This window comes from Oncorhynchus gorbuscha, linkage group LG06, assembly GCF_021184085.1.
Source record: "Oncorhynchus gorbuscha isolate QuinsamMale2020 ecotype Even-year linkage group LG06, OgorEven_v1.0, whole genome shotgun sequence".
NCBI lineage: Eukaryota > Metazoa > Chordata > Actinopteri > Salmoniformes > Salmonidae > Oncorhynchus > Oncorhynchus gorbuscha.
Window position 1 is genome coordinate 30,189,471 of NC_060178.1, and position 144,179 is coordinate 30,333,649.

At 44.5% G+C, this 144,179-nt stretch overlaps 5 protein-coding genes across 10 annotated transcripts in view; 4 read left to right on the forward strand and 1 right to left on the reverse strand.

Annotated features, from left to right (window-relative positions):
- Nucleotides 1–45,016: 45,016 nt before the first annotated feature.
- On the reverse strand, nt 45,017–50,309 carry LOC124037085 (peroxiredoxin-6-like). The gene is made up of 5 exons (XM_046351725.1): nt 50,069–50,309; nt 47,244–47,400; nt 45,815–45,961; nt 45,563–45,709; nt 45,017–45,390 (listed from the first exon to the last, which is right to left on the reverse strand). Exons 1-5 carry the CDS (start codon nt 50,158–50,160, stop codon nt 45,265–45,267), a joined length of 669 nt encoding a protein of 222 aa, XP_046207681.1. The 5' UTR covers nt 50,161–50,309; the 3' UTR covers nt 45,017–45,264.
- Nucleotides 50,310–59,212: 8,903 nt separating this feature from the next.
- plpp6 (phospholipid phosphatase 6) lies at nt 59,213–64,862 on the forward strand. The gene is made up of 2 exons (XM_046352899.1): nt 59,213–59,917; nt 63,556–64,862. Exons 1-2 carry the CDS (start codon nt 59,425–59,427, stop codon nt 63,924–63,926), a joined length of 864 nt encoding a protein of 287 aa, XP_046208855.1. The 5' UTR covers nt 59,213–59,424; the 3' UTR covers nt 63,927–64,862.
- A 5,761-nt stretch (nt 64,863–70,623) lies between these two features.
- Nucleotides 70,624–108,787, forward strand: si:dkey-239i20.4. Of its 3 annotated transcripts, XM_046352905.1 has the most exons (12): nt 70,624–70,762; nt 71,022–71,188; nt 71,356–71,544; nt 71,667–71,832; nt 79,728–79,870; nt 80,040–80,239; nt 86,224–86,457; nt 91,651–91,772; nt 91,971–92,043; nt 92,273–92,521; nt 92,616–92,786; nt 108,655–108,787. In XM_046352905.1, exons 2-11 carry the CDS (start codon nt 71,057–71,059, stop codon nt 92,770–92,772), a joined length of 1,665 nt encoding a protein of 554 aa, XP_046208861.1. In that variant the 5' UTR covers nt 70,624–70,762; nt 71,022–71,056; the 3' UTR covers nt 92,773–92,786; nt 108,655–108,787. The 3 variants fall into 3 exon arrangements, with proteins under 3 accessions (XP_046208861.1, XP_046208860.1, XP_046208862.1); XM_046352904.1 differs by lacking the exon at nt 108,655–108,787 and having other exon boundaries at nt 70,625–70,762; nt 92,616–93,283; XM_046352906.1 differs by lacking the exons at nt 91,651–91,772; nt 91,971–92,043; nt 92,273–92,521; nt 92,616–92,786; nt 108,655–108,787 and adding an exon at nt 87,218–87,396 and having other exon boundaries at nt 70,625–70,762.
- Nucleotides 92,648–115,960, forward strand: LOC124037813 (flavin-containing monooxygenase 5-like). Of its 4 annotated transcripts, none has more exons than XM_046352902.1 (10): nt 92,648–92,786; nt 108,655–108,793; nt 109,055–109,243; nt 109,357–109,522; nt 110,755–110,897; nt 113,067–113,263; nt 113,338–113,473; nt 113,644–113,863; nt 114,496–114,568; nt 114,692–115,960. In XM_046352902.1, exons 2-10 carry the CDS (start codon nt 108,662–108,664, stop codon nt 115,113–115,115), a joined length of 1,680 nt encoding a protein of 559 aa, XP_046208858.1. In that variant the 5' UTR covers nt 92,648–92,786; nt 108,655–108,661; the 3' UTR covers nt 115,116–115,960. The 4 variants fall into 4 exon arrangements, with proteins under 4 accessions (XP_046208858.1, XP_046208857.1, XP_046208859.1 ...); XM_046352901.1 differs by lacking the exon at nt 92,648–92,786 and adding an exon at nt 100,894–100,958; XM_046352903.1 differs by lacking the exon at nt 92,648–92,786 and adding an exon at nt 100,991–101,064.
- Nucleotides 115,961–134,914: 18,954 nt separating this feature from the next.
- Nucleotides 134,915–144,179, forward strand: part of prrc2c (proline-rich coiled-coil 2C) — a 50,414-nt gene continuing 41,149 nt past the window's right edge. The window contains 1 exon segment of the mRNA XM_046352907.1: nt 134,915–135,509. The gene's annotated coding sequence lies outside the window, so the exon portion shown is untranslated.

Sequence of the window (144,179 nt, forward strand, 5' to 3'; positions counted from 1 at the left end):
ACCTGTTTTAAGGTCTTACTCACATCAGCTGCAGAGAATCACATCAGCTGCGTGAATACACAGTCTTCCAGAAAGCTGGTGCTCTCATGCATGTTTCAGTATTATTTGTCTCGAAGCGAGCATAGGAGTAGTTTAGCTCGTCTGGTAGGCTTGTGTCACTGGGCAGCTCTCGGCTTGTAGTCTGCAATGGTTTGCAAAACATCTGACGTGCGTCAGAGCCGGTGTAGTACGATTCGATCTTAGTTCTGTATTGACACTTTGCCTGTTTGATGGTTCGTCGGAGGGCATTATGGGATTTCTTATAAGCTTCCGGGTTAGAGTCCCGCTCCTTGAAAGTAGCAGCTCTAGCCTTTAGCTCAGTGCGGATGATGCCTGTAATCCATGGCTTCTGGTTGGGGTATGTACGTATGGTCACTGTGGGGATGACATCATCGATGCACTTATTGATGAAGCCAAAGACTGATGTGATGTACTCCTCAATGCCATCGGAGGAATCCCGGAACATATTCCAGTCTGTACTAGTAAAACAGTCCTGTAGCTTAGCATCTGCTTCATCTGACCACTTTTTTATTGATCTAGTCACGGGTGCTTCCTGCTTAAATGTTTGCTTGTAAGAAGGAATCAGGAGGATAGAATTATGGTCAGATTTGCCAAAAGGAGGGCGAGGGGGAGCTTTGTATGCATCTCTGTTTGTGGAGTATAGGTGGTCCAGAGTTATTTTTCATCTGGTTGCACATTTAACAGGCTGATAGAAATTTGGTAAAACAGATTTAAGTTTGCCTGCATTAAAGTCCCCGGCTACTAGGAGCGTTGCCTCTGGGTGAGCGTTGTCTTGTTTGCTTATGGTGGAATACAGTTCATTCAATGCTGTCTTGGTGCCAGCCTCTGACTGTGATGGTATGTAAACAGCTACAAAGAATACAGATGAAAACTCTCTCGGTAGGTAGTGTGGTCTACAGCTTATCATGAGATACTCTTCCTCAGGTGAGCAATAGCTCGAGACTTACTTAGATATCGTGTATCTGTTGTTTACAAAATTACATAGTCCGCCGCCTCTTGTCTTACCAGACGCCGCTGTTCTATCTTGTCGGTACATCGTATATCCAGCCAGCTGTGTGTTGATGTTGTTGTCGTTCAGCCACAACTCCGTGAAGCATAAGATGTTACCATTTTTAATGTCACGTTGGTAGTTTAATCTACCGCATAACTCCACAATTTATTTTCCAAGGATTGCACTTTTGCTAGCAGAATGGAGGGAAGTGAAGGTTTATTCGATCGCCTACAAATTCTCAGAAGGCAGCCGGACCTTTGGCCCGTCTTTCTCCGCCTCCTCTTCACACAGATCACAGGGATCGGGTCCTATTCCCGAGGAAGCAGCATATCCTTTGCGTCGGGCTCATCAGAGTCGTGAAAGGAAAAAGAGGATTCTGCTAGTCCGTGGTGAGTAATCGCAGACCTGATATCTAGAAGTTACTTTTGGTCATAAGAGACGGTAGCGGCAGTATTATGTACAAAATCAAGTTACAAATAAGCGAACAAGAAACACAAGCCGCTGGGTAAAACGTCTGCCATCTTCTCCGGCGACATGTTAGTGAGTATAGCGTATTTCCTTCTTAATGAGTTTGAGCCAATCAATTGTTTTGTGACAAGGTAGTGGTGGTTTACAGAAGATAGCCCTATTTGGTAAAAGACCAAATCCATATTATGGCAAGAACAGCGAGAACAGGGGCGGCAGCGTAGCCTAGTGGTAAAAAATAAAAATAAAAAAAATAAGCAAAGAGAAACAACAGTCCATCATTACTTTAAGACATGAAGGTCAGTCAATACGGAACATTTCAAGAACTTTTCAAGTTTCTTCAAGTGTAGTCGCAAGAAAACATCACGCGCTATGATGAAACTGGCTCTCATGAGGACCGCCAAAGGAAAGGAAGACCCAGAGTTACCTCTGGTAAAGAGGATAAGTTCATTAGAGTTAACTGCGCCTCAGATTGCAGCCCAAATAAATGCTTCACAGAGTTGAAGTAACAAACACATCAACTGGTCAGAGGAGACTGCGCGAATCAGGCCGTCATGTTCAAAATGCTGCAAAGAAACCAATACTAAAGGACAACAATAATAAGAAGAGACTCGCTTGGGCCAAGAAACACAAGTAATGGACTTTAGACTGGTGAAAATCTGTCCTTTGGCCTGATGAGTCCAAATTTGAGATTTTTGGTTCCAACCACTGTGTCTTTGTGAGACGCAGAGTAGGTGAACAGAGGACCTCCGCATGTGTGGTTCCCACCGTAAAGCACGGATGATGAGGTGTGATGGTGTGGGGGTACTTTGTTGTTGACACTGTCAGTGATTTATTTAGAATTCACACTTAACCAACATGGCTACCACAGCATTCTGCAGTGATACGCCATCCCATCTGGTTTGCACGCATTTGTTTTTCAACAGGACAATGACCCAAAACACAACTTCAGGCTGTGTAAGGGCTATTTGCCCAAGGAGATTGATGAAGTGCTGCATCAGATGACCTGGCCTCCACATTTACCCGACCTCAACCCAATTGAGATGGTTTGGAACGAGTTGGACCACAGAGTGAGGGAAAAGCAGCCAACAAGTGCTCAGCATATGTGGGACCCCCTTCAAGACTGTTGGAAAAGCATTCCTCATGAAGCTGGTTGAGAGAATGCCAAGAGTGTGCTAAGCTGTCATCAAGGCAAAGGGTGACTACTTTCAAGAATCTCAAATTAAAATATGTTTTGATTTGTTTAACACTTTTTTGGTTCCTACATGATTCCATATGTGTTATTTCATAGTTTTGATTTCTTCAGTATTATTCTACAATGTAGAAAATAGTAAAACAGAAAGAAAAGCCTTTTGAATGTGTAGGTGTGTCCAAACGTTTGACTGGTACTGTTTATGACAATCAACACACCTTTTTATGTTGTTTTTTTCTAGGGTCTCCCCAATAGTGTGTCCCCTCTGCTCCCCCGGAGAAGCTTTTGGCTCTTGTATGGCCCGCAGATCAGGCCCATTTCTGGACCTTGTAATGGCATGCTCCAGTTTAGGGCACACTGTCACAACACACTGTCATGCTTACAATATCAAGAGTTGACTGGATAGAAAAGCATCTAGTTCTGATGTTGATAAAAATCTCTACAATGTCGATGACTTGTTGTGGTGTGGTGAGAAGGTTAGAGTTAGGGTGTGCTTTAAGTGGGTCAGTGTAATCCCCCTGGAGAGAGAAAGGACCCTGTTAAAACCCCACAGAAGAACACGAGCCTGATGAAAAGAAAACACTCGCAATACAAGTTCCACATGTCCAGGGAAGGGTGAAAATGTGTTTCGGATTTACCTCCTTTCCTCTCTTCCTATCCTCCCTTGTTGATTCTGAGCTAGAAGGAAATAACCTCTCTGGAGTTCTTATAACTCCCTCTCTCCCTCACACAAACCAACCTTTGGATTTGTTCCGTGTGTGTGTGTGTGTGTGTGTGTGTGTGTGTGTGTGTGTGTGTGTGTGTGTGTGTGTGTGTGTGTGTGTGTGTGTGTGTGTGTGTGTGTGTGTGTGTGTGTGTGTGTGTGTGTGTGTGTGTGTGTGTGTGTGTGTGTGTGTGTGTGTGTGTGTGTGTGTGTGTGTGTGTGTGTGATCCCACATATCTGTTCCTTCCTTCCTTTGGGTCCGAGCTAATCCTTCTCTCGGTGGGTTTCCTTCCCAGAACAAGCCGGTCTAACCCCAACAGAACTCTAACCCTCTAAAGAAAACAGAACACCACCAACCCTCACCCTGTAATGAAAACACAGCTCTCCAGCACCTTGGAAATTCCTCCATCTTTCTCAATCAAGAGCAGGATGAAACAGAGGTTGATTTTCATGATTCAATTTGGCCTCATGTAACCAGAGCTGAATAAGGCTATAACGTTCCAAATATATAAGGTAAAGAACTAAGGAGAGGGGGACGAGAAAGGGAGCAAGGGAATGGGATAGAGAGGCAGAGGGTCTGAGGGAGGAGAGAGAATGAAATGATTCCACAATATCTTTATTAAACCTATTGAATTCTATCTGAATGCCCACCGGCTACACAAATGCTGATTGGTTTGTTAGCCATATCTGTGTTTGGTCTTGTCATGGTTAACTTGCTGCAACAATTGATCCTCTGGAAGTTAGGTGTGGTGTTAGGTAGGTAAATGGTAGAACTGGGGTGATCTGTTGTTTGAAAAGGACAGACAGCTCAACAGGCCTAACTGATCCCAGATTGTCTTTGACCTGTATTACATGTGTATGTGCACATGCATGACTGTGTGTGTGTGTGTGTGTGTGTGTGTGTGTGTGTGTGTGTGTGTGTGTGTGTGTGTGTGTGTGTGTGTGTGTGTGTGTGTGTGTGTGTGTGTGTGTGTGTGTGTGTGTGTGTGTGTGTGTGTGTGTGTGTGTGTGTGTGTGTGTGTGTGTGTGTGTGTGTGTGTGTGGATAATGACACAGCAGCCTAGGTATTAACAGATTTAGATGGACATGCTTTGTGCTCAGATAATTCAGACAATAACATGGGGTGGAAGGACCGGTTGGATCAGATTCTGACCCTTATAATCACCTCTGCTCTCAGGGCAGGGGGTAGGAGGCCATCCTATCCTCCAGCCACAGCTTATGGCCAATACCTCAAGCCCCAGTCCTCTTCATCCTCACTCTGTTTGACGAGGATGATTGTCTCACACTGATCAGATTATATCAAAAGGATTTTCAACAATTCTCCTCAATGGCAACTGACCGTTGCTGTTGACAGTATCTCACCAAAGAGTTATAAACCTACCAGTAACTGCTGGCCAGGTGCTCCTGTGAAGTTCCAGACTGATAACTAACAGACTGGAAGAGAGTGTGTGTGAATGCCCGTTCTTGTGCAGGTGGGAGTGGAGGAGTGTGTTAACCAGGCATATCTAGGTGAATACCAGCTCTGGTGAAGGTGGGAGTTCCCTCTAGAGAGTCCCCTACATTTGAAGTTTTGATTTACTATTTATTTAAATCAGGAAGTCGCATTGAACTGAATCTAAGTGGACTAGGAGAAACAATATTTGATAATGTGTCTGTGTGCAGAGAGAACACAAAACAAATTGTCTGTGTCTCTGAGTGATGTGTATACTCTTAGAAAAAAAGTGCTATCTAGGACATAAAAGGGTTCTTCGGCTGTCCCCATAGGAGAACACTTTGAAGAACCCTTTTGGTTCCAAGTGGAACCCTTTTGAGTTCCAAGTAGAATCCTTTTGAGTTCCAAGTAGAATCCTTTACACAGAGGGTTCTACATGGAAGCCAAAAGAGTTTTAGCTGGATCCAAAAAGAGTTATCCTATGGGGACAGCTGAAGAACCCTTTTTCTAAGAGTGTACAGACTGGCTTGGCCTGGATTGAAGCTGGTGCTCTGTGTATGAGGTTTGTGTAAAGCTCTATAACTCTTGGGGTAGGAATGTGTAGAGTGGTGTTGGAGGAATGTTTGTGGGGTGGTGTTGGATAAGTGTTTATGGGCAGGTGTTGGAGAAGTGTTTGTGGGCTGGTGTTAGAGGAGTGTTTGTGGGATGGTGTTGGAGGAGTGTTTGTGGGGTGGTGTTGGAGGAGTGTTTGTGGGGTGGTGTTGGAGAAGTGTTTGTGGGGTGGTGTTTGAGAAGTGTTTGTGGGGTGGTGTTGGAGGAGTGTTTGTGAGGTGGTGTTGGAGGAGTGATTGTGGGGTGGTGTTGGAGGAGTTTTTGTGGGGTGGTGTTGGAGGAGTGTTTGTGGGCTTTTTTGGGGTCCGAGCTATTCCTTCTCTCGGTGGGTTTCCTACCCAGAACAAGCCATTCTAACCCCAACAGAACTCTAACCCTCTAAAGAGAACAGAACACCACCAACCCTCACCCTGGAAAGAAAACACAGCTCTCCAGCACCTTGGAAATTCATCCATCTTTCTCAATCAAGAGCAGGATGAAACAGAGGTTGATTTTCAGGATTCAATTTAGCCTCATGTAACCAGAGCTGAATAAGGCTATAATGTTCCAAATATATAAGGTAAAGAACTAAGGAGAGGGGGACGAGAAAGGGAGCAAGGGAATGGGATAGAGAGGCAGAGGGTCTGAGGGAGGAGAGAGAATGAAATGAGTCCACAATATCTTTATTAAACCTATTGAATTCTATCTGAATGCCCACCGGCTACACAAATGCTGATGGGTTTGTTAGCCATATCTGCGTTTGGTCTTGTCATGGTTAACTTGCTGCAACAATTGATCCTCTGGAAGTTAGGTGTGGTGTTAGGTAGGTAAATGGTAGAACTGGGGTGATCTGTTGTTTGAAAAGGACAGACAGTACAAGTATTTGTACATTTTTTTTAATACATTTTTTAAATTTAAGTCATATAACTGAGACTATATTGTTTCTGCATTAAAATATCATGTATTTTAATGCAGAAACAATACCGAGAGAATGTCTGTGTCTCTGAGTGATGTTTACACTCTTAGAAAAAGTGCTATCTAGGACATAAAAGAGTTCTTCGGCTGTCCCCATAGGAGAACCCTTTGAAGAACCCTCTTTGTTCCAAGTACAACCTTTTTGAGTTCCATGTGCAAGCCTTTACACAGAGGGTTCTACCCTGAACCAAAATGGGTTCTACCTGGAACCAAAAATAGTTATCCTATGGGGACAGCCGAAGAACCATTTTCAAATCAAATCAAACTTTATTGGTCACATACACGTGATTAGCAGATGTTATTGCGGGTGTAGCGAAATGCTTGTGCTTCTAGCGCCGACAGTGCAGTAATATCTAACAAGTAATATCTAACAAAATACACAACATATACCCAATACACACAAATCTAAGTAGGAATGAATTAAGACTATATACATATATGGACGAGTGATGTCAGAGTGGAACAGACTAAGATACCGTAGAATAGTATAGAATGCAATATATACATATGAGATGTGTAATGTCAGATATGTAAACATCATTAAGTGAATGAGATCTCATAGAATAGTATAGAAAACAGTATATACATATGAGATGTGTAATGTCAGATATGTAAACATCATTAAGTGAATGAGATCTCGTAGAATAGTATAGAATACAGTATATACATATGAGATGTGTAATGTCAGATATGTAAACATCATTAAGTGAATGAGATCTCATAGAATAGTATAGAAAACAGTATATACATATGAGATGTGTAATGTCAGATATGTAAACATTATTAAAGTGACTAGTGTTCCATTCCTTAAAGTGGCCAGTAATTTCTAGTCTATGTCTATAGGCAGTTGTTGTGTGAGTGTGGGGTGGTGATGGTGGAGTGTTTGTGGATTGGTGTTGGAGGAGTGTTTGTAGATTGGTGTTGGTGAAGTGTTTGTGGATTGGTGTTGGAGGAGTGTTTGTAGGGTGGTGTTGGTGAAGTGTTTGTGGATTGGTGTTGGAGGAGTGTTTGTAGGGTGGTGTTGTTGAAGTGTTTGTGGATTGGTGTTGGAGGAGTGTTTGTAGGGTGGTGTCGGAGGCATATGTGTTTAGGGTGGTGTTGGAGGAGTGTTTGCTAGCTCCAACATGGCCATGGGAGGGTGTGGTGTGCACTGTTGGTGTGTGTGTGTGTGTGTGTGTGTGTGTGTGTGTGTGTGTGTGTGTGTGTGTGTGTGTGTGTGTGTGTGTGTGTGTGTGTGTGTGTGTGTGTGTGTGTGTGTGTGTGTGTGTGTGTGCGTGTGCGTGTGCGTGTGTGCGTGCGTGCGTGCGTGTAGCCTTCACTCTCCTACCAACTTTACTAGCAGTAGGAGGAGGCAGTTGAGTTGTACAGCTGTATAGGTTACCTGATTGAGCTAGATTTTTATAGAATTAAAGAGAATTAAATAAGCAGGAGAAAGTGAGAGAGAAACAGAGACAATGAGAGAGAGAGGAAGCGAGAGAGAAAGAGAGAGAGGGAGAGAAAGAGAGAGGGTCACACACTTGCATCCCAAATGCCACTTGTCAATTTTCCAAAATTCTAAACCCATTCGCGAGTATCTTGTGTCACGCCGCAGAACACTGCCAGACAGATGCACACTCTGGTAATAGATAGTGAGAAAATTGTTTAAAAAAGAGAGAGAGAGAGAAAGAGAGAGACACAGGCCAAGGCTCTCCCTCCCTCTCTGTTTTCATAGCTCAAACCCGAGAAGTGCTCTCATCTCTCTCTCCCAGCTGTGTTTTTGTAGTTTTTCCCTACTTTTCTCTCTTTTCATTTCAGAATAAGTGTTGACATAACCTTTCCAAACGTCACGTGTGGTTTTCTTTCATGGTTTCTTTGACCATTGTTCACTTTGAGCTGAGCTGTCAAAACGTATGTCTCCAAACAATACAATGTACTGTATATATCACAGTATGGTGTATTTTGAGCTTCTATACATACATACACAATAGGTTGTTTTCCTAATGTTCTATGGGTCATGATGAACTACACAATGAACCCTGCTATCACACAATGCCAATCCATTAATCCCCCCCCCTCCATGTGGTTCATTTAACCAGTGGACGAGTTGACCTGTGGCTTGGCTCTATTCCCCCAATCTTCCTACTTGCCTTCTTCCTGCCCACTGACAACCCACTCTAGAGCCAGTCTAGAGCCCAGTGTGGTCTGGCCTGGCACCAGTAGGCCTCACCAGGAGGTCACAGTAAGGGGCAGGCCCAAGCAGTGATTCCTTCCCTGGGGTAAGAGGACACTCATTGCCTTGGTATGGTGGAAGAGGAGAATCACATGTTTTATGATCACCAGGGGAATCAAACAGTGATTAATCATCCATCATCCTCTGTGGCCATTATATTAGGAAGGGGCGGGGGGAGCGAGAGAATGAAGGAGAAAGAGAGAGTGAGAAGAGAGAGACAGAGAGAGATAGGAACCACTTACAGCCTGTTACCCCTGACCTCTGACCCCTGTGGAGGGTTAAGTATGGGAACAAGAAGGTTACAGGGTTAATCACAAAGCCTCTTCGAAGTGATAATCACTCCCACCCATGCTTTGTCTACCCCACTCCACCCCTCTCCAAAAGCTGCCTCCCACACCCCTTCTCTCATACACAACCAGATCATCACCCACCTCCCCCTTTCACCACCCCCAACACCAGTCCAACAGGTTAGTCTTTATCCTCCAGATAAATAGATGCTCTCCACTGGTTCCCCATTGAATACTTAGCATGCCGCTGCAAGCTACACTGTCAGCCACCTACCCCTAACTAACCACCTCTATTATTACGACCTTCAATTGCAAGGGAAGGCGGGATGGTGGGAGGGAGAGAGAGGTTATACAGGTTGGGGTGTGTTGGTGCTGGGTGGGGTGGAGCGGTACGGAGCCTTGTGTGGCATGTGTCTCAGCTGTCTCTGGCACCATTAGTGTCTAATAGGGCCGTAACTCCAGGCTTTTAGCTCCACTCGTTAGCATGGCAGACAGCCAACCCCCCTTTCACTGTCTCTCACACACACACACACACACACACACACACACACACACACACACACACACACACACACACACACACACACACACACACACACACACACACACACACACACACACACACACACACACACACACACACACACACACACACACACTAATACAGCACTAACTTCCCTCCCCAGGCCCACCCCAGATACAGCCACACTGCCACAGACATCTACAACAACCCCAACACAACTACCACTGACATACTTAGAGGAGAGTGGGGTATATTGAGATTTTGCTTTTACATTCAGCATTACTCAATCAAGGGAAAACTACTATTAGTTCTAAACAAATATATTTACATATATTTCAGGATGTTATGTATCCCTGGACATAATCAGAATTAATGTAAACATTACAGTTTTGAAAACATAGCTTGTCCAAAAAAAGTGGTATCTTGGTAAATGGAACAAACTCCCTCACGACGCCAGGACAGCGGAGTCAATCACCACCTTCCGGAGACACCTGAAACCCCACCTCTTTAAGGAATACCTAGGATAGGTTAAGTAATCCCTCTCACCCCACCCCCCCTAAGTTTTAGATGCACTATTGTTAAGTGACTGTCCCACTGGATGTCATAAGGTGAATGCACCAATTTGTAAGTCGCTCTGGATAAGAGTGTCTGCTAAATGACTTAAATGTAATGTAAATGTAAATTGAGCCACGGGACAGGGTAAGTTAAGCAGCCTACACATTGTTGTACTGAATGAAATATTACCTCTACCTTTTTAAAACTATATCTATCTTTATATCCCAAACACAGTTCAACATAATCACGTTCGCGGTTTATCTTTTAATAATTTGAAAAAGTATATTTTAAAACAGGCTTAATTAACACCTAACACTTCACACTTTTAACATAGGCCAGGCCCTGTTGTTACCTCATATCCCAGCGATAATGCCTTGCATTACGTTTGGGAAGAAACTTCCATTTGCTCAACTTGCCATTGGCTCAACCATTGGCTGAACTTACCCCATGACCATTGTCTCCACTTACCCCATGGCCATTGTCTCAACTTACCCCATGGCCATTGGCTCAACCATTGTCTCAACTTACCCCATGACCATTGTCTCAACTTACCCCATGGCCATTGTCTCAATTTACCCCATGGCCATTGGCTCAACTTACCCCATGGCCATTGGCTCAGCTTACCCCATGACCATTGGCTCAACTTACCCCATGGCCATTGTCTCAACTTACCCCATGGCCATTGGCTCAACTTACCCCATGGCCATTGGCTCAGCTTACCCCATGGCCATTGTCTCAACTTACCCCATGGCCATTGGCTCAACTTACCCCATGGCCATTGGCTCAACTTACCCCATTGGCTCAGATTACCCCATGACCATTGTCTCAACTCACCCCATGGCCAGTTGAGACAATGGTCATGGGGTAATCTGAGACAATGACCATTGTCTCAACTTACCCCAATGGAAAACATCTTGACTATATTAGCCCACACAGCTACAAGGATGCACTTTCATGCTAGGTTTAGAACCTCATATTAAAGCTTATAAAGACCCCAACTGACGTATAGAACAATCTTAAAACGATCTACTTTGGTTTAGATACAAGCTTCATGAAACCGCAGCAGTAGCCACCTACCGCAGATGTTACCTTGAGCAAGAACTGAACCCCCTAAACTGCTCATTGGGCGCTGCACTGCGGCTGCCCTCTGCTCCAGCCTCTCCAACCTAATGTGTGTTTGTATGTGTGTGTGCATATCGGGGAGTTGGATAAAAGCAGAAGACAAATTTCCATCGCGAGTGGACTAATAAAGTATATCTTATCTTATCATATTATATATTTCTTTGACTTCGTGAAAATCCATCTTTAGGACCTAACTTTCTTATCACATCTTCCATGAGGTTTCATCCTTCACAGACTCCATGAAATGATCACCTCTTCCTAAATAGTCGGTCAAATTATACATTTTGTATATGGTTTCCTAGAAGCAAGGATGGTTCAACTAACCTCACTCTTACATTTATGCTCACACACACACACACACACACACACACACACACACACACACACACACACACACACACACACACACACACACACACACACACACACACACACACACACACACACACACACACACACACACACACACACACACACACCCCAGCATTCTGCCACAGGCATCTACATTACCAACCCCCTCCCTCCCCAAGGTCCTGAGGAGAGACCACCATGGCAGATGGCCCTCTACAAGGTCCTGAGGAGAGACCGCCTTGGCAGGTGGCCCTCTACAAGGTCCTGAGGAGAGACCGCCTTGGCAGGTGGCCCTCTACAAGGTCCTGAGGAGAGACCGCCTTGGCAGATGGCCCTCTACAAGGGGACGGGACTCAGGATCTGGGTGTAGAGTTACACACTCGTTGGGACTCAGATGTACAATGGCAGTCCTCACAATTTTAGGAGCTGGACTTTGTTGGAATGACTTATTGTCTGTCTATTGTGGTGTTTACTCAGCTTCTTTGATAACAGAGAATGATATATTGACAGAAACCAACAATAGTAATGGAGCAAAACAGTCTGAAAATATAGTGCTATGAATACAATGGTTAAACAGCAACAGGTGTGTACCACCTAGGGTCTATGACAGGGCTGGGGCCAACAGTAGACCTGATGGAGGCCCAGGAGAGAGAGCCATTAGCAGAGATAGGTACTGAGGGACACGTTAGGGCCCCTCTTACTGATCCATCTCAAAAGACACGTGGGGGCAGAGAGACAGAGGGAGAAGGTTTGACAGAATGTGAGAAAGGAGGTAGAAAGAGAGTGAGAGAGAGAGTGAGAATGAGAGAGAGAGAGAGAGAGAGAGAGAGAGAGAGAGAGAGAGAGAGAGAGAGAGAGAGAGAGAGAGAGAGAGAGAGAGAGAGAGAGAGAGAGAGAGAGAGAGAGAGAGAGAGAGAGAGAGAGAGAGAGAGAGAGAGAGAGAGAGAGAGAGAGAGAGAGAGAGAGAGAGAGAGAGAGAGAGAGAGAGAGAGACTGTTAGAAGGGTTACAGAAAGCCAGAGAGAGGGGGGTGGGGAGACCAAAGAAGCGAGAGAAAACAGGTAGTGAAAGAAAGAGATGTGCTTCATATTTCTTGTGGTTCGTATCTGGGTTTTGACACTGCATGAGAAATGGCACACACCCATAGACCCTCCCTCGCCCTGGTACACACATGTAGTCTATATATTTGAAGACACTGGCAGCAAAACCACCACCGTATGTAACTAATATCCAGATATTTTATGTTTTTCTTAATTCCATTCTTTTACTTTCAGGTTTGTATTTATTGCTGTGTATTGTTAGATATTACTTCGCTATTGAAGCTAGGAACACAAGCATTTCGCTGCACCAGCAATAACATCTGCTAATTGTGTTTATGCGACCAATTTGATTTGATTTGATACACTAATAACAAAAGCTTCTAAAACAGAGAGAGAAAGAAAGGGGGGAGAGCGAACGAAAAAGAAAGAGATAGGAGGAGAGAGAGAGAGAGAGAGAAGCATGGGGGGGAGGAGAGAAACGGATAAATCATTATTGGCACACTTTCACATTGACATTTTAAAAAATGCCACATCCATGCGAAAAAGGGAAAGAGAGAGACAGAGGAAGCAAGAGAGAGAGACAGAGAGGAAGCAAGAGAGAGAGAGACAGAACAAAAGAGAGGGGTGTAGCTGTGGGGTGCATTGTACTGTGTCCCTGTTAAGCCCATCTGGGCAGCATGTGAGCAGCTAGCTAGTGGGTTCGGGAGGTTCTGGGAGTTTTATGGCAGCCTGGCTCTGGGGTTTACAGCTTGGCTCAGCCTCACCCACACTGTTCAGATGAGAGGCAGCCTGCCTGGCCCTGACTGACCTGGCATGCACACAGCCATTCATCTGATAGAAGGAGAAAAAAACTCATGGATACTAGTATGCACTTTATTTTACATCAGGAATATAACATTTCACCACAATCTTGACAAGAGATTAGTTGGGCACTTTGGTTTGTTGTCTGCCCCCCCCCCCTTCTTCATTTCCAGCCCTCCTGCTCATGCTGGTTGGTTGTGGTCTCTGTGGTCTACTAAACCCATAACCCCTAATGATGTTACGTAGCCGTTGGTAACCGGGCCCCATACTGCCCTGGTGTTTCCCCACCTTAACGGCCTTTAGGTGAAACTGATCTCAAAAAAACGAATTCTCTGGTTGAAAACGGCCAGTGTGGCAGTTAGTCCGAGACATGTATTCCTGTGTTAAAATGGACTTCAATGTTTAAAACTGCAATATGTGTTACATATCTGTCATTCTCATTGAAAGCAAGTCTAAGAAGAGGTAGATATGTTCTATGTGCACTATTTCTTAGGTCAGTTAGGATCACCACTTAATTTTAAGAATGTGAAATGTCAGAATAATAGTAGAGAGAATTATTTATTTCAGCTTTTATTTCTTTCATCACATTCCCAGTGGGTCAGAAGTTTAAATACACTCAATTAGTATTTGGTAGAATTGCCTTTAAATTGTTTAACTTGGGTCAAACATTTTGCGTAGCCTTCCACAAGCTTTCCACAATAAGTTGGGTGAATTGTGGCCCATTCCTCCTGACAGAGCTGGTGTAACTGAGTCAGGTTTGTAGGCCTCCTTGCTCACACACTCTTTTTCAGTTCTGCCCACAATGTTCTATAGGATTGAGGTCAGGGCTTTGTGATGGCCACTCCAATACCTTGACTTTGTTGCCCTTAAGCCATTTTGCCACAACTTTGAAAGTATGCTTGGGGTCATTGTCCATTTGGAAGACACATTTGTGACCAAGCTTTAACTTCCTGACTGATGTCTTGAGATGTTGCTTCAATATATAATTTTCCAACCTCATGATGCCATCAATTTTGTGAAGTGCACCAGTCCCTCCTGCAGCCAAGCACCCCCACAACATGATGCTGCCACCCCCGTGCTTCACGGTCGGGATGATGTTCTTTGGCTTGCAAGCCCCACCTTTTTCCTCCAAACATAACAATGGTCATTATAGCCAAATTGTTCTATTTTTGTTTCATCATACCAGAGGATATTTCTCCAAAAAGTATGATCTTTGTCCCCATGTGCAGTTGCAAACCGTAGTCTGTTTTATTTATGGTGGTTTTGGAGCAGTGGCTTCTTCCTTGCTGAGCGGCCTTTCAGGTTATGTCGATATAGGACTCATTTTACTGTGGATTTAGATACTTTTGTACCTGTTTCCTCCAGCATCTTCACAAGGTCATTTGCTGTTGTTCTGGGATTGATTTGCACTTTTCGCACCGAAGTACGTTCATCTCTAGGAGATAGAACTTGAGCGGTATGACGGCTGCGTGGTCCCATGGTGTTTATACTGGCGTACTATTGTTTGTACAGATGAACATGGTACCTTCAGGCATTTGGAAATTGCTCCCAAGGATGAACCAGACTTGTGGAGGTCTAAAAAAAATTCTGATTTCTTTAGATTTTCCCGTGATGTCCAGCTTGAGAGTTTGAAAGTAGGCCTTGAAATACATCCACAGGTACACATCCAATTGACTCACATGATGTCAATTAGCCTATCAGAAGCTTCTAAAGCCATGACAAAATGTTCAGGGATGTTCCAAGCTGTTTAAAGGCACAGTCAACTTAGTGTATGTAAACCTCTGACCCACTGGAATTGTGATACAGTGATTTATAAGTGAAATAATCTGTCTGTAAACAATTGTTGGAAACATTACTTGTGTCATGCACAAAGAAGATGTCCTAACCGACTTGTCAAAACTATAGTTTGTTAACAAGAAATGTGTGGAGTGGTTGAAAAATGAGCTTTAATGACTCCAACCTAAGTGTATGTAAACTTCCGACTTCAACTGTATAGGAGAGTGGATGTTTGCAAATTACTATGGCTTTAGTAGAGCACTTCTCAGTGTCTTTGTTCATGGGAACGAATGGGCTGCTATATTCATCCTGGCAGTTGAGTTTTATACTCACCCTCGTTGGCCTTCCTTTGCTCTCCATGTGTAAACGCACTATTACAAAGCTATTATAATCACCTATTTGTAACTGCAATGACTGTTACTGGCTCACTATGTGTGATGATAAGTCAGGATTGCTGTGTGCATAAACACACACATACTGATTGCTGTGTGTAACTGCTTCAGGGATCCCTTGCAGAGTAAAGCCTCCAGCCATCAATAGGTCAGGCTCAGCTTTGGGAACCCACACCAGGGTACATTCATACACACAGCACATGCCAGGCTGCTCATTTCTTTTCATCATTTCCCACAAAGTTCATTTCATTTTCCTCTTAATGTTGTTTGAGGTGTCAGGCCTGGGTTAGATTGCATTTCTGAGGCAGATTTCTCTTTGTGTTTGAACTGTACATATGAAGGGGATCGGGTTTCCTCCAGTGGGGGGTGGGGGAGGGGTGGGGGTAACGGGGGTCTCCGAGAGGAGAGGGGCAGAGGGTGTGTTGCTCGGTGGAACCACCTTCATCTCCTGACAGGCACATTTGTCTCGAGGGGAAACGAGGAGGATTTATAGAGTCCTGGGGATGGAGTTGGGAGCATAGAAAGGACAAGTTATTTTTCAAATAAAGAGATATTTGTGAAAACTGCAGGTGATCAGACACTCACACAGACATACATAGAAAAAGATGGATTATGCTGCGTATTCTGCCATTGAAGCAGGTGTCATGTAGCTGTATATTGTTTCATGTCACCAGATGCTTGTGAATGTTCGGCTAAGGGTTCGATTGATTTAGTAATAACTGTCACTGAGGTACTCTGAGACTGCTGATCTACTGTACAACAGGGAGGGGAGAGGACACACACACACACACACACACACGCACACACAGGGAAGCAGTTAGAGGAGAGGTCAAAGGTTATATAGAACACTCTGTATACACCACGCCCCTCCCTGTGCTCTCACTCACCAGTTACTCTAAAACAGATGAGGGGAACTGAAGTTATGAAAAGAGGTCAGAATAGCTGTTTGCTCAGATTAGTTAGCATATTTAAAGGGGATAACCTTTCAAATCAAATGTTATTTGTCACATACACAGATTACAGCAGGTATAAAAGGTGCAGTGAAAGGCTATGTGCTAGCTTCCACAACAATGCAGTGCATCAGTCAATAACTATAATAACAATAGAAACAGTCAAGTCAAAAATAACAAGTAATAGAAGTATTAAGAGGTAGTATGCATAGTAATAATGGACTGTATTACACTATTAACAAATATAGAGTAGGTAGTGGAATACATATGATAGAACAGCAACGTTTACTGTGTGTGTGTGTACGTGTGTGTGTGTGTGAGTTCTGAGTGCGCGTGGTTGCCTGTGTGTGTTGTGTGTTTATCAGTGTTTGTGTGTAAGGGTTGAATGTGTGGGTAGTCAGTGCAAATAATCTCTAAGGTGCAGATAGTCTCTGAGGTGCCTATAGTCTCTAAGGTGCATGTCTGTGCAGGTCTTCAACGGTCTGATGGCCTGGTGGTAGTAGCTGTCTCGGAGTCTGTGAGTCCGGGATCCGATGCTCTGATACCGCTTGGCAGATGGTAACAGCGTGAACAGTCCGTGGTTCGTGTGACTGGAATCCTTGATGATCTTTCGTGCCTTCCTCAGACACTGCCTGGAGTAGATGTTCTGGGCCGTCCGCACAACTCCCTGTACCACTCTCTGTAGATCCTTCCTGTTGATGTCAGTGCAATTGCCATACCAGACGGTGATGCAGCTGGTCAAGATGCGCTTGATTATGCAGCTGTAGAACTTCTTGAGGACCCAAGGGCCCAGGCCAGCGTTTTTCAGGTGCCTGAAGTTGAAGAGGCATTGTTGGTGGTGTGATTGGACCATGTCAAGTCATCTGTGATGTGCACACTGAGGAACAAGCTTTTGACCCTCTCCACAGCAGCCCCGTCGATGACAATAGGGGCATGCTTCCCCCCTGTTTCCTGTAGTCCTCGATCGTCTCCTTGGTTTTGCTGACGTTGAGGGAGAGGCTGTTTTCCTGGCACCACTCTGCCAGGGCTCTCACCTCCTCCCTGTAGGCTGTCTTGTCACCGTTGGCGATCAGACCAACCACCGTCATGTCGTCAGCAAACTTAATGCTGGTGTTGGAGTCGTGCGTGGCCACGCAGTTGTGGGTGTACATGGAGTACAGGACATGGCTGAGCATGCACCCCTGGGGGGCCTTCATGCAGAGGGTCAACGTTGCGGAGGTGTTGTTGCCTACCCTCACCACCTGGGGTGTGCCTGTCAGGAAGTCCTGGATTCAGCTGCAGAGGGAGATGTTCATGCACAGGGCCTTGAGCTTGAGCTTGTCGTGCTGTAGTTGATGGACAGCATTCTCACATAGGTGTTCCTCTTGTCCAGGTGGTATAAGGCAGTGTGTAGAGCAATGGCAATTGCATCATCCGTGGATCTGTTGGGGCAGTATACAAATTGAAGTGAGTCCAGGGGGTCCAGGGTGTCGGGTAAGGTGGAGCTAATGTGGTCATTGATGACAGAAGTGAGTGCTACAGGGCGATAGTCATTTAGGCAGGTTACTTTGGTTTGCTTGCGTACAGGAACATTGGTGGACACGTTGAAGCATGAGGGCATCAGACTGGGACAGGGATAGTTTGAATATGTCCGTGAACAGCCAGCTGGTCTGCACAAGCTCTGAGGACACGACCAGGGATTTCGTGTGGGCCGGCTGCTTTGAGAGTATTGTGTGTAGCTCATCTGGGAAAGATCCATTGGTGTTTACCGCGCAGCTAGTTTTCCCTTTGTAGTCTGTGATGATTTGTCGTCCTTGCCACGTGTCTCACCACATGCACCCTCAGTTTTTTTTGCTGATATTGCTATTTACCCACGGTTTCTGGTTGGGATATGTTGGCAAAGTTGGCTCAGAGCTAGCAACAGAGCAAACATTGTTTGTCCCATCTTGTACTATCCCCCTCGCTCTCTCTCATCCCTCTCTTCTCCTCCCTCCCCCCCTCTCCAACTGTTGCCAAAACCACAACACACACTCTAATGGAACAACATGAAAAGGGAGGGGAGGGATGAAGGCTGTTTAAACTGGCTGGGGGCCACTGGGCAGGTACTACACAATAATCAGAGAGAGAGAGAGAGTTCCGGGCAGGCTGCAGCTGGGTCAGTCATTTTTCCCAGAGTCCTCTCCTTCCCTCCCTCCCGTCTTGTCTTCTGCCTGTCTGACAGGGAGTCTAGTATAAATGGTGTGTTTGTTCTGCTGATTGTTATCTCCTGTTGTCTACTCTCTGTTCACACAGGTAATCACACACACACACACACACACACACACACACACACACACACACACACACACACCCTGCCGCTCCGTTCTGTCCTCTATGGTAACCTGTAGATAATGGTGTCTCTAGGAGCATACCTCTCATTTCTGATGTGATGATTACTGAACAGCTTAGTTTTATACCTCTGAAACCTGACCACACAGGAACATAAGGGCACCTGTGGAGGAGAGGAGGAATGGAGAGTAGGGGAGGAGAGGAGAGGAGTGGGAGAGGAGGAGGAAAAGAGAGTTTAAATGGAAAATGGCAGCATGCCATGTGGCAAAGTGCTCTTCCAGCTGCCTGCTACCTGTTTGTTAAAAAGCCTTTCCATCAAAAACATCTTGTCTCTTAAAACAGGCCTGGTGTTGTGGGCGTGCTTGTGCATTCATGTGTCTGTGTATGTTAACATGCCTGCATTGACTTGTCTTATGCTCAGAAATGGTCATAAACTGTCAAAGGAAAACCTTTCATCCTGGTAATGTTGTGCAACCGAAGAGTTGAAGAGCAGAATTGTTCTGTAACAGAGAGAGAGAATGAAAGAAAGCGAGAGAGACATGTCATTTAGAGTTTCCTGCTCAGATGTCATTAAGATAAAGGATCTCCCTATCTGTCACTAACACTTCAAAACTTCCTTGGGCGTGTGTGTTTCTGTTTCTGCATGCGTGTGTCTGAGCTCAAAGACACGTATTGTCTCCTTATCTCTGTCTCCAGAGGAAAAGGGGAGAGCGTAAGGGGTTTGATCAAGTTGTACTAAAACACAACAACTGTGTTTTAACATTAAATTATGTGTGCAATTACAATGCCTAGATTTGCCCACAGTAGCTAAAGAATCACATTCCTTGAGAATCACGTAGACCCTTGATTGCTGTTAACTGTCAGTCGTCCACATTCAGTGTTTACAAAAACAGTAGCTTTTAAATTCCTCCGACAAGTTGGCCTTCACTTCCTAGATAGTCACTGCTCTGAGTAGTCTGTATAGGAAGTTGGCCCGTGTAATGATAATATTACGGACAAACACCTCATTAAAACCCTGCATGTAAGATTCTCCTACATGTCCAGAGGAAAACTACAAACAATGAATGCAGGGTAGAATTATGCCAATATCCACTAACAATAAAAACTCAAGAGTTTTTTTTACAGCAGAATAACTTTAAGGCTATTAAATCCTTACAGTCTGGAAAACCCCAGGGCTTGATGACATACCAGTAGAGGTATATCAATACTTTCTTGATATACTCAAAGCTCCATTATTAGCTTGTTTTAACTACTCCTATAGAAATGGCAGTCTGTCAAGATACTCAGCAAGAAGGTCTGATTTCACTATTAATTAAACGAAACCCAGATGGCAAATATAAAGATCCAGTCCATCTAAAAAATACTAGCAAAATGCATAGCACTCTGAATTAAGAAGGGTTAACCAGGCAGTGTTCATTCTGATCAGACAGGTTTTTAAATGGACGATACACTGGGGAAAATATGTGACCCGTTTCAGGAAACTAGGCGGATGTCGCGGGTTACTACTTCACAGGAGAGCCGTTTGAATGTAAACTTTTCTTTTTTTTTAGCAAAATGAGCCTTCTCAAACATGTGAACTTTCATGTGCCTTAATTACGGCAGTGGTCCCGTGGTGGGAACATATATCAGCGGAAATTTCAAGTACGCCACATATAGTTTTTGATAAAACTCAAACTTTCATTAAAATGCACATACAATATACTGAATTAAAGCTACACTCGTTGTGAATCTAGTTACCGAGTCAGATTTGTAAAATGCTTTTCGGCGAAAGCATGAGAAGCTATTATCTGATAGCATGTATCCCCCAAATACTGCACCGTCACCTAACGACAGATTTTGCGATAGCCGGGGCTACTCAGAACGCAGAAATAAAATATAAAACATTCATTACCTTTGACGAGCTTCTTTCTTGGCACTCCTAGATGTCCCATAAACATCATTTTGGGTCTTTTTTCGATTAAATCGGTTCATATATAGCCTAGATATCGATCTATGAACACTGTGTGAACAACGGAAAAAAATAGCGTTTTAGAACGTAACGTCATTTTTTTTAATTCAAAAAGTCGACGATAAACTTTCACAAAACACTTCGAAATACTTTTGTAATGCAACGTTAGGTATTAGTACACGTTAATAAGTGATACAATTGATCACGAGGCAATGTCAATTCTATAGGTGTCCTTATTGAAATACTGTCCTGAGAAATCTCAACCAAAACATCTGGTCAGAGACCGGAGGGAATCGGTTCCCTTGATTCGGTTTGACCAAGAAACAAAGCCTAGGCAAATGACAAGACTCTAGACATCGTGTGGAAGCTGTAGGTACTGGAACCTCAGCCCCATTTAATCCGGTTCACCTATAACAATTCCTGGAAGTCGCGCATGGATATTGTTTTCCATTTTCAGTGCACTTTTCGATGAAATGCACGTTCTGTTATAGTCACAGCCGTGATTTAACCAGTTTTTGAAACGTCTGAGTGTTTTCTATCCACACATACTAATCATATGCATATACTATATTCCTGGCATGAATAGCAGGGCGCTGAAATGTTGCGCGATTTTTAACAAAAAGCTACGAAAAGCTGCTTAAATTCTCGACATCCCTAACAGGTTTTAATAACAAACTTGTATGCAATCTGTAAATACAAATAAAATTGTTAAATTACGAGCCTAGTTGGTTTAGACAGCAACCTTCCCGCAAGCCATGATTGGCTGAGACAATGAGTGGGCTGAACACGCCGAGAGATGAGTTTGGATTGATCTGCCATATAGCACACTTCTGTCTATTTGAGCCAGTCAGTATGTGTAGGTAATCATGTCTAATGAGGCTTTTTATTAAATGTATCGCGTAGTAGAACTGCGTAAGTGTTGCTCTCCACTTTCTGGAGGACCACGTTTTGAAATCAGTGGAATTCGAGTATGATAGCTAAGGAGATGGAGAAAACACCTGTCTCCATGACTGGGAGACATGTCCATCCATGCATACGGGTAAGATAGTCTAGCTAGCTACATTTTCAGATATGATATTTTTCTCATATTGACATATTGACAGAAAGTGGTTTCTATTCAAGTTAAAGTGTACTGTTAGCCAGCTAATGTTAGCTCACTAGCTAACGTTATATGTATGATCTTATTGTTCATATCTCAGAGCCATTTGCATTGCTAGTTATAGCCTAATGTTAGCTAACTAACATTGAACCTGGTTGGTTAAATACCTGCAAACTCCTGCAGGGTAGTAACATCATGATTTGGGATTATGGTTCATTGTTTAGCTACATGTCTTAATAAAAGACTCCACTATGCAAGTAACCATTTCAGGTGCGTTCGTAAATTCAGCCTGGCCATCTACTCTGATTTCAGAGCACTCTCGTCTGAGTGTGCCAGAGTGCAGAATAACTGAGGAATTTACGTACGCTCAACACCCGTTGAATATGGCCGGTGTCAGTAAACATCAGCAAATAAGCATAATTCAATTGTTGCCAGCAGCACAGTCACAGTCACCTACACTCTGGATAACAGGAAAACAGCCTAACCAGCTTTGATTTTTTTAGATCTGGGTCTCTGTTTTTATCCAATGTAAAAAACACTATTTCAAATTTTGCTACATAAGACCAAATCAAGGCAGTCGGTCACAAATACGACAACTACTAGAAGTAATAGAACAACATTAAATATCTAAGAAGCAAGGCTTGGTATTTATAGCAGATTTTGAAAGGGCCCTTGATAAAGTAAGACTGTGTTTTATTTATAAATGTCTGGATTCAAAAAATGTTGGTGAGTCTCTTATAAAATGAGTAAAAGTACTGAATAGCAACCCCAGGTGTAAAATAGTGGATAGCGGCTACTTCTCAGAGAGTTTTGAATTGTCAAGAGGAGTTAAACAAGGGTGTCAGCTGTCACCCTATCTATTGGTTATGGCCATTGAAATGCTAGCTATTAAAATCAGATAAATGAACAACATTAGAGGGCTCAAGGTTTATATTAAGCCCACAAGCTATATCCCGGCAATGTCTCAATGAAGATCTAGATAACTTTTCTGGACTCTCTGGACTAAAACTTAATTATGATAAGTGTATTGGATCTTTTAAAAAATACAACTTTTACATTACACAACAGTTTTCCTATACAATGGGCTGACTGTATCAAAAATGTATAAATGAGCTCCACACAATGAATTTCACTAGAAAACTAGTAAAAATAGAAAAGATCCTGCAACCACGGAGTGATAAATACCTGTCTATTAGTCATATCTCAGTTTCCTCACTTATGGCGCTGTCTACTCCTGATGATTCTTTTTTCAAATAATATGAGCAAAAAATATTTAGCCAGACTTAACCAGACAAGATAAAGCGTGTGTCAAGACTTCCACCGAAGGTGGCTCCTCTCCCTGTTAAGGCAGTGCTCGGCGATCGTCGTCGCCAGCCTACTAGCTGCCACCAATCCATTTTTCCTTTTAGCTTGTGTCTGTCTGTTGTTGTTATCACCTGTGTCTGATTAGTTAATTTCGGTGGGTTTATTAACCACCGCCGCCTGTAGCTTCAAATTGTATGTTAAACATCAGCATAGTTGAAAGATATATGGCGCGTAGAAATCCGAAGAGGGTGGCCAGAAGAGATAGGTGGGATGGGTTGAGGGAAGCTGAGGTTTGGGAAGTGGAATTGGAGACAAGTGGGAGTGGAGCTACTGGGTGGGGGATAGAATGACTGTTAAAGATTAGTAAAAAAAGTTTGTTCGAATGACTCTGTGGGGCAACGTTGTTACATCTAATGCTTGTTTGCCTGATGCTGATGCCACGCAGGTGTTTCTAGCGTACACATGTAAATAGTGCCATAAATGTATTCAAACATATTCAGTTGTCCTTGATGTCTTTTGTTTTTTCATTGTTGTTTTCTGTTTTCATGGTTTCTCTTTTGTTCATTTTGTTGGTGCATTGGGGGACGGGGTCTTGGGGGACGGGGTCTCGGGGGACGGAGTCTCGGGGGACGGGGTCTCGGGGGACGGGGTCTCGGGGGACGGGGTCTTGGGGGTAGGGAACGGCATTATTATTTCTCGGGGAGGGGGGGTCTCGGATAGTTGTTATTCATTGTTCTGTTCCTGTACCCAAGAAGGCATAGAGAACTGAACTTAATGACTATCGCCCCATAGCACTCACATCTGTCATCATGAAGTGTTTTGAGAGACTAGTCAAGAATCATATCACCTCTACATTACCTGCCACACTAGACCCTCTTCAATTTGCTTACCGCTCCAATAGGTCCACAGACGACGCAATCACACTGCACACTGTCCTAACCCATCTGGGCAACAGGAATACCTATGAAAGAATGCTGTTCATCGATTACAGCTCAGTATTTAACACCATAGTACCCCCCAAGCTCATAATTAAGCTCAAGGCCCTGGGTCTGAACCCCACCCTGTGCAACTGGGTAACATCACCTCCACTCCGCTGATCCTCAACACTGGGGCCACACAAGGGTGCGTGCTCAGCCCCCTCTTGTACAACCATGACTGCTTGGACATGCACGCCTCCAACTCAATCATGAAGTTTACAGACAACACAACAGTAAGAGGCTTGATTACCAACAATGATGAGACAGGCTACAGGGAGGAGGTGAGGGCTCTGGGAGTGTGGTGTCTAGAAAACAACCTATCACTCAACGTCAACAAAACAAAGGAGATGATCGTGGACTTCAGGAACCAGCAGAGGGAGCACCCCCTATCTACATTGACGGGACTGCAGAGGAGAAAGTGGAAAGCTTCAAGTTCCTTGGCGTACACATCACTGGCAAACTGAAATGGACCACCCACACAGACAGTGTGGTGAAGAAGGCACAACAGATGCCATAGGAAGGCCAAAAGGATAATCAAGGACATCAACCACCCGAGCCACTGCCTGTTCACCCTGCTATCATCCAGAAGGTGAGGTCAGTACAGTATTGCTCATCTCGTATGTATATGTTTTCTATACTATTCTACTGTATTTTGTCCGTTACGCTCTGACATTGCTCATACATATGTATATAGTCTTAATTCATTCCTACTTAGATTTGTGTGTATTGGGTATATGTTGTGTAATTTGTTAGATATTACTTGTTAGATATTACTGCACTGTCGGAGCTAGAAACACATGCATTTCGCTACACCCGCAATAACATCTGCTAATCATGTGTATGTGACCAATAAAATTGGATTTGAATCAGTCACAGGGTAGCATGGCCCTCATTAATCTCAGGGATAAACAACCTGTGTGTGTGTGTGTGTGTGTGTGTGCGTGTGTGCGTGTGTGCGTGTGTGCGTGTGTGCGTGTGTGCGTGTGTGCGTGTGTGTGTGTGTGTGTGTGTGTGTGTGTGTGTGTGTGTGTGTGTGTGTGTGTGTGTGTGTGTGTGTGTGTGTGTGTGTGTGTGTGTGTGTGTGTGTGTGTGTGTGTGTGTGTGTGTGTGTGTGTGTGTGTGTGTGTGTGTGTGTGTGTGTGTGAACACAAGACTGACACAAATTTGCTGACTGTGTGTATGTTTACACGGATTTGAAAATAAACATGAACCAAATTATATCTGTAATCAGTTCAAGTTTTTTGAAATGTGAAATCTCCTCAGGTATTTGTGGCAATCTCTGTCTTCTTGCAATTATATTGCTTCCAGAGGTAGAACAGTCTGCCAGAGAATGTGAACTTACAGTAAGTCTGATCACCTTATACCTGATAGTGACATTACTGCACACAACCCTTACATTGTAAGGGTTGTGTGCACAAAGAAAATGTTACAAAAAACTCAAGGAACACACAACCCACAAACCCATCACACTCAGTACCCCTTGCTTCTGACCTCTGAACCCTGGATGTAGCCCCAGTGGATGCAAGGTGTAAGGGGTCAAGGAGCTGGAGTCGTGTGTCCCTGTGTGTGTCAGCTGTGTGTCCCTGTGTGTGAGAGCTCCATCCTGGCCTCTGCGATGTGAAAGCACTGACTTACTGTAGACCTGGCAGACATCACAGAGAGGTAAGAGTGCCTGGAACCTGAGCGTTGTGTGTTTCTGACAGGGCTCACAGGGTCGATGGAGGGAACATGACATGATGTCATTAACTAATGTAGCCAGCACAGTGACACCAATACACTCTCTCCTCACCCACTCCTCGCCCCACTGGTCCACACCACCTTCTTCTCCATCAACTCACTAACTACTCCTACCTAAACAGCAGCTTACTCACCCCTTTCCCTCCTCAACCCCCCCCCCCCCAACAAGTCCTACCTAAATAAACATGTGTAGAGGCAGCCACCTCACCTTACCACCCACCCCCTTCCCTGTCTCTAACTACAAACCAACCTAAATAAACATGTGAATGGAAGCGGGGGGTTAATGGGGCCAAGTTTGGGGAGAGAGGGAGGGAGGGATGAATGTAAGGAGGGGAAGGGAAAGGTGGGGGACCCTGGGGAACTCATTATAACCACACAAAAGGGACATTAAGGACATTAACAAGCTGAGTTATTACACACACACACCTTTAGCAGTGAGGGCCTTGGTATGATTTGAGTTCTCAGAACAGAGACTTGTGTCCTAGCCATAGAGAGCTGATGCCCTCATAGGTACACTGTGTCAGTTACACTATGATATCCTGCCCTACCACAGGCCTCTCAGGATCCTGTATTCAATAAAGAACTCTTTCCTTTTATAGCATTCCTCTCTTTCCCTTTCTCTCTTTCTCTCTCAACTTTGTGATGTTTGTTTACCAGTGCGTGTTTTTTGATCATGGTTTTAATTGATTGTTCCCTGTCAACCTCCTCCAACAATGCTGCATGAACATAAACAACTACTAAAGCAAAACATGTGCTTCTTTCTCCTCCAGCTGTGTGTGTGTGTGTGTGTGTGTGTGTGTGTGTGTGTGTGTGTGTGTGTGTGTGTGTGTGTGTGTGTGTGTGTGTGTGTGTGTGTGTGTGTGTGTGTGTGTGTGTGTGTGTGTGTGTGTGTGTGTGTGTGTGTGTGTGTGTGTGTGTGTGTGTGTGTGTGTGTGTGTGGCCTATGCACGTGACCCTTAGGGTATTTTCACACTATAGTTCAAATCCGGTGTTAGAATATTTGTTACATTGTATTATTTTTAGTTTGTCAAGCAAACAAAAATTCCTAAACAAAACCATGTGCCCATGCAAGCCATTTGTTCATTGGACAAAAATGGTCATGTTAAATCCATCTATGATTATCATTCATGAAGCATCACTTGTGTCACAGTCTTCACATTTGGTGTTCGACCAACACGCGGGAGGAAACAGCACAATAGCTTCTCTTACTGCTCGTGAATAGGCTATATTCAGAGCTTATCACCGGTATAACACTAATCTGCCTACACTCAGAAAATATTGAGATATGAAGTTATGATGCAAGCATCTGTGCAACTCTGGTTATTTTCCTGTGTTTGGACAGGACTTCGTTCTCACCTGCAGCGAACTGCACCATGGTACGAATTCAATCGTACCGAAACCACCCTTTTTGAGCAAACAATGCATGGTACCTTGTTTATCCAGATAGCAAGAATGTTCTCCTGGGTGCTATTTTCCACTTTCCCTAAGCCCAAGGCTATAAATTCCTATCGCCAGCCGGCAAGTGGAGTTTGCGGACATGATTTGCATCTCTGGCGGGTAGCCCCCACGAAAAGGACAGCTATAAGCCCTTAGCAGGCCGCTTTTGCATCTCTGGCGTTTAGCCTCCACTCAGAGGACAGCTATAAGCCCAAGGCAAGCCATCTAGCCATGAGTTCATTTTAAGGACAATAGCAAGCAATTTCTCTAATCTGAAATTCAACATGTCTTCTTCCAGCTAACCACAGCTGTTTTTGATGTTTCTATAAATACCTTATATTTATTATGACTTTAATTTGATTAGATTTATTTGCTCATTTAAAAACACAATACAACCACACGTGGACATAATGCATTTACAACAATTGAGAATGACACAAAGTGATACACCTAATCATTTACAGTTTAAGTAGATTAATGATAGCCTACATTTATTCCATTGATTTAATATACTATGTTTTGAGGCAATACAAATAGTCCCTGTCTAGCAATAAATGCCAATCCCTAAACCGCCACACCCACTTGAAGAAACGTGTTGATTATGGCATGAACGAGTGTTACACAGTGTCCCCACTGCAACACATGACAATACTACTGTTACATCCTTCATTTGATTTGTTACAAGTGTGAAATCATACCATAATAGCGTAATTACACAAATGTATAGTGTGTCACAAAACTGTCAGAATTACTCAATTAATACTGAAAAATAATATATCCACTTCCAACGACATAAAACAAAACAGCTGTCACTTTTCTATTCTCTTTGTTTGTATTATTGACAGTGACTTTTCTGTCTGGTTTTTTTTTTTTCCAAGTCTTTCCGTTTTTTGTGTATCACCTGCATGTTGTGTGTCATCAGTAGCACTATCTGGAGTCGAAACAGTCTCCGTTTGTCCCTACAGTCCCAGGTTGACTTTGCTCTGTGTGTGGGTTATGATCCCCACTGAGATGGTGACGATTCCTCCTCAGAATACCTCCAGTGTCAAATTCAACTTGGTATGATCTCTCATCCACAGATTTCAGCCCTGTTGCTTTTCTCCAGAATGTGTTTGGTTCTACAGGTTGGATTCGGACACTTTCACCTTCTCTTAATGTTCCCATGTCCTTAGCATCTGTCATAGAAAAATAAAGTAACCTACTATCTGACCTTGGCTTGTTTGTTTTATCCCTGGTTGTAGAAGACTATATTGGTATAATAGTTTGAGTTCTCTTACTCAGCAGTCTTTGAGCTGGGCTCACGTTCTTTCCTTGTGAAGGTGTATTGCGATGGTCCAGTATAGCCAAGTAAGGGTCTTTGTCTCTGTTTGGGCTTTCCGCATCAGATGTTTTGGATTCTGCTTTCCCATTACTTTGAGGGTAACCAGGTGACGAGGTCTTCTGTTTGAATTCCCATAGTATTCATCGCAAAAGATTCAACGAACTAAGGTCCATTATCAGAGAAACAGACGTCTGGTATCCCTTGCCTTGCAAAGTGTGATTTAAGCTCGCGGATCAAGGTGGTGGACTTTATGTCAGTTAGGTAGTAAAGTTCCCAGAAGTTAGAAAAGTAATCCACTGTAATCAGATCATCTCTGTTGTCAAAAGGTAACAGGTCTCTGCCTACCTTTTCTCATGGTTGGCTAGGCAGCTCATGTGGTCTCCTTTTGTTGTTTTGTGTCCCTAGTCCTGCAGATGTCGCATTTTTCTAAGAATGCCTTAACCTGTTCGTTCATGCCTTGCCAGTATACACATTCTCTTGCCCTCCTGAGATATCCTTCAAAGCCAATGTGAGTCGAGTGAATCAGCTTCGTTATTTCACCTCCAAATGTGTCTGGAATAACTGCTCTTTCTCCTCTGAATATGATACCATCTTGAATACTTAGTTCATCTTGAAACGAGTAGTAGTGTATGACATTGTTTAGTGTATCTATCTTCTTTGGCCATCCCAACTGAATGGTCTGTATCAGTGTCTGCATTTTCTTGTCTTTTGCTGTTTCAGACCAAATAGCTTTGAGCCTCTGCTCTGAGATGTGTAGTTATTAGACCATATTAATGCTCTCGATTTCATCTTCAACTGATCCTTCAGTGGTCCTTTCTGGTAAGTATGTTCTGCTCAGAGTATTGGCAAGCAATGTAATCTCAATGTCATATTTATGTAGTCTGAGAAACATTCCTTGAGGTCTCTTTGGTGTGCTGAGCAAAGGCTCTCTCTCATGTACACTCACTCTCCGGTCATAAGAATACTGATGGAATTTCTCCATGCCGAAAACAATTGCCAAAAATTATATTTCTATTCGGTCGTAGCCCCCCTCTGTGTCAGTGCTCGACTCCCAAATGCTATAGGTTTCCCACCTTGCATCAGGGTAGCATCTAGTTCTGTCTCTGAGGCGTGGAACTGTAGTGTCAGTTCATCTTCAGGGTCATAGTACTACAGTACTGGTGCTTTGCCCATGGTGTCTTTGATCTTGAGGAACACCTGTTTGTGCATTGTCAGATCGGTCACCATTCCGAGTAGTCGTTGTACTCCTTTCACATCCGTCGGTCTTGGCATCTCTCATATTACTCAAACTTTCTCCAGGCCGATTTTCAGTCTGATGTCAGTTAGGTGCCCAATGTATGGAACTTATTTTCTTCTGAGGCAGAACTTGTCTGCGTTTAGCTTGCATCTGTTCAGGAATGACCTCGGTTTCTCGCTATGGTTTCTGCTCACTATCTCTAGCATATCACCCTCTCCCGTAATAAAAATATCATATGCGATGATGTGTATTCCATGTAAGCTCTTGAGCACTTGGCTCAATTTCCTTTGGAAAATGTCAGGTGTTGGGCTAAACCCCATCAGCATCTTCGACCATCTGTGTCTGTCACACTGTGTAGAGAATGTGGTCAGATAGCTTAACTCTTCTTCAAGCTGGACGTGCCAGAAATCATTCTTGACATCACACACTATAAATACAGTTCTGGTAAGATGCCATTTATTGTTGGTGGAGAAACGTGACTTCTCTTTAGTGCTTTGTTCAGTGGTCTGGAGTCTACACATATTCTCACCTTAACATTTAGTTTCTTTACGATCACAAGGCTGCTTATCCAGTCGGTGCTTTTCTCCACAGGTGTAGTAATACTCCTGACCTGAAGGCTTCTCTGTTTCACTGGCTCCAGGCATCTCTTTTTGTTCTCCATAATCCATTGATCCTCTGTGTCCATACCCACTGTTACAATGCTATCCATGCACAGCAAGAATGTTCACAAACTACACTTTCACGAGGTTCATGGCCTGAACTCCATACTGCCTAGTACTGGCACTGTAGAGCCCTCATCAACCACCATAAACTCCAGATGGTACAGTTTCTTGTTTCGTGGATTTGTCAGTTTAATCTTGCATTTGCCAAGTGGCTGTAGTGTGTTCTTGTTGTAAATCACTAGGACTTGGTTTGTATTCGCAACTTGTGTGACCGGGTTCAGTAGATTCATTGGGATAATATTACAGCTTACACAATCTAACTGAAATATCATTAGTTCTTTGCCAATGAGCATTGCTGTCTGTACTGCCTTTAACTGTATTTACAGTCTCATTAGTAACACACAGAATTTCCTCGTATTTCTCATCTGTCTCAGTCACGTTATGCACTGGTTATCCTCTCCTTTGCTTTGCACTTTGCAGCAAAATGATTGTACTTCCCACACTTGGTCCATTGCCTTCCAAAAACTGGGCATGTAGTTGTATTCCTTTCATGTGGTTTCCCACAGAATTTGCATGAGATTGCATCTTTGTCCTTTTCTTTCTTTGCTGTATGTTTCACTGCATGTACTTCCTCAACTTTGTTTCCTTGAATTGTTTTACTGTTCTCACGTGACAACTCAGCAGCTCTCCATATCTGCATACAGTTGTCTAATAGCAGTCTCTTTCTAAGATGAGAGTTGCATGTGCCATAAATAATTCTATCACAGATCAATGAGTCTTTAATATCACTGAAATGGCATGTACTGGCTAGGACTAAGATCTGTCCCACATTCATCAATACCTTCATCAGTTTCTTGATTTCTTACAAAGAAACGATACCTCTCAACAATCTCATTCAACCTTGGGTTGCTATGCGTGTCAAATGCCCAACAGGATGCTCTCGATTGTGCATCTGTAGACAAATTGGTGACAAGCCAAATTTCTTCATTCTCCTGAGGTTGAAGAGGCGCTGCTGCGCCTTCTTCACGATGCTGTCTGTGTGGGTGGACCAATTCAGTTTGTCTGTGATGTGTACGCCGAGGAACTTAAAACTTACTACTCTCTCCACTACTGCTCCATCAATGTGGATAGGGGGGTGTTCCCTCCCTGCTGTTTCCTGAAGTCCACAATCATCTCCTTAGTGTTGTTGACGTTGAGTGTGAGGTTATTTTCCTGCCACCACACTCCGAGGGCCCTCTCCTCCTCCCTGTAGGCCGTCTCGTCGTTGTTGGTAATCAAGCCTACCACTGTTGTGTCGTCCGCAAACTTGATGATTGAGTTGGAGGCGTGCGTGCCCACAAAGTCGTGGGTGAACAGGGAGTACAGGAGAGGGCTCAGAACGCACCCTTGTGGTGCCCCAGTGTTGAGGATCAGCGGGGTGGAAATGTTGTTGCCTACCCTCACCACCTGGGGGCGGCCTGTCAGGAAGTCCAGACCCAGGGTCTCGAGCTTGGAGGGCACTATGGTGTTAAATGCCAAGCTGTAGTTGATGAACAGCATTCTCACATAGGTATTCTTCTTGTCCAGATGGGTTAGGGCAGTGTGCAGTGTGGTTGAGATTGCATCGTCTGTGGACCTATTTGGGCGGTAAGCAAATTGGAGTGGGTCTAGGGTGTCAAGTAGGGTGGAGGTGATATGATCCTTGACTAGTCTCTCAAAGCACTTCATGATGATTGAAGTGAGTGCTACGGGGCGGTAGTCGTTTAGCTCAGTTACCTTAGCTTTCTTGGGAACAGGAACAATGGTGTCCCTCTTGAAGCATGTGGAAACAACAGACTGGGATAGGGATTGATTGAATATGTCCGTAAACACACCAGCCAGCTGGTCTGCGCATGCTCTGAGGGCGCGGCTGGGGATGCCGTCTGGGCCTGCAGCCTTGCGAGGGTTGACACGTTTAAATGTTTTCCTCAGTGAAGGAGAGTCTGCATGTTTTAGTTGCGGGTCGTGTCAGTGGCACTGTATTGTCCTCAAAGCGGGAAAAAAGGTTATTTAGTCTGCCTGGGAACAAGACATCCTGGTCCGTGATGGGGCTGGTTTTCTTTTTGTAATCCGTGATTGACTGTAGACCCTGCCTGTAACGACGTTAGTCTGTTGTATAAAGAGAGTCAGACCGAAATGCAGCGTGTAGGTTACTCATGACTTTAATGAAGATAAATGCGGTACATGAAATAACTGTATAAGAAAACAACAAACGGAACGTGAACTAAATACAGCCTATCTGGTGACTAACACAAAGACAGGTACAATCACCCACAAAATACAATGCGCACTCAGGCTACCTAAATACGGTTCCCAATCCAAGACAACGAGAATCACCTGACTCCAATTGGGAATCGCCTCAGGCAGCCAAGCCTAACTAGACACACCCCTAATCATACACAATCCCAATTAATACAAACCCCAATACGAAATACAACATATAAACCCATGTCACACCCTGGCCTACCCAAACATATAACAAAAACACAAGATACAATGACCAAGGCGTGACAGAACCCCCCTCCCCTAAGGTGCGGACTCTGGGACGCACCTCAAGAGCATAGGGAGGGTCCGGGTGGGCGTCTGTCCATGGTGGCGGTTCTGGCTCGGGACGTGGACCCCACTCCATAAATGTCCTAGTTCCTCCCCTTCGCGTCCTGGGATAATCCACCTTCTCCGCCGACCATGGCCTAATAGTCCTCACCCTGATCCCCACATAACTGAGGGGCAGCTCGGGACCGAGGGGCAGCTCGGGACCGAGGGGCAGGTCGGGACCGAGGGGCAGCTCAGGACAGAGGGGCAGCTCAGGACAGAGGGGCAACTCAGGACAGAGGGGCAGCTCGGGACAGAGGGGCAGCTCGGGACAGAGGGGCATCTCAGGACAGAGGGGCATCTCAGGACAGAGGGGCATCTCAGGACAGAGGGGCATCTCAGGACAGAGGGGCATCTCAGGACAGAGGGGCATCTCGGGACAGAGGGGCAGCCCGGGACAGAGGGGCAGCCCGGGACCGAAGCAGCCCGGTACTGAGGGGAAGCCCGGTACTGAGAGACAGCCCAGTACAGAGAGGAAGCCTAGTACTGAGAGGAAGCTCAGTACTGAGAGGAAGCTCAGGCAGGTAGTAGGCTCCGGTAAATCCTGGCTGGCTGGTGGAACTGGATGATTCAGGTTGTCTGGCCGATCTAGAAGATCTTGGCAGACTGGCACTTCTGGCGGATCCTGGCAGACTGGTGACGCTGGGCAGACTGGGAGCACTGGGCAGACTGGGAGCACTGGGCAGACTGGGAGCACTGGCAGCGCTGGACAGACACGAGACTCCGGCAGCGCAGGAGAGGAGAAAGGCTCTGGCTGCGCTAAACAGGCGGGAGACTCCAACAGTGCAGTAGAGGAGAAAAGCTCTGGCTGCGCTAAACAGGCGAGGCATACTGGACGAGCTGGGCCGACTGGGAGCACTGGTGGCGCTGGACAGACAGGAGACTCCGGCAGCGCAGGAGAGGAGAAAGGCTCTGGCTGCGCTAAACAGGCGGGAGACTCCGATAGCGCAGGAGAGGAGAACAGCTCTGGCTGCGCTAAACAGGCGAGGCGCACTGGAGGCCTGGTGCGTGGTGCTGGAACTGGTGGTACTGGCGCGAGGACACGCACAGGAAGCCTGGTGCGGGGAGCTGCTACCGGAGGACTGGTGTGTAGAGGTAGCTCTGGATAGACCGGACCGTGCAGGCGCACTGGAGCTCTTGAGCACCGAGCCTGCCCAAGCTTACCTGGCTCGATGCCCACTCTAGCCCGGCCAATAGGAAGGGCTGGTATGTTTCGCAGCTGGCTCTGCACCTGCACTGGAAACACCGTGCCCTCCATAGCATAACACGGTGCCTGCCCGGTCTCTCTAGCCCAATGGTGAGCACAGGGAGTATGCGCAGGTCTCCTACCTGGCATAACTATTCTCCCTTTTAGCCCCCCCCCCCCCAATAAATTGACTTTCCGGTTTCCAACCGCGTCGCCGTGCTGCTTCCTCATACCTGCGCCTCTCCGCTTTAGCTGCTTCTATTTCCTCCTTGGGACGGCGATATTCTCCCGGCTGCGCCCAGGGTCCTTTACCGTCTAATATCATCTCCCAAGACCAGAAGTCCTCATATTGCTGCTCCTCACAATGAACAGGGAGAGTAGGCTCAGGTCTGACTCCTGACTCAGCCACTCTCTCTCTGCGCTTTCCCCCGTTACTTTCCGTTTTCGCTCTGTATAGCCGTGCTTTCCTTCTCGAATCCATACGTCTATAGCCCTCCTCGCATTGCTGTAGGGAATCCCAGGCGGGCTCCTGCACTCGCTCTGGGTCGGCCGCCCACCTGTCGATTTCTTCCCACGTAGTATACTCCATGCTTCTGCTGTCCATAACGTTTTCCTTCAGATCCTGCCAGTTCACACGCTGCTCGGTCTGTGAATGGTGGGTGATTCTGTAACGACGTTCGTCTGTTGTATAAAGAGAGTCAGACCGAAATGCAGCGTGTAGGTTACTCATGACTTTAATGAAGATAAATGCAGTACAAACGGAACGTGAACTAAATACAGCCTATCTGGTGACTAACACAAAGACAGGTACAATCACCCACAAAATACAACGCGCACTCAGGCTACCTAAATACGGTTCCCAATGCGAGACAACGAGAATCACCTGACTCCAATTGGGAATCGCCTCAGGCAGCCAAGCCTAACTAGACACACCCCTAATCATACTCAATCCCAATTAATACAAACCCCAATACGAAATACAACATATAAACCCATGTCACACCCTGGCCTACCCAAACATATAACAAAAACACAAGATACAATGACCAAGGCGTGACACTGCCACATACCTCTTGTGTCTGAGCCGTTGAATTGAGATACTACTTTGTCTCTATACTGACGCTTAGCTTGTTTGATTGCCTTGCGGAGGGAATAGTTACACTGTTTGTATTCAGTCATGTTTCCGGTCACCTTGCCCTGATTAAAAGCAGTGGTTCGGGCTTTCAGTTTCACGCTAATGCTGCCATCAATCCACGGTTTCTCATTTGGCAATGTTTTAATCGTTGCTATGGGAACGACATCTTCAACGCACGTTCTAATGAACTCGCTCACCGAATCAGTGTATTCGTCAATGTTGTTGTCTGACGCAATACGAAACATATCCCAGTCCACGTGATGGAAGCAGTCTTGGAGTGTGGAATCAGATTAGTCGGACCAGCGTTGAACAGACCTCAACGCGGGAGCTTCTTGTTTTAGTTTCTGTCTGTAGGCAGGGATCAACAAAATGGAGTCGTGGTCAGCTTTTCAGAAAGGAGGGCGGGGCAGGGCCTTATATGCATCGCGGAAGTTAGAATAGCAATGATCCATGGTTTTTCCAGCCCTGGTTGCGCAATCGATATGCTGATAAAATTTAGGGAGTCTTGTTTTCAGATTAGCCTTGTTAAAATCCCCAGCTACAATGAATGCAGCCTCCGGATAAATGGATTCCAGTTTGCAAAGAGTCAAATCAAGTTCGTTCAGAGCCATCGATGTGTCTGCTTGGGGGGGAATATATACAGCTGTGATTATAATCGAAGAGAATTCCCTTGGTAGATAATGCGGTCGACATTTGATTGTGAGGAATTCTAAATCAGGTGAACAGAAGGACTTCAGTACCTGTATGTTGTTATGATCACACCACGTCTCGTTAACCATGAAGCATACGCCCCCGCCCTCTTCTTACCAGAAAGATGTTTGTTTCTGTCTGCGCGATGCCTGAAGAAACCAGTTGGCTGCACCGACTCCGATAGCGTCTCTCCAGTGAGCCATGTTTCCGTGAAGCAAAGAACGTTACAGTCTCTGATGTCCCTCTGGAATGCTACTCTTGCTCGGATTTCATCAACCTTGTTGTCAAGAGACTGGACATTGGCGAGAAGAATGCTAGGGAGTGGTGCGCGATATGCCCGTCTCCGGAGTCTGACCAGAAGACCGCTCCGTTTCCCTCTTTTTCGACATCTTTGTTTTGGGTTGCAGGCTGGGATCCATTCCGTTGTCCTGGGTGAAAGGCAGAACACAGGATCCGCTTCGCGAAAGTCATATTCTTGGTCGTACTGATGGTGAGTTGACGCTGCTCTTATGTTCAGTAGTTCTTCTCGACTGTATGTAATGAAACCTAAGATGACCTGGGGTACCAATGTAAGAAATAACACGTAAAAAAAACAAAAAACTGCATAGTTTCCTAGGAACGCGAAGCGAGGCGGCCATCTCTGTCGGCTGTTGCTAGCTGCTACAGTGTCTTCAGAAAGTATTCACACCCTTTGACTTTTTCCATATTTTGTTGTGTTACAGCCTGAATTTGAAATATATTTAATTGAGTTATTTTGGCACTGGCCTATACACAACCATAATTGGCACTGGCCTATATACCCCATAATGTCAAGGTGGAATGCTGTTTTTAGAAATGTTTAAAAATGTATTACAAATGACAGCTGAAATGTCTTCAGTCAATAAGTATTCCACTCTTTTGCTATGGCAAGCCTAAATTAGTTCAGGAGTAAAAATGTACTAAACAAGTCACATAATCAGTTGCATGGACTCACTCTGTGTGCAATAATAGTGCGTATTATGATTTTGAATGAGTACCACATCTCTGTACCCCACGTTTACAAATATCTGTAAGGTCCCTTCGGCAAGGGGTGTGAACCTCAAACACAGATTCAACCTCAAAGAGCAGTTAGGTTTACCCATCTATTGGTAGATGGGTAAAAAATAAAAAAGCAGAGATTGAATATCCCTTTGAGCATGGTGAAGTTATTAATTACACTTTGAATAGTGTATCAAAACACCCAGTCACTACAAAGATGCAGGTGTCCTTCCTAACGCAGTTGCCGGAGAGGAAAGAAATCTCTCAGGGATTCCACCATGAGGCCAATAGTGACTTTAAACCAGTTACATAGTTTAATGGCTGTGATAGGAGAGCACTGAGGATGGATCAACAACATTGTAGTTACTCCACAATACTAACCTTATTGACAGAGTGAAAAGAAGGAAGCCTGTACAGAATAAAAATATTCCAAAACATGCATCCTGTTTGCAACAAGGCACTAAGGCACAAGATACTGCAAAAAAAACATGACAAAGCAATTCACTTTTTGTCCTGAATACAAAGTGTTGTGTGGTATTGGACTTGTCCCTAACATATTACGGAGTACCACTCTCCATATTTTCAAGCGTAGTGGTGATTGCATCATGTTATCATGTTTCCCTCAATCCTGACTATTCTCCCAATCCCTACTGCTGAAAAACATCCCCACAGCATGATGCTGCCACCACCATGATTCACCATAGGGAGGGTGACAGGTTTCCTCAAGATGTGATGCGTGGCATTCAGGCTAAAGAGTTCAGTCTTGGTTTCATCAGACCAAAGAATCTTGTTTCTCATGGTATGAGAGTCCTTTAGGTGCCTTTTGGCAAACTCCAAGCCGGCTGCCATGTGCCTTTTACTGAGGAGTGGCTTCCGTCTGGCCACTCTAACATAAAGGTCTGATTGGTGGAGTGTTGCAGAGATGGTTGTCCTTCTGGAAGATTCTCCCATCTCCACAGAGGAACTCTGGAGCTCTGTCAGAGTGACCATCGGGTTCCCCCGATTGCTCAGTCTGGCCGGGCGGCCAGCTCTAGGAAGTGTCTTGGTGGTTCCAAACTTCTTTGTCCACTGTGGTTCTTGGGGACCTTCAATGCTGCAGAAATGTTTTGGTACCCTTCCCCTGATCTGTGCCTCGACATAACCCTGTCTCGGAGCTCTACGGATAATTCCTTCGACCTCATGGCTTGGTTTTTTACTCTGACGTGCACTGTCAACTGTGCGACCTTATATAGACAGGTGTGTGCCTTTCCAAATCATGGCCAATCAATTGAGTTTACCACAGGTGGACTCCAATCAAGTTGTAGAAACATCTCAAAGATGATCAATGGAAACAGGATGCATCTGACCTTAATTTCGAGTCTCATAGCAAAAGGTTTGAAAGCTTATGTAAATAAGGTATTTCTGTTTTTTTACATTTGCATAATATTCTAACAACCTGTTTTCGCTTTGTCATTATTGGGTATTGTGTAGATTGATGAGTAAAACAAATAGTGTATTCAATTTTAGAATAAGGCTGTAACGTAACAAAATGTGGAAAAGGGGAAGGGGTCTGAATACTTTACGAATGCACTGTGTATACTTTCATAGCATTCTATGCTGCAACTGCACTGTACTTATTCCACTCACTATGCACACGGGTAAACAATGCCCATAGCCATACTATATATTCTAATTTATTATTTACATTTCTATCTTATTTTACTGTATCTGCATGCCTCTTGTACTTGATTTAGTTTGTTATATATTTACAAATTCACTTATTTGATCTCTTTCCTATGTTACTTATTTGATTACTATGTCATTTTTGTCGCCGTTTCATTGTGTGAGAAGCCTGCAAGTACTTGACAATAAGATTTGACTTGATTGGTCTTCACCAGTGGATCCAGGTAACCAGGACTGGCCCTCATTATCTGATATATTTTGCACACACATATCATCATTTACAGTACTTTTCCACAAAACTCCCAAAAATGTTTTTTTGTCGGCGTACACATCTCAGAGGAGCTGAAAGGGTAAAACCACACAGAAACCATGATGAAGAAGGCATGACAGTAACTCTTCAACTGAAGAAATTCAGCCTGTCCCAGAGGGCCCTCACAGTGTTCTACAGGAGCACCATCGAGAGCATCACAGCCTGGTACGTCAACTCCACGGCCGCTGACCAATTTTTTTAGACCTACCTACAATTGTATTTTATTTTCCATTTGGTCCAGTTGGTTTCATATTGCCAAATGTCTAATAAAATAAAATGCCTAAAGAAATCCACGTGTTTATGCAAGTCATTTATTTACTGGAGAAAAATGCTCATGTTAAATCCATCTATGACTTTCAAGAAGCATCACTTGTGTGTGACAAACGTTATATTACTTTACTTTAAATGTGTTTTTTCAACAACATGCAGGAGGAAGCCACGCAATAGCCCCCCCAAATCCAACGTGAATAGGTTTGATAAGACTATAGCCCCATCTCCTCTTATCTGCATCGGATGCGCTCATACTTTGAGTGTACAAAACATTAAGAACACCTGCTTTTTCCATGACATAGTCTAACCAGGTGAATCCAGGTGAAAGTTCTGATCCCTTATTGATGTCACTTGTTAAATCTACATCAATCAGTGTAGAAGAAGGGGAGAAGACCGGTTAAAGAATGATTTGTAAGCCTTGATACAATTGAGACATGTATTGTGTATGTGTGCCATTCAGAGGGTGAATGGGCAAGACAAAATATTTAAGTGCCTTTGAATGGGGTATGGTAGTAGGTGCACCGGTTTGCACCGGTTTGTGTCAAGAACTGCAACACGGCTGGGATTTTCACAATCTACAGTTTCCCATGTGTATCAAGAATGGTCCACCACCCAAAGGACATCCAGCCAACTAGACACAGCTGAGGCAAGCATTGGAGTCAACATGGGGCAGCATCCCTGTGGAACACTTCGACGTCTTGTAGAGTCCATGCAACTCAAGATTAGGAAGGTGTTCTTAATGTTTTGTACACTCAGTGTAAATATGCTGCTACTGACAGAATGTTTCACAGTTATCAAGTTATGGTAGGCTACTGCGTTTCACCAATAATAGGCCTGCAGCGCCTTTGGTTCTTTTTCTCTGGTTGTTCCGGACTGCTTTCACACCAGACCATGATATGAGTGGAATCGGACCACCCTTTCTGAGTGAACCAAGGTGCGCTGTTTAGTGAGCTCCATGTGCAGATAGAGTGTTCACACCAGTCCAAACAAACCAAACTAAGGTGGTAAAGGCACCAGAGTTTGGAAAATACTATTTTGGTTCGGTGAAAGCCACCTTAGTGTAAGAGCCAAGAAAGCCATGCTGGTTTCAGTACCGACTAAAATGTCTTTATGGTTTGGAACTGGAGCCAAAACACCAAACAGTTACCATAGCAACCCAGCAACTACACCCAAAAAGTTACCATAGCAACACATATACACTCTATCCTCTCTGTCTGTCTCTCTATCTATCTGTCCATACAATATGTATATTAATGCATGTGTAGGCTGTCTGTATGCCAGACATGGTGGTCTCCCTCTCTCCTTCCAGAAAGTGCTCCACTAGGGCACTCTGCTCTGTGGCCTGTCTGAGCCTTACTACCTTGTGTTTTATGTCTCCTTTTAATGACAAATTCCTCGTTATTATGATCAGACAGCAGGGCACACACACACACACACACACACACACACACACACACACACACACACACACACACACACACACACACACACACACACACACACACACACACACACACACACACACACACACACACACACACACACACACACACACACACACACACACACAGTGACAACTATTTGCGTTGTGGCTGTGATATAGTCCTGGACATTAGTGCTGGCTGGTGTTTTAAAGTCCAGACACCCTTAGACATTACTCAGGTGATACGCCTCTACTGATTATGTACGTGTCCCGGTTATGTGTGTGTGTGTGGGGGGGGAGTGAGGGAGAGAGAGTGAATAATAGCACTTACATTGACATTTATCACAGGGTTCATACAGCTAACTAAATGACCATCAGCCATTGCATTTTCTAGGAGTACTACAGTGTGTCTACAATGGCCTTCTGTCTGCAAGCTGCTTGGATGAAGTTGATTTTAAGAAGAAAGAAGAATTAAGGAGTGTCAGGCAGAGAAAAAAACTGATTCAACGTGTATGTTTCTGTAGTACGAGAGAGCAGAGTGGAGGTAGAGGGAGGTGGAGGCAGATCACAGTGGTAAGAGTGAGATGGGGGAGGGAGAAAGGGGTGAGAGTGCCAGGCAATCGGGAAGGGAGAGAGAGAGAGTCTGGAAAGCATCAGAGCAGTGTGTGTGTTTTCCCTCCATGGTCTATGGCTTGCTAACCTGTGGGTCACTGGCAGCTTCAGGTGATGGAGCAACAAGCTCTCAAAGTCTCACTGCAGAATTAGATGTTCATCCACATTCTCCAAACGCCACATTTTGAAGTTGCTTCAAACGTCAACTTTTGAAGCGTTTTTGTTGCTCCTGCTGCTCTGTATCGTTCCATTTGTCCAAACGTTAAACTTTGAAGTTAAGGGTTAAGTTTAGGCACTCATTCCAAATGGTTACGGTAAAGGTACGATTTAGGATGGGGTTAAACTACTGAAGTCAATTTCTGGCACAACATGGGAATAACATTCTCCTACACACACATACATGCACAAACCCGCAAGCACGCACACGCACGCACACACACACAGACGCACACTGCTCCCCCAGCCAGAATTTCTGCAATTTGTCCTCTGTTCCCACGTTTGAGCTGCAGCTGAGATTGTAGTAAACTCACTCACTCACTCACACTCACTCACACACTCACACACTCACTCACACACTCACACCACGCTTAATGATTGAGCAACAATAACACGGAGAATACACTGGAAATATACTTTATGTTGTGACAATCAGCATTGGATATGGATCAGGTGTGTGAGTGTGTTACTAGCAGCTGCTGGTGGTGTATTAGTTGTCCAGTGTGACATGCCCAGGAGAAGGGCTATATTACACACATCTGCTGCTGTTGATTGGGGTGGTGTTGTTGAGGCTGGGAATGTGGGTCTTGCAGCTCCACTGCTGTGTGTGAGTGTACCTGCTCAGTGACATAAATTAACTGCTATGATCTAAACTTCATTCATCTCATTAAAGGGAAGATTGTTCCAAGCTTGTCGGACGACCTTTCACTTGAACCTTGGGATGCACCATTGACTGTTGCCTCAGTCAATCAGCTGTAGCAGCATTGCCATCTAGAGGATACACCATGTAAGGACTCGTTTACTGTCCATACCGCAGCACAGATCAATTTGACTTTGGTCATACAAATACAGTCAACTCCATGCATCTACTGGTACTTGGGACTATTGTAACGGTGTGCACTAAACCAGAGCATACAGTTATCAAGAGTACCAGAGGAATGTATTGCGTGTCAAATGTGTGGGTATAAGACAAGAGGTTAGTGGGGTAGAACTGTGGAAGAATGCCGTGCTCTCTGATTCGCAGTGTCCTGGAAACAGAATGGGTCAGGGGCGTAGTCTAAATCTTCAAAGAAACATCCCAGACACATTCTTAACTCACACAGTCCATCTTTCTTCACACAAAGGGAATCCCCTCTTTGTCCTTGGTAGCAGGCGTCCTCTGTGTGTGCGTACGTGGGTGTGAGTGTATTCATACCTTGAGGTCCTTTACAGTGGTATATGATCCCCAGCTATGTGGGTTGAATACCTGTTAGGTAACGCACACCATGGTCTAGTTAAAACACTTGATCTGGTTCACATGTCAATTATTAACTAGATTTCCTCTCAAGCAACACTGAAAGGTAGTTTCCCCGTCCCAGACCAAGTATTTTCCCAGGAAACAAAGCAAAACCATTGAGTTCTAAACTATGTTTTTTATTACAATTACAATTTACAATCTCAAACTAAATCCAAGACAAACTCTAGTGTACTGTAGCCATCTATGGGAGATTCTCAATTGGTTTGCTCAACTCCTCCGTTCTACCCTCGCCTCCTTTAGAAAAATGTCAATGGTAACCGAGAAGGAGGGGAAAGAAAATATAGAAACAAATGCACTTGTTTGAATTGAGACTCCTTCACGCATGTGGCATCATGCAAATTATGGAGGAGAGTATGGAGGAGTCGAAGAGAGGACGGTTTCCCAAATGAGAATCTCCCCATGGCGCTGAAGTCCTCGTTTACATTACCGTGGATGTACTGCCATCTGTTGGTAAAATAGAGTAAAGCATTGGAGTGTTTCAGCACAGTGTCTGTCAACAACAGCTCTTCAGCAATGTTCCTTACCTTTTGGGGTGCTTGAACCCACCTAAACCTTCTGGGGCCACATCAAAATTGCGTAGACGGCGCAACTAAACAAAACAACTGAAATAGAGCTGCAAGTGTCAGAGATTGAGTACAGCCAAAAGGTTTTATTTGGCTCGCTCAGTTGTAGCTACAAAGAGAGGACCATTAGGACAATGAAGTTGCTTTAGCAATGGCAAATATACTTCACATGAGTAGACAACACTCATCATTAAGCCATCCATCCTCAACAGCTCCCAACATTGCTGTTCTGCAGAATGAACTAGTCATGTGTTCCACCTGACCATTGCCACCACATTCAGTAACGTATTTTGCTCATCACCTGTACATAAAGAGTGGAAGCCTTTTCTGTTCACATAATTGAAATCGTTTGGGGATGGTGATTGTATGTGGGGTCCGTCTATTGGTCCGTTCGTATTTGGGAACCAATTGATGGCATAATGGCAAATAAATCCCTCTTGAATTCAACTTGTTGTGCAATGGTGCGTTACTGTTAGTTTTACTGATGATTGCATCCAAAACATTGCCTCATCGAGGGCTGTGAGATGCCGATGGGCACTTCTCAGCAGGAGCTTGCCTATTGTCAAATACCCGAGGGTGGATAGACATTTTAGCAGACGCTCTTATCCAGAGCGATTTACAGTAGTGTGTGTACGTTTTCAATTTTGTTTGTATTGGTCCCCCGTGGGAATATAACTCACAACCCTGGCGTTGCAAGTGCCGTGCTCTACCACTTTACCAACTGAGCCGCGCGGGATAGCACTTAGATGTGCAGCGGAATGGCATACGTTTGCCTTTTGAAAGTAGGTCTTAAAATCCTCGCAAAAATCCTATAAGGTCGTTTTTGGAAATGATCTGATGCTTTCTGCAGATAAAGCCACATCGGTCTCAAAAAAAACACGCTCTCTGCAAAATGTAACGTGTGCCAAATCAGAGCAAATCGCTCAGTCTAAATTATTTCAACATTGATAAAACTTTCACACGTACCTCATTTAACAAATTACTGTACTTTATATACGGATTTTTGTTAAACGCAATGTGGTCGAATTATATATCATGGCAAGATGTATGAATTCACAACGGATATCGATAAATGATTTTGAATTATTACTCAATGCTATGCTTGACAAGTAGTTCCCTTCTACCACTTGGCACATGCACGATGGCCATGCATACATTTATGCACACTTAAGCAAACATTCATATTGGTAAATCTCCCAATTTGGGTGGAAATTATCCCATTGATGGTTTATGCAGACTTGTTTCTTACCCTTGGCTTTTGGGATTCAAGTACTAAACCAAAACACTGTCCATTATTCTCTTTGGCCTCTGCTCTTATCTGCTGCACAGAATCCTTACAGGAAGCAATTTCCTCCAGTTTGTATTCTGGTCAAACAGATGCTTCTTTCCTTCAGTGAGGTCAACACTGATCTGTAGATTAGATGTGATCGGTGCAAGTTTTTTAAAACTAAAAATAATTCAATTGAAAGCAAAGTTAACATTCAGTTACTGGAAGGAAGGATTTTCTAAGTATTGAAGCAGAACTAATATATATATATAAAATAATCATAACCACCAACAACAAAAAACACCCCCCCACAGTGGTCTTCCAAAAGTGTGTTTATTGGGGTAGTAACACTGTACAATGCTAAGTTCATGTACAATGCTAAGTTCATGAGATACTTTAATTAGTGCATCAAAACCTACAAGACTCTTGAAGGGATGATTGCTTACACTATAAGTCCTCTAACGATAGAACTACTATGTGCTGATACTTTGGCAGTGGGCCTATCTGGGCTTTGGGTTGTGTCCGGGACAACTTTGTGTGCCCCCCCCCACCCCCCCGAGGCTCAGGGCTGTGTGTAGCGGAGGTATTTCTTTCCAGAAGGCAGCTCTTTGGTGGTGACGCCATTGGGGAAAAGTTCAGCAGCCTCTGCATCGGAGAGAGAGGGAATAACCATACACTTCTCACCAGGCTGAGAGAGGGAGGGAGAGAAAGAAAAATATGAAGTAATAAAACAATATGGTACATCTAGTCTCCACTCTCTCCAAAATCTAAGTTAGTCAGACGTTTTCAAGTGGTCTAATATCAAGATGTGACTAACTTTCAATCAACAGGGGTGTGTGTGTGTGTGTGTGTGTGTGTACCTTCCAGTCGACAGGTGTGGCCACCTTCTTGAGAGCCGTGAGCTGCAGAGAGTCGATGACACGGAGCAGCTCGTCAAAGTTCCTTCCAGTGGTGGCAGGGTACAAGATTGAAAGCTTCATCTTCTTATCTGGACCAATCACAAACACCTGGGGGAGGGACCAAAGGAGAGGGGTCTTATAAACAAACACCAATTTGAGCTTCATTTTCTACAGCAAAAATGTTGCAGGATGCGTCTGTGACCTCATACTCACACAGCGTGCAGTGAGGGGAATGCCATCCTTGTCAAGCTCATCAGGGTCCAGCATGCCCAGCTGAACTGAAAGCTCCCTCTTATCATCAGCGATGATGGGGAAGGGCAGGGGAGAGTCCGCACCATCACTGTTAAACGCCATCACATCCTACAGACAGAGGGGGAGAGAGGTCAGGGGTCAGTGATGATCAGGGCAGGGGGCCTAATCATCTGAGTGGCTCAGATCAGGTCTTTCACAGACAACAGTCAGGGTGACTGGGCTAGAGCAGTTTGTGGCCAGGGTGAATATTATTGTAAAAAGGGGCCCATTAGTCTGGGTAGTTATATGTCTGTTATCAAGAAATGTTAAAATGGTAGAGATAGTTGGTCACAGCAGCAGTGTTAATCTTGTGGAAAGATTCTGTGTGTAAACAGAGATAATCTGTTGGGACTGAATGGATGCACAAAATAAGAGCAGCAGCAGTTCCGGTGTTTGGGTTTTTCGTCAGTGGTTATTTGGACAGATTTCACAGGTTTTAGCATCTTTTAAATTCCGGAAGGGGAGGGGGTACAGTCGGCCCGTAACTTGCAAAGAGCGAAGGTGGATCTCCTCGTTCCAGTTCCGCTCCTTTTTCTAGCATTTCTTGATCTCTTCTCTTAACGTGGATGGACCCAGAACTTAAAAATCGAGCAGCTGACCAATTATGTGCGACTTTAGTTCTGGGTTAACTGAGATTACAGAAGTATAGACAGCAGTGTAAAGGCTGGTGTGGTCTAATCAAAAACTGGACATCAGACAAAACTAATACGCCTCACTGTGGGAAGGAAGGCTGCCATTAGTCACACAGGTTCAGACAGAGGTGTGTGTGTGTGTGTGTGTGTGTGTATAAGCAGGTGGGATTAATTGGTTCAGTGAACTTCAGAGATTAACTTTTCATCCCAAACAACTTGTTGAGAACTTGAAGGGGGTGGTGCTTCTGTAACCTAGCAATCAAGCCATTTGTCCAATCACCAATGCTCCAGTGTAAGACTTGAGAATTTGGCAGTCCAGAGGAACTCGTTCCCCTGTTGGACCCAAGAGAGGCCTTTAAGGGAGGTAAAACATTCCGTACTTGCAGATAGAAATGTAAGAAAAAGCTAACACTATTCCCTGTTATACTTCACAGACAAACATCTATGTTCTACACAATATATTTCTGTAGAGAAATGACCATCTGTGAATGGAGTTGAGATGGAGTGTAACAGCTGTGCAGGCTAAAGCAGTCTCAGGGGGATTACACAGGGTAGGTGTATGCATGCAATATTGATTTAGACATGGCTGACAGCGTTCAGATATGGTAATAAAACCTGTGTGAGAGGCTGTCCATACAGTAGTTATGCAATGTATGGGAATGTGCTCTCTACATTTGAACCACATAGGTAATGGATGCAGAGAGAGGGGTTAGACAGACCTTACTCCAGGCGAGGTGGTCGGCCACGCTGTCGATGGACAGCGCGATCATCTTGACGTTGCGTTTCTTGAACTCATTGCTGATCTTGGCAGCACAGGCCAGCTCTGTGGTACATACTGGAGTAAAGTCCCGAGGGTGGGAGAACAGGATTCCCCACCTGGAGGAGAGGAGAGAGGGAGGAGAGTAAGTCTCTGCTGAGGAAAACATTAGGCTAGACAAGTGGGAGTTTTATTTCATCAGTTAACTTTCACTAAATGAGAGGCAGTGTCACCATCTGACTATGTGAGGGAAGGTGGAAGGAAAGACTGAAAAACATGTGACTAGTCTCTGGAATGTGTGGGTGACCAATGTATGGGAGAGAGTGTGAAGAAAAGAACAGGAAAACTAGAGGTTCTGTTAACGGATGCTTTGTAGAACCACACCTTTTTAGCGTCATAGTACATCCGAATAATAGAGACGTGGTCCTGGAATACAAACTCTCCTCCTTTCCCCCACCACTCATTGCGTCAGACTGGGACAGTATGGAGGCTAGCATTTTTTTTCTCAAAGAAGAGCAACAAGTGTTCTTCTGTAGGACAATACAGTTATTGAGAATGGTTTTTACTGAAGTACCACAATCATTTGCACATCATTCTGTATTATGGCAATAGTTTATAAGAAAATGTATTGAAACCGTTGCACCACCAGTGTTTGAGTGGGGGACTGTTAGGGTGTTGCAATAACATAATCTCTGGCTAATCTGTACAGAGTGACAAAATATCAAAATGAGAGGCTTTTAGCTACAGAGTAAAGGAAATAGCTACCCTAACAAAACACAGTAAACCAGTCTATCTTGAGACTTGTAATAGTTTCAAGTTATATTCTTCCCTCTACCACTCCATATTGGACCACAGCAATGGCATTAGAAAAACTCAAATAATTTGCTCTGTTCGGTAGAAACTTAAATCCCCTAGAGGGGGAAGTTGAACTGGTCTCTAGTTCTGCACGATCATTTAAAACTGAGACAGGAAATGCTCTAGTCCCCCCTCTGGCTGTACCACACACACACACGCACGGCTTTGCAAAGCCAAAGTTATGCAATATAATAATTTGTGTGTGTGAGAAAGAGCACCCCCTCCCCCAATCTACCATGTTGGAGGGCCTTCCCCTGTGCCAACTGTTATCCCTACCCCTTTATATTCTTCTATTATTTAACTATAGCCATGAATACTGGAATAAAAGCATGGCCCATGTTAATGATTGAGCTATAAAAACACTGGAATACATTAGGTATAATTCTGATTTGTTAGGTTAACTTTTGTTAGCACTGCTCCTCCACTTTGGAAGTCTGTTGGATCATGCTAATGTAACAGCCAAACCTTTGACCAAGCCAACTGTTTGTCTGGATGTGCGCATGAGTGAGATGTACACTACCGTTCAAAAGTTTGGGGTCACTTAGAAAGGTCCTTGTTTTTGAAAGAAAAAAGTTCTATTTTAATTTTTAAAATCAGAAATACAGTGTAGACATTGAAAATGACTATTGTACCTAGAAACAGCTGATTTTTAAAAATAGAATATCTACATAGGCCCATTATCAGCAACCACCACTCCTGTGTTCCAATGGCATGCTGTGTTAGCTAATCCAAGTTGATCATTTTAAAAGGCCAATTGATCAGTAGAAAATCCTTTTGCAATTATGTTAGCACAGCTGAAAACTGTTCCGATTAACGAAGCAATAAAACTGGCCACCTTTAGACGAGCTGAGTATCTGGAGAATCAGCATTTGTGGGTTTGCTTACAGGTTCAAAATGGCCAGAAACAAATACTTTTCTTCTGAAACTGTTTATTCTTGTTCTGAGAAATGAAGGCTATTCCATGCAAGACATTTCCAAGAAACTGAAGATCTTGTACAACGCTGTGTACTACTCCCTTCACAGAACAGCGCAAACTGCCTCTAACCAGAATAGAAAGAAGAGTGGGAGGCCCTGGTGCACAACTGAGCAAGGACAAGTACATTAGTGTCTAGTTTGAGAAACAGACGCCTCACAAGTCCTCAACTTGCAGCTTCATTAAATAGTACCCGCAAAACACCGGTCTCAACGTCAACAGTGAAGAGGCGACTCCGGGATGCTGGCCTTCAAGACAGAGTTCCTCTGTTCAGTGTGTGTTCTTTTGCCCATCTTAATCCTTTCTGTTTATTGGCCAGTCTGAGGTGTCCCTTTTTTCTTTGCAACTGCCCAGAAGACCAGCATCCCAGAGTCACCTCTTCAATGTTGACGTGATATGTCATTTGTACTTGAAATAAAATAAAAATTTAAGAAATTATTTTTTGGTAGACTTTACAATACTAAACACTGCTATCTGGAAACCTGGGCAAGGTCAAGCGTGTATATGTTAAAACAGGAAGGATTTATATACAAATCAAATGTCTGAAATAGTGTTTGAATGTAGATTTTGGACACATTTTGTAACAAGCCGTTGTTTATAAACCCATGATGCCCGCGTGGAGCCTCGCCTACGGTAGATGTTCGAATTATTAAGATCTGATGTGGGATCAGATCTTCGCTTTTCGTATGAAACTGGTCCTGGACCGGTGCTTAGCGACTATAATTACCGTCATGTTATATGACACTTGTGTCTTCAATGTATGACTAATTTCACGCCGAGCTCGTGGCAATGGACATTCAACCAAGTCTGTTATTGTCTGTACATTAAAATGTTACACAAATACACCATCAGTAAATGATTAGGCTACTGTTTGCAATCGAGTACGCTGATGCAGTGCAGATACAAAGTAACAGCAGACGATCACACCGACTTGTTTAGCCTACAAAAGTAGCACTTACGAGTTTCCTAAGAAGTCATGGAATTTGATCTTGCCGATGGTTGTCTCAGCTTCGAAGTTAGGGAACACGTCTCCTAGCAGTATCCCAGGCATGGTTCTCTTTCCAGGGCAAGGTGACGAGTATTTGTTTTCTTCTTCTTCGGTGGAGTTTCACGGAGGGTTGCAATCCAATATTTATAGTGCGTTACCGCCAACAACTGTACAGGGGTAAACTAGGAAACGTATGCAAACTAAACCAGGCTAGGCAGAAGCCAAGCAGGAACTAGCGATATCCTATTGGCCCTTTCTATCATATATCTACAGTTTCCGTTAGGGAACGCCTACTCTGTGATGTGCGCCTTTGCACTCCTTCTAAACAATGGGATTTTAAAAAACTTTGCCAAAGGTTAAAGTCTACTAAACTTAGCCCACTATGTTTAAGAACATATTGTAGTTTTAGGAATATAAAACAGTATCTAGATCAAATGTTTAATAGATGAGAAAATATGTAGAATATCGGCCAAAATCTCTTTCCGGCTTCCACCACATAAATTAAAAGCAGAAGGAGCCTTTATTAGATCTAGGAAAAAATGGATTGAGGAGGGAGAACAGAATTCATCCTATTTCTTTAGACTTGAGAAATTTCACTCTAAAAATAACACTATCCATAAGTTAAATATTGATGGTGTTATTACAGATGACCAAAAATTAGTCGCTAAATACTGCAGCAATTTTTACAGAAAATTGTACAGCTCTACGTACTGTCAGGAATCCACAGATATGTTTTTTTAACTCACTGAATAATGTTCACTCTATCAGTGATATAGAATCTAAACAGTGTGATGAACCCATCAAAGTTGAAGAGATTATAGAGTCTATCAAACATCTAAAGAACAATAAATCACCAGGTGTTGGAATTACATCAGAATTTTACAAATTATTTTCTGAACAAGTAACTCCCTTCCTATTTGAAGTCTTTTTAGAGAATATTAAAAACAATGTTCTCCCTCCTACAATGAGTCAGGGGTTAATAACACTGATACCTAAGCCTAAAAAAGAAGTGCTGCTCATCGATAACTGGCGTCCAATTTGTCTTCTTAATAATGACTATAAGATATTAGCCTCACTACTTGCAAAAATAATTAAATAAGTACTGGATGCAATCATTGATGAAACACAGTCTGGCTTCATGAGGAACAGACATATTTCTAACAATGTCAGACTAGTATTAGACGTACTTGACTACTCAGACCTAATAACTGAGGATAGCTTCATATTATTTTTAGATTTTTATAAAGCATTTGACACAGTAGAGCATCAGTTTCTCTTCCACTCCCTTGAGAGACTTGGCTTTGGGGATTTTTTCTGTAAGGCTCTTAAGACACTATGCAAATGGTAACAGCTCTATCAAATTGTAATATGGAACCTCACCTAGATTTGAGTTAAAGAGAGGAATTAGGCAAGGTTGTCCTATCTCTCCATACCTGTTTTTATTAATCACCCAACTTCTTGCAAATTCTTTAAATAATAGTCCTGTACAAGGTATTTCCATAGCTGGTAAAGAAATTATTATTAGCCAGCTGGCTGACGATACCACACTCTTTCTGAAAGACGCTAACCAAATTCCCATATCGATCAATGTGATACAATCCTTTTCCAAAGCATCTGGTCTATATCTTAACATTAAGAAATGTGAACTCATGGCTGTCAAAGATTGTGTGACACCTTCATATTATGGTATTCCAGTAAAAGAAGAACTTACATATTTAGGCATAACCATTACAAAGCATCAGAAGTCTAGAGGCTTACTAAATTTTAACCCTCTTGTTACAAAATCCCAGAAGAAACTAAATCTATGGCTACAGAGGGACTTATCTTTAAAAGGTAGAGTCCTAATAACCAAGGCTGAAGGTATCTCTAGACTAACATATGGTGCTCTATCTTTAGATCTTGACCGTAAAATAAGCAAGGAGATAGACCAGATGCTTTTCAACTTTCTGTAGAGAAACCATACCCATTACATTAGGAAAACTGTTGTAATGAACACTTATGAGAATGGTGGACTGAATTTTTGGGATTTTACTACTTTAAATAATACTTTTAAGATCAATTGGATAAAACAATTCCTAAGAAGACCCACTTCTATCTGGAATTTTATTCCTCATCATGTCTTCTCTACTTTTGGTGGCCTTAACTTCATGTTGTTTTGCAATTATAATATTGACAAAGTTCCAGTGAAACTTTCTGCTTTTCATCGGCAGGTTTTCTTGTCATGGTCCTTAATTTATAAGCATAATTTTTCTCCACACAGATATTATATATGGAATAATCGGGATATATTGTATAAAAATAGCTCTCTGTTTTTAGAATATTGGTTCCGAAATAATATCCTATTGGTGAGCCAACTGGTAAATGCAGAGGGTCTTTTACTCAGTTATAAAGAATTCTTATCACTTTACAAGGTCCCTGTAACACCTAAAGATTTTGCAATTGTCTTAGATGCCATTCCCTCAGGTGTTGCTATGTTAGGGTTAGGGTTAGCGTTAGGGTTAGGGTTACCTTCTGTTGACCCTGTTGACTCATCAGTAGGAAAGATTTGTTTCTCTTTTGGTCCATTCAACAACAGAGCGATACGATCCTTGTTTCAGCAGGATGTTGTATCTATACCTTATGTCATGCCTTATTGGAATGGATTTATTGATAATATCTGTTGGAAAAAAGTTTGGATGTTGCCACACACATACCTACTTGTTAACAAAATTAAGGAAGTTTCCTTTAAAATTATTCATAAATATTATCCTGCCAACCACTATATGAAGAAGTTTAAGGAAAACATCAACTCAAATTGCTCCTTTTGTAATGACCACCCAGAAACAGTGTTGCATCTTGTTTGGCATTGTATGCATGTAAGAAAACTGTGGCAAGACATCAGTAGGTTTATAATTGAACACATTTATGAAGATTTTACATGATTGTGGAGAGATGTACTGTTTGGAATCTTTACATACAATAGAAATAAGCGCAATCATTTTTACGTAATTAATTTCATTATTCTTTTGGCCAAATTTCATATACACAAATGTAAATTTACAAACAGAAAACCACATTTTTGTACCCTACAAAAAGAAATTGAACTGTATTTTAAGACGGTTAAATACTTGCAAGTATATGCATGTCCCTTAAGGTCCTTGTGTAATTGTAATGTGATATTGTACAACCTAGCTCGATTGTCTATTGTTTGTAATCTATGTATGCTTGTGTTCCCGCATGTGCTTTATGTATTGATTCGATATTAATAAAATAAAAAATAAAATAAAAAATAAAATAAAAAATAAAATAAAAAATAAAATATAAAATTAAATAAAAAATTAAATAAAAAACCACTGGCGGCCACTGGGTTTCCATATTTGGTAACGAGTTGAAACGGCAAGCGGATGTTTCACATTTGTACATCCGGTGAAATATCTGTCTCATCTGTGGCACAAGACTGCATTCAAAACAAATCTCCCCTAAATCCCATTTTCCCATTACATGGTGGAGACTTGCGTTTGAGCATTTTATTTTTATTTTTGTTCCAGCTTCAAAAGGGGAATTTATTTGGCTACACACCACCATGAATGAATGGACAACAGGGGAGGGGTCAACGTTTCATACCTAAAATCATCCCCACCTATCGAGGCACAGGTGACAAGTGTAAAGTTTACTATTTATTTTCCCAAATTCATTTTTATATAGTTCAATTTTTATTAAGATTAGGCTAATAGCCCTAATATACCTTCGCTCTCTCTCCCCCGCTACTCTCTCCTCTTCCATCCTATCATCTCTTCCCTCCGCTCAAACCTTCTCCCACCTATCTCCTGATTCTGCCTCCTCAACCCTCCTCTCCTCCCTCTCTGCATCCCTTGACTCTCTATGTCCCCTATCCTCCAGGCCGGCTCGGTCCTCCCCTCCCGCTCCGTGGCTCGATGACTCATTGCGAGCTCACAGAACAGGGCTCCGGGCAGCCGAGCGGAAATGGAGGAAAACTCGCCTCCCTGCGGACCTGGCATCCTTTCACTCCCTCCTCTCTACATTTTCCTCCTCTGTCTCTGCTGCTAAAGCCACTTTCTACCACGCTAAATTCCAAGCATCTGCCTCTAACCCTAGGAAGCTCTTTGCCACCTTCTCCTCCCTCCTGAATCCTCCGCCCCCTCCCCCCTCCTCCCTCTCTGCAGATGACTTCGTCAACCATTTTGAAAAGAAGGTCGACAACATCCGATCCTCGTTTGCTAAGTCAAACGACACCGCTGGTTCTGCTCACACTGCCCTACCCTGTGCTCTGACCTCTTTCTCCCCTCTCTCTCCAGATGAAATCTCGCGTCTTGTGACGGCCGGCCGCCCAACAACCTGCCCGCTTGACCCTATCCCCTCCTCTCTTCTCCAGACCATTTCCGGAGACCTTCTCCCTTACCTCACCTCGCTCATCAACTCATCCCTGACCGTTGGCTACGTCCCTTCCGTCTTCAAGAGAGCGAGAGTTGCACCCCTTCTGAAAAAACCTACACTCGATCCCTCCGATGTCAACAATTACAGACCAGTATCCCTTCATTCTTTTCTCTCCAAAACTCTTGAACGTGCCGTCCTTGGCCAGCTCTCCCGCTATCTCTCTCTGAATGACCTTCTTGATCCAAATCAGTCAGGTTTCAAGACTAGTCATTCAACTGAGACTGCTCTCCTCTGTATCACGGAGGCGCTCCGCACTGCTAAAGCTAACTCTCTCTCCTCTGCTCTCATCCTTCTAGATCTATCGGCTGCCTTCGATACTGTGAACCATCAGATCCTCCTCTCCACCCTCTCCGAGTTGGGCATCTCCGGCGCGGCCCACGCTTGGATTGCGTCCTACCTGACAGGTCGCTCCTACCAGGTGGCGTGGCGAGAATCTGTCTCCTCACCACGCGCTCTCACCACTGGTGTCCCCAGGGCTCTGTTCTTGGCCCTCTCCTATTCTCGCTATACACCAAGTCACTTGGCTCTGTCATAACCTCACATGGTCTCTCTTATCATTGCTATGCAGACGACACACAATTAATCTTCTCCTTTCCCCCTTCTGATGACCAGGTGGCGAATCGCATCTCTGCATGTCTGGCAGACATATCAGTGTGGATGACGGATCACCACCTCAAGCTGAACCTCGGCAAGACGGAGCTGCTCTTCCTCCCGGGGAAGGACTGCCCGTTCCATGATCTCGCCATCACGGTTGACAAATCCATTGTGTCCTCCTCCCAGAGCGCCAAGAACCTTGGCGTGATCCTGGACAACACCCTGTCGTTCTCAACTAACATCAAGGCGGTGGCCCGTTCCTGTAGGTTCATGCTCTACAACATCCGCAGAGTACGACCCTGCTTCACACAGGAAGCGGCGCAGGTCCTAATCCAGGCACTTGTCATCTCCCGTCTGGATTACTGCAACTCGCTGTTGGCTGGGCTCCCTGCCTGTGCCATTAAACCCCTTCAACTCATCCAGAACGCCGCAGCCCGTCTGGTGTTCAACCTTCCCAAGTTCTCTCACGTCACCCCGCTCCTCCGTTCTCTCCACTGGCTTCCAGTTGAAGCTCGCATCCGCTACAAGACCATGGTGCTTGCCTACGGAGCTGTGAGGGGAACGGCACCTCAGTACCTCCAGGCTCTGATCAGGCCCTACACCCAAACAAGGGCACTGCGTTCATCCACCTCTGGCCTGCTCGCCTCCCTACCACTGAGGAAGTACAGCTCCCGCTCAGCCCAGTCAAAACTGTTCGCTACCCTGGCCCCCCAATGGTGGAACAAACTCCCTCACGACGCCAGGACAGCGGAGTCAATCACCACCTTCCGGAGACACCTGAAACCCCACCTCTTTAAGGAATACCTAGGATAGGTTAAGTAATCCCTCTCACCCCACCCCCCTAAGTTCTAGATGCACTATTGTTAAGTGACTGTCCCACTGGATGTCATAAGGTGAATGCACCAATTTGTAAGTCGCTCTGGATAAGAGCGTCTGCTAAATGACCTAAATGTAAATGTAAATGTATATAAAAGGTATTGCAAACTTAGCCTATTATTGGCTCTGACGACATAGTATAGGAAAAACCAACATCTGGCTGTAAGTTTTGTTCATAATAAGGCCCACACACATTTACAATGCAGTAAAACTCAAATAGCTGCCTGTCTCTTTTAATAGCCGGAAACAGCACACATTCTAGCAAATAAAACTGTTTCAAATTAACACAGGGTCTAAATGAATTGTTTACGAGGTTACCATCAATGACCATGAATTGTTTACGAGGTTACCATCAATGACCATGAATTGTTTACGAGGTTACCATCAATGACCATGAATTGTTTACGAGGTTACCATCAATGACCATGAATTGTTTACGAGGTTACCATCAATGACCATGAATTGTTTACGAGGTTACCATCAATGACCATGAATTGTTTACGAGGTTACCATCAATGACCATGAATTGTTTACGAGGTTACCATCAATGACCATGAATTGTTTACGAGGTTACCATCAATGACCATGAATTGTTTACGAGGTTACCATCAATGACCATGAATTGTTTACGAGGTTACCATCAATGACCATGAATTGTTTATGACGTTTAATGTTTTCTCCCTTACATTAAATAATTCAGTAATGACTGGAAAAAATGATGTCTATCATCCATTTTTTTTAGCGCCAGTAAGAAACTGCTAGCTAGCAATTGGCTGCTAACAGCTAAGAACTGCGAGCTAACTGGCAAGCACAAAAACAGTCTACAACTTCGGGAATACAGAGTACAGAACCCCAGAAATAATTTGATTGCTCTCTAAATGGCAAAAGTAAGAACTGGCAAAAATACACAGTCAAAGAGGAGAATAATTATTATTGCTGGAAGGGAACGTTGGACTTAACGAATTAAAGGGGAACTGCACCCTCTGATTTGGCTTCAGTTTTGGGCTTGCTCCCATCGAGATAGATATAGGACTCATCGTTGTATCTGCGCCATTATGGCATATGTGGCAGCGCCATTAAGGCAATCTCCATTTTGAAGTAGTCAATTTTCTTATTCACGATTGGCTTATCCCTCCTGATGATCTGTTTTTTTATTTTTTATTATTTCACCTTTAAATGTAAAAAAAAAATTAAAACCATGCAGAGAAAAATTACAGAAAAAGAATACACAAGGAACACAATGAGTTATAAGTAAAAATATATTCTAAACTAAGTGTTTTGATAACTTTCAAATGTAGGAACAAGTCCATGTACAATAGACAACCCTTTAAATTATACCATGGAAGCAGTGTTCTGCTAATATAACAATGTGGTGAGGGTAGGTAATAACATCTCCACCCCGCTGATCCTCAACACTGGGGCCCCAAAAGGGTGCGTTCTCAGCCCTCTCCTGTACACCCTGTTCACCCACGACTGCGTGGCCATGCACGCCTCCAACTCAATCATCAAGTTTGCAGACGACACTACAGTGGTAGGCTTGATTACCAACAACGATGAAACGGCCTACAGGGAGGAGGTGAGGGCCCTCAGAGTGTGGTGTCAAGAAAATAACCTCACACTCAATGTAAACAAAACAGTTGATTGGAGCAGCTCTAGCAGGGCAGGTTTTCATCAAGGATCTCTCCTTACTTTGCTCCATTTATATATCACCGTAGGGATGGTGCCAGGTTTCTTCCGACATGATGCTTAGCATTCAGGCCAAAGATTTCAATCTTGGTTTCATCTGAGCAGAGAATCCTTTAGGTGCCTTTTGGCAAACTCCAAGCGGGCTGTCATGTGCAAACTCCAAGCGGGCTGTCATGTGCCTTTTACTGAGAAGTAAAAGGCATTCTACCATAAGTCCTTCTGGAAGGTTCTCCTATCTCCACAGAGAAACTCTGGAGTTCTGTCAGGGTGACCATTGGGTTCTTGGTCACCTACTTGACCAAGGCCCTTCTCACCCGATTGCTCGGTTTGTCCGGGCGGCCAGTTCTAGGTAGAGTCTTTGTGGTTCAAAACTTCTTCCATTTAAGAATGATGGAGGCCACTGTGTTTTTGGGGCCCTACAATGCTCCAGAAATGTTTGCGTACCCTTCCCCACATCTGTGCCTCGACACAATCCTGTCTCTGAGCTCTACGGACAATTCCTTTGACCTGTTAGGTTCTAATTTTGAGTAGATAACTCACGGATACTAGTGAAGCTTAACCAAGTTAAATTTTTCCCAATGGGTCGATACAGCTGTAATTCAGACAAAAAAACCTTTTACACAAGCACTGATATTTAACCCTTTCTCCTAGGCTGAGTCTCTTCCTCCACAACTGAACAGCCAATGCATCTGTGTTGCTAGACAGAACCTTAGTGATATCTGTTCTTCCTCACTTCATCTGACCTGACCTCTACCCCAGTGCTCGCTCGTCCTCAACTCAAGGCTGTCATGGTTATTGATACCAGACTGTGTCTCTTCTCCTCCCAGGGGATCCCTGATGGCTAACAATAACATATCCTGACATAATGTAAACGTTATACATTACCCTCTCTCCCTCAGTGGCATTGTTAGTTTCTAAGCTATCCACCCGTCTCCCCTTATCAAATGCCTTCCACGTGTAATCTCTTCCCTGCACTCAACACATTCCAAGCTTAGTTGCACACACTATATACCTTCCTCCTATAACCATTAGCTTCTGGTGTAGACCCTCTAAACCTTAGCACTCCATCAGTGACATGAATAAGTATATTTTCATATTCTCAGAACTCAATAGACCGCATGGCTTTGTTTTTGCTCTGACATGCACTGTCAAATCTGGGACCTTGTATAGACAGGTGTGTGCCTTTCCGAATCATGTCCAATCAATTGAATTTACCACAGGTGGACTCCAATCAAGTTGTAGAAACATCTCAAGGATGATCAATGGAAATATGATGCACCTGAGCTCAATTTCGAGTCTCATAGGAAAGGGTCTGAATACTTATGTAAATAAGATATTTCAAAAAACCTGTTGTCACTTTCACAACCGGCTGGGATCGAGAGTCCCATAGGGCGGCGCAGAATTGGTCCAGCGACGTCCCGGTTAGGGGAGGGTTTGACTGTGGTCGGCCGTCATTGTAAATAATAATTTGTTATCATCCCGCACAGTAGGTGGCAGGATGTATATTACATTGTGCGATCGACAATATACCACAGAAAAATAAAAAGAAGAAGAAAAAAGAAGAAGAAGATGAAGAAGATGAAGAAAACAAAGATGGCAATTCAGGAAACTGTTAGCGGACGTTAGAGAAATTGTCACCTGGAACTCGATGAGTTGAGCGGCACAAAAACCTTTATTTTGATAAACGTCCCCTTCGATTTATTAACACCTGATTTTAATAACCAGAAACGAAACAAAATGCCTTCTCCTAAAACCAAAAACAGTGCAAATCGCAGCGCAGGTGGAAGCGCAGGTCTCAGTGGCAGCACCAACGGCAACGGACGCTACGAGTTCATGTCGCTGAACCGAACCCCTCCACCCACTCTCCTCCAACGGCAGGGTTCCGACCCAACCGCTGCAGCCAGACTGCGGGCATCTGAGAGCCCTACCCGGCGAAGGGGCTCCGGGTCCTCCACCTCCTCCAACACAGGCATGCCCGAAGAGGATTGTATGCGGCTCAACCCTTCATTTATCGGGATAGCCCTCAGCTCCCTCCTCGCCATAGACCTGTGGCTTTCCAAGCGGCTGGGGGTGTGTGCCTGTGAAGACTCCTCCTGGGGCAGCATTAGACCATTGATGAAACTGATAGAGATTTCTGGACATGGAATACCATGGCTGGTCGGGACAGCCTACGGCCTGTACAAGGCTGACAGTGCAGCAGGACAGGAGGTTATGCTAAACCTCTTCATGGGTAAATATATCATCTTAATTGTATTATTCATAATGCCCTCATTCTAACAGGAAGCCTCCCATACATAGCCGGAAAGCTCCTATTATGTTGCCTCCATAGAATGCCTCCTCCTGTTCTTATTGTCATGCATCTCCATCCCCAGCCATTTTTACTGCTCACACACACGCTGACTCACCCTGCCAGGAAGGCGTGATACTCAACCTCTAAATAATGAATGTCTATGTTGGTGTTTTTATTAGATCTGTGGCTCGTCTACAGAAATATTCTGAAATGGATTCCTCTCTTGGCTTTCTGTAGTAATGTTAGAACAGGTAGATGTATGCACATCCGTGCTATGCATCCACCCTGTTGTTTTTCACCCATCTCGTGCTTTCAGATGAATATCAGTACAGAGAAGTCTGATGCGATTAGGGAAGGAAAGGATTTGGCCCGCACCTCCTTTATCCTAATTAGCATGCATCCGTCCCCTCATCAACCCCAGTCCAGCCTTACAGCTGACACACCCACTATACACCAATTTCATCCTTCCCTCCACAATATTTTATGTCTTTTTCCTTTCCTTCCTTCGGTGCCAGCTCCTTCTTACCTGTTACTGTCATCCCACTGTTCATCCTGGGCTCCACTGGTTTCTCTCCTCCACTGGTTTCTCTCCTCTTGAGGGAATATTTAGGAGATTATTGGGATTAGGCCTAGCTGAGTATTACAATAGATTGTTGTGCAGACACTGGTTGCCAAGCCAGACAGACACCTAGAACTCAGATGTCTGACTCGGGGACTTCAGTAAACACACACACACACACACTCTTCTGATCCCAGATGCGTGCACACACACTGAGTAAACGTGTACGCACACACACTAACAATGCTAATGCTAGAAATACACGTACACACACATACAGGGGAGAGTAGGCAGAGAATTGTCATCTGGAGTTTTCCAGCTCTATAAACAGTCAGGCACTCTTGAAGAGACAGACAATCTCCCCTGTTGCTGTGTAGTAGTAGTGGTGGTGGGGAGGCAGAAAGACAGACAGAAAAATAAACAGCCAGCCAGAGAGACAGCCAGAGAGACAGCCAGAGGTCCTCTGCAGTGTGCATGGGTTGTTCCACATCAAAAAGCACAAGAAAGAGGATTTTGACAATCACCATCTGATTGTTCTGAAATCGTTTCTGTAGTTAGAAACGGATAAGATTAGCATTCCTGAAACATTATTTTGTTGAAATATAATTAGATCTCTAATTCGCTAATTAATTGCAATTTGGACCCCCAAAAATTCCTCAAAGACATGAGGAAATAGTCAAAAGCCGCCAACGAGTATACAGTATCAGTTTTCTGTGTTCGACAAGTAGTATGGAGCTGCGGCTTGGAGTATTTTTCTGTAATGCATTTTCAGTGAATTTGGGGATATCCCCCCCCTGTTCAGAAAAATGTGGCATTCAAGTTGTCAGGTTTATGTTCCTTCCTGCATTCTAATATTACCAGGTTCAGACCACTAGATGGTACTGGTCCTGCTTTTAAGGGATAAAAGAAAATAATCCCACATCTTCAATGTTAAAGGGATAGTTGACTTAAATTACATATTGGTTTCCTTAATCTGTCAGCAGTCTATGGACAAGGTACGACAGCAACCCATGCTTTAAATGGTTTTGTTTACGTTGCCACTGTTTTAAAATGCAAACGTTTTTAGCATTTTTGGCACAAATCCAATGAAAATGCTGATATAGGTACCATGGACTAGCATTTAAAACAGCTAGGAAAACAAAACCAAAGCATGGGTTGCTGATGTCCCTTTTGGGATTTGGGTGAACTATCCCTTTAACATTGTGGGGATGCTTTAAATATCAGGATGTAGGATGGGACATAAATGAGTTGCTAGGTTTTTCTGAACAGGGGGGAAAATATCAAACTCACTGAGAATGTGTCACGTAGGATGAAGAAACAATACTCAGAGAACACAGAGAAGTGATATTGTATACTTGTTGTTGGCATTGGTATGGGGAGTTGTTGGCATTGGTATGGGCAGTTGTTGGCATTGGTATGGGGAGTCCATGGGTGTCTTTTGACCAACTCTTTGGAATCCTCATGTCTTACTCATTGTTTTTGTCCAAATTCATTTAAAATGGCCAATTTGGGTCCAATCCAGCTTAATTTCAAATGATCAAATTATAGTTCAACAAAATTATATTTCAGGAATGCTAATCTTATCTGTTTTCAACTACAGAAATGATTTCAGAACAATCTGAGATGCTGGGTGTCATGGTGTGCTGAAATGACATGGAATGACCCTGCAGTATACGGGGTCTGATCAGTACAGTAGCAGCGTGTGCCGACTGAGTGGTAGTCAGTGGTAGTCTGTTGCTATGTGATGCAGCCAGAGGAGCTGCAGGAGCCAAAGACAGCTGCTCCTTTACAGCCCAGAGGAGGACACCTCTAAGATGAAGACCGCAGCTCTCTCCTCTCTCCCCTCTCTCTGGCAAAAGGCCAAAGGTGTGTGTGTGTGTGTGTGTGTGTGTGTGTGTGTGTGTGTGTGTGTGTGTGTGTGTGTGTGTGTGTGTGTGTGTGTGTGTGTGTGTGTGTGTGTGTGTGTGTGTGTGTGTGTGTGTGTGTGAGAGACTGCATGTGTGTCTGTGTGTGGGAAGAGGTGAGGATCAAACCTGCTAGAATTAAGATGACTTTATTATTAGCCACAGCTTGTTCATGATCCCTTTACGGTTTGTAGGATGGAGAGAGATAACACTCAATCAATCCACTTGTCCCAGGGGAAAAATAGTTGTCCTAGTTATTTTTTATTTTGGTGGAAAGATAATGGTATATTATTAGTGTGTGCAAAGTGTTTTGCTGCTAATGCTGGATGTCTGTGTATTCATTAGTGTGTGTGTGTATACATTTGTTTGTTTTCCAACTGTGTGCTGGGTAGGCCTACTGTTTGCTGACTGTCTATCTCTTTCATCTCCCTCCCCACTCTGCATCCTCTCTCTCCTCCCTCCCTTTTTCACCACCCCTTACCCCCAACTCTCTCCTCCCTCCCTTTTTCACCACCCCTTACCCCCCAACTCTCTCCTCACCTCCCTTTTTCACCACCCCTTACCCCCAACTCTCTCCTCCCTCCCTTTTTCACCACCCCTTACCCCCAACTCTCTCCTCGCTCCCTTTTTCACCACCCCTTACCCTCCAACTCTCTCCTCACCTCCCTTTTTCACCACCCCTTACCCCCAACTCTCTCCTCCCTCCCTTTTTCACCACCCCTTACCCCCCAACTCTCTCCTCGCTCCCTTTTTCACCACCCCTTACCCCCAACTCTCTCCTCACCTCCCTTTTCACCACCCCTTACCCCCCAACTCTCTCCTCCCTCCCTTTTTCACCACCCCTTACCCCCAACTCTCTCCTCGCTCCCTTTTTCACCACCCCTTACCCTCCAACTCCTCACCTCCCTTTTTCACCACCCCTTACCCCCAACTCTCTCCTCCCTCCCTTTTCACCACCCCTTACCCCCAACTCTCTCCTCCCTCCCTTTTTCACCACCCCTTACCCCCAACTCTCTCCTCACCTCCCTTTTTCACCACCCCTTACCCCCAACTCTCTCCTCACCTCCCTTTTTCACCACCCCTTACCCCCCCAACTCTCTCCTCCCTCCCCTCAGCTCTCATTATAGACCTGATCCTGGTTGGCATCGTGAAAGCTGTCGTCCGTCGGCGCCGCCCGTCCCACAACCGCATGGACATGTTCGCCACCTTCTCCGTGGACCGCTTCTCCTTCCCCTCGGGGCACGCCACCCGCGCAGCCATGTGTGCCCGTTTCCTGCTGGCCCACCTGGTCCTGGCCGCACCCCTCAGGGTGCTGGTGTTCTTGTGGTCTGGTCTGGTGGGGCTGAGCCGGGTGCTGCTGGGCAGACACAACGTGACCGACGTGCTGTTTGGCTTCCTAATGGGTTACTGGCAGTACAACCTGGTGGAAATGCTCTGGGTGTCATCACTGGGCCTTCAGGGGCTGCTGGGACTCATCCAGGGGTGAGGATGAGGAGGAGGAGGAGTGGAGATTGAGGAGGGTTAAAGAGGGTGTGGTTGGTGGGAGACCCTGTCTCAATATGTTTGAAACATTGACTGATCCTGCCCCATACTGACACTGTGGTAACTCATCATATCAAGACTAACAACGGCAACAACAATGGCTGCCACCCACTAATCATCCATCCACATGGAACTGCAATCAGAAGCACCTACAGTAGGAGCAGGATGCTCCTCTACACTGCATCACAGCACTGCTGCAAAGACCTGGAACACTTTCCACTCTACTTTAATTCGCTGTTGAAAAAAAAAAGTGTGTGGAATATTAATGTTGTGTAATAAGCCGGGGGGGTAGTGTTACCCCCAATACAGTCTTCTGTTCTTCTTCCAGCTTTGGAGGTTTGGGGTTCTGCAGTGATATGAGAGAGAGAGAGAGAGACGTGTTCTTTTAGAGGGGAAAATGACAGCAATAGATTAAAACTTAAATTGATTATGGTGTCTGCGGGTCGCTCTGAAAAGAGCATATTTTATGGAGGATTAATTTTGTATTGACTTGTTTTAAAATGTTACGGTATGTAAGGCTGAAAATTGAATGGTTTGTCTTTTTTTATTTCCCACTGTGAAATATACACTGAACAAAAATATAAACTCAACAATTTCAGTGATTTTACTGAGTTACAGTTCATATAAGGAAGTTAGTCAATTGAAATAAAGTCATTAGGCCCTAATCTATGGATTTCACATGACTAGGCAGGGGCGCAGCCATGGGTGGGCCTGGGTGGGCCTGGGTGGGCATATGCCAGGGTTCCTTAACTGGCGGCAGGCGGAGACATTTTATCCGCGGGTGGTTTTATTTGTCCGCCTAAGTGTTCTGAGTAAAACATTTTTGAATTTACATTGTTGGATATAAAAGACTGTAAAATAAAAAGGAAATCAGCCCCAAGTGATTTTAATTGAAGAAATTTGTTCCCAAGTATTCCCACGCATAATAGAGATGTGATGTTATACAAATGTAAGCACGGTTTGAAACAATTATGTTTTAGTCAAACATATCTGTTTAGTCAATTTGCAGTCTACAAATAATTTGTAATTGTGTTCTGACCATTCGCTTCAGGAAAAAAAACGACCCCCGGCTAAATCTAGTTGATGAACCCTGGCATAGGCTCACACACAAGGGAGCCAGGCCCACTCACTGGGGAGCCAGGCCTAGCCAATCAGAATATGTTTTTCCCCACGAAAGTGCTTCATTATGAACAGAAATACTCCTCAGTTTCATCAGCTGTCCAGTGGCTGTTCTCCGATTCCACAGGTGAAGAAGCTGAATGTGGAGGTCCTGGGCAGGCCACATGGTCTGCGGTTGTGAAGCCGGTTGGACGTACTGCCAAATTCTCTCAAATGATGTTCGAGGTGGCTTATGGTAGAGAAATTAACATTTAATTATCTGGCAACAGCTCTGGTGGACATTCCTGCAGTCATCATGCCAATTGCACGCTCCATCTTGAGATATCTGTGGCAATGTGTTGTGTGACACAACTGTACATTTTAGTGGCCATTTATTGTCCCCAGCACAAGGTGCACCTGTTTAATGATCATTCTGTTTAATCAGCTTCTTGATATGCCACACCTGACAGGTGGATGGATTATCTTGGCAAAGGAGAAATCCCCACTAATTGGGATGTAAACATTTGTGCACAAAATTTGAGAGAAATAAGCTTTGTGTGTATGGAACATTTCTAGGATGTTTTATTTCAGCTTGTGAAACATGGGACCAACACTTTACATGTTGCATTTATATTTTTGTTCAGTATACATACCCTGAATGGGTTTTTGCGGGTCTTGAGAAATAATTCCAGTTTTCTACAGATTGCTGCATGCTCAATAATAATTACCTGGTGAGGATGGTTTAACCAGAGACAGCAGGCATGGTTTAACCAGAGACAGCAGGCATGGTTTAACCAGAGACAGCAGGCATGGTTTAACCAGAGACAGCAGGCATGGTTTTCACTCCAGATTAGGTTCCCCAACAACTTAACAGCAACGCTGACATCAAACCTGCAGTTGATTATTTCATGACCTTTTAATGTGTTAAACCTCTGGCTAGGCTGACCAGACCACATCATCTCTCCGTATCCATGACTACTGATACATAGTGATCCTCTTCATATCGGCATGGAGAGTTGAAGCTTTATGGTGACTGTCTGATTAGTTGTGCAACAGCCAGGGTTGCAACAGGTTGAACAGGTTGGAGGGAAGACAGGAGAGCGGGCAGGTTTTATAGTTCTTGCCCAGAGATTGAAGTAGAATAGACTTTTTTACCTTTCAGGAAGAGAACACACAGTGAATGTCAAAGACTGTTTGCTGTTTTCTTCTGTTTTGTTTACAGGTGTAACTGACACACACAGACATTTTACTGAGTGAGGCCAGCTATAGTAATGGTGTAATCATGCTGTGTGCCCTGAACAAAAGTTGGGGGTGGGGGTGGATCTTGTGGAGAAGTACTTTGCACCCTGTCCTTTGCCCTATTGCTAAACTGCTCTTTGCTCTGACTTCTGGTGCACCTGCACCATGGCCTCCACTCTATGAATGTACATTCTCTGGTGCAATGTGCATGTGAGCAATGTGCATGTGAGCCAGTTCTCAGCTGTCCTGGGTGTTTACAAAGTGTTTCTGTGTGTTTACACAGACAGCAGCAATTTTATGCCATAGCAGGTATTGACGTTTGGCTGTTGTTGATGGCACATTGTAAATATCCCGCACAGACACTAATCAACAGTCGGTGGTTGACTCGGATTAATAATAAATAGTCCTTCTCTCCTCTCTCTCGTTCTCTCTCCTGTCCTCCTCTCATCTCCTCTCAGATGAGTGGATTATGCTGTAGCTGAGAGAAACCGGGAAGAGGTGTGTGTTGAGACCAACCACTCAAACACCTCCGCTCTGATTAAATATGGAGGAGCAGCTTATTAGCCATGTCTCTCTCTTTCATCCTCACTCTTTAACATTTTTCTCGCTGTCTCTCTTTCCTCATTCTCTCTTTACTGTCTTTTTCTCTCTCTCTCTGTGCTCACAGAAGAGTCAGACTCAATTACCTCTTCTCCGTTCTTCAGTTGCGATTCACTGTTGATCTTTCATTTTGGTGAACCACTACCTCCTCCCTCTACTCCCCCGGACTCCCCCCTCTTTCCCTGGAACTCTACCTCCCCTCGCTCATCTAGTCTTCTGTAGCATCCAGGCTCAAGTATGACTCCACACCAAACATGCATTTGTTGAAGTCTTTAGCTGAGGAGGATTTGGTCATATGTCGCCATGCAGTGAGTGTAGCTACACATGATCAGCTGATCTTGATTAGTCTTCACGTACTGTTCTGAGGGATGGTCTACATCAGTAGCAGCTCTATTTCTATGTAAATAATCCATTGAGTAACTCTCTCTGATCTATTTCATACATACTGTATTTATTCTGCAATAATCCAGTAGTAGAGACTAGAGCTAACCAGTCAGTGGTTCTTGAATTGGTACGATTTGACCAATGGCATGGCTTTCCCAGAAACTGCTTCCTGTACCCAGCCAAAAGCAATCATGGTTCTCATCGCAATAAGGAAGAACGCATTGTTGTTCTTCTGTTTTTTTGTTATCTATCTACTCACCAGGGAATGTCTGAAAATGTTATGCCCAATCAAAGCAATATGGCTGACATTCCACCCTATCAGAGGGAAAGTTTAGACTTTTCAGATCTACAGTATAGGCTAAATGTGTGTCCCAAATGCCACCATAGTCCTTACATAATGCTCTACTTTTGATCAGAGCCCTATGGGCCCAGGGGTTGGAGCTAGGAGTCCATTTGGAACTGTGCCCACTAGTCTGGGCATCTCCACCTCTGTACATTCAAAGACAAAGTCTGCAGACTCAAACGCTACTTCACAAGATCTCACCAGCTTGATACACTGAATTATAACTTTAATCTGTTGTGTTATTGTGTAATCTTTCATCTGTAATGTCAAATTAATGAAGTGGAATGTCAATGTATGTACATTTTGTGTTCATCTAACGCTTTATATTATAATGGGTTGACTGTATATGGTAGCAAATGTGACTGTTTATTCTATGGGTTGTGGAGGTATACTCCAGAATGATTGCATTGCAAACATGTTTTATAAATACAGTATATATGTGTAACAGACGCCTCAAGTCCTCAACTGGCAGCTTCGTTTAATAGTACCCGCAAAACACCAGTCTCAACGTCAACAGTGAAGAGGCGACTCTGGGATGCTGGCCTTCTAGGCAGAGTTGCAAAGAAAACTCTGCAACTCTGCAACTCTGCCTAGAAGGCCAGCATCCCGGAGTAGCCTCTTCACTGTTGACGTTGAGACTGGTGTTTTGCGGGTACTATGTAATGAAGCTGCCAGTTGAGGACATGTGAGGCGTCTGTTTCTCAAACGAGACACTAATGTACCTGTCCTCTTGCTCAGTTGTGCACCGGGGCCTCCCAGGCCTCCCACTCTTTCTATTCTGGTCAGAGCCAGTGTGCGCTGTTCTGTGAAGGGAGTAGTACACAGCGTTGTATGAGCTCTTCAGTTTCTTGGCAATTTCTCTCATGGAATAGCCTTAATTTTTACAAACAAGAATAGACTGACGAGTTTCAGAAGAAAGTTCTTTGTTTCTGGCCATTTTGAGCCTGTAAATGAACCCACAAATGCTGATGCTCCAGATACTCAACTAGTCTAAAGAAGGCCAGTTTTATTGCTTCTTTAATCAGGACAACAATTTTCAGCTGTGCTCCACCTCCCTTCTCACCATCATCCTACTACCCACACCTCCCTCCTCTCACCACCATCCTACTACCTCCACCTCCCTCCTCTCACCAACACCCTGCTACCTCCACTTCTTCTCCTCTCACTCCTAATAGGGTGAGAGGAGAAGAAGTGGAGTATCAGGGTGTTGGAGGGAGGTGGAGGTAGTAGGGTGAGAGAGGAAGTAGAGATAGCAGGGTGTTGGTGAGTGGAGGTGGAGGTAGCAGGGTGTTGGAGGGAGGTGGAGGTAGCAGGGTGTTGGAGGGAGGTGGAGGTAGTAGGGTGATGGTGAGAGGAGGGAGATAGTAGGATGATGTTGAGAAGTAGCTAAATATGCTAACAAGTGCAAAAGAAAATAAAGAAATGTCAAAGACAGGCAATCCAGCTCATAAAGTTATACATAATGGTAGGCGCTACCGAATGTCATTTTTGGTGAGTTTGGACATTTACAAGCAAATGTGAATGAGAGACATTTTGCAAATAAACAGAGTTTTGACCCATGCTTTTCTGAAGGAAGAGTAGCACTGGCTCTGGAGCAGCATGTGTACACGCTGTGTCCTTGTGGAGTCTGGAGTCGCTAGGGCAACTGGCCTACCTGCTCCGCTTGGAGAAGGGGAGCAGACCAGGGGATGCGACCCCTGTCAATACACAGCTTGACTCACCTGTTCCCGTTTTCTCCAGTTGTGCTATTTACAAACAAACACATGGTTCAACTGTTTTGGGGAACTATGGTAAGCTTCATGATATAAAATAATGTGATCTGCTTTATCTCCTAACGTATTATACAAGTTGACTGCAGGTATTTACTTAAAAAGTATCTACTAATATTAACATTCATTGAAAAACATAAAATAAATAGTTTCAATGGTATTAAAAAAAACAGTCCCTGGCTGTGGTCTCCAGGCCAAGCCTACTCTCACCCTATTACCTCAACCTCTATCCTCCTTCTCCCTCATCTACCTTATCTCCAACCTCACTCGAGGACAGCCTGATCACCACCCTCCTCTCATCCGTACACCTACACTCCTCCTCTCCTCAGCAACCTACAGAGAGCCTGAATACCACCCCCTTCCTCTCCTGTACTACATGATCTGCAAACATTATTCTGTCATTCCTTTGCTGAGAAGTTTATATTGGAGACAAGACTGTCAACGAATGTAATGTAAATGGACTGTGTGTATGATATTTGTACATGAGACAAACCAGACAAAGAGATTCTCCGGTACTTTCGTATACTTTTTAGTATGTGGTTCTGAAAGTAGTACTCACAAGCTAAAAGTGGTCCCAGAAAATGGCATACTATGTGACATATGTGCAGATATGTGCACCATGTTATCTCTCTCTGTCTGTCGGTCCGTCCGTCCACTGAGCCGTTGGGCCCGCCCTGCAACCTCTTTGGATACGCTGGGGTGGCCTCTTGCTAGCTGTCACTCAAATGCGAGGCTAGAACTCAAATTGCTAGGGCGTTGGCCCAGGGGAAATTTATGTAAAATGCTGCAGCACAGCTTCAAGAAAACAATCACTTTCAAAGTAGGAATTTTTGGCTAATTGATATAAAACAGCAATTCTGCTCATAGATTATGCATGTATGAACTACACATTGACACATCCAAAGCGGGATGTTTAGAAAATATTTTCTTTGTTGCCAAAGTAACTAAGAAGCATGTATTTAGTGCTGCTTCACCTAATTTTTAATTCCATAAAGATCTTCCCAATATTTCTGTGTGGAAAGAAACATGAATAAATAAATGATAAGTCCCTGCTGTCAGCACTATCTTACATGTCCAGACCTTCTAGGGGATTCTGTCAAAACACGTTAAAGGCAACATTATGGATGGTGAGATGAGTTCATGTTCATGAATCTCAGGTAGATTTAATTGAGCTCTGTGGGCTAGTAACAAAGTCTCAGGTTTTATGTAACTGTGTCAAGTAAAGGGTTAACCTATAGGACACTCCCCTACCCTGCTTTTGGTTCACTTCCTAATTTGTGAACTTTACTCTGCTAATACACAGTTCCAGTCAGAACTACTCCATTTGAGAGGGAGTCTATGGATCAGGTGAGTACAGTCGCTGGTTGAGAGTCAACTGATTTTTGATGAGTTTGCATTCTTATTCAGGTTTATGAGATTGTAAAACAAAAAATCTGTAGTGATTCTGTTGGTAGAATGAGTTGGACATTTGTTGGTTTAACCTGCCACTGCAGACAGAGGAAAGATAACAGGGATCTATGGGGTGATGCAATGGTTTCTCAATAGGCTCAGTCAGTGGAAACTGAATTAGAGCGTCTGTCACATCAGCCTCCTATTGTGTTTCCAGTCCTCTCCAGAAAGACAGACCGACACACAGGTAGTATGTCCCAACGTGTGGCAGTGATCGGGGCGGGTCCCTCAGGTCTGACCAGCATCAAGAGCTGTCTGGATGAGGGTCTGAAGCCCACCTGTTTCGAGAGCAGTGATGACATCGGGGGGCTGTGGAGGTTCAAGGTGAGGATATAAGGAAAGGAACCCACTTTGGACTATAGAGATGCACATCTCGTAACTACATCACCAGCAGTGTTCCTGGTTGCATCTGAAATTACACCTTACTCAGAGCCCTATTCGGGGGGGAAAGGCCTTTTTAATAGAAAATAAAGTAATTTGTGTGTCCACAGGAAACCCCTGAGCCGGGCCGCTCTAGTATCTACCGCTCTCTGGTGGCGAACACCTCCAAGGAGATGATGTGTTTCAGTGACTTCCCTATGCCAGCTGACTACCCCAACTACATGCTGCACTCCCAGCTGCTGCAGTACTTCAGGCTTTATGCTCAACACTTTGACCTCCTCAGACACATCACCTTCCAGGTCACAACTCTCTTTAGTCTTTTCTCTCTCCCCCTCTCTTCTCCTCACCTTGATGGACCTCTCCCAGTCATTTAGCCTCTACACGACTCTGTTACTGTGTGTGGTTACTGTGTGTGTTTCAGACCAGCGTGTTGACTGTGAGACAGAGGCCAGACTTCAGTCGTTCAGGCCAGTGGGAGGTGGTGACAGAGAACAGGGAGGGACAGGAGCAGAGACACATCTTTGACGGGGTACTGGTTTGTTCAGGACACTACACACAGCCTGTCTCACCGCTAGACCAGTTCCCAGGTCAGTTTAAAACATCTAAACACTATACTCTATATACAGTTTTGATACACCCTGTCGTGTCTTTGGCTATGCCGGATTAAGTGATATCAAAGCAATTCAAATGTATTTATATAGGCCTTCGTACATCAGCTGATATCTCAAAGTGCTGTACAGAAACCCAGCCTAAAACCCCAAACAGCCAGCAATGCAGGTGTAGAAGCACGGTGGCTAGGAAAAACTCCCTAGAAAGGCCAAAACCTAGAGAGGAACCAGGCTATGTGGGGTGGCCAGTCCTCTTCTGCCTGTGCCGGGTGGAGATACATTTACATTTACATTTAAGTCATTTAGCAGACGCTCTTATCCAGAGCAACTTACAAATTGGTGCATTCACCTTATGACATCCAGTGGAACAGCCCACTTTACAATAGTGCATCTACATATTTTAAGGGGGGGGGGTGAGAAGGATTACTTTATCCTATCCTAGGTATTCCTTAAAGAGGTGGGGTTTCAGGTGTCTCCGGAAGGTGGTGATTGATTCCGCTGTCCTGGCGTCGTGAGGGAGTTTGTTCCACCATTGGGGAGCCAGAGCAGCGAACAGTTTTGACTGGGCTGAGCGGGAACTGTACTTCCTCAGTGGTAGGGAGGCGAGCAGGCCAGAGGTGGATGAACGCAGTGCCCTTATTTGGGTGTAGGGCCTGATCAGAGCCTGGAGGTACTGAGGTGCCGTTCCCCTCACAGCTCCGTAGGCAAGCACCATGGTCTTGTAGCGGATGCGAGCTTCAACTGGAAGCCAGTGGAGAGAGTGGAGGAGCGGGGTGACGTGAGAGAACTTGGGAAGGTTGAACACCAGACGGGCTGCGGCGTTCTGGATGAGTTGTAGGGGTTTAATGGCACAGGCAGGGAGCCCAGCCAACAGCGAGTTGCAGTAATCCAGACGGGAGATGACAAGTGCCTGGATTAGGACCTGTGCCGCTTCCTGTGTGAGGCAGGGTCGTACTCTGCGGATGTTGTAGAGCATGAACCTACAGGAACGGGCCACCGCCTTGATGTTAGTTGAGAACGACAGGGTGTTGTCCAGGATCACGCCAAGGTTCTTAGCGCTCTGGGAGGAGGACACAATGGAGTTGTCAACCGTGATGGCGAGATCATGGAACGGGCAGTCCTTCCCCGGGAGGAAGAGCAGCTCCGTCTTGCCGAAGTTCAGCTTGAGGTGGTGATCCGTCATCCACACTGATATGTCTGCCAGACATGCAGAGATGCGATTCGCCACCTGGTCATCAGAAGGGGGAAAGGAGAAGATTAATTGTGTGTCGTCTGCATAGCAATGATAGGAGAGACCATGTGAGGTTATGACAGAGCCAAGTGACTTGGTGTATAGCGAGAATAGGAGAGGGCCTAGAACAGAGCCCTGGGGGACACCAGTGGTGAGAGCGCATGGTGAGGAGACAGATTCTCGCCACGCCACCTGGTAGGAGCGACCTGTCAGGTAGGACGCAATCCAAGCGTGGGCCACGCCGGAGATGCCCAACTCGGAGAGGGTGGAGAGGAGGATCTGATGGTTCACAGTATCGAAGGCAGCCGATAGGTCTAGAAGGATGAGAGCAGAGGAGAGAGAGTTAGCTTTAGCGGTGCGGAGCGCCTCCGTGATACAGAGAAGAGCAGTCTCAGTTGAATGACTAGTCTTGAAACCTGACTGATTTGGATCAAGAAGGTCATTCTGAGAGAGATAGCGGGAGAGCTGACCAAGGACGGCACGTTCAAGAGTTTTGGAGAGAAAAGAAAGAAGGGATACTGGTCTGTAGTTGTTGACATCGGAGGGATCGAGTGTAGGTTTTTTCAGAAGGGGTGCAACTCTCGCTCTCTTGAAGACGGAAGGGACGTAGCCAGCGGTCAGGGATAAGTTGATGAGCGAGGTGAGGTAAGGGAGAAGGTCTCCGGAAATGGTCTGGAGAAGAGAGGAGGGGATAGGGTCAAGCGGGCAGGTTGTTGGGCGGCCGGCCGTCACAAGACGCGAGATTTCATCTGGAGAGAGAGGGGAGAAAGAGGTCAGAGCACAGGGTAGGGCACTGTGAGCAGAACCAGCGGTGTCGTTTGACTTAGCAAACGAGGATCGGATGTCGTCGACCTTCTTTTCAAAATGGTTGACGAAGTCATCTGCAGAGAGGGAGGAGGGGGGAGGGGGAGGAGGATTCAGGAGGGAGGAGAAGGTGGCAAAGAGCTTCCTAGGGTTAGAGGCAGATGCTTGGAATTTAGAGTGGTAGAAAGTGGCTTTAGCAGCAGAGACAGAGGAGGAAAATGTAGAGAGGAGGGAGTGAAAGGATGCCAGGTCCGCAGGGAGGCGAGTTTTCCTCCATTTCCGCTCGGCTGCCCGGAGCCCTGTTCTGTGAGCTCGCAATGAGTCGTCAAGCCACGGAGCGGGAGGGGAGGACCGAGCCGGCCTGGAAGATAGGGGACATAGAGAGTCAAAGGATGCAGAAAGGGAGGAGAGGAGGGTTGAGGAGGCAGAATCAGGAGATAGGTTGGAGAAGGTTTGAGCAGAGGGAAGAGATGATAGGATGGAAGAGGAGAGAGTAGCGGGGGAGAGAGAGCGAAGGTTGGGACGGCGCGATACCATCCGAGTAGGGGCAGTGTGGGAAGTGTTGGATGAGAGCGAGAGGGAAAAGGATACAAGGTAGTGGTCGGAGACTTGGAGGGGAGTTGCAATGAGGTTAGTGGAAAAACAGCATCTAGTAAAGATGAGGTCGAGCGTATTGCCTGCCTTGTGAGTAGGGGGAAGGTGAGAGGGTGAGGTCAAAAGAGGAGAGGAGTGGAAAGAAGGAGGCAGAGAGGAATGAGTCAAAGGTAGACGTGGGGAGGTTAAAGTCGCCCAGAACTGTGAGAGGTGAGCCATCCTCAGGAAAGGAGCTTATCAAGGCATCAAGCTCATTGATGAACTCTCCGAGGGGACCTGGAGGGCGATAAATGATAAGGATGTTAAGCTTGAAAGGGCTGGTAACTGTGACAGCATGAAATTCAAAGGAGGCGATAGACAGATGGGTAAGGGGAGAAAGAGAGAATGACCACTTGGGAGAGATAAGGATCCCGATGCCACCACCCCGCTGACCAGAAGCTCTCGGGGTGTGCGAGAACACGTGGGCGGACGAAGAGAGAGCAGTAGGAGTAGCAGTGTTATCTGTGGTGATCCATGTTTCTGTCAGTGCCAAGAAGTCGAGGGACTGGAGGGAGGCATAGGCTGAGATGAACTCTGCCTTGTTGGCTGCAGATCGGCAGTTCCAGAGGCTACCGGAGACCTGGAACTCCACGTGGGTCGTGCGCGCTGGGATCACCAGATTAGGGTGGCAGCGGCCACGTGGTGTGGAGCGTTTGTATGGTCTGTGCAGAGAGGAGAGAACAGGGATAGACAGACACATAGTTGACAGGCTACAGAAGAGGCTACGCTAATGCAAGGAGATTGGAATGACAAGTGGACTACACGTCTCAAATGTTCAGAAAGTTAAGCTTACGTAGCAAGAATCTTATTGACTAAAATGATTAAAATGATACAGTACTGCTGAAGTAGGCTAGCTGGCAGTGGCTGCGTTGTTGACTTTGTAGGCTAGCTGGCAGTGGCTGCGTTGTTGACACTACACTAATCAAGTTGAGATTATAACAGAACATGGCCAAGATGTTCAAATGTTCATAAATGACCAGCATGGTCCAATAATAATAAGGCAGAGCATTTGAAACTGGAGCAGCAGCACGGCCAGGTGGACTGGGGACAGCAAGGAGTCATCATGTCAGGTAGTCCTGAGGCATGGTCCTAGGGCTCAGGTCCTCCGAGAGAGAGAAAGATAGAGAGAATTAGAGAGAGCACACTTAAATTCACACAGGACACTGAATAGGACAGGAGAAGTACTCCAGATATAACAAACTGACCCTAGCCCCCGACACATAAACTACTGCAGCATAAATACTGGAGGCTGAGTCAGGAGGGGTCAGGAGACACTGTGGCCCCATCCGAGGACACAACCCAGACGGGAAGATCACATCAGTGACTCAACCCACTCAAGTGACGCACCCCTCCCAGGGACGGTATGAAAGAGCCCCAGTAAGCCAGTGACTCAGCCCCTGTAATAGGGTTAGAGGCAGAGAATCCCGTGGAAAGAGGGGGACCGGCCAGGCAGAGACAGCAAGGGCGGTTCGTTGCTCCAGAGCCTTTCCGTTCACCTTCCCACTCCTGGGCCAGACTACACTCAATCATATGACCCACTGAAGAGATGAGTCTTCAGTAAAGACTTAAAGGTTGAGACCGAGTTTGCATCTCTTACATGGGTAGGCAGACCATTCCATAAAAATGGAGCTCTATAGGAGAAAGCCCTGCCTCCAGCTGTTTGCTTAGAAATTCTAGGGACAATTAGGAGGCCTGCGTCTTGTGACCGTAGCGTACGTGTAGGTATGTACGGCAGGACCAAATCAGAGAGATAGGTAGGAGCAAGCCCATGTAATGCTTTGTAGGTTAGCAGTAAAACCTTGAAATCAGCCCTAGCCTTAACAGGAAGCCAGTGTAGAGAGGCTAGCACTGGAGTTTTATGATCATTTTTTTTTGTTCTAGTCAGGATTCTTGCAGCCGTATTTAGCACTAACTGAAGTTTATTTAGTGCTTTATCCGGGTAGCCGGAAAGTAGAGCATTGCAGTAGTCTAACCTAGAAGTGACAAAAGCATGGATTAATTTTTCTGCATCATTTTTGGACAGAAAGTTTCTGATTTTTGCAATGTTATGTAGATGGAAAAAAGTGGTCCTTGAAATGGTCTTGATATGTTCTTCAAAAGAGAGATCAGGGTCCAGAGTAACGCCGAGGTCCTTCACAGTTTTATTTTAGACGACTGTACAACCATTAACTACAAGGTCCGATAGGAATTCAGGAAACTCAATGAGGAACGCTGTATATTGAGTAGGCTGCATAGATTTCATGACTAGAAGCTCAAAAGATGAAAACGTCTTTTTTATTTATTTTGTCAATTGAAATTTGCTATCGTAAATGTTAGCAACACCTCCGCCTTTGCGGGATGCATGGGGGATGTGGTCACTAGTGTAGCCAGGAGGTGAGGCCTCATTTAACACAGTAAATTCATCAGGCTTAAGCCATGTTTCAGTCAGGCCAATCACATCAAGATTATGATCAGTGATTAGTTCATTGACTATAATTGCCTTTGAAGTAAGGGATCTAACATTAAGTAGCCCTATTTTGAGATGTGAGGTATCATGATCTCTTTCAATAATGACAGGAATGGAGGAGGTCTTTATCCTAGTGAGATTGCTAAGGCGAACACCACCATGTTTAGTTTTGCCCAACCTAGGTCGAGGCACAGACACTGTCTCAATGGGGATAGCTGAGCTGACTACACTGACTGTGCTAGTGGCAGACTCCACTAAGCTGGCAGGCTGGCTAACAGCCTGCTGCCTGGCCTGCACCCTATTTCATTGTGGAGCTAGAGGAGTTAGAGCCCTGTCTATGTTGGTAGATAAGATGAGAGCACCCCTCAAGCTAGGATGGAGTCCGTCACTCCTCAGCAGGTCAGGCTTGGTCCTGTTTGTGGGTGAGTCCCAGAAAGAGGGCCAATTATCTACAAATTCTATCTTTTGGGAGGGGCAGAAAACAGTTTTCAGCCAGCGATTGAGTTGTGAGACTAACTGGGAGGGGGCCAGAGACAATTACTCGATGCCGACACATCTTTCTAGCTGATTTACACGCTGAAGCTATGTTGCGCTTAGTGATCTCTGACGGTTTCATCCTAACATCGTTGGTGCCGACGTGGATAACAATATCTCTATACTCTCTACACTCGCCAGTTTTAGCTTTAGCCAGCGCCATCTTCAGATTAGCCTTAACGTCGGTAGCCCTGCCCCCCTGGTAAACAGTGTATGATCGCTGGATGATTCCTTTTAAGTCTAATACTGCGGGTAATGGAGTCACCAATGACTAGAGTTTTCAATTTGTCAGAGCTAATGGTGGGAAGCTTCGGCGTCTCAGACCCCGTAACTGGAGGAGTAGAGACAAGAGAAGGCTCGGCCTCTGACTCAGACTCGCTGCTTAATGGGGAAAACCGGTTGAAAGTTTCTGTCGACTGAATGAGCGACACCGGTTCAGCATTCCTACAGCATTTTCCTCCAGAAACCGTGAGAAAGTTGTCCAGCTGCGGGGACCGTGCGAGGGGATTTATACTAACGTTACTATCTGTACTTACTGGTGGCACAGATGCTGTTTCATCCTTTCCTACACTGAAATTACCCTTGCCTAACGATTTGCGTCTGAAGCTGGGCTTGTAGCACAGCTATCCTCGCCATAATGCGATCGTTCTCCTGTATATTATGAGTACAGCGACTGCAATTAGAAGGCATCATGTTAATGTTACTACTTAGCTTCGGCTGTTGGAGGTCCTGACGAACCATGTCCAGATAAAGCGTCCGGAGTGAAAAAGTTGAGGGAAAAAACAAAAATATAAACGGTAATTAAAAAGTAAAAACCGTAAAGTTGTCAGGTAGCAAAATAGGTTGGCAACAAAACGCACAGCAACACGTAAACAAGTCTGCAAGATATGACATGCTATTCTATAAAATATTTCTCTGTCATTAATATTACCTGATTGAGCTAATCATGTAAGTGTAATTATATAGAGAGTCGGGCACCACAAAATAATATTTATAGAGCTGTTATCTTACGAATAAACTCTTAAAGACCTGGTAATATTTTACATCAATAGCAGTCAATATTAATCGTCATCTTAATTCAGTCTCATCTGAATGTTGTACATTCTTGGTTATCTGCACGAACCCTGGTTAACAAGTTGAATCAGCAATACAAAATTGGGTTTAATTATTTATTTACTAAATACCTAACTAATCACACGGAATTACATATACAAAGAATGAATCATAACTTGATTACAAATTGCGTCATAAAGGAAAACATCCCGAGCGGGTGGAACAGATATGGCAGCTGGTTACACAAAAGAAAAGGGGCTGGGTTTGAGTGAAAGAGCGGGAAGACTGAGGGACAAAGAGAGAAGCTGTGCTATCGTAAATACAGTAACTTATGCATTCTAAATTACCGCCCATTTGGAAAAGGAAAATGTAATAAATATTTACTCTGAGCTGCGCTTCGGTAGGTTGGTGGTAGATGGAAGGCCGTGTTGCCCAACTGAGTCCTTTGAAGAATGTCTCTGCTGGTAAATTGAATACGTTGTTGTAATGTCGTTGTGTGGTAGACAGACTCTGTCTGTTCCTTCCTAACCTGCGTTTGCATCTGCTGTTGCTAACTCAACGGCTAAGAGGTATCACTTCTGTAGTGAATAAGAGTCAAAGTTCATACCATTCGCAACCAAAGCTCACGCTGATGTTGGCTTTGTTCTGTAGTTATTATCTGAACCATTCTGACATTGGACCTTCATCCTCGGAACAGGAGGTTATATTGTCGTTAAGGCTTTATATAGGAAGGGAGAGGAGGGCGTGTTTGAAAAGTTTTATAGCCCATGTCCCTTCACAGGGGCGGGCCACTGATTGAGATCATATTCATTAAGTACCATCACATATGTTCAATTGGTTGGGTTACCAGAATATAGTTCATTTCCCCCCACCACCTGATGTTCCCAGAATCTCTATATTAACCAAAGGGTTTGCAAATGTAACATCAGTAGGGTAGAGAGAGGAAAAAGGGGGGAAGAGGTATTTATGACTGTCATAAACCTATCCCCAGGCCAACGTCATGACAACCCATAGATGTGTCAACGTTTTGACCATAAGGTCCTCGACAATACTGTGTGTGGGTTTTTATTTTTTATTTTCTATGGCCTATGTTACATCTGTGAAGTGTTTTGGATATGTGTAGCCAACAGGTACAATAACTCTTCAACCACCTGAGTGTTCTTTCCCATGCAGGCCATGAGTCATTCCCTGGCCGCTGCCTACACAGCTGGGAGTATAAGGATGCTGATGCGTTTCGGGGGAAGAGGGTGGTGGTAGTGGGGATTGGGAACTCTGGAGGAGACATCGCTGTGGAGATCAGCCGGGCTGCAGAGAAGGTGGGGCTCACCTGTCATAGGAGGACATATTTAAGCTAATACTTTCTTGAAGTACAAAAGCGACCCAGGTTCAAACCCAGTGGTTCTCATACTGTAAAGAGAGTTTGGCCATTCGTGTCTGTCTCTCTACTTCTCTGTTCTCCCTTTCCCTTTCTCTCTTACATCCCAGACCTTCCTGAGTACCCGTAAGGGGGCGTGGGTGTTAGCTCGTATGTCCAGTAGCGGTCTCCCACTGGACATGACGGCCATCTCACGGTTCACGGTCCTGCTAACTTCCCTGCTGCCAGGAGCGCTGGTCAACTGGGCTGCAGAGAGAACCCTTAATCACCGATATGACCACCGTCTCTATGGCCTACAGCCAACACACAGGTGATCAGCACCATATTAGAGCCAACACACAGGTGACCAGCACCCTATTACAGCCAACACACAGGTGACCAGCACCCTATTACAGCCAACACACAGGTGACCAGCACCCTATTACAGCCAACACACAGGTGACCAGCACCCTATTACAGCCAACACACAGGTGACCAGCACCCTATTACAGCCAACAGACAGGTGACCAGCACCCTATTACAGCCAACACACAGGTGACCAGCACCCTATTACAGCCAACACACAGGTGACCAGCACCCTATTACAGCCAACACACAGGTGCCCAGCACCCTATTACAGCCAACACACAGGTGACCAGCACCTTATTACAGCCAACACACAGGTGACCAGCACCCTATTACTGTTATGCAGGTGAATGAGGACCCAAAAGCGACTTGGCGAAAACAGAGTTTTTAATCCAGTAAAGTTACTATACAAACAAAAGGCATAATACTACTCGTAATGACGAGAACAGACTGGAGACTTGATCAAGAACTGCAGGTTGCCTCGGGAAGGCACTTGAACGTAGCAGACTCAGACACCTGCTCACCACGCAGCATCTGAGGGAAACACGACACGACAGGGCAATACATAGACATAGCACGGTGATCAATAGACAAGGATCCGACAGGACAGGAACGGAAAACAAGGGAAGAAATAGGGACTCTAATCAGGGGAAAAGATAAGGAACAGGTGTGGGAAGACTAAATGATTGATTAGGGGAATAGGAACAGCTGGGAGCAGGAACGGAACGATAGAGAGAAGAGAGAGAGGAAGGGAGAGAGAAAAAGAGGAGAACGAACCTAAAAAGACCAGCAGGGGGAAAACGAAGAGGGAAAAGCAAAATGACAAGACAAAATAAGACAAAACATGACAGTACCCCCCCACTCACCGAGCGCCTCCTGGCGCACTCGAGGAGGAATCCTGGCGGCAACGGAGGAAATCATCAATAAGTGAACGGTCCAGCACGTCCCGAGACGGAACCCAACTCCTCTCCTCAGGACCGTAACCCTCCCAATCCACTAAGTATTGGTGACCCCGTCCCCGAGAACGCATGTCCATGATCTTACGTACCTTGTAAATAGGTGCGCTCTCGACAAGGACGGGAGGGGGAGGGAAGACGAACGGGGGTGCGAAGAAAGGGCTTGACACAGGAGACATGGAAGACAGGATGGACGCGACGAAGATGTCGCGGAAGAAGCAGTCGCACAGCGACAGGATTGACGACCTGGGAGACACGGAACGGACCAATGAACCGCGGAGTCAACTTACGAGAAGCTGTCGTAAGAGGAAGGTTGCGAGTGGAAAGCCACACTCTCTGGCCGCAACAATACCTTGGACTCTTAATCCTGCGTTTATTGGCGGCTCTCACAGTCTGTGCCCTGTAACGGCAAAGTGCAGACCTCACCCTCCTCCAGGTGCGCTCACAACGTTGGACAAACGCTTGAGCGGAGGGAACGCTGGACTCGGCAAGCTGGGATGAGAACAGAGGAGGCTGGTAACCCAGACTACTCTGAAACGGAGATAACCCGGTAGCAGACGAAGGAAGCGAGTTGTGAGCGTATTCTGCCCAGGGAGCTGTTCTGCCCAAGACGCAGGGTTTCTGAAAGAAAGGCTGCGTAGTATGCGACCAATCGTCTGATTGGCCCTCTCTGCTTGACCGTTAGACTGGGGATGAAACCCGGAAGAGAGACTGACGGACGCACCAATCAAACGACAGAACTCCCTCCAAAACTGTGACGTGAATTGCGGGCCTCTGTCTGAAACGGCGTCTAACGGGAGGCCATGAATTCTGAACACATTCTCGATAATGATTTGTGCCGTCTCCTTAGCGGAAGGAAGTTTAGCGAGGGGAATGAAATGTGCCGCCTTAGAGAACCTATCGACAACCGTAAGAATCACAGTCTTCCCCGCAGACAAAGGCAGACCGGTAATGAAGTCTAGGGCGATGTGAGACCATGGTCGAGAAGGAATGGGGAGCGGTCTGAGACGACCGGCAGGAGGAGAGTTACCCGACTTAGTCTGCGCGCAGTCCGAACAAGCAGCCACGAAACGGCGCGTGTCACGCTCCTGAGTCGGCCACCAAAAGCGCTGGCGAATAGACGCAAGAGTGCCTCGAACACCGGGATGACCAGCTAACTTGGCAGAGTGAGCCCACTGAAGAACAGCCAGACGAGTGGAAACAGGAACGAAAAGGAGGTTACTAGGACAAGCGCGCGGCGACGCAGTGTGCGTGAGTGCTTGCTTAACCTGTCTTTCAATTCCCCAGACTGTCAACCCGACAACACGCCCATAAGGAAGAATCCCCTCGGGATCAGTAGAAGCCACAGAAGAACTAAACAGACGGGATAAGGCATCAGGCTTGGTGTTTTTGCTACCCGGACGGTAAGAAATCACAAACTCGAAACGAGCGAAAAACAACGCCCAACGAGCTTGACGGGCATTAAGTCGTTTGGCAGAACGGATGTACTCAAGGTTCTTATGGTCTGTCCAAACGACAAAAGGAACGGTCGCCCCCTCCAACCACTGTCGCCATTCGCCTAGGGCTAAGCGGATGGCGAGCAGTTCACGGTTACCCACATCATAGTTGCGCTCAGATGGCGACAGGCGATGAGAAAAATAAGCGCAAGGATGAACCTTATCGTCAGACTGGAAGCGCTGGGATAGAATGGCTCCCACGCCTACCTCTGAAGCGTCAACCTCGACAATGAATTGTCTAGTGACGTCAGGAGTAACGAGGATAGGAGCGGACGTAAAACGTTCTTTTAGAAGATCAAAAGCTCCCTGGGCGGAACCGGACCACTTAAAACACGTCTTGACAGAAGTAAGAGCTGTGAGAGGGGCAGCAACTTGACCGAAATTACGAATGAAACGCCGATAGAAATTAGCGAAACCTAAAAAGCGCTGCAACTCGACACGTGACCTTGGAACGGGCCAATCACTGACAGCTTGGACCTTAGCGGAATCCATCTGAATGCCTTCAGCGGAAATAACGGAACCGAGAAAAGTAACGGAGGAGACATGAAAAGAGCACTTCTCAGCCTTTACGTAGAGACAATTCTCTAAAAGGCGCTGTAGAACACGTCGAACGTGCTGAACATGAATCTCGAGTGACGGTGAAAAAATCAGGATATCGTCAAGATAGACAAAAACAAAGATGTTCAGCATGTCTCTCAGAACATCATTAACTAATGCCTGAAAAACAGCTGGCGCATTGGCGAGACCAAACGGCAGAACCCGGTACTCAAAATGCCCTAACGGAGTGTTAAACGCCGTTTTCCACTCGTCCCCCTCTCTGATGCGCACGAGATGGTAAGCGTTACGAAGGTCCAACTTAGTAAAGCACCTGGCTCCCTGCAGAATCTCGAAGGCTGATGACATAAGGGGAAGCGGATAACGATTCTTAACCGTTATGTCATTCAGCCCTCGATAATCCAAGCAGGGGCGCAGAGTACCGTCCTTCTTCTTAACAAAAAGAACCCCGCCCCGGCCGGAGAGGAAGAAGGCACTATGGTACCGGCGTCAAGAGACACAGATAAATAATCCTCGAGAGCCTTACGTTCGGGAGCCGACAGAGAGTATAGTCTACCCCGAGGAGGAGTGGTCCCCGGAAGGAGATCAATACTACAATCATACGACCGGTGAGGAGGAAGGGAGTTGGCTCGGGACCGACTGAAGACCGTGCGCAGATCATGATATTCCTCCGGCACTCCTGTCAAATCGCCAGGTTCCTCCTGAGAAGTGGGGACAGAAGAAATGGGAGGGATGGCAGACATTAAACACTTCACATGACAAGAAACGTTCCAGGATAGGATAGAATTACTAGACCAATTAATAGAAGGATTATGACATACTAGCCAGGGATGACCCAAAACAACAGGTGTAAAAGGTGAACGAAAAATCAAAAAAGAAATAGTCTCACTGTGGTTACCAGATACTGTGAGAGTTAAAGGTAGTGTCTCAAATCTGATACTGGGAAGATGACTACCATCTAAGGCAAACATGGGCGTAGGCTTGTCTAACTGTCTGAAAGGAATGTCATGTTTCCGAGCCCATGCTTCGTCCATGAAACAACCCTCAGCCCCAGAGTCAATCAAGGCACTGCATGTAGCACCCGAACCGGTCCAGCGTAGATGGACCGACATAGTAGTACAGGATCTAGATGAAGAGACCTGAGTAGTAGCGCTCACCAGTAGCCCTCCGCTTACTGATGAGCTCTGGCCTTTACTGGACATGAATTGACAAAATGTCCATCAAATCCATAATAGAGGCACAGGCGGTTGGTGATCCTCCGTTCCCTCTCCTTGGTCGAGATGCGAATACCTCCCAGCTGCATGGGCTCAGTCTCTGAGCCAGAGGGGGAGATGGTTGCGATGCGGAGCAGGGAAACACCGTTGACGCGAGCTCTCTTCCACGAGCTTGGTGACGAAGATCTACCCGTCGTTCTATGCGGATGGCGAGAGCAATCAAAGAGTCCACACTGGAAGGAACCTCCCGAGAGAGAATCTCATCTTTGACCACTGCGTGGAGTCCCTCCAGAAAACGAGCGAGCAGCGCCGGCTCGTTCCAGTCACTAGAGGCAGCAAGAGTGCGAAACTCTATAGAGTAATCCGTTATGGATCGATCACCTTGGCATAGGGAAGCCAGGGCCCTAGAAACCTCCCTACCAAAAACTGAACGGTCAAAAACCCGAATCATCTCCTCTTTAAAGTTCTGGTAATTGTTAGAACAATCAGCCCTTGCCTCCCAGATAGCTGTGCCCCACTCTCGAGCCCGGCCAGTAAGGAGTGAAATGACGTAAGCAACCCGAGCTCTCTCGCTAGAGTATGTGTTGGGTTGGAGAGAGAACACAATATCACACTGGGTGAGAAAGGAGCGGCACTCCGTGGGCTGCCCGGAGTAGCAAGGTGGGTTATTAACCCTAGGTTCCGGAGGCTCGGCAGGCCAGGAAGTAACAGGTGGCACGAGACGAAGACTCTGGAACTGTCCAGAGAGGTCGGAAACCTGAGCGGCCAGGTTCTCCACGGCATGGCGAGCAGCAGACAATTCCTGCTCGTGTCTGCCGAGCATGGCTCCTTGGATCTCGACGGCAGTGTTACGAGCATCTGTAGTCGCTGGGTCCATTCCTTGGTCGGATCCTTCTGTTATGCAGGTGAATGAGGACCCAAAAGCGACTTGGCGAAAACAGAGTTTTTAATCCAGTAAAGTTACTATACAAACAAAAGGCATAATACTACTCGTAATGACGAGAACAGACTGGAGACTTGATCAAGAACTGCAGGTTGCCTCGGGAAGGCACTTGAACGTAGCAGACTCAGACACCTGCTCACCACGCAGCATCTGAGGGAAACACGACACGACAGGGCAATACATAGACATAGCACGGTGATCAATAGACAAGGATCCGACAGGACAGGAACGGAAAACAAGGGAAGAAATAGGGACTCTAATCAGGGGAAAGGATAAGGAACAGGTGTGGGAAGACTAAATGATTGATTAGGGGAATAGGAACAGCTGGGAGCAGGAACGGAACGATAGAGAGAAGAGAGAGAGGAAGGGAGAGAGAAAAAGAGGAGAACGAACCTAAAAAGACCAGCAGGGGGAAAACGAAGAGGGAAAAGCAAAATGACAAGACAAAATAAGACAAAACATGACAATTACAGCCAACACACAGGTGACCAGCACCCTATTACAGCCAACACACAGGTGACCAGCACCCTATTACAGCCAAAACACAGGTGACCAGCACCCTATTACAGCCTGCACACAGGTGACCAGCACCCTATTACAGCCAACACACATGTGACCAGCACCCTATTACAGCCTGCACACAGGTGACCAGCACCCTACTACAGCCCAAAACAGGTGTGACAAATATCAGATCGGATTTGAGAGTTTGCACTATGGCAACATTTGAAATATAAAAAAACTACGCCAAAAAAAACGATCACTAATTTCTCTCTCTGTCCTCCCAGGCTGCTAGAGCAGAAGCCGCTGATCAACGATGACCTTCCAGGCCGTATCCTGCAGGGGGCAGTAGTTCTGAAGCCAGACCTGAGAGGGTTCCAGGGGTCCGGACTGCTGTTCCAGGATGGAACCACGGAGGGGAACATCGATGCAGTGGTCTTCTGTACTGGATACAATGGCACCTTCTCCTTCCTGCCCCCGTCACTATGTTCAGGACCTCGGGGGGATCTCAAGCTGTACAGGTACCTTTTATAATACTGGCTTGGACAGGTCGTCAAATCCTTACTTCCACTTAAGTGAAATTTTCACTCAGTCATGTATGGATGTCAATAGAGCAAGTTACGTTTAAACTTTAGGGACAGTTTGTAATTTAGTGGGGCGGGGAGTTTGGTCCAACATAGGACAGGATTGTCAAACGTTTTTGGGGGGGTTCTGTGTTTTTTTATTGGGCACAGGGAAGGGTAATGCATTCACCCTTCTGCAGGTTTTATGATGTATTGTCTTCCATCCTAGCCAAATCTCCTCATCTGCTTGCATGCTCCCACCTTATATCAAGGTGTTTTAGTACTTCCCTTATGCTCAGGCTATTCAACTGGCGGCCTGCGTGCCAGGACTGGCTCGTTCATTCATTTAGACTAGCCCTTTGATAAATTCTGACCCTTTAGTAAAATATCTGCAAATAAATCCCCACCAAAATCTGACTTTCAGTGCCAAAAGGACAAGCACTATTGTAGTTGTCTATAGTGTCGTTTTTTAGTGGTTTCTAGCGCCTATGTGGCATGTTGATAATTGTTGCTTTATATTAATTTGGCTCTAGTGTTTGACTGGATTAAGCAACAAAATATTATGACCCCATTCCTTAAAGCTACAACCATTTTTGGGGTTGCACCTCGACTTTCTGGTTGAGTGCCCTCCACTTCCTTCCTAATTACTTTTAGCAACATTTCATTGTAAGAAAACTGCTTTATTGGTGTGTGTGTGTGCATTGATTTTTTTATACAGTTCTTCTGAAGAATAATCACGTGGAAAATGTCCGGCCCCCTCCAATTCATCTGGCCCCTGTCATGACGTTGGCCTGGGGGGTAGGTTTATGACAGTCATAAATACCTCTTCCCCCCTGTTTCCTCTCTCTACCCTACTGATGTGACATTTGAAAACCCCTTGGTTAACATAGAGATTCTGGGAACATCAGAAAGTGGGGGGAAGTCAACTATATTCTGGTAATCCGACCAGTTGAATATATGCGGTGGTACTTAATGAATATGATATCAGTTCGGTTGTCATCTGAGACATTCTCATCAATGATAAGATGACATAAACTCTACAGTGGAAAGTCTACACATTGTTATCGGATTCACATGGAATTGTTGTTCAATTTAAATGTTTGAATGTAAAAGTATTGGTGAAGAGATTAAATGTAATTTTAGCTTCCAAATGAGAGATCTGGGTTTTCATAAGATTGGGGCTCTGCTCAATCAGGGAGCGGATTTGGGCTCTGCTCAATCAGTGGCCCGGCCCTGTGAAGGGACATGGGTTAAAAAACTTTTCAAACACGCCCTCCTCTCCCTTCCTATATAAAGCCTTGACGACAATATAACCTCCTGTTACAAGTACGTGAGGTCTGCAGCCTCTGCGTTAAAAGGACTAACATGTCAACTACAGAACTAAGCCAACCTCAGCTTGAGCTTTGGTTGCGAATGGTATGAACTTTGAACTCTTATTCACTACAGAAGTGATACCTCCTAGCCGTTGAGTAAGCCACAGCAGCTGCAAACGCGGGCTAGGAAAGAACAGACAGAGTATCCCGTCTACCACACAACGACGTTACTACAACGTATTCAATTTACCAGCAGAGACATTCTTCAAAGGACTCTGTTGGGCAACACAGCCTTCCATCTACCACCAACCTACCGAAGCGCAGCTCAGAGTAAATATTTATTACATTTTCCTTTTCCAAATGGGCGGTAATTTAGAATACATAAGATACTGTGTTTACGATAGCACAGCTTCTCTCTTTATCCCTCAGTCTTCCCGCTCTTTCACTCAAACCCAGCCCCTTTTCTTTTGTGTAACCAGCTGCCATATCTGTTCCGCCTGTTCGGGATGTTTTCCTTTATGACGCAATTTGTAATCAAGGTATGATTCATTCTTTGTATATGTAATTCTGTGTGATTAGTTAGGTATTTAGTAAATAAATAATTAAACCCAATTTTGTATTGCTGATTCAACTTGTTAGCCAGGGTTCGTGAAGATAACCAAGAATTTACAACTTTCAGATGAGACTGAATTAAGGTGATGATTAATATCGACTGCTATTGGTGTAAAATATTACCAGGTCTTTAAGAGTTTATTTGTAAGATAACTGCTTTATAAATATTATTTTGTGGTGCCCCGACTCTCTAGTTAATTACGTTTACATGATTAGCTCAATCAGGTAATATTAATTACAGAGAAATGATTTTATAGAATAGCATGTCATATCACTTAATCCGGCATAGCGAAAGACACGACACCCATGTAAGAATATAGTTGAATAGCTCTGCCATATACACTACGCTTTTCCACATGCTAACTATACCGCAGGTCAGTATAGTCTACCAGTCTGTTTATCCTGCCCTCTAGCCACCATTCAAAGTAACAATAGTTGTATAGGTGGATAGTTTGTACAGAGGGGTATCCTATGAAGCAAGCTATATCTACTCAGGGCTTTCTAAAGTTAACCAGCTTCAGTTAGTTTCACATTCCAGCTCCGGCTTATCCGTACTACACCAGTGGATATTGCTTGTCCACCTGCCTCTAACTGAACTCTAGCAAGCTTGTAACTGCACATGCGTGGGCGAGACAGTGCTACATTTTCATTTGTGCCAAAATGAAAGAAAAGTTATCTTACAAATTCAGCAAGCTATGGTGTGTGATATGCTTTCAGAAGTGCCGTCTTTATCTAATTACTTATCGTTAATGCCGTCTTTGGTGTGCTTACCAATGCACAAGCACTTTTTTTCATACTCCTATCAAAGACTTCACACAATGTAACCATTCAAAGTGCATTCTGTCTTCACTAAATGCTGATAATGTGATATATTTTACCATAAAAATTGTACTAAAAAAAACATTTGATTATTAAAATATTTAATCAGTCGTCGTCTTCAAATGAAGGGGATGTTGACAAACTTTGCAAAAGGGAGGGAATCTGATATCATTGGTCCTCAACTCGCAGCTTAATCATTTCATTCAGGGTAAGTGGAGTTAGCCGTGAGTTAGCCTGTTAATTCTGAAGGATTTGTTGCCATAGAAATTGACCTGCCTAAAATGTGAGCCACTTTCGTATTACCGGTTATCCTAAGTTACCTCCTCAAACCTGCTTCATAGGATACCCCTCTGATCTTCAATAAGCTAACTACCACACATAAAATCATTTCAAGCTGAACCAATTTTCAATATAAGCGGAGATGCCAGGATCAGTTGTGGACACTCCAGTGGTGGCCCAGGGGGATTGTGATACGCACCGGTTTGGGTGGTTCTTGATACATTCTAGTGTAGTGTGTAGTAGGTAGTAGGTGCCATTCTTGATACACATTGGAAACTGTTGAGTGTGAATAACCCAGCAGATTTGCAGTTCTTGACACACTCACACCGGTGCACCTGGCACCTACTACCATACCCCATTCAAAGGCACTTAAATATTTTGTCTTGCCAATTCACCCTTTGAATGGCACACATACACAGTCCATGTCTCAATTGTCTCAAAGCTTAAAAACCCTCATTTAACCTGACTCCTCCCCTTCATCTACACTGATTGAAGTGGATTTAACAGGTGACATCAATAAGGGATCATAGCTTTCACCTGGATTTACCTGGTCAGTCTGTCATGGAAAGAGCAGGTGTTCCTAATGTGTTGTACATCAGTGTAGCGTGAAACAGGACAATATAAGCACCTTCTAATTGTTTTAATTTACTCTCAACAGTTTATAAGGTGTAGAAAGGCACAGTAGCAGGTAAGTCTGGCTGTATTTTAAGTTCTGATCCTGAGATGTGCTGTCTGTTGTGGATCATCATTCTCCCAAGTTGTCCTATAATAATGTGACCACGTGTCCCCAGCAGGCCCAGTTATTCAGGAAAGCATGCTCTGCCTCCTCTCCGATCCGAGCGGCTATTCCTTGCGCACGCAGAACCTAACGCTTCAATATAGCCTAAATATTTGTCTTAACTTTTAAAATGTATAACTTTTTATGTGTGTCATAAACACAACCAGTGACAATTTAAAAAAAATCTAACTCAAAAGGCTCTTGTACCTGAACACGTTCGTCCAAAATATAATTCCAGCATCCAAACTGTGCAGTGGCCATTTGATGAATGGAAAGAGACATCTGTTAGAAAACACCAAAAAGTGTAATGACATTCAGAGATTGCCACGCCTTTGATACTGGGTAGGCCTGCAAGGTTGGGAGGGATGTAGGCCTATTTTATTTTTGTAGAGATTGACATAGTATTCTATTCGTTGCATTTTATGTAATTATAGATATAGCATCAGTAGCATTAGTACGTCTGCGTTGGTCAGCACACCCTCAACCTTCTGGCCTGTAGCCCTGCGTGGCATCGACTGGGCCACGAAAACATGCTGAAGTGGCAAAGTAGAAATCCACGTTCATAAACACAGGGTTTGTTATCTGTGGTCATGAACGTCATTTTGAGTTCATTCTATTTCAGATAGGAAACACCACCTATTTTTTTTTAACCATTTATTAGAAAAAGATTATAACATGGAACACGTTAGTCTTGGCATTAGGCTCTACTCCTTCGGGATAGCTCACCACCAGAGTATTAATCATGTTAAGTTAATAATAATCACAGGCAGTGAGCAAGCTACGCTGTACCAATCTCCCTGCAGGAAGGAAACACAGAACCAAACAGGTAGAGGCTGTGGTGGTGGTGGTGGTGGTGGTGGTGGGTGCAAGAAAATGCAACTGCATACTATCCATCAACAAACAGCAGTAGAGGTAGCAGAGAATGAGTGAGTAAAACGGATCAGCTAAATTGACCGCCATATGAAGGTAGGAAGTGTTTGTAGAATATGATTGGTGCAACGTCAGCTGATGCACTCGTTCCCTGTATGAACTAGCGCTGAGCTTAATGAGCATGAGAGGGGGAGGGAGGGTGTGCAATTTATTTTACAGTACAATGGGAGGGTCACATGAGTATATATATTTTTTAATGACACTTTTTTTAATGACACTTCGAGTTGGACCAGCCTACCTATCCCCTCTCTTCCCCTCCCAGTACATTTCTAACCATCCCCAAGTGGATGTTAGGATTTGCACCTTTAAGATACAGAAGACAGATCAACACTTAGTAGATGCCAGGGGAGAAATGGTGTCATACTGTATAATTAACTTGACGTTGCTTTAGGTAAAAGGGGTTGTGTTCTTTTATTCGAGACGGGTGTTCCCTCCAGCTCTCGAGCGCCCCACGCTGGCCATCATCGGTCTGTTCCAGACTAAAGGACCCGTCTTTCCTGCTGTGGAGATGCAGGCCCGCTGGGTCACGAGGGTCATCGCAGGTACACACACACCTGGTCTAAACTAATCTTGGCAACCCAAACCCTATAATCTCACAAACTACAATACCAATTATTTGACATAGTCTGTCCAAGAGATTAGGTTTAAACACACACACATTGGAATGACACAAACCTGTCTCAAAATTAATTCCTGGCAAACACAGCAAAGTTAGAATTCATCATGATTGTTTGTTGAAGGGTTGACCCAGCTCCCACCACGGAAAACAATGCTTTCCAAAATCGAGACGGAGACGAAGAGGAACATGAAGAGGTAAACAACATGAAGAAGATCTGCCTCAATACCAGTGGCCATTTGCCTTGCTTTGTCATGAGTGATTACCTTGCCTGTGAACTGCAGACTTGTCAGTTCCCAAATCTAGGGCCTAGTCTGTTCAAAGTGAAATGAAGGCCTACAGGTCACAAACAGCTTCTCTCTCCTCCTAATTTCTCTCTCTCTCTTTCTCCCTCTCCTCCATTCTCTCCCCTTCTCTCTCTCTCAGTTACCTGTGTCCCAGACAGGCAGCTCTCCATGTGGATTATATACCATACCTGGACTCCCTGGCTGAGCAGGTGGGGGTTCGTCCCAACATCCTAGGGCTGCTGCTGAGGGAGCCTAGTGTGGGGCTGCGTGTACTGCTGGGGCCCTGCACCCCTTACCAGTACCGCCTAAGAGGGCCCGGAAAGTGGGACGGGGCCCGACAGGCCATCCTCACTCAGTGGGAGCGCGTAGCCCAGCCCTTCAGAACCAGGTAGGTAGCCCAAAGGGTGGACGGGCAGATTCATTTCCCCTTGTATATCAATAGAATATCATCTCCTATTTTGTATGTATTCATTCTACTCCAGGCTGGAGCCAGAACCCCCCAGGCCCTTGGTCCTTCTGTCCCCCTTGCTGATCACGCTGTCCGTGGGAGCTGTGATGCTAGCTGTGGTCCTCTCCCAGTGTAAACTGACCTTATGTCTACAGGACCTACTACAGGACTCAACTCACCTGCTGGACTAGCTCTCAGCACTACTGTGAGGCTCGGAGTAGAAGAATCCTATATAGCAACAGATCTAGGATCTACATTAATACTCTATTGCATTTAAGTCATTTACATTTACATTTGACATTTAAGTCATTTAGCAGACGCTCTTATCCAGAGCGACTTACAAATTGGTGCATTCACCTTATGACATTGCCTTCACTATCGACCAGGCTCTTTGTTTGTTTTCTTCTCGTCAAGACCAGTATGCGGGGATCTTTTTTCAAGCGTTTATTTTACACCTGCTACGTTAGGTTAGGCTGTATCTGACCTAACAGACTGCTTTTGTTGTCTTACAAAAACACTCATTCGGTGTGCTTGCTGAAAGGAAGTCCTCTCTAAAACTCTTACTCTCATTTGATTTCTTTGGTTAGCTCTAACACTTAAACTGCTTAAGCTATTAACATGAAACCAACTTTAAAAGGTGTAGACGGACCCGACTTAGCGTGCTTGAGAAATTATTTTTGACAAATAAATATGATAAATATCTGCTCTGAGTTAAGATTCAAAGATGTTTGCAGAAGAAAATGGGGTGTCAGCTTTGACATGACCTTTTGATAATTGAACTCCAGTAAGAAGTGGATTTACACCCGGTAACAGAATTACATCATGGGTCCCTGATCTGTACTACACAGACAACATGGATAATGATGTATCCTGAATAGGAACACAAAGGTAGAAATATGCAATATCATATGGGTATTATTCTAAACACGGGCTATTATTCTAATGAGCTCTGCCCTTAACAAGACCATATTTGGTTGGTCTGGACCAGACCAAATCTGAACCAATTATAGACATCTATGTTTCACAAGTTTGGACATTACAGTAGAGTATTGTCAAGTATAGTTCAGTGGAGTATAGTACAATACATTATAGTGGACTCTAGGGTTCTCTACTGTACTATACTGAACTTCACTCGACTGTAGGCCTACTGTATGGAACTATACTCAAATGTACTTGTCTTTGCTGTACTATACTCTACTGCAGGAGTTTTTTTGCTTTGTGACCCACCAATTGAGGCGTCTTTTGAGTAGCGACCCACCATAAGCGTTGAGTGGTGAAGAAATATACACAGACCAACGAATAAGTCAACAATATCATCCTTGCAGCAGAGAGAAAATGTTGCAATTTCAAAACTAATCTTCTGAAATTCCACATATCCTGTAATGGAGCTGAAAGAACATTTAGCCGTTTTAAAGCCAATGTCCTGCAATTCTATGCATTTTGCCATGCTGAGCGAAACAATTGCAGTCTTTAAGCTAATTTCCTACAGTTCTAAGTATTTTGACATGGCTAATGCTGTTTTCTTATGCTCAAATATTATTATTTTTTAAATCAACGAGGGCCTGATTGTCTAGCTTTTATCTTGTTGATTGTATGTAGAGTACCAGTCAAGAGTTTGGACACACCTACTCATTCAAAGGTTTTTCTTTATTTTTATTATTTCTACATTGTAGAATAATAGTGAAGACATGAAAACTATGAAATAACACATGGAATCATGAAGAAACCAAAAAAGTGTTAAACAAATCCAAATATATTTTGTATTTGAGATTCTTCAAAGTAGGCACCCTTGGCCTTGATGACAGATTTGCACACTCTTGGCATTCTCTCAACCAGCATCATGAGGTAGTCGACCCCGGCCTCGAGGACGACCCGGAGGACGAGGCGCGGGGTGATCCGGGTGGAGGCGGTGGAAATCCCTCAAGAGTGAAGGATCTAAAATGTCCCTCCCCGGTACCCAGTACCTCTCCTCCGGACCGTACCCCTCCCAGTCCACGAGGTACTGCAGGCCCCTCACCCGGCGTTTCGAGTCCAGAATAGCTCGTACTGTGTATGCCGGGGACCCCTCGATGTCCAGAGGGGGTGGAGGGACCTCCGATACCTCACTGTCTTGTAGGGGACCAGCTACCACCGGCCTGAGGAGAGACACATGAAACGAGGGGTTAATGCGATAATAAGAGGGAAGTTGCAATCTATAACAAACCTCGTTTATCCTCCTCAGGACTTTAAATGGCCCCACACACTGCGGCCCCAGCTTCCGGCAGGGCAGGCTTCGGGTCGAGAGCCAGACCCTGTCCCCTGGTGCGAACACCGGGGCCTCACTGCGGTGGCGGTCAGTGTCTCTCTTCTGCCATTCACTGGCCTGCCTGAGAGAATCCTGGACTGCCCACCAGGTCTCTCTAGAGCGCTGTACCCACTCCTCCACCGCAGGAGCTTCGGTCTGACTCTGATGCCACGGAGCCAGGACCGGCTGGTAGCCCAGTACGCATTCGAATGGTGACATATTCGTGGATGAATGCCGAAGTGAGTTCTGGGCCAACTCTGCCCACGGGACGTACCTTGCCCATTCTCCTGGCCGGTCTTGGCAATACGACCTCAGAAACCTACCCACTTCCTGGTTTACTCTCTCCACCTGCCCATTACTTTCGGGGTGATAACCAGAGGTATGGCTGACCGAGATCCCCAGACGCTCCATAAATGCCTTCCAAACCCGGGACGTGAACTGGGGACCCCGATCGGAGACGATATCCTCTGGAACCCCATAGTGCCGGAAGACGTGGGTAAATAGAGCCTCTGCAGTCTGTAGGGCCGTAGGGGGACCAGGCAATGGGAGGAGACGGCAGGACTTAGAGAACCGATCCACAACAACCAGAACGGTAGTGTTCCCCTGAGATGGGGGAAGATCAGTAAGGAAATCTACCAAGAGATGGGACCATGGCCGTTGTGGAACCGGGAGGGGATGTAACTTCCCTCTAGCAAGGTGCCTAGGAGCCTTACTCTGGGCGCATACCGAACAGGAAGAGACATAGAGCCTCACATCCCTAGCTAAGATGGGCCACCAGTATTTCCCCCTAAGACCCCGCACTGTCCTATCAATCCCCGGATGACCCGCAGACGGTAGTGTGTGAGCCCACCGAATCAATTTATCACGGACACCAAGCGGTACGTAACTTTGACCGGTCGGACACTGTGTAGGCGCAGGTTCAACCCTCAATGCCCGCTTGATGTCCGCGTCTACCTCCCATACCACTGGGGCCACCAGCCGAGAGGCTGGAAGGATGGGAGTGGGTTCGATGGACCGGTCCTCGGTGTCATAGAGACGGGACAGCGCGTCAGGCCTTAATGTTGAGGGAACCTGGTCTATAAGAGATCGTAAATCTAAAACGTGTAAAGAACATGGCCCACCTAGCCTGACGCGGATTCAGTCTCCTCGCTGCTCGAATATACTCCAGATTATGGTGGTCAGTCCAGATGAGGAAAGGGTGTTTAGCCCCCTCTAGCCAGTGTCTCCACACCTTCAGGGCCTTTACCATAGCTAGTAACTCCCGGTCCCCCACATCATAGTTCCTCTCCGCCGGACCCAGCTTCTTAGAAAAGAAAGCGCAGGGACAGAGCTTCGGTGGCGTGCCCGAGAGCTGAGACAGCACGGCTCCAAACGGCTCCAAACGCCTCGGACGCATCCACCTCCACTATGAATGCTAACGAAGGGTCCGGATGCGCCAACATGGGAGCCCCAGTGAACAGTGCCTTCAACTGGTTGAAGGCTCCATCAGCCTCTGCTGACCACCGCAGACGCACCGGCCCCCCCTTCAGCAGTGAGGTAATGGGCGCCGCTACTTGGCCAAAACCCCGGATAAACCTCCGGTAGTAATTGGCAAACCCTAAAAACCGCTGCACCTCCTTTACCGTGGTCGGAGTCAGCCAATTACGCACAGCGTTAACGCGGTCACACTCCATCATCCTCGAGCTGGAAATGCAATAACCCAGGAAGGAAACGGCTGGTTTGGAGAACACACATTTCTCAGCCTTGACGTAGAGGTCATGCTCCAGCAGTCGCCCAAGAGCCTTGCGCACCAGGGAAACATGTGTGGCGCGTGTGGTAGAATAAATCAAGATGTCATCAATATAGACTACCACACCCTGCCCGTGCAGGTCCCTGAGAATCTCATCTACAAAGGATTGGAAGACGGCTGGAGCATTCTTCAACCCATACAGCATGACGAGGTACTCATATTGGCCTGATGTGGTGCTAAACGCTGTTTTCCACTCGTCTCCTCCCCGAATACGCACCAGATTATACGCGCTCCTGAGGTCCAGTTTTGTGAAGAAACGCTCTCCGTGGAATGATTCCACCGCCGTAGCGATGAGAGGTAGCGGATAACTAAAACCCACTGTGATCGAATTGAGACCTCGATAATCAATGCACGGACGCAGACCTCCCTCCTTTTTCCTCACAAAAAAGAAACTCGAGGAGACGGGTGACATGGAGGGCCGAATGTACCCCTGTCTCAGAGCTTCCGTGACATATGTCTCCATAGCCAGCGTCTCCTCCTGTGACAGTGTGTACACGTGACTCCGGGGAAGTGCAGCGTTCTCCTGGAGGTTTAGCATGCAATCCCACCGTCGAAGGGGTGGTATAATTTGGTCGTTTTCTTCTTACTAAAAGCGATAGCCAAATCGGCATATTCTGGGGGAATGCGCACGGTGGAAACCTGGTCTGGACTCTCCACCGTCGTGGCACCGATGGAAACTCCTATACACCTATCTGAACACTCGTCTGACCACCCCTTAAGAGCCCCTTGTTTCCAGGAAATAAGGGGATTTTGAATAGCCATCCACGGAACCCCCAACACCACTGGAAACCCAGGTGAATCAATAAGGTAGAAACTGATCTTCTCCCTATGATTCCCCTGGGTTACCATGTCCAGCGGAATCGTGGCCTCCCTGACCAGCCCTGACCCGAACGGTCGGCTATCTAAGGAGTGCACGGGGACAGGTGGGTCTATCTGCACTAACGGAATACCCAATTTACGGGCGAGTCCGCGATCCATAAAACTCCCAGCTGCGCCTGAATCGACTAGCACCTTATGTTGAAGAAAGGGAAAAAACGCAGGGGAAAAAAATAAACAAAAACATGTGACCAACAGGGAGCTCTGGGTGAGTTTGGTGCCTACTCACCTGGGGTGGCCGAGGAGTGTTCCGCCGACCAGCTCGACTCCCAGAGGAACTCCTCCAGCACCGGTCCGAAGTGTGTCCTCTCCGTCCACAATAGGAGCAGGAGGAGCCTCCTCCTATGGTCCCCCTAGATGCAGCTGGAAAGTGGAATTGACAGGACCCCTTTTAAACGCCCGCGGGCAGCTAGCAGGTTGTCCAATCGAATAGACATGTCTATTAGTTCATCCAGGGAGAGAGTTGTGTCCCTGCAAGCTAGCTCCCGGCGGACGTCCTCCCGGAGACTACACCGGTAATGGTCCATCAGGGCCCTGTCATTCCACCCAGCACCAGCAGCTAGGGTCCTGAACTCCAACGCGAAGTCCTGCGTGCTCCTCGTCTCCTGTCTGAGGTGGAACAGTCGCTCACAGTCGCTCAACTCCAGGTAGTTGTCCCGAGCCGAGTCCGGACTGTTCCAGACAGCGTTGGCAGCAGACGAGGAGGCTCACACTCTCCTCACCCAAGGGAGCCGGACGCACGGTAGCCAGGTAGAGCTCTAGCTGGAGCAAAAATCCCTGGCACCCAGCCTCCATCGTACTCCCTCGGGGGGGAGAGACGCAGTGCGCTGGACCCAGAGGACGACGTAGGTGGAGTAGGTGGTGTCGGCTGTGGGGGAGCTGGGGTAGACGTCGGTAGACCACTCCTCTCCCATCGTTCCATCCTCTCCATCATCTGGTCCATCGCTGTACCGATCCGATGGAGGACAGCTGTGTGTTGATGGACGCGCTCTTCCATAGTGGGGAGAGGGGTGGTCGCTGCTCCTGCTGACTCAATTTTGGTGGTGTGGGCTTCTGTTACGATAACTAGGAGTGGTGGGTGGAATCAGGCGCAGAGAGCAGGGTTCAGTCGTTTGTCAAATGTATTCACCAGCGCAACAAAAACGGTCACGCCAACACACAGGGCGTATACAAGTTACCAGTCCAAACAACAGGACAAAAATAGTCCAGAGAATAAAGACACGAACAAATAACACCATCCAACAGAGTAAGAAGAAACAAGCCCACACAAATACCCAGCGGGCCTAGTGCCCTTAAATAGCCTACAAACAAACCCTAACACAAAACCGGTGTACCCAATTACCCAATAACCAAAAACAAACGGAAAGGGAATCGATGGCAGCTAATAGGCCGGCGACTACGACCGCCGAGCACCGCCCGAACAGGAAGAGGCACCATCTTCGGCGAGGTTCGTGACAGTAATGGAATTACAAGGCACAAAGCAATGTTTCTTAAACAATAGGCAAATAATTTCTGAAACTAAATGTTGATATTTCTTGTCAGGGGTCTTTACTTCAACAGTATTGTGTTTTGATGTATTTCTAATACCTTTTAAGACTTTTTCTGGTAGATATTTTCTAAGACCCCTTTTCCATCTTTTTGACCAGAAATCAAGGCCATTAATTATGCCTAATTTTTAAAATAGAAATGCCTTAATTTCCCCAAAATATAGACTCCTAGCTTTCATTTGACACCCAATTTGATATGCTCCTGTGAACTTCACATGTTGGTGCTCATGAGTCCTTTTACATGAAATTAACATATATAATTTAACTACATCAACATTTATGATCAACCACAATGCATTTGAATGGCAATCAAGGGGCCATAGACTTTAATGTTAAAAATCATAAAAATGGACACGCTACTATTCTAGACCCACCATCAACTCCAAACCAACATTGAAATGTGCAGACTGACCCAATTTTAGATTGTTTACATACTACATTTTGTTACTGTATATACTTTTTGACCTATAATCATTTAAAATGTGCATAATATACATTACAGTCAGTGGTTTCTATGAGAGGTAGATATTCACAGCAACACTGCTTTCTAACCATTCAAGCAAGAAACACCAAAACCAATTTCAGGATGATGGAAACACTTCACACATTCATAGATTATTCAATTCCTCCATCCTTTTAAGGGTACAATGATGCCTTTTTTTTATCTCAGTATCAAATTACTTCTGGGTAACAATTAAGTACCTTACTGTGATTGTTGTAAATGAAAATGGTCAAAAAGAAACAAAAATAGCTAGAATTTTGCTAGGACTGTCTGGGAGTGGTCTCAGTGGGGAGGGGAAAACTGAACTAGCTGTTATTGGCAGAGAGGTTTGTAACGCTCTTTCATATTGGTCTATTAATTTTATTTTTCAATCAGCTCTTACACTAAAAGGGCATTATCATAATTTTCACAATTTCACAGTATTATTCCAAATTTAAGAACAGAGTGGTAGACAATTGAAATGAAACTGCTCTTTAACAATTTCCGCTACAAACATGAACACAACTTTAACATTTTCAAACTTTATAAATGATGACTATTAAAATTGGCCTAAATTAGCATAAATAACCAATAGTAACTCTTGGACCGTTCAAGCTTGAACATGTTCTGGCTATCCTATCCTTTTCAATCAATCAACACTTCAAGACAAGCTAGCAAGCACACACATTTTCTTCAGGAAATGTACTTTTCTAGTTATTATTATTCGCCTTCCACTGCCAATGTGTGTGTTTCTTGTGCTCCCTTGATTGTATTATCTGTGTCTAATGGTAATGGTACTCCCTGCTTAAATAAAAGTTAAATGAAAATAAATAACATTAAACCATCCTTCATAGTTGTTAGCCTTTACCCTCTAGTTTGTACTCTTGAAGCTATGTCCAGCCTCTGTCTGTAGCTGTTCAACGTTCAACCAAAGCAACGTCCTACTGAAGGAGGCATTGTTGCAGTTTAGAAAGATATGTATTTGGCATTTAAACAGCGACAAAGGAAATGTAAAACAGTGTGTGATGAGGTTCGGGGTTTGTCTCATCTCGTGTGTGATGAGGTTCGGGGTTTATCTCATCTCGTGTGTGATGAGGTTCGGGGTTTGTCTCATCTCGTGTGTGATGAGGTTTGGGGTTTGTCTCATCTCGTGTGTGATGAGGTTCGGGGTTTGTCTCATCTCGTGTGTGATGAGGTTCGGGGTTTGTCTCATCTCTTGACTTGATTCACTCTGTTGACTAATCAGTCTCACACAGTTGACCACCCGGCTGGTGAAATGAACCATTCAGTGCTGGTTTGAGTGACAGAGCTGGAGGGTTTGGGGGAGGGGTTGAGAGGCAAGAAGCTCCGGGGTTTGTATTTTGGCTCATTTCCGCCCTTTTGTTTACTGGAATAGAGAGGTAAGAACAACTTCTTAATCATCAATGTTTACTGTTTGACAAAGTTATTTCTGTCGTCCATTGTGTTTATTGCTCTTGAAGACTAATCAAACAAGAAGAGCATTGGGTGAGCAACTCCCTTTTAAATATTCTGGAAAAGCATGTTGTTTATTAGTAGATTCGACCTGGTTGTGAAGAGCTGTACTAGGGTGAGACAGGCTTCCTGTGTAGATTAAGACTGCGGAGACAGAGAGAGATATGGCTCTGAAAGCGTACCACAATCTAGGGATGAGAACTGCGTTGTACTCTAAATTGTCCTGTCATACAAACTGTTACACCGAGGAGATTGAAAGACTGCTAGCTGTAAGATATGGTGGTGGATCTTTGTTACGTTGTTATTTTGCTTCCACTGATCCTGGGGGCATTAAGGTCAACAGTGTCATGAACCAGGACATTTTAGAAATGGTTAATTGACCACAAAATCCACCTTTTGCAATGGTGATCTCAGTCTCCTTACTTGAACCCCATTGAAAACCTGTGTTTTGAATTGAAGAGGGCAGTCCATAAGTGCTTAGGAAGGATATCAAGGATCTGGAAAGATTCTATATGGAGGAATGGTCTAATATACAAACTGTTACACCGAGAAGATTGAAAGACTGCTAGTTGAGTTGCCATATAGGATTTCCAGTGTTGTTTTGGCTCTGTGCCTTGTTCTCTTCGGCTTACACCGACAGTCTCCAGTATCTCTGGAGTATCTTCTCTCTCCCTCTATCTCCCCCTTCTCTCTTGGCAGCATAATCCTGTCCCACAGGGGGTTAGTGGCACCTTAATTAGGGAGGAAGGCTAGTCCAATGGCTGGAGTGGAATAAGTGTAATGGAATCTAATACACCATTTGCTTCGTTCCAGACATTATTATCAGCCGTCCTCCCTTTAGCAACTTCCTGTGTCATATCCCTGTCTGTCTGTATGTAGGACAAGGGCACCTTCTGAATCTGAATATGTGTTTATATTGTATTTTTTCACATTTTGTAAATAGTGACCGAGCATTAGGGATTAGTGTATCTCGGTGTTTAACTTCAACATCAGAGGTTGAAGTCATTATATATATTTTAAAAGATGTTTTAAACTGTACCTGCAGTCAGGTCCAAAATGATTGCCACCCTTGATAAAGATGAGTAAAAAAGACTACACAATAAATAATATAAATACTGAGGTATATTTTGTGCTCCAAAGAATTGGGGAATATTTTTTTATATTAATACAATTGCTCAGAGAAAGAGATTTTGTTTAATAAGTAATACAAATCTCAAAGACATTTAACATTACATTTAAGTCATTTAGCAGACGCTCTTATCCAGAGCGACTTACAAATTGGTGCATTCACCTTAAGACATCCAGTGGAACAGTCACTTTACAATAGTGCAGCTAAATCTTAAAGGGGGGGTTGAGAGGGATTACTTATCCTATCCTAGGTATTCCTTAAAGAGGTGGGGTTTCAGGTGTCTCCGGAAGGTGGTGATTGACTCCGCTGTCCTGGCGTCGTGAGGGAGTTTGTTCCACCATTGGGGGGCCAGAGCAGCGAACAGTTTTGACTGGGCTGAGCGGGAGCTGTACTTCCTCAGTGGTAGGGAGGCGAGCAGGCCAGAGGTGGATGAACGCAGTGCCCTTGTTTGGGTGTAGGGCCTGATCAGAGCCTGGAGGTACTGAGGTGCCGTTCCCCTCACAGCTCCGTAGGCAAGCACCATGGTCTTGTAGCGGATGCGAGCTTCAACTGGAAGCCAGTGGAGAGAGCGGAGGAGCGGGGTGACGTGAGAGAACGTGGGAAGGTTGAACACCAGACGGGCTGCGGCGTTCTGGATGAGTTGTAGGGGTTTAATGGCACAGGCAGGGAGCCCAGCCAACAGCGAGTTGCAGTAATCCAGACGGGAGATGACAAGTGCCTGGATTAGGACCTGCGCCGCTTCCTGTGTGAGGCAGGGTCGTACTCTGCGGATGTTGTAGAGCATGAACCTACAGGAACGGGCCACCGCCTTGATGTTAGTTGAGAACGACAGGGTGTTGTCCAGGATCACGCCAAGGTTCATCCTCCTCTGGGAGGAGGACACAATGGAGTTGTCAACCGTGATGGCGAGATCATGGAACGGGCAGTCCTTCCCCGGGAGGAAGAGCAGCTCCGTCTTGCCGAGGTTCAGCTTGAGGTGGTGATCCGTCATCCACACTGATATGTCTGCCAGACATGCAGAGATGCGATTCGCCACCTGGTCATCAGAAGGGGGAAAGGAGAAGATTAATTGTGTGTCGTCTGCATAGCAATGATAGGAGAGACCATGTGAGGTTATGACAGAGCCAAGTGACTTGGTGTATAGCGAGAATAGGAGAGGGCCTAGAACAGAGCCCTGGGGGACACCAGTGGTGAGAGCGCGTGGTGAGGAGACAGATTCTCGCCACGCCACCTGGTAGGAGCGACCTGTCAGGTAGGACGCAATCCAAGCGTGGGCCGCGCCGGAGATGCCCAACTCAGAGAGGGTGGAGAGGAGGATCTGATGGTTCACAGTATCGAAGGCAGCCGATAGATCTAGAAGGATGAGAGCAGAGGAGAGAGAGTTAGCTTTAGCAGTGCGGAGCGCCTCCGTGATACAGAGGAGAGCAGTCTCAGTTGAATGACTAGTCTTGAAACCTGACTGATTTGGATCAAGAAGGTCATTCAGAGAGAGATAGCGGGAGAGCTGGCCAAGGACGGCATGTTCAAGAGTTTTCGAGAGAAAAGAAAGAAGGGATACTGGTCTGTAGTTGTTGACATCGGAGGGATCGAGTGTAGGTTTTTTCAGAAGGGGTGCAACTCTCGCTCTCTTGAAGACGGAAGGGACGTAGCCAGCGGTCAGGGATGAGTTGATGAGCGAGGTGAGGTAAGGGAGAAAGTCTCCGGAAATGGTCTGGAGAAGAGAGGAGGGGATAGGGTCAAGCGGGCAGGTTGTTGGGCGGCCGGCCGTCACAAGACGCGAGATTTCATCTGGAGAGAGAGGGGAGAAAGAGGTCAGAGCACAGGGTAGGGCAGTGTGAGCAGAACCAGCGGTGTCGTTTGACTTAGCAAATGAGGATCGGATGTCGTCGACCTTCTTTTCAAAATGGTTGACGAAGTCATCTGCAGAGAGGGAGGAGGGGGGGAGGAGGATTCAGGAGGGAGGAGAAGGTGGCAAAGAGCTTCCTAGGGTTAGAGGCAGATGCTTGGAATTTAGAGTGGTAGAAAGTGGCTTTAGCAGCAGAGACAGAGGAGGAAAATGTAGAGAGGAGGGAGTGAAAGGATGCCAGGTCCGCAGGGAGGCGAGTTTTCCTCCATTTCCGCTCGGCTGCCCGGAGCCCTGTTCTGTGAGCTCGCAATGAGTCGTCAAGCCACGGAGCGGGAGGGGAGGACCGAGCCGGCCTGGAAGATAGGGGACATAGATAGTCAAAGGATGCAGAAAGGGAGGAGAGGAGGGTTGAGGAGGCAGAATCAGGAGATAGGTTGGGGAAGGTTTGAGCAGAGGGAAGAGATGATAGGATGGAAGAGGAGAGAGTAGCGGGGGAGAGAGAGCGAAGGTTGGGACGGCGCGATACCATCCGAGTAGGGGCAGTGTGGGAAGTGATGGATGAGAGCGAGAGGGAAAAGATTACAAGGTAGTGGTCGGAGACTTGGAGGGGAGTTGCAATGAGGTTAGTGGAAGAACAGCATCTAGTAAAGATGAGGTTGAGCGTATTGCCTGCCTTGTGAGTAGGGGGGGAAGGTGAGAGGGTGAGTTCAAAAGAGGAGAGGAGTGGAAAGAAGGAGGCAGAGAGGAATGAGTCAAAGGTAGACGTGGGGAGGTTAAAGTCGCCCAGAACTGTGAGAGGTGAGCCGTCCTCAGGAAAGGAGCTTATCAAGGCATCAAGCTCATTGATGAACTCTCCGAGGGAACCTGCAGGGCGATAAATGATAAGGATGTTAAGCTTGAAAGGGCTGGTAACTGTGACAGCATGGAATTCAAAGGAGGCGATAGACAGATGGGTAAGGGGAGAAAGAGAGAATGACCACTTGGGAGAGATGAGGATCCCGTGCCACCACCCCGCTGACCAGAAGCTCTCGGGTGTGCGAGAACACGTGGGCGGACGAAGAGAGAGCAGTAGGAGTAGCAGTGTTGTCTGTGGTGATCCATGTTTCCGTCAGTGCCAAGAAGTCGAGGGACTGGAGTGAGGCATAGGCTGAGATGAACTCTGCCTTGTTGGCCGCAGATCGGCAGTTCCAGAGGCTACCGGAGACCTGGAACTCCACGTGGGTCGTGCGCGCTGGGACCACCAGATTAGGGTGGCCGCGGCCACGCGGTGTGGAGCGTTTGTATGGTCTGTGCAGAGAGGAGAGAACAGGGATAGACAGACACATAGTTGACAGGCTACAGATGAGGCTACACTAATGCAAAGGAGATTGGAATGACAAGTGGACTACACGTCTCGAATGTTCAGAAAGTTAAGCTTACGTAGCAAGAATCTTATTGACTAAAATGATTAAAATGATACAGTACTGCTGAAGTAGGCTAGCTAGCAGTGGGTGCGTTGTTGACACTACACTAATCAAGTCGTTCCGTTGAGTGTAATAGTTTCGACAGTGCTGCTATTCGGGGGCTAGCTGGCTAGCTAGCAGTGTTGTTTACGTTACGTTGCGTTAAAAGAACGACAATAGCTGGCTAGCTAACCTAGAAAGTCGCTCTAGACTACACAATTATCTTTGATACAAAGACGGCTATGTAGCTAGCTATGTAGCTAGCTACGATCAAACAAATCAAACCGTTGTACTGTAATGAAATGAAATGAAAATGTGATACTACCTGTGAATGCGACCGGGTTGTTGAGTTCTATTCAGAAGACGTTGGCTAGCTGTTGGCTAGCTGTTGGCTAGCTGTTGGCTAGCTAGCAGAGTCTCCTACGTTAAGGACGACAAATAGCTGGCTAGCTAACCTCGGTAAATTAAGATAATCACTCTAAGACTACACACTCTAAACTACACAATTATCTTGGATACGAAGACAGCAAAGACAGCTATGTAGCTAGCTAACACTACACTAATCAAGTCGTTCAGTTGAGTGTAATAGTTCTACAGTGCAGCTAATCGGTGGACGTTAGCTAGCTGGCTAGCTGCTGGGCAGAGCAGTGAAGACTACGTTAGGACGGCGAAATACGATAATTACGCAATTATCTTTGATACAAAGATGGCTATGTAGCTAGCTAAGAAGAAATTGCTAAGATTAGACAAATCAAACCGTTGTGCTATAATGAAATGTAATGAAATATAATGAAAAAGTTATACTACCTGCGGAGCGAAGTTCCGATGCGACCGCTCGCTCCAACCCGGAAGCAGACAAAGGTGTAAAAATTCTTGGCACCCCTGTTTTAAATATCATGAGATTGGAGAACACATTGGGAGGGATCTTCTTACAGTGGGTCTGAGGCACTTTTCAGCATATGCTTCAGTTTTCTGACACCAAACCTGTCACTGGTGTGCGTGGCCAAAGGCAGTGCTAAGGTCAAATGCTCTTTGGTCGCTCACACTAGTAGTGAGTTTGACATCGGGAAAACTGAAGCTTTTTTGCTCATCTTTGCCAATAATTTTTGACCTGACTGTAAAATGGGAATATTTGTACACAACAAATTGGCCAGTGTTACTTAGTGATGAATGTTCATTATAACATTTCTAGAGTTGATTCAGGAGTTAAATGAACTCTTAGTGGTGTATAAGAACCCAAAGGTTCTACCTCATACTGCTGGTTGAGAGAATGCCAAGAGTGTGCAAAGCTGTCATCAAGGCAAAGGGTGGCTACTTAGAAGAACCTCAAAAATAAAATATATTTTGATATGTGTAACAGTTGTTTGGTTACTACATGATCCAGTATGTGTTCTTTCATAGTTTTGATGTCTTCACTATTATTCTACAATGTAGAAAATACAAAAAAAAATGAAGAAGAACTATTGAATGAGGAGGTGTGTCATTGGCAACTTTCTATTTGTAGTGAGCTTCATTGTGAAGCTACCAGAATTCACAGAGAGACAGATAAACATGTTGATTCTTTGTTTAGCAGATATCTTCTGTGTATAAAGTGACTCGGTAGAGAACACACGTATCTAATAACACACTAATCTGTTTAAGTGGTCTGAGGCAGTTGTTAAATAACAAGCATTTTCAAGTGCAATGTTAGTAACAATGATTTGGGGAAACAGCTCAGAGATGTAATGATGCTCCTATGATGGTTCTAAAGATGAACGTAGCCTTAAGATGCTTTTGGGAAACCGGGCCCAGTGTGCTAGAGTAAAACTAGACTGTCAACGTAAGACTGTAAGGTATTTGTTATGTCATAAAGAGTTTAATTTGAATGAAAACATATTCACGTAGGCCCTCACTTGGTGAAGGCCATTGAAAGCGATTGAATGCAACAACCATGTCTCTGTCACTAACAAACACAAGTCATGAATGGGGGCGTGCTCAGCCCTCTGTTTCCTGTAGTCCACGATCAGCTCCTTTGTCTTGCTGACATTGAGGGAGAGGTTGCTGTCCTGGCACCACACTGCCAGGCCTCATCGTCGTCGACAAACTTAATAATAGTGTTGGAGTCGTGTGTGAACGGAGTAAAGGAGGGGACCAAGCATGCACCCGTGAGGAGGCCCTGTGTTGAGCGTCAGCATGACGGATGTGTTGTTGTCTACTTCTCACCACTTACGGGTGGCCCGTCAGGCAGTCCAGGAACCAGTTGCAGAGGGAGGTGTTCAGTCCCAGGATGCTTAGCTTAGTGATGAGCTTGGAGGGCACTATGATGTTGAAAGCTGAGCTGTTGTCAATAAACAATATTTTCACACAGGTGTTCCTCTTGTCCTGGTGGGAGAGGGCAGTGTGGAGTGCAATAGAGACTGCCCCTTAACCTCCCGCTGCCTGATGCCCTCAAGGAGTGGAGACCAGGACAGAAGCTATAAAAGAAAATAGCCCAAAGTTCACATTCACATAACTGCTGCTTCGCTCTGTAGATAAACTACATGTTAAGGTATACATTCTCTCAGATGAAGGTTAAAGGGGTGAGATGAATGTACAGTTACAGTACAGATTTACTCAAACCCACTTACATAGCTGTAGGTCTCTACGCCAATCATTTATTGATTGAAAATTGTGTATGGGTTGAAAAGCCAATCAGCGCCTTCAGAGAAAAGCAAATGACTGTTTCAAGCTTTTTTTCCCCTGTTTCTCTGTTTAACAGCTAAAATATAACAACATGGTTAAAATACAACTAATTAGAAAGCATTGACAATTCCACTTCCAGTGGTGCTGTGCTTCTCTCATACCCACCTCACTCCAATGCCCTTCCCCCCACCATGGCCTATAGTCAAGGGGTCAAGACTTTGGCACCGAGCTGAACATTTTCATGACCATCCCCCTGAGACACTGCCACTCCCCAATAACCAATCAGACACTGATTTGGTCTGACCATGACCCTCCCCTGCCTGTACAGGCCAGGGTTCCTCAATCTCGTCACAAGTGGACATGTGTGATGGTGTGCGTGGACAGAAGTGAGAGTGATATTGTAACTTATGTATTCGTTATTGGTTGTAGTTATTCCAATGGCACTTTCATTGGTACTAACCATCTCTCTCTCTCTCTCTCTCTCTCTCTCTCTCTCTCTCTCTCTCTCTCTCTCTCTCTCTCTCTCTCTCTCTCTCTCTCTGTAGTTCCATCATGGTGTGTACAGTAGCAGTGATCGGTGCGGGTCCCTCAGGTCTGACCAGCATCAAGAGCTGTCTGGATGAGGGTCTGGAGCCCACCTGTTTCGAGAGCAGTGATGACATCGGGGGACTGTGGAGGTTCAAGGTGAGGGAGCTGGCTGAGGAACCTGGTGCCTGATTAACCAGTATAGTGGATTAGAGTGTTCGTCTCAGTAAGAAGATACAGGGAGAACATCTCAGTCACTGGGAGAGTGTGTGTCCGCTACTGCTGGAGATCCATATTTAAATGACACCGGCTCTCTTTCAATATCTAACGTTTATCCAGTATAAATTACCCTGGCTTTGTTCCAATATCTAATGTATTGGGCATATTAGTGCTTATCCTCAGTCTGTCCTTGTCCTTTAGGAGCATCCAGACCCAGGAAGGGCCAACATCTACCAGTCTGTCATCATCAACAGCTCCAAGGAGATGATGTCATACAGCGATTTCCCTCCTCCTGCTCACCTGCCCAACAACATGCACCACCCCCAGCTGCTGAGCTACCTACGACTTTACGCTCAGACCTTTGACCTCTTCAAGCACATCTACTTCCAGGTCAGAGGGCATGAAGGAAGGAAGTGGATGTTTATTCAGTCACATCTTATGTTAGGATCCCTTTCAACGGTAAATAGTGATTCATTTAATGTGTGTGTGCCTGCATGTGTCAGACCACTGTGGTGAGTGTGCGTCAGAGGCCAGACTTCCCAGTGTCAGGCCAGTGGGAGGTGGAGACAGAGAGGAGAGAAGGTCAGAGGGAGATTCAGGTCTTTGATGCTGTGATGGTCTGCACCGGTCACTTTACACAACCACACTTGCCTCTCAATGACTTCCCAGGTAACTTTAAATTCGCTATCCCTATCGTAGTCCCCATTGTCATTGTGTATTTGATTATTTCCCATGTATATGCTACTATCACTGGAGATATATAGACTCAGATCCTATTCTCATCATGCATACATACATCATGTGCAGAGTGCCTTCAGAAAGTATTCATACTCATTGACTTATTCCACATTTTGTTCTGTTACAGGCTCAAATCAAAATGGATTCAATATATTTTTTTCTCAGCGATCTACACACAATAGCCCATCATTTATAAGTGAAAACATGTTTTTAGAAATGCAAATTTATTGAAAATTAAATCCAGAAATATCTGTATCTCATAAATAAGTGTTCACATTCCCGTCAACTTGGTTGTTGATCATTGCTAGACAGCCATTTTCAAGTCTTGCCATAGATTTTCAAGCCAATTTAAGTAAAAACTGTAACTAGGTCACTCACAAACTTTCAATGTCATCTTGGTAAGTTAAGTGCAGTGTATATTTGGCCTTGTTGTCCTGCTGAAAGTTGAATTTGTCCCCCAGTATCTATTGGGAAGAAGATTGAACCAGGTGTTCCTCTGATTTTGCCTGAGCTCAGCTCTATTCTGTTTCTATTTATCCTAAAACACTGCCTGGTCCTTGTTGATGACAAGCATACCCATAACATGATATGCCTGTATCTTGCAGTGACTTATTTAATTTATTTAGCAAGGATACTTCACTCAGTAACAACTGCCACTATTTTCCAGGGAGTCATGGGTAAATTGGATGTATTGATACACCACCCAAAGAGTAATTAATAACTTCACCATGCTCTAAGGGATATTCTATGCTCTTTTTTAAAATCTACCACTAGGTGCCCTTCTTTACGAAGCATTGGAAAACCTCCTTGATCTTTGTGGTTGTACCTGTGTTAATTGTATGTACAGAGATGAGGTAGTCAACACAGAAATGTCAGATTTTCATTTTTTATTCATTTGTAAAAAAAAATCTAAAAATATAATTCCACTTTGACATTGTGGAGGTGAGGTGAGTGGCACAACATATTACTTTAATGCATTTCAAATTCAGGCTGTAACATAACAAAATGTGGAAAAAGTCAAAGGGTATGAATACTTTTTGAAGGCACTGTATATCCCATTCATAGCTCTCACAAAGTATAATTTGAATATCATGCTCAATCATCATCATCAATCAATTACCACAAGTATCATTATTTATAATTTGATTATCTGATCCTCCCAGGTATAGAAGAGTTTGAGGGCAGGTACTTTCACAGTTGGGAATACCTCAGTGCTGAGGGGCTGCAGGGGAAGAGGGTGGTGGTGGTTGGGATTGGGAATTCTGGAGGTGACATCGCTGTGGATGCCAGCAGAGTAGCGGAGCAGGTGAGTGGGAAATCCTCTGATTCTTCTGGAAGTGATCCTTTCAGATATTATGCAGCGCAGGGTTTCTTGAAAATTGGGACAATCCATGACCGGCAGGGAAACTTCATTTTAATAGTAAAAATATCTGTATTTTTTGCTTTATTTGAGCTTAAACATTCAATTTAGTATAATTGTATAAGGGAATGTAATTGTTGTTTGGGGAATTTAAATATTTTCTATATTATTAACTTTCATGTCAGCACTATGCCCATAAATGCTCTTATTCAGCGCAAAGGATCCCAATTTCAAACTCTAAAAAAAAAGTGTTTAAAAAAATAATAATTATGCCAATAATATTAACTGAAAATGGGATATTGTGTAGTTTCTTGAAATAGCCCTCTGTAGCTTAAAATATTATTGAATCCTAAAAAATGTGTCCAGAGTTGGTCAACTCCATCAGATTTGTCTAAAATGAATCAGGAATGAGCAGGGTCAGCTATACCATAAGGACCCCTTCTCTATAGCTGTGTTCGAATACTCACATTTAACCATACTATTTATGATGTGAATTGAGTATATATTATGCTTATTTGTAGTAGCAGTATCAGTAGGTTTATAATTGAACACATGTATGAAGATTTTACACTATTGTGGAGAGATGTACTGTTTGGATTCTTTACATACAATATTGATTGCAATTGATTTCATTATATTGATTGCAATTGATTTCATTATTCTTTTGGCCAAATTTCATATACACAAATGTACATTTTTCGTACCCTACAAAAATAAATTGAACTGTATTTTAAGACGGTTAAATGCTCTACTAACAAAAAAGCTGTTAGAATTGTAAGTATATGCAGGTTCCTTAAGGTCCTTGTGTAATTGTAATGTGATATTGTACCACCTAGCTCGATTGCCCATTGTTTGTAATCTATGTATGCTTGTGTTCCCTCATGTGCTTTATGTATTGATTTGTTGTTAATAAAACTTTTTTTTGTTTGTTTTTGTCATTGTATGGATATAGTTATCGTGCCAAAAGTTCCCGGATGTCGTACTAAATTTGGCAAAATACGAAGTATACATGCAGTGGACACTGTTGTGCTTTTAGGGCCCATAATCCAATTCTTCTGAAAAGGGGCGTGGCTTCATAACTTTTCAGATTGGAAGAAAATTGCGGAAGTCCGACGCGAGCAAATACAAATTCAATGCTTTAACTAATTGTGACAAATGTTAAGAAAATATTGAGCAATGTAATAAAGTAATGACTTTTCAAATAAGTTACCTACCGCATAGCATTACAGCAGTATGTACTGGAATGTTAGCGAGTTACCTAATGTTTGTTGGCTACTATTACGTTGAACTTGCCAGGCAGTATATTAACTATTTGCTATCTAACTAACTACCCAACGTGTATTGACTTGATTATTCACATCATTCTTAGCTAAGTGGTATAGTCGTGCTATTCAATGGACATAGTTAATTCTGCATATTTACTCCGATTTCAGAGCACTCTCGCACAAAATAACTGATGAATTTACGAATGCTCAACACCCATTGAACTTGACCGGTGTCAGTAAACGTCGGCAAAACAAAAAGTTCTTAAATTGTTGCCAGCAGCAGTTAGTCACCAACGCCCTGGATAATATGAAAACAGCCTAACCAGTTCTGCTACAACAAATATATAATTATTGATGCTAGCATTGGATGTGCTCTTGGAAGCAGAACAACTTGTGTCGCCGACAGGTGCAGGTAGTAGCAGTACTACCAGTAGAGCTGGTATGTGTCTCTATGGACGCGGGCCTTAGTTTTTATCCATTACGGACCGTTAGTGGAATTCCCGCGAGAGAGTAACGGTTAATGTGATTGGATGTTAATTATTTGACTAGGCTACCTGTATTTGACAATGTGTTGTTATTTCGCTGAACACTAAATTTGAATCACATTTTTATTTGGCGTACCCCAGTTTGGGAATACCTGAGCTACACTATAGTGACTTGTTTTGTCACAAAGATAAATTAGGCAAACTATTAGAATTTTAGCAACCAGGAAATGGCGTAGCCAAATTGAGATTGTCCCGTCTTTGAAGATACCCTGATGGAAATAATAAAAACTACTAGCTAGCATGAACAGGAATAGAGTTGGCCATCTCTGCCAAAGATCATTAACCCTTTCTCTCCTGGTCTACAGGTGTACCTCAGCACACGGAAAGGGGCATGGGTGGTCAGCAGGGTAGGGGCGGGGGGACTGCCAGGTGACCTAGTGGGCACTTCAAGATTGGACAGGCTAGTGCAGAAGCTCTTCCCCTCCTGGATTACCATGATGATGGAGAAGAAACTGAACAGAACCTTCGACCACAGACTGTACGGCCTACAACCAAAACACAGGTAAAATCTCTACATTTCTGACTGACTTACTGACGATTGATTGATCCATCCATTGATCCATCCATCATTTTCAGGTTCTTTGCCCAGATCCCAGTGGTGAATGATGATCTACCTGGTCGAATCATCTCTGGTCGTGTTCTGGTCAAACCCAACATCAGGGAGATCAAAGGCTCCAGTGTGGTGTTTGAGGATGGGAGCGTCGTGGAAAAGGTGAAGACACACACACACACACACTCTCTCTTCCCTTATCCCCTCTACCATACCTTCCCTCTCTTCCCTTATCCCCTCTACCCTACCTTCCCTCTCTTCACTTATCCCCTCTACCCTACCTTCCCTCTCTTCCCTTATCCCCTCTACCCTACCTTCCCTCTCTTCCCTAGGTGGATGTTGTGGTGTTTGCCACTGGCTACAACTATGACTTTCCTTTCCTGCCTTCGGGTCTGCTGACTAATGGTGGTCACCGCCTGTGTCTGTACCGTCATGTGTTCCCCCCGGGGCTGACTCGGCCCAGTCTGGCTGTAGTGGGCTTCATCTGTAACCTGGGAGCCATCAACCCTCTGGCTGAGATGCAGGCCCGCTGGGCCACCCAGGTCTTTAAAGGTAACAACTAACTGCAACCTGTATGCTTTCGTTGGCTGGCCCTCGCTTCATATTCGTTGCCAAACCCACTGGCTCCAGGTCATCTATAGGTTCTTGCTAGGTAAAGCCCCACCTTATCTCAGCTCACTGGTTACCATAGCAGCCCCCACCCGTAGCGTGCGCTCCAGCAGGTATATTTCACTGGTCACCCCCAAAGCCAATTCCTCCTTTGGTCGTCTTTCCTTCCAGTTCTCTGCTGCCAATGACTGAAAATAATTGCAAAAATAACTGAAGCTCCCTCCCTCACTAACTTTAAACATCAGCTATCAGAACAGCTTACAGATCACTGCACCAGTACATAGCCCAGCCAACTACCTCATCCCCATATTATTTTGTATATTTATATTTGTTTTTTGTTTTTTATCCAAGTTGCAGTTGTAAATGAGAACTTGTTCTCAACTGGCTTACCTGATTAAATAAAGGTGAAATAAAAAATAAATAAGTAACAACTCCCTCACTAACTCCCCTTTTCCTGATTCATCCCAGTGCTCTGTGTCTGAAGTTGGGTAGCCAAGTGTATTTGAATGCGAGCGATGGAAGATTTGAGGTTTGTGTCAATAGTAATGTGTGGAATACATGATTTCTTGCTCCAGGGTTACTAACACTGCCCTCACAAGAAGCCATGCTGCAGGACGTAAAGAGAGATACCAGCACGTTGCCAAACAGGTGGGACAACATCCATGTGTCACATACTGTAATTCGTTTGCCAATAGGTAAACTAATTTTTTTACATTTAGGTATAAGCACTTTCAAAACACCTGCGTGTGTATACCCTCCTTCTCCCTCCAGGGTTGCCTGTTTGGAGCGTCACCCTCTCCAGGTGGACCACATCCCCTACATGGACTCCATGGCAGAGGAGTTGGGGGTTCGTCCTAATCTCCTAGGGCTCCTGTTGAGGGAGCCTGGTGTGGGGCTGCGTGTGCTACTGGGGCCCTGCACCCCGTACCAGTACCGTCTGAGAGGGCCAGGACAGTGGGACGGAGCCCGACAGGCCATCCTCACCCAGTGGGAGCGTGTAGCCCAGCCCTTCAGGACCAGGATGCCGCCACAACCAGAGAGCAGAACCAGAGCCTCCTCTAGTCTGATACTGACTCTGTCTGGCACTGTTCTCCTACTAACAACCTTCTATACCAGACACAGTCTCTCATCACTCTCCACAGGCCTCCTCTATAAGATATACAGACTACCTGAGATCATATGGGGGTGGAAATGAACACTATGGGCCTATTGCATCCACTGTTGGCCACTATTTTATCTCTCATTAAACTATCAATACACACTAAGATCACCTGCACAGCTGATCTTAATTGCTTCCAAAATGTGCTGTTCTCTAAAAGCCGAGCTACATGTGACGTCAGTGTTAACTTGGCCTCGCTTTATTCAAACATTTCCAAGACAGGCTATTTATTATCTTCGGTAGAAATAAAACCTGGAAACCGAGCAGACTAAGGGGTGATTGAACTATTTCACAATCATTCAGTGCAACTAAAATAAAGCATTTTCTTGTTTAGAAATTATACTGAGGCAATACATCGTACAGGTTATATCAGGGTTTTTCAAACGCGGTCCTAGGTGCATGTTTTAATTTTTGCTCTAGCACTACACAGCTGATTCAAATAATCAAAGCTTGATGATGAGTTGGTTATTTGAATCAGCTGTGTAGCGCTTGGGAAACATCTAAATGTGCACCCAGGGGGGCCCCAGGACCAAGTTTGGGAAACTCTGGCTAATATGAATGAAAAATGCTGGTGTACTCATTACTTTTTAATTTCCAAATTATATCATCCATTAATTACAACTTGTCTTATTAACTATGGTTATTTCTGATCAAGAGGACAAAACCAAATATCCCTGAATTGTCCATATCGAAATTGTGTAACTAAATCAAGTCAATCATGACTGATTTCATGTAATCTTTGTTTTTGTCAAATTCAAGGTATACAGTGCCTTCGAAAAGTTTAGAACCCTTGACTTTTTCCACGTTTTGTTATGTTTACAGCCTTATTCTAAAATGGATAAAGACAAAGCAAAAAAAGTTATTATTTATTTAAAATTTTCACAAATGTATAAAGAACTAAAAACAGAAATACCTTATTTACATAAGTATTCAGACCCTTTGCTATGAGAGCTCAGGTGCATCTTGTTTCTATTGATCATCCTTGAGATGTTTCTACAACTTCATTGGAGTCCACTTGTGGTAAATTCAATTGATTGGGCATGATTTGTCCAACTCCTGTACTTGGGGAGTTTCTCTGGGCCACTCAAGGGCATTCAGAGACTTGAACAGAAGCCATTCCTGTGTTGTCTTGGCTGTGTGCTTAGGGTCGTTGTCCTGTTGGAAGGTGAACCTTCGTCCCCAGTCTGTGGTCCTGGGTGCTCTAGAGCAGGTTTTCATCAAGGATCTCTGTACTTTGTTCCATTCATCCTTCCTGACTAGTCTCCCAGTCCCTGCCACTGTAAAACATCCCCACAGCATGATGCTGCCACCACCACGCTTCACCGTAGGGATGGTGCCAGGTTTCCTTTGGACATGACCAATCTTGGTTTCATCAGACCAGAGAATCTTGTTTCTCATGGTCTGAGTCTTTGGGTGACTTTTGGCAAGCGGGCTGTCATGTGCCTTTTACTAAGGAGTGGCTTCTGTCTGGCCACTCTACCATAAAGGCCTGATTGGTGGAGTGCTGCAGAGATGGTTATCATAATGGAAGTTTCTCCCATCTACACAGAGGAACTCTAGAGCTCTGTCAACGTGAGCATCAGGTTCATGATCACCTCCCTGACCAAGGCCCTTCTCCACTGATTGCTCAGTTTGGCCGAGCGGCCAGCTCTAGGAAGAGTCTTGGTGGTTCCAAACCTCTTCCATTTAAGAATGATAGAGGCCACTGTGTTCTTGGGGACCTTCAATGCTGCAGCCTGCCCTTTTTGAATCCAGGTTTGCTGTTTATTTGATCTACAAGGCGGCAGACACTTTTTTTGTTACAACTGGATTATAGCTCCTGTCAAAATGTTGTGAATTATATATATATTCATAGTCGCCAGTCGACTCCATTACACACAAAAGTTACTTCTACCAGTGAATGCTAGCTATGGCTCTAGCTATGCTATCAGTCTGTCTTAAAGGAATAGTTCACCTAAATTACACATTGGTTTCCTTGCCGTGTTAGCAGTCTATGGACAAGGTATGACAGCAATTCATGCTTTGGTTTCCCTGGCACTGTTTCCACATGCTAGTGGCTGACAGGAGCAATTAGGATTAAGGACCTTGCTCATGGGCACAGACAGATTTGATTTACCTAGTGTAGATGAATGAATACGATGTTTAATAATAATAAACTACATTCAGCAATCTGAATCCATTATTATGTGAATACATGCAACTGGACCCGTGTGTCTCTGGAGCATCTAGTCAAGGTAGTGACACTCAGTATGAATATAATGAACATGTCTCTCTTGCACCGTTATGCAATTATTAAGAGGCTAGTTACAAATAGCTAACCCTGGTGACCGATGTTCTAGCATTAATTTATTGAGTCAAGTAGATCAGGGACATCAATGTGGAACCCAAGCATATGTGGGGCGGCAGTGTAGCCTAGTGGTTAGAGCGTTCAAATCCCCGAGCTGACATGGTACAATTCTGTCGTTCTGCCCTTGAACCCACTGTTCCTAGGCCATCATTGAAAATAAGAATTTGTTCTTAACTGACTTGCCTAGTTAAATAAAAGTGTATAGTGTAAATAATATTTAACAATAGACCTACTAAATTAAATAATCAAAGATTTACTCAGTAATACAAGGAATGCATTTACTCAGTTCAACTAATAGTCTTGAAATAATTAATACTCAAACAATTAGTGTCCATGAAATACATGACACCTTAAAGAATACACAGAGTAAATGACTATCAACTAAATAAGACTTAATGTGTCTTCAGTTCAGAATAACCTCTAAGAGAAAATACACACAGGAGCTTGGAAGCAAGTTCTCGAAGCTATATGGAATTGTTTTTAAAAGGTCATACCAAGGATCATTTTGCTATTTGATTTGGAATTTTAAGTCCCCTTGAAGTATCAAAAATATATATATTTTTGGGCCTTATTAGCCCGCACATTGAATAACAGAATTACATCATCTAAAGTACGTTTGTTCTGAAGTGTCCGTCCTATATTTGAGGAAGAGAAAGATCAGGAAACATTCATGTTTTCTTTACTTGTATTTAACCCCTTATTGTCACTAAACAGTCTCCATATATAAAGTACTTCCATTCATTTTCTCAACTGGTACCGGGGGACCTTCAGACAAGTCCTGTGAGGCCTGTGGGCATCCTAGATGAAGCCCAAACTGTTCGGACACTACACACAGAAGTTGGCAGATCAGCAGTACCGAGACGCTTGTCAGATTGTAAAGCAAAACGGAGAACACCATTGTGTTTGTGAGAGTCTCATCTTCCCATAGAGGGGTCATAATAGTTTGTAGTTTAGAGGGGTCATAATAGTTTGTAGTTTAGAGGGGTCATAATAGTTTGTAGTTTAGAGGGGTCATAATAGTTTGTAGTTTAGAGGGGTCATAATAGTTTGTAGTTTAGAGGGGTCATAATAGTTTGTAGTTTGCCAAACCATTCGGACACTACAGACAATTTTGTGAGAAGACAGATTTTTGGGATGTGTCATGGTCTAACAAACTCAGCTCTGTCGCCTTTCATCGCAGATGCATAGATATGCGTCTCAATCCACCACCAGATGCAAAAAAAACATATCTCTAGTTTAAAATGACAGATTTTTCTGGGGATTCTTTTATTATGCTAATTTGATCTTCCACGTGCACATCGACCTTGGGGGGTTTTAACCAAATTCAAGTAGGTCCTCCCATCTTGAATGAGCATTTCTTTGCACTTTGTTAGTTAACACAAATCTAATCTAATAGTTGTGCATGGGTAAAATCACTGGGGAAGCCAAGCTAGAAAAAAAGCCATATTACAATCTATGTGTTGTGATAATTGCATTGTTTGCTCTATAACCTGTTCGTTCATATGCCTTGCGACCTTGATATTTAAGCCCAAAGCAGAGACAATAAGAAGACACAGTGGCAGAATAAATTCAACCCCCTTTGTTTCATCATAAAACCGGAGAGCATCCTCTGTCTGGTGAAGTCCATAAAACATATTGCATGGAACCTACAGCACGGTCAAGCAAGTTAATGTTTCCCACATTTTCGGACCACTAAAAAAACTATTGATTTAGAACCACGGAGAGTTACCACAAGTCACAAAGAAAACATTAGCTGCCTCCATTATTCCAGCACCATTTAAACTTCAAATCACCTCTGCTTAGTCTAATACAGTGACAACTAAGATACTAAAAACGATTTAGTCTAATCAACGTAAGCGAAATAAGATGTGGCTGTTCATGGTTCTGATTTATGTGTGTGTGCGCTGGTGTGTGCGTGCAAGTAGAAGAAACATGTTGACTCACCCTCTTTAATGTTGAAGAAACTGTCTATCACTCTGTCATACAGTACACGCTTTCATTTTTTATTGTCCTGGCTAAAAAGCTTGCTCGCTAGCCTAACTTCCTTTCATGGGCAACGTTAGCTAGTTAACATTAGCCTTCTACATCTAGCTACATATTGAACTTCCATCCTCTCAGGCCAGGGGCAGAATGTATGAATTTATGGTTGGATCAGAATTGCCGTTATAATCATTGGTCAGTACAGAGAATGAAGTAAAACCATAAGTCCAAATCCCTATCTCCATCCATGGCTAATTTAGGAAAGGGACCATTTTAGCTAGCTAGCTAGACACCGGAGGACAACAACACAACAAGATGCACAAAGAGTTTCTGTCAGTAGTGTATGCACTCGATGCGTTTGGAGTGAAGCCAAATCCAAACTGGCTTCCCGTGACACTTTTTTTTTGTGTGCCAGGACCATTCACCGTTGAGCTCACTCAGTTTAGCTTAACGCTGATTGGTTATTATTTTCAAAACTTTTTTTTAATCAAGGGAGGCCAAATTCTTGATGGCTTTCCTTGCATTCAAGGCTACGGGCGGCAACAATGTCATACTCTTTTGGACCAGACAGCATCAGAGACACTACATGACCAAACGTATGTGGACACCTGTTCGTCGAACATCTCATTCCAAAATCATGGTCATTAATATGGAGTTGGTCCGCCCTTTGCAGCCTCCACTCTTCTTGGAAGGCTTTCCACTAGATGTTGGAACATTGCTGCAGGGACTTGCTTCCATTCAGCCACAAGAGCATTAGTGAGGTCGGGCACTGATGTTGGTCGATTAGGCCTGGTTCACAGTTGGCGTTCCAATTCATTCCAAAGGTGTCTGATTGCATTGAGGTCAGGGCTCTGTGCAGGCCAGTGAAGTTCTTCTACACTGATCTCAACAAACTATTTCTGTATGGACCGCACTTTGTGCACGGGGGCATTGTCATGCCGAAACAGGAAAGGGCCTTCCCCTAAAACTTCTGCCACAAAGTTGGAAGCACAGAATCATCTACAATTTCATTGTATGCTGTAGCGTTAAGATTTCCCTTCACTGGAACTAAGGGGCCTAGCCCAAACCATGAAAAACAGCCCCAGACCATTATTCCTCCACCAACCTTTACAGTTGGCACTATGCATTAGGGCAGGTTGCCTTCTCCTGGCATCCGCCAAACCCAGATTTGTCCGTCGGACTGACAGATGGTGAAGCGTGATTCATCACTCCAGAGAACGCATTTCCACTGCTCCAGAGTCCGAGCTTTACACCACTCCAGCCGACGCTTGGCAATGCGCATGGCGATCTTAGGCTTGTGTACGGCTGCTCGGCCATGGAAACTGATTTCATGAAGCTCCCGATGAACTGTTCTTGTGCTGTGAATCTCTGTAATCTTTTTTACTCAAATTTTGACTATAGAATTCACACATCATAAAATGTTAACTTGTTGCAAGTAACGGGCTGTGCCTAGTTACAAATAACAAACACACTTCAAATGTCAAAATTGCAATTGTGTTGAGCAATAACATTCATTATTGGTTAACCCCACCGTTCCTAGGCCGTAATTGAAAATAAAAATGTGTTAGTAACTGACTTGCCTAGTTAAATAAAGGTATTAAAAAAATCACAAATACATTTTTACAAATCGGCGCCCAAAAATACCAATCTCCGATTGTTATGAAAACTTGAAATCGGCCCTAATTAATCTGCCATTCCAATTAATCAGTCGACCTCTAGTTGAGTCAAAAGCTTCTTGAGTGCTATTTCTGTTTTAAAGCTGCAGGGACAGTCTTGGTGGATCTATGGTAATGGACAGGTTCTTGCATAATGTCCACGCTTCAATTTGTAATGTCTAATAAGGATGCGTTGATTTGATGTGTCAAATCTGCAGTACTTACAGTTTCACTTCATCCATTGAAGGAATAATGCTTTTGGATTTCTAAGAATCTAAAAAATAATCTTTACATAAAAAGTACTGTCTAGGTAAACCTGTTTACTAACTGCAAAATGAATTTTTATAACATGGTTTGGTGTGTGCGGTGCTAACCAGCTAACTAGCATGTAACATAGTGGCCCTTGCTATTATTATGCTGAAAAGTTGTCTTTTTTTTTTATAAAGGGCACTTGTTAACTTACCCAATAAATATAAATATGTATACCGTGTAGGTTACCAAGTAGGTAAATAACATGCTAGTGGTTGTATTGCTTTAAAGGAGATACTCAGCTTTTGCCAAGCTACTTCCTCCCGCGTGGAAAGCTGTTGAATGCAGTAGAGTTGCTGAAGCACGGTCTTGATCAAGCCACTTCCTGAAATGCACCCCCGCCAAAAATTACCACTGAGTTCTAAAATAAATTGTGCTAGTATGACAAGGCTTAAGTAAATAAAAAAATATGTTTGATTCTAAACATTATACACTTCTGTTTGAGAATTCATTGATTACTAGAATTACAAGGAGCAAGTGCTAAACAAAATTAAGTTTGATCTGTATCCCCTATCAATGCACAAACAAGGAGCAAACTACACAAACATTACACAATGGGATAGGTCATCTGATGCATTCCAAGTGTTTTTTTGTTGTTGTAGTTAATCTCTTTCATAACCAATTGTAACATTACACATATTACTTTCACGACATTGGCATTCCCCAAACACGAATTGTTAGTTAACCCACTGTTCCTTGGCCGTCATTGAAAATAAGAATTTGTTCTTAACTGACATGCCTAGTAAAATAAAGGTTTAAAAAAAAGATGAAAAATGGCTAACCATGAAAGCTTGGGCCCAGTAGATGTGCATGCACAGAGAAATAGTCAATGTAAATCATTCTCCTACAATTTATTCAGAGAGCAGACACTCTTATCCAGAGTGACTTACAGTTAGTCTTGCAGGAATAAGCAATAGGCCTACTTGCTAATCAAGCAGCTTGGCCTTAGATACACATGTGTAGACCTTCATGCAGTAAAAACATGTAACCCTCAGCTAACACAATATGAACCCATGGCCCATACAATTGGCACAGTTCATGCTATGCGGCTCCATATTCATCAACATTTGCTGCAGTGGTGACAGAAATGAGAAAGAGATATTGCATGTGACTTTTGCCCTCAGAGACAAAAAATATATTTATTGGCTGCAAGGAATATGGGGGAAATCACTCCAGTAAAGTTGCCCCCATCAAATTCCATTTAAAACAACCTGATCCACAAAATGACAATTGTGACAATTGTTGGCACCCCATAGGGATTCTTACTTATGGAAAAATGAACTTCCATGACTCCATTTAACTGGGGTATAAAAATAAAGAATTTTTCACCAATCACAATGTGGAAAGGCAAAAACACTCACAAATTCAAAAATAAAATAATGGTTTCCACTTTTAAACAAGAGGTACACTATTAGGTCAACGATTAAGAAGTTCAAACCCAGACTCAAACCCACCCACACAACAGTGCATGTGCACCGGAGGCAGTTGCACAGACCACTGATTGGACTTCTTGGTTTTGACTTAAAAGTTAAAGAAAGACATAGGTCTTAGCCGATTTAACTTAATTTTGTAAGTTAAGTCAATGTACAGATTTGTAGTTATCCTGACTTGACATTTAAAGTCAAGACAACTGTTGTCCTCATTTACTTCATTTGACTTATTGGATCTAATTTCAAAGTTGAGGAACAGAATATGTCAAATGTCTATATTTACAGTAGCATGTCTGAACATTCTTACATTTATCATTTAAACAATGATGATGCAATTTATATAAAATAATACACAACACAGAGTTCCATCTCCAAGTGTTAATGTGGAAAAATAGCAATACACTGAAATAAAATATCCCAGACATATTCTAAATGCACAAAAAGCTATTTCTCTCAAATTTTGTGGACAAATTTGTTTACATCCCTGTTAGTGATCACAGGCCACAATCTACAGCCAGATCAACTCTATGCAAAGGAGATGTGTTGTGCTGCATTAGGCAAATAGTGGTTACACCAAATCAAAATAAATCAAAGCAAATCAAATGTTATTTGTCACATACACATGGTTAGCTGATGTTAATGCGAGTGTAGCGAAATGCTTGTGCTTCTAGTTCCGACAATGCAGTGATAACCAACAAGTAATCTAACTAACAATTCCAAAACTACTGTCTTATACACAGTGTAAGGGGATAAGGAATATGTACATAAGGATATATGAATGAGTGATGGTACAGAGCAGCATACAGTAGATGGTATCGAGTACAGTATATACATATGAGATGAGTGTGTAGACAAAGTAAACAAAGTGGCATAGTTAAAGTGGCTAGTGATACATGTATTACATAAGGATGCAGTCGATGATGTAGAGTACAGTATATACATATGCATATTTTACATTTACATTTAAGTCATTTAGCAGACGCTCTTATCCAGAGCGACTTACAAATTGGTGCATTCACCTTATGACATCCAGTGGAACAGTCACTTTACAATAGTGCATCTAAATCTTAAAGGGGGGGTAACACAGAAACAGTCTCCATAAACACTCAGAACATACAGTAACACAGAAACAGTGTCTCCATAAACATTTACATTTACATTTAAGTCATTTAGCAGACGCTCTTATCCAGAGCGACTTACAAATTGGTGCATTCACCTTATGACATTCAGTGGAACAACCACTTTACAATAGTGCATCTAAATATTTTAAGGGGGGTGAGAAGGATTACTTTATCCTATCCTAGATATTCCTTAAAGAGGTGGGGTTTCAGGTGTCTCCGGAAGGTGGTGATTGACTCCGCTGTCCTGGCGTCGTGAGGGAGTTTGTTCCACCATTGGGGAGCCAGAGCAGCGAACAGTTTTGACTGGGCTGAGCGGGAACTGTACTTCCTCAGTGGTAGGGAGGCGAGCAGGCCAGAGGTGGATGAACGCAGTGCCCTTATTTGGGTGTAGGGCCTGATCAGAGCCTGGAGGTACTGAGGTGCCGTTCCCCTCACAGCTCCGTAGGCAAGCACCATGGTCTTGTAGCGGATGCGAGCTTCAACTGGAAGCCAGTGGAGAGAGCGGAGGAGCGGGAGAGAACTTAGGAAAGTTGAACACTAGACGGGCTGCGGCGTTCTGGATGAGTTGTAGGGGTTTAATGGCACAGGCAGGGAGCCCAGCCAACAGCGAGTTGCAGTAATCCAGACGGGAGATGACAAGTGCCTGGATTAGGACCTGCGCCGCTTCCTGTGTGAGGCAGGGTCGTACTCTGCGGATGTTGTAGAGCATGAACCTACAGGAACGGGCCAACGCCTTGATGTTAGTTGAGAACGACAGGGTGTTGTCTAGGATCACGCCAAGGTTCTTAGCGCTCTGGGAGGAGGACACAATGGAGTTGTCAACCGTGATGGCGAGATCATGGAACGGGCAGTCCTTCCCCGGGAGGAAGAGCAGCTCCGTCTTGCCGAAGTTCAGCTTGAGGTGGTGATCCGTCATCCACACTGATATGTCTGCCAGACATGCAGAGATGCGATTCGCCACCTGGTCATCAGAAGGGGGAAAGGAGAAGATGAATTGTGTGTCGTCTGCATAGCAATGATAGGAGAGACCATGTGAGGTTATGACAGAGCCAAGTGACTTGGTGTATAGCGAGAATAGGAGAGGGCCTAGAACAGAGCCCTGGGGGACACCAGTGGTGAGAGCGCGTGGTGAGGAGACAGATTCTCGCCACGCCACCTGGTAGGAGCGACCTGTCAGGTAGGACGCAATCCAAGCATGGGCCGCGCCGGAGATGCCCAACTCGGAGAGGGTGGAGAGGAGGATCTGATGGTTCACAGTATCGAAGGCAGCCGATAGGTCTAGAAGGATGAGAGCAGAGGAGAGAGAGTTAGCTTTAGAGGTGCGGAGCGCCTCCGTGATACAGAGAAGAGCAGTCTCAGTTGAATGACTAGTCTTGAAACCTGACTGATTTGGATCAAGAAGGTCATTCTGAGAGAGATAGCGGGAGAGCTGACCAAGGACGGCACGTTCAAGAGTTTTGGAGAGAAAAGAAAGAAGGGATGCTGGTCTGTAGTTGTTGACATCAGAGGGATCGAGTGTAGGTTTTTTCAGAAGGGGTGCAACTCTCGCTCTCTTGAAGACGGAAGGGACGTAGCCAGCGGTCAGGGATAAGTTGATGAGCGAGGTGAGGTAAGGGAGATGGTCTCCGGAAATGGTCTGGAGAAGAGAGGAGGGGATAGGGTCGAGCGGGCAGGTTGTTGGGCGGCCGGCCGTCACAAGACGCGAGATTTCATCTGGAGAGAGAGGGGGAGAAAGAGGTCAGAGCACAGGGTAGGGCAGTGTGAGCAGAACCAGCGGTGTCGTTTGACTTAGCAAACGAGGATCGGATGTCGTCGACCTTCTTTTCAAAATGATTGATGAAGTCATCTGCAGAGAGGGAGGAGGGGGGGGGGAGGATTCAGGAGGGAGGAGAAGGTGGCAAAGAGCTTCCTAGGGTTAGAGGCAGATGCTTGGAATTTAGAGTGGTAGAAAGTGGCTTTAGCAGCAGAGACAGAGGAGGAAAATGTAGAGAGGAGGGAGTGAAAGGATGCCAGGTCCGCAGGGAGGCGAGTTTTCCTCCATTTCCGCTCGGCTGCCCGGAGCCCTGTTCTGTGAGCTCGCAATGAGTCATCAAGCCACGGAGCGTGAGGGGAGGACCGAGCCGGCCTGGAAGATAGGGGACATAGAGAGTCAAAGGATGCAGAAAGGGAGGAGAGGAGGGTTGAGGAGGCAGAATCAGGAGATAGGTTGGAGAAGGTTTGAGCAGAGGGAAGAGATGATAGGATGGAAGAGGAGAGAGTAGCGGGGGAGAGAGAACGAAGGTTGGGACGGCACGATACCATCCGAGTAGGGGCAGTGTGGGAAGTGTTGGATGAGAGCGAGAGGGAAAAGGATACAAGGTAGTGGTCGGAGACTTGGAGGGGAGTTGCAATGAGGTTAGTGGAAGAACAGCATCTAGTAAAGATGAGGTCGAGCGTATTGCCTGCCTTGTGAGTAGGGGGGGAAGGTGAGAGGGTGAGGTCAAAAGAGGAGAGGAGTGGAAAGAAGGAGGCAGAGAGGAATGAGTCAAAGGTAGATGTGGGGAGGTTAAAGTCGCCCAGAACTGTGAGAGGTGAGCCGTCCTCAGGAAAGGAGCTTATCAAGGCATCAAGCTCATTGATGAACTCTCCGAGGGGACCTGGAGGGCGATAAATTATAAGGATGTTAAGCTTGAAAGGGCTGGTAACTGTGACAGCATGAAATTCAAAGGAGGCGATAGACAGATGGGTAAGGGGAGAAAGAGAGAATGACCATTTGGGAGAGATAAGGATCCCGATGCCACCACCCCGCTGACCAGAAGCTCTCGGGGTGTGCGAGAACACGTGGGCGGACGAAGAGAGAGCAGTAGGAGTAGCAGTGTTATCTGTGGTGATCCATGTTTCTGTCAGTGCCAAGAAGTCGAGGGACTGGAGGGAGGCATAGGCTGAGATGAACTCTGCCTTGTTGGCTGCAGATCGGCAGTTCCAGAGGCTACCGGAGACCTGGAACTCCACATGGGTCGTGCGCGCTGGGACCACCAGATTAGGGTGGCAGCGGCCACGCGGTGTGGAGCGTTTGTATGGTCTGTGCAGAGAGGAGAGAACAGGGATAGACAGACACATAGTTGACAGGCTACAGAAGAGGCTACGCTAATGCAAGGAAATTGGAATGACAAGTGGACTACACGTCTCGAATGTTCAGAAAGTTAAGCTTACGTAGCAAGAATCTTATTGACTAAAATGATTAAAATGATACAGTACTGCTGAAGTAGGCTAGCTGGCAGTGGCTGTGTTGTTGACTTTGTAGGCTAGCTGGCAGTGGCTGCGTTGTTGACACTACACTAATCAAGTCGTTCCGTTGAGTGTAATAGTTTCTACAGTGCTGCTATTCGGGGGCTAACTGGCTAGCTAGCAGTGTTGATTACGTTACGTTGCGTTAAAAGAACGACAATAGCTGGCTAGCTAACCTAGAAAATCGCTCTAGACTACACAATTATCTTTGATACACAGACAGCTATGTAGCTAGCTATGTAGCTAGCTACGAACAAACAAATCAAACCGTTGTGCTGTAATGAAATGAAATGAAAAATGTGATACTACCTGTGGAGCGAAGCGGAATGCGACCGGGTTGTTGAGTGCAGAAGTTCTATTCAGTAGACGTTGGCTAGCTGTTGGCTAGCTAGCAGTGTCTCCTACGTTAAGGACGACAAATAGCTGGCTAGATAACCTCGGTAAATTAAGATAATCACTCTAAGACTACACGCTCTAAACTACACAATTATCTTGGATACGAAGACAGCAAAGACAACTATGTAGCTAGCTAACACTACACTAATCAAGTCGTTCAGTTGAGTGTAATAGTTTCTACAGTACTGCTATTCGGTAGAAGGTGGACGTTTGCTAGCTGGCTAGCTGCTGGGCAGATAGCAGTGTAGACTACGTTAGGACGACGAAATACGAAGTTGCAATAGAAGTGCTGACTGTTTCACTTTGTTGTCCTCTTTCTTTTCCTTTTTCTTCTGTCCTTCTTTTGTCCTTATTTTGTCTTTCTTCTGTTAACTAGATATTTTCTGTTGTTATTCTTTGTAAGCTAGCTAGCTTCTTCCAGGAGAGTCCCTAGCAACTGCTTAGCAACAAGTAAACAATTCTGCTAGCAATTCAGCTAGCTAAGATAACTGTACAATTTTATGAAAAATAGTTAATTTTTCAAAAGCCTGTCTTTTTTGGTTTGTTCCTTGTTTTGTCTTCTATTGAGTCTTGCAGTTTTCTCTTGATTTTTTCGATGTACTTCACTCTAAAAAACCATTTAAATCTCAATATATACAGGAGCTCATTTTTCAGCAGCTGCTCAATTTAGAACTCCACTACACACATATGAGATGAATAATGTAGGGTAAGTAACATTATATAAGGTAGCATTGTTTAAAGTGGCTAGTGATATATTTACATCATTTCCCATCAATTCCCATAATTAAAGTGGCTGGAGTTGGGTCAGTGTCAATGACAGTGTGTTGGCAGCAGCCACCCAATGTTAGTGGTGGCTGTTTAACAGTCTGATGGCCTTGAGATAGAAGCTGTTTTTCAGTCTCTCGGTCCCAGCTTTGATGCACCTGTACTGACCTCGCCTTCTGGATGATAGCGGGGTGAACAGGCAGTGGTTCGGGTGGTTGATGTCCTTGATGATCTTTATGGCCTTCCTGTAACATCGGGTGGTGTAGGTGTCCTGGAGGGCAGGTAGTTTGACCCCGGTGATGCGTTGTGCAGTCCTCACTACCCTCTGGAGAGCCTTACGGTTGAGGGCAGAGCAGTTGCCGTACCAGGCGGTGATACAGCCCGCCAGGATGCTCTCGATTGTGCATCTGTAGAAGTTTGTGAGTGCTTTTGGTGACAAGCCAAATTTCTTCAGCCTCCTGAGGTTGAAGAGGCGCTGCTGCGCCTTCTTCACGACGCTGTCAGTGTGAGTGGACCGATTCAGTTTGTCTGTGATGTGTATGCCGAGGAACTTAAAACTAGTTACCCTCTCCACTACTGTTCCATCGATGTGGATAGGGGGGTGTTCCCTCTGCTGTTTCCTGAAGTCCACAATCATCTCCTTAGTTTTGTTGACGTTGAGTGTGAGGTTATTTTCCTGACACCACACTCCGAGGGCCCTCACCTCCTCCCTGTAGGCCGTCTCGTCGTTGTTGGTAATCAAGCCTACCACTGTTGTGTCGTCCGCAAACTTGATGATTGAGTTGGAGGCGTGCGTGGCCTCGCAGTCGTGGGTGAACAGGGAGTACAGGAGAGGGCTCAGAACGCACCCTTGTGGGGCCCCCGTGTTGAGGATCAGCGGGGAGGAGATGTTGTTGCCTACCCTCACCACCTGGGGGCGGCCCGTCAGGAAGTCCAGTACCCAGTTGCACAGGGCGGGGTTGAGACCCAGGGTCTCGAGCTTGATGACGAGCTTGGAGGGTACTATGGTGTTGAATGCCGAGCTGTAGTCGATGAACAGCATTCTCACATAGGTATTCCTCTTGTCCAGGTGGGTTAGGGCAGTGTGCAGTGTGGTTGAGATTGCATCGTCACTTCATGATGATGGAAGTGAGTGCTACGGGGCGGTAGTCGTTTAGCTCAGTTACCTTAGCTTTCTTGGGAACAGGAACAATGGTGGCCCTCTTGAAGCATGTGGGAACAGCAGACTGGTATAGGGATTGATTGAATATGTCCGTAAACACACCGGCCAGCTGGTCTGCGCATGCTCTGGGGGCGCGGCTGGGGATGCCGTCTGGGCCTGCAGCCTTGCGAGGGTTAACACGTTTAAATGTCTTACTCACCTCGGCTGCAGTGAAGGAGAGACCGCATGTTTTCATTGCAGGGAGTGTCAGTGGCACTGTATTGTCCTCAAAGCGGGCAAAAACGTTATTTAGTCTGCCTGGGAGCAAGACATCCTGGTCCAGATACTGACTGGTTGTCTGATACCTTTTATAAAGGTATATGTGACCAACAGATGCATATCTGTATTCCCACTGATGTGAAATCCGTAGATTAGGGCCAAATGAATTTATTTCAATTAACTTATTTCCTTATGAACTGTAACTCTAGTAAAATATTTGAAATTGTTGCATGTTGCGTTTTATATTTTGTTCAGTATATATTACTTGTATGAGTAACAGAGTACTATAACGAGGTACTGTCTTCAAATATAGTTGTATTATTACAGTTATCTTTTCAAGTAACCCGTATATTACTTTCAGAAGCATATCTCTACCGGTGTGAAATATATATATATATATATTTTCAAATCTTGTCTCACGCTAATTCATGCTGTAGGCTAACCAGTTTCCAGTCGGATATAATCAAGCCAAAAATCAAAGAAAAATGGCAGCTGTTTTGTTACCCCGTGTAACCTTTTCTTTGTCTAAATGCTCCTATTATTTTGAGTTAATCGAGGAGAAAGATAACATTTTTAGTCAAATGCAAACATTGACTGATTTCTTCATCCAGAAACATCACATCAAACCTGAAAAAGCATCTGGAGATCGTGCACAAAGACACAAAGTTCCAGAAATGAGTGAGAGGAGTAATCTAAACACAGATTATGATACTAAACAAAGATGCATAAATAATATTACCAAGTGTTATAAATAACGTTCCATATCAACAATCGAAATGTCTGATAAAGGCAGTTCAAAACGACAATAACATATATTGCTAAAAATGTGAGAGTAGGCTGACACCCCTTGCGGGTCTCAGACCCAGGCCACCACCACAAGTGGTGAACACCCTAACCATTGTCCCAATGAGGGATATCTCTAGGGCATGTGCTTATTAACAACTTGATAGATGTAAGCAATAGGGTGAATGCACTTTGAAGTAAATCTCAGCTCTGTTAAAAGTACACTCGAGAAAATATTTGATTGATCATAATGATTCAGGAATATCATTAGGACAGGTTATTTGCCCCGCCAACTTTAGGCAACTATACAGAAAGCCCTTTAATTTCTGAAATAAGTCAATGAAATCAATGATGAGAATAGTCCGATTTTCTGCTACCTGCTACATGGTGGTGTAGCGTGAACATCAGAGTGTCATGAACCAAGAAGTTGTGAGTTCAACTCCCAGATGAAGACATGTTGAAAAATAATTACTGTATAAATGAACATGTATAATGTGATCATGTATATCAAATATGTAAGTTGATAACACTGTGTGAGTACAACCTGGAGTCATAGACTAGATGTTACATAGTAAATGTAAATCCAGGGACACTCAAATTAGTATGTAAAGTTTGGTATGGTTACATAAGACAGATGCTTACTTAAGGCAAAAACAAAAGTAGGATGGTTGGGTGGATGTATATCACGAATGTCTAGTAACCCAAAGGTTGTGAGATAGAAAATCATTACGGACAACTTTAGTTTAATTAGCAACTTTTCAACTACTTACTTATTTTTAGCTAATTTGCAAGTGCTTAGCATGTTAGCTAACCATTCCCCTAATCTTAACCCTTCCTCTAACCCTTTAACCGTAAAACCCTTTAACCTAACTCATAAATTTAACCCTAACCTTAATCCTAACCCTAACCCCTAGCCTAGTTAACGTTAGCCAGCTAGCTAACATTAGCCACCTAGCTAGAATTCATAACATATCATATGTTTGCAAATTCATAACTTATAATACAAATTGTAATTTGTAACATAAAAAGCTATGAATGAATCAGTGGTTTACCAATCAGGGCCTTGATTGGCTTGGCAACAGTAACAATATGTGATGTGTAATGAATTCTTGCAACATTCCCATGACACATGTCTACACACTTGTTCTGTGTATGTTAGGTGGGATGTTGATGGAATATTCTCCTAAACCACAAAAAACTGGACACATGAATGTTCTTGCAATGTTACCATAATACGTGTCTAGAACATGAGTACATGGTAACCACATTCTGGGTAAGTTCTATTTGACATTAAGAGAATGGTCTCTTGGAAACATTCCTTGGAATTCATGGGAACATTCCTATGAAAATGTTAGTTTATGACCTAATGAGACTCTTAAGGGAACGTTCTCTAATGTTGTGGGAACATTTGTTGTTAGCTGGGTTTGCTCTCCAGAGAAGGGCACCATTGAAAGCTGGGGTGGTGTTAAGTGTTGAGAAGGACCATCTGAATTGTAAGATTCCCAGTGTCTGTGACACCCACCATTTGGGTGCGAAGCAGACCCGGTGGAGAGTGTGGTGTAACAGAGAAGACACTGTCTGTCCTGCTGAGTTTTGTAGCAGAGTCTTTACCTGACAAAGTCAAGTTAGGATGTGCCAGTTATCCCATGAGAGCTTTGTCCCAAACCCATTACAGTGTTTTAAGTACCAAGCATATTGCAGCAATTTGTAGGAGGGAGATTCCTGTATGTGAGAAGTATGCAGGAGGACATGAGGCAAAGGAATGTGTAGTATCGGTGGAAAAAGCTGTATGTGTTAACTGTAGGGGTACCCATGTTGCTGGAGATCAGAAGTGTCCTGTGAGAGAGAGACAGGTTGAGGTTGCCAGGGTCAGAGTAGTACAGAATGTATTGTATGGTGAGGCAGTGAAGAGAGTAGTAGAGGAAGATGGGTCCTAAGAGGCTCCCTGTGAGTAGGCAGAGGCCGAGAGTGATAGGAATAATAATGTGATTCAGTAAGGTTGGCTTCTTTAGCGTTCATAGTCATGGTTATCAACTGTACTGCAGAAATGGAACGTAAAATGATAGAAAATAGATTTTGTGGTGGCAGCTGCAGAGAAATACTTGAGTGTACAAGATTTTACTGCAGAAGAGTTACAAGGTGTGTTAAACGATAGTGTGCAGGTCTGGTGTAGGATCAAATAGGGCCAAGTAGGGGAATAGTGGTGATGTTTTAATGGGTGTAGGGTTAGTTGGTAGGGCAATTTTTCTTTCCCTTTTCCCTCCACTTTTTGTGTCACATATTGTAATGAATTTACACTCCAGGACAGTAGGCAAGACACAGCCCATACAGTAGGTGGCATCAAGCACCTCCAAAGCACCATGGAAGAAGAAGGAGGAGGAGCTCCTGTATGTATCAATCATCCCCTCACTAGAAACACCCATCGTAACTGTACAGGAGGCATGGGCGGACTTTTATCCACACGGTCTTCTTGTTCTCTGTCTGAACGCTTAAGCCATACACGTTCTAAAATTAGACCTAACGACTTAGGCTCCATTGCAAATGAATGGCTGTCATATGTGCTCCCCTGAATCAACACTTACCCTAGGTGTTAATTACTATTACAGGACTCTGCACTAACATTTCCCCCGGTGTCACTGATGCCACTAACTTTTACGGTTGGTGGCGCCAGCCCATGATTTGTAAAGTCATTCATAGTGCTGTAATAAAGAACTATAATAAATTGACTCCTGAGATATTCAATAATTACATTGTTTAATCTAACAAGTCTAAGCAGGAATGCATGATTCAAGATATTTTGATGGGCAACATAGTCCAGATTGTCAGGAATTTGGAGTTGACAATCTGGACCATAGTTGCTATATTTTACTGTCAAAACAGAGATGAATTACATACATCTTTATGTGCACTAATTCATATCATAGGCTAATCCATTTGGGGTTCAACACCTTAGGAAGTGGAAACTCAAAACACATTAACTAGATCGCTAACTCTAAATATAATACACACTGCTAGTAGCCATGTATTCATCCAACAGTACACTGGATGTCCTACAAAAAAACTCCACATCTCAAAGCCATATCAAATATCTTGGTTGTAAAATAGTTGCTATTTAGCTGAATATTGAGAGTTGAGAAATACAAATTATACCAACAGAAAGGTGAGACCCTCCTATCTTCAACGGGAAAAGGCTTCCAAAGCTGTGTTTGTCCTGCAATGGCATTATGAAATGTTATACGATCAGATAAAAACAAATCTTGAGTGCATGGGGGGAGAGGAGAGTGAAGTGACAACGTAGAACGTGCTCTTTCTACATTTATATGCACCCTTTATGTTTTTTTTTGTAAGTCGTAGAAGGTCTCTTTGCTGATGGCGTGTTTAACTTTTGGTCATGTAGTGTATATACAAATATTTTGTGTGTGTGTCAATTTCGACCAGCCCATCCAGCAAAAAAAAATGGTCTATCCCATCTGCCATTTGCCAGATGTCCAATCCACTCCTGACAGCGGGGTGTTTTTATCACATGTGGGCTAATGGTGCAGAGATGAGGTACAGTAGGGTACCAAGCCAAGCACTCCAAAGAATTTGTTCCAGCTAGAAGTTGCCCGTTCATTCTCCCGACACTGTCCTTAGTCTTTAAATTTTAAATAGTGAAAATGACAAACCAACCTTACTGCAGTGGGCTTGTTCGACATTGCAGGCAACTGCAGACTGACAGATCCGCAAAGAACCCTGCATCATAAATAATAATCTACAGGTCATTATTATTTGTAAATCTGTCAGTCAGTCACAATTTACCCATGATACATTACGGTTTTGATCTTCTCGAACACGGCCAGTGTCTGCTCACCTGTGGCTTCATCCAACCACAGAGTTTTAAAACTTAACCAGAGAGGAAGAAGAACAGGCCAAACTCGGCGGAATTAACTGTCTTCTTCCAGCAAGCAGGTGGCGCTTTTTCGTTGTTTCGCTCACCAAGCAAGGAGTTTTTGTACGGAGGTCAATGAGAGTGTCGAATTTAGTCAACTGAAAAATGTATGGCTTATTTGCTACGTGAGTTTTATTGGAAGTTTCGTAATGATAAAGTTGTTAGGAATGTACTGATATGTAGGATACGTGAGATCCCGGTCAGTTTTAGAAGAAACTCTTTATATAACGGAGTTGTCTCGATGACCATGAATATTCATGGTATGAGACTAGTACCGCCGTGCCGCTTTGTGGACAACGACTCCCATTGTTAGGACCGAGAGACATGTAATCTTGTCAGTATATCATTCATATTTTTCAAGACTGATGCTCCGCAATTGAATTGAATTGCTCCGCAGCCGCCGTCTTCTGTGGGTGGGTGATGATGTCAGACACCCGTGGAACTGGGGTTGTCACTAGTTACCACAGTCACAAAGTCTATATTGACTATATCGTAAAAATTAATGAAAACAAAAATTCGATGTTTAGTCTTCATTTAAGGTTAGGCATACGGTTATCAGTGTGGTTTAGGTTTAAAGTCAGATTTTAAGAAGATAAATAGTAGAAAAGGGAGGAGTTTAGACATAATTCATACTTTGTGGCTGTGGTAACTAGTGACGATCGTGGACTGGCGGTCTGCCATCTTTGATTGTGCGACAGGCCGCGGCGCCTTCACTCACTCAATACTATTCTCATACGAGACAACGGGTGTGCAAGAAGATAGAAACACAAGCTGAGAGCCTGTTAACGTCCAAATAACGGAGGACACGTCGGGGAAGAAGAAAGGGCACGGTGTAGGCAACAGAAACGCATCAGGCCTGTGCAAGTCGAGAGGAGCTTGTTGGATGCTAGCTTCCACGCTAGCTAATATCGTTAGCCGAACTAGCAAGGTAGCTTTTGTAATCCGCCGGCCACACACACACTCGCACAAAACAGGCCGAACCCAGACGAGGCATACGACAGACTAGAAGAAAGGGACCGGCGGTGACGGGTAGGTCGCCATGTCAATGATGTTCTAGCTAAATAGTTAGTGGTGAAAGCCAGGTTAGCGAAGCCGAATATGGATGTGATGGCAAATGGAATTCAAAACCGAAACTGAACGTTCGGACTTTTCAACTAGGTAGATGGTTAACCCACCATACTGCAGTGTGTAGTTTAAATCTGAACAAATGAAGCCCGTTAACAATCCAATATACTGTTACTGGGGTGGGGAATCATGTTTGATATCGTGAATTTGTGTTCGATTAGGTTTGGTGCTTTGGGCTAGAAGAGGCCCCTGCGTCGGGCCAATGTGACCCACCCTGCCTAAAATGGTCCATGAAGCCAGGCATCTTCCTGCCGGTGAACTAGTTACCATTTCACTACTTGGCTGAGATTCTACAAAAATCTCTAAGCCTTGAACATTGCTGATATTACAAATTTGTGTTTGAGGGTTGAACACGTTGCATAGACATTACCTTAACTATTGTGGTTTGGACGTGACTGTGTCTATGCCCCCCCCTCCAGTTTAGAAATTATTAATCTTTTGACTATAATTTATACATCAATGATGCACAACTCAAACACATTCACCTAGACAATTGGTAACCACACAGTCAACCGGTTTTAACATGTTTTGTGTTGACAATGATCCTGACTACCGGACATGTCCATTAGTAAGTTATATGAACCACAATGTATGTTGATAACCTCAGGTACCAGTGATCCCAATGACTGACGATGCAGATGTATTTATTGAGCACTCTGGTATGTGACTGGTATGCAAATGACCAGGCAGCGATTTGACCTGGCCTTGGGTGTATGAGGAAATGAGTGCATCTTTGAATGTGCAGACTGTTGTGTCTGAGGAGATGGTGAAAAGAAGTGATTCATCCTCCCTGTCTGACCAAGGTTTTTTGTGTGCGTGTCTTTCCGAATCTCCAGAGTTAGTCAGTTGAGGCCATTTCATAGGAGAGTAAATTGTTTCAACCGAGTCTCACATTGGAAATCCTAAAAGTGTGTATAGTTCACCCATAGGTCAACTTTGTTTATTGCTCAAACGTAGGTTTAAGTCCCTATTTAATTACATATTTTCTGTCATTTGTTATATGAAGATGACTGCAGGCCTTATTCCATAATTACTGGGAAAGATAGGCACCATCTAATTCCATCTCCCTACGGACTGGGAGATATTGATGTTCCTTCCTCCCAAGAGGCTGCAACTCAATACTATGGATGGGCTGCATCGCAATAGTAGTATAAAGTGGCTTACATCACTGCATCTCCTCTCCCTTGTGTCTACTGATTTTTAAACCAAGATGGATAAAATCAAAATGGCAGGTTAAGCCCTTTGTGGGACTCTCTTACTAGCCCCATTTATTTCATATCAGTGTAGGTGTGTGGTTTGTGTGTTCAGCATGGCTTTCTGGTAGGCATGTAATGGCATATCGGTAATCCCCTATTCAAGTACGTGGGTCCGCGGACCCCAAACCGATCCAAATGTAGCATGCATCGGTCAGAAAATCGATTCAAACGTTAGAATCACTGGTTCAGTTTTTTTTTTGGCTCATATTGCAGTCTTTACCTTTTGAAAATACCTCAGATTTTGTGAAAACTTTCAGTGTCAAACTACATGTAACTGTGTTGACAGTAATTGATCTACAAGTCATTTTGCATGTCAAACAACCCCAGGCGATTATTAGTAGCCTAGTCAAACTGCGCACTTTGCCCAGCTTTCAAATGCTAATATGGTTTGCGTGATATTAGGCTTTATTAGTTGAGTGACAACCCATGTAATTTGCCTAGGTCATTGTTATAATGTGCTGTAAACTTGTTTTACAATAATAAAAGTAAGCTACCAGACGCACAACTCATCTGGCTATACTGTACCTGCTGAACGGGGCTTTAAATAGATTTGATTTTGATTGCACAACTTAACCATCAACAATAGTTTTGGTAGTTTTGCTTTGAACTAGGGAAGTAACGGATGGACAATTTTTGTTAATGTTTAAACAGCCTTTAAATAATTTTTCTGTTAAAGCGATAACAGAAATCTAGAAAATTCCATGTGAATTCACAATGCAGATAGTCTACATCACGCTTCCCGCGGGGAGAGAGAATTGAATAATTTAGGCTGCTGGTGCTCTTGCTTTTCACTAGTGATGTGTTTTGCTTGCTGTTGTTGTCCAATGACAAGTCATCAAACCGGCACTAGGCTACAGTCATAAAACTAGAGCCTCTGTGTGGCAAAGGAATTTGTTTAATTTTTATTTTCCTGTAATGATCGGGACTTGTTAGTTATATTTTGTGAAGAATGTATCTTTTAAGTTAGGGATTTCCAAGGAGCCTAATTTCATTTTACCGTTTAAAGCTCCCCCTAATTTAAACAGTTTATATGCTCATGTTTTTTTATGTAGGGTAACATCGATAATTTCATAACCAGGACAGCAATCACTTTTGCGGGGGCGCATGGCTGAAGTGAGAAGAGATTACTTCGTAAACTTCCAAAAGGGTAAAATCCAAAGTTGTGCATTATATTCATTGTCTATGTCATAGCTAATTTGTAAATTATTCATATTGATACATTACTAGTAAACACTTAACCCAAAAAATGACAAGTAGTGGGTTATGGTGATTTAAAAAATAGGCTACATTTCCCTCCCCTAATCTGATATGGCTCAGCTCAGGTGCCTATATATTACATACACCATAGACATACATAATTTACACACACCAGTCAGCTCAGGCAGATCCAGCTCAGCAGCCGTTTTTAATTTAGAATGGAAAATGAATGTTTATGCAACAAATGTTAGTGTATTGCATCGATTTGTTCTCCAATTCAATTGTATCGTTTCAAACTAAAACGTATCGGAGCCCATGTATTTAGATGCATATTTGATTGCTTCGAAAGTGAAAGGTGCACATCTCTATCATCTGACTGCTGTTGTATCACTGTGAGGCAGTGAGTGGTGACTCAGCTGATATCCACCTCCTCAACTGGCACAGTGCACTGCACAGTTTTATGTCCATCTGTAGCTTCCTGCCATAGGGCCCATCTCAATAGTCTAAAAGGGGTTCCTTGTTTCATTTCCATAATTTCCAGCAATCTGAAAGTACTTGGTGAAAGCAAATAACAAAGGAATAATTCAGGACCTCTATCTGCTTACTGCCTAGAGGTGACATCCCATTCCTTCCTTCTGCTCCTCATCTTTCCTCTCCTCTCTCAGCTCTCCCTGGAGACAAAGGGACAGGGTTACTGTTATAAGGGCTATACACTAAGTGTACAATATATTAGGAATACCTTCTCTTTCCATGACAGACTGACCAGGTGATATCTATGATCCCTTATTGATGTTAAATCCACTTCAATCAGTGTATATGATGGGGAAGAGACAGGTTAAATAAATATTTTTAAGACATGTATTGTGTGCGTGTGCCATTCAGGGTGTGAATGGGCATGACAAACGATTTAAATGCCTTTGAACGAGGTATAGTAGGTGCCATGGACACCGGTTTGCACACCATGCACACCGGTTTGAGAACTGCAACGCTGCTGTGTTTCTTACACACAAGAAATTGTGGAGCATATCAAGAATGGTCCACCACCTGAAGTACATCCAACCAACTTGACACAACTGTGGGAAGCATTGGAGTCAACATGGGCCAGCATCCCTGTGGAACCATTTAACACCTTGTAGTCCATGGCCTGATGAATTGAGGCTGTTCTGAGGGCAAAAGGAAGTGCAACTCAATATTAGGAAGTTGTTCCTAATGTTTTGTACACTCAGTGTATGTGTCAATTTGGATAAAAACGCCTTAATCCAAATATAAGGCAAGGTAAGGCTGGAGACTGGATTGCAGAGAGAAACTACTGGACATGATTTGAACTGAACCTGGGTTTGTGGCTGTATAGAGCAGTTGGGCAACAACCTCTGGGGGCATGGCTGGGTTATGTGGGACTTGACAGAATAAGGCAGTGTTTTATATTTTATTAGTGGTAGATCAGCTTTAATATTGCAGATAGATCGTTGTGTCGTACCCCAGTAAGAGTAGCTGTCACTAACGGGGATCCAAATCAAAGCGCTCCACTTTGTCTGTTGTTACCACTGATTAGGGTATTTTATGATATACCTGTATTGCTGCACGGACTGGTTTGTGTTTTGACTTTACCTTCTATAATGGTATTTGAATGTTTGGTTTGTTAAATGTGATACGATGTGTGTAATGTCTATTTTTATAGTTTACTTCGCTACTTGAGTCATCGCTGACCGCGCGCTCTCTCTATGCTGCTTTCAACACAGACCTATTCCCGCTCCCTGTCATTCGAGCACATGTGTTGTTCCTCAACCGCGAGACAGTTTTTAAAAATTGTATTTAACTTGGCAAATCAGTTAAGAACAAATTCTTATTTACAATGACGGCCTACTCCGGCCAAACCCTAACCCAGACGACGCCGGGCCAATTGTGAGCCGCCCTATGGGACTCACAATCACTTCCAGTTGTGATAGAGCCTGGAATCGAGCCAGGGTCTGTAGTGACGCCTTTAGCACTGAGATGCAGTGCCTTAGACTGCTGCGCCACTCGGGAGCCTCACACGAGTCTGGTCAATGCAACAATGTGCTTAAAATCCTCTTAGAGCTATCCCCCCTACTTTTTTCAATTTCTGCCTGAATCTAACTGACTGTAGCTCAGGCACAGAACCAAGGATATGCATATTCTTGGTACCATTTGAAAGAAAACACTCTGAAGTTTGTGTAAATGTGAATTGAATGTAGGAGAATATAACACAATAGATCTGGTTTAGATAATACAATGAAAAAAAATATGTTTTTTATTTTTATTCTATCTTTAAAATGAACAAGATAAAAAAATAAACATTCAGATAGGATGATGGGGACAATTTCAGTGGAAAAACACAAGAGGGCAACAGTACTTGTGCAAAGTTTCAGAATGACTTCCAAAATGAGTGTGCTACATTACATTACATTTATCATATGGCCAAATTGGTGAAGGTATACATTTTGAAACAAATAACTATATACAAAATGCCAAAATGGTATTCTAACACACACCCCCCCAAAAATGAAAAAAATATATACATTTACAAAATAACACGGGTAACTACACTGCTCAAAAAAATAAAGGGAACACTTAAACAACACAATGTAACTCCAAGTCAATCACACTTCTGTGAAATCAAACTGTCCACTTAGGAAGCAACACTGACTGACAAATTTCACATGCTGTTGTGCAAATGGAATAGACAACAGGTGGACATTCTAGGCAATTTGCAAGACACACCCAATAAAGGAGTGGTTCTGCAGGTGGTGACCACAGACCACTTCTCAGTTCCTATGCTTCTTGGCTGATGTTTTGGTCACTTTTGAATGCTGGCGGTGCTTTCACTCTAGTGGTAGCATGAGATGGAGTCTACAACCCACACAAGTGGCTCAGGTAGTGCAGCTCGTCCAGGATGGGACATCAATGCGAGCTGTGGCAAGAAGGTTTGCTGTGTCTGTCAGCGTAGTGTCCAGAGCATGGAGGCGCTATCAGGAGACGTGGAGGAGGCCGTAGGAGGGCAACAACCCAGCAGCAGGACCGCTACCTCCGCCTTTGTGCAAGGAGGAGCAGGAGGAGCACTGCTAGTGCCCTGCAAAATGACCTCCAGCAGGCCACAAATGTGCAGAAACAGACTACATGAGGGTGGTATGAGGGCCTGACGTCCACAGGTGGGGGTTGTGCTTACAGCCCAACACCGTGCAGGACGTTTGGCATTTGCCAGAGACCACCAAGATTGGCAAATTTGTCACTGGCGCCCTGTGCTCTTCACAGATGAAAGCAGGTTCACACTGAGCACATGTGATAGGCGTGACAGAGTATGGAGACGCCTTGGAGAACGTTCTGCTGCCTGCAACATCCTCCAGCATGACCGGTTTGGCGGTGAGTCAGTCATGATGTGGGGTGGCATTTCTTTGGGGGGGCCGCACAACCCTCCATGTGCTCGCCAGAGGTAGCTTGACTGCCATTAGGTACCGAGATGAGATCCTCAGACCCCTTGTGAGACCATATGCTGGTGCGGTTGGACCTGGGTTCCTCCTAATGCAAGACAATGCTACACCTCATGTGGCTGGAGTGTGTCAGCAGTTCCTGCAAGAGGAAGGCATTGATGCTATGGACTGACCCGCCCGTTCCCCAGACCTGAATCCAATTGAGCACATCTGGGACATCATGTCTCGCTCCATCCACCAACACCACGTTGCACCACAGACTGTCCAGGAGTTGGCAGATGCTTTAGTCCAGGTCTGGGATGAGATCCCTCAGGAGACCATCTGCCACCTCGTCAGGAGCATGCCCAGGCATTGTAGGGAGGTCATACTCATTTTGACTTGTTTTAAGGACATTACATAAAAGTTGGATCAGCCTGTAGTGGGGTTTTCCACTCCAAATCCAGACCTTCATGGGTTGATAAATTTGATTTCCATTGATAATTTTTGTGTGATTTTGTTGTCAGCACATTCAGCACATTCAACTATGTAAAGAAAAACGTATTTAATAAGAATATTTCATTCAGATCTAGTATGTGTTATTTTAGTGTTCCCTTTATTTTTTTGAGCAGTGTATTTACACACTTTCAATATTTGGAAGACCCTCAGTCCTCTCAAATCAAGTATTTATATATCCCTTCTTACAGCAGCTAATATCTCAAAGTGCTGTACAGAAACCCAGCCTAAAACCCCAAACAGCAAGCAATGCAGGTGTAGAAGCACGGTGGCTAGGAAAAACTCCCAAGAAAGGCCAAAACCTAGGAAGAAACCTAGAGAGGAACCAGGCTATGAGGGGTGGCCAGTCCTCTTCTGTCTGTGCCGGGTGGAGATTATAATAGAACATGGCTGAGATTTTCAAACGTTCATAGATGACCAGCAGGGTCAAATAATAATAATCACAGTAGTTGTAGAGGATGCAACAGGACAGCACCTCAAGTAAATATGAACAGTTTAGGTTTCCATAGCCGCAGGCAGAACAGTTGAAACTGGAACAGCAGCAAGGCCAGGTGGACTGGGACAGCAAGGTGTCATCGTGCCAGGTAGTCCTGGCTCAGGTAGATCGAGAGAGAGACACTTAAATTCACACAGGACACTGGATAAGACAGAAGAAGTACACCCGATGAGACCCCCGGACAGTGCCAAACAGGAAGGCTATAACCCCACCCCTTTTCCAAAGCTCTACACAATATTGTGCTGCTGATGCCAGGTGCCATAGCAGTCTCTTTCTGCTGTAAAGTGAGTATCAACAGGTATAATAAACAGATATATGAGTACAGGGAACATAAGGTTGAATATATTATTATACATGCTAGATCTACTGTCTCTTTTATATTATGACATTTCAGCTAGATCTACTGTCTCTATTCTATTATGACAGACCAGCTAGATCTACTGTCTCCATTTCACTTTGGCCATTGTTGTGGGCCTGCCCTCCCCTCAACAGCCTCAAATAGGCTATTTCATGTGGGGTGGCAGACACACGCATCTCACATTTCATTACATTACATTTTTATATATTGCTTCTAAAATAAAATAAAAATCACATACTTTATATTATTAATATCAAACAAGGGCATTAGCATGAGAAGAACTTGTCCTCTCCGTTCAAAAAATATTCCTCCACTTGGGAATCGCTAAATGAATCGTCATACAACAATCTCACTTTTCCGATCAATTTCTTCTAAAATTGTGTGTAAATCTATATATCTAGACTTAGATTTAGCTTTCCCTGACTTGGTTGCCATACTGATTGATATGTAAACAGCTGAATCTGCGCGTTTACCAAACAATGCTGTGCGTAATATGCGTAGCTTGTCCAGTATAAAACTTCAATAGCGAATGACTCTCTTTACGCCGGAGTTTACTACATGGGTTGGTCTTCCAACACATAACCATTGCATATTGCTGTTTACCTCAGCTCATTGGCTATCTACCCAGGTAGATTTCAAGACGATCAGTGGACATTGGGTTAAAATACAGTCAATCAACGAAACAGTGGTCATATCATTGGTGCACAGTGATGTCATTACTTGTTGTCTTCGGAAATCGGTTTCTTTCAGTCAATACGTCCCGCGAAATGGCCCATCACGTTTGGTTGTGTTACAAACAAACCAGTTGATTGCAATGAAACCAAACATGACTGGAAAAGTCACGTTTCGTGTGGATATTTACCCTCAAATGTGTTGTCAAATGGAATGAGACGGAATTCACGACACAAGCGGTTCACAATATGTTTCGTGTTAGGCTATAAAAATGGATTTTATCAAACAAAAGATCATTCATTGTGTAACAATGAGCATTGGGATTGCAAACATGAAGATGGTCAAATGTAAACAATTAATTTTAATGCAGTTTGTGATTTTGTTATGCCTGTGCTGGTTGAAATAGTTTTTTTTTATGGGGCTCTATCCTCAGATTATCATATCGTATTCTTTCTCAGTAAATGTTTTAATCTGACAACGCAGTTGGATTAGCAAGATTCTAGGTTTTCGATACATGTGAGATACTTGTATTTTCATGAATGTTTAATATGACTATTTATGTAGCGATCACCGTATGTTGTGGAATTTCAGCCCGATTCCGGGTTCCGTGCGCAGAGAGGTTAATATAAATCCACTAGCGTTCTATAATTACACTTA

What these genes read in the sequence shown, in the direction of transcription:
- LOC124037085 (XM_046351725.1), bottom strand. Translation starts at nt 50,160, where the DNA reads ATGCCTGGGATACTGCTAGGAGACGTGTTCCCTAACTTCGAAGCTGAG. An exon ending in TTCCCCTCACTGCACGCTGT is followed by an intron (nt 45,710 to 45,814) that starts GTGAGTATGAGG and finishes TCCCTCCCCCAG; the next exon opens with GTGTTTGTGATTGGTCCAGA. An exon ending in CCACACCTGTCGACTGGAAG is followed by an intron (nt 45,391 to 45,562) that starts GTACACACACAC and finishes TCCCTCTCTCAG; the next exon opens with CCTGGTGAGAAGTGTATGGT.
- plpp6 (XM_046352899.1), top strand. Translation starts at nt 59,425, where the DNA reads ATGCCTTCTCCTAAAACCAAAAACAGTGCAAATCGCAGCGCAGGTGGA. An exon ending in TATGCTAAACCTCTTCATGG is followed by an intron (nt 59,918 to 63,555) that starts GTAAATATATCA and finishes CCCTCCCCTCAG; the next exon opens with CTCTCATTATAGACCTGATC.
- si:dkey-239i20.4 (XM_046352905.1), top strand. Translation starts at nt 71,057, where the DNA reads ATGTCCCAACGTGTGGCAGTGATCGGGGCGGGTCCCTCAGGTCTGACC. An exon ending in GGTCACGAGGGTCATCGCAG is followed by an intron (nt 91,773 to 91,970) that starts GTACACACACAC and finishes TGTTTGTTGAAG; the next exon opens with GGTTGACCCAGCTCCCACCA. An exon ending in GCCCAGCCCTTCAGAACCAG is followed by an intron (nt 92,522 to 92,615) that starts GTAGGTAGCCCA and finishes ATTCTACTCCAG; the next exon opens with GCTGGAGCCAGAACCCCCCA.
- LOC124037813 (XM_046352900.1), top strand. An exon ending in GCCTCTCAATGACTTCCCAG is followed by an intron (nt 109,523 to 110,754) that starts GTAACTTTAAAT and finishes TGATCCTCCCAG; the next exon opens with GTATAGAAGAGTTTGAGGGC. An exon ending in ACCAGCACGTTGCCAAACAG is followed by an intron (nt 114,569 to 114,691) that starts GTGGGACAACAT and finishes TTCTCCCTCCAG; the next exon opens with GGTTGCCTGTTTGGAGCGTC.